The sequence below is a fragment of the Pyrus communis genome, chromosome 7 (genome assembly GCF_963583255.1).
Source record: "Pyrus communis chromosome 7, drPyrComm1.1, whole genome shotgun sequence".
NCBI lineage: Eukaryota > Viridiplantae > Streptophyta > Magnoliopsida > Rosales > Rosaceae > Pyrus > Pyrus communis.
Genome location: NC_084809.1, coordinates 2,623,898 through 2,743,135, shown reverse-complemented (window position 1 = coordinate 2,743,135; position 119,238 = coordinate 2,623,898). Strand labels below are relative to the sequence as shown.

The window sequence follows — 119,238 nt, the reverse complement described above, 5'->3', positions numbered from 1 at the left end:
ATATCAACGATCCAAACCGTCAAAATTGTTTGTATATGCTTGGAGATCACATCAGCAAAAAATCACAAAAAAAAAACATTCAGAGATCAAGTAACGGGACAAAGCTTTTCAACGGTTATAAACGAAAAATCACGATTTAACGGTTATTTTAACTCCGATTTTGATGATTTTTTATAACTACACTCCTTGACCCTATATGAATACAATGAATGAATTCGATCTTCAATTTAAAATATTTACACAAGTGGATACCACAAAATCTTATGTTATACTTAATAAAAGTATAAATAAACTCTAAGTGTTAGTCAATCTATCGTTTTACGAATTCTCCAAAACTAATTTCAACGATCCAAACCGTCAAAATTGTTTGTATATGCTTGGAGATCACATCAGCAAAAAATCACAAAAAAAAAACATTCAGAGATCAAGTAACGGGACAAAGCTTTTCAACGGTCATAAACGAAAAATCACGATTTAACGGTTATTTTAACTCCGATTTTGATGATTTTTTATAACTACACTCCTTGACCCTATATGAATACAATGAATGAATTTGATCTTCAATTTAAAATATTTACACAAGTGGATTATGTTATACTTAATAAAAGTATAAATAAATTCTAAGTGTTAGTCAATCTATCATTTTACGAATTCTCCAAGACTAATTTCAACGATCCAAACCGTCAAAATTGTTTGTATTTTCTTGGAGATCACATCAGCAAAAAATCACAAAAAAAAAACATTCAGAGATCAAGTAACGGGACAAAGCTTTTCAACGGTTATAAACGAAAAATCACGATTTAACGGTTATTTTAACTCCGATTTTGATGATTTTTTATAACTACACTCCTTGACCCTATATGAATACAATGAATGAATTTGATCTTCAATTTAAAATATTTACACAAGTGGATTATGTTATACTTAATAAAAGTATAAATAAATTCTAAGTGTTAGTCAATCTATCGTTTTACGAATTCTCCAAGACTAATTTCAACGATCCAAACCGTCAAAATTGTTTGTATTTGCTTGGAGATCACATCAGCAAAAAATCACAAAAAAAAAACATTCAGAGATCAAGTAACGGGACAAAGCTTTTCAACGGTTATAAACGAAAAATCACGATTTAACGGTTATTTTAACTCCGATTTTGATGATTTTTTATAACTACACTCCTTGACCCTATATGAATACAATGAATGAATTCGATCTTCAATTTAAAATATTTACACAAGTGGATACCACAAAATCTTATGTTATACTTAATAAAAGTATAAATAAACTCTAAGTGTTAGTCAATCTATCGTTTTACGAATTCTCCAAAACTAATTTCAACGATCCAAACCGTCAAAATTGTTTGTATATGCTTGGAGATCACATCAGCAAAAAATCACAAAAAAAAAAACATTCAGAGATCAAGTAACGGGACAAAGCTTTTCAACGGTTATAAACGAAAAATCACGATTTAACGGTTATTTTAACTCCGATTTTGATGATTTTTTATAACTACACTCCTTGACCCTATATGAATACAATGAATGAATTTGATCTTCAATTTAAAATATTTACACAAGTGGATTATGTTATACTTAATAAAAGTATAAATAAATTCTAAGTGTTAGTCAATCTATCGTTTTACGAATTCTCCAAAACTAATTTCAACGATCCAAACCGTCAAAATTGTTTGTATATGCTTGGAGATCACATCAGCAAAAAATCAAAAAAAAAAAACATTCAGAGATCAAGTAACGGGACAAAGCTTTTCAACGGTTATAAACGAAAAATCACGATTTAACGGTTATTTTAACTCCGATTTTGATGATTTTTTATAACTACACTCCTTGACCCTATATGAATACAATGAATGAATTCGATCTTCAATTTAAAATATTTACACAAGTGGATACCACAAAATCTTATGTTATACTTAATAAAAGTATAAATAAACTCTAAGTGTTAGTCAATCTTAAAAACAAAAACTCTTTATCCTTGCACATTTAATATTTGTAATAGATTAGTAGTGTATGTATTATTTTTTTTATTAGGCTTTCATTTTCGAGTGTAGATATAGTACTTGAACGAGAAATGTTTTAATGTTTTCAAGTAATATTTATGTCGCAATGTGTGGTATGTGCAAATTTTTTAAAAAAATATATATTTTTCTTAACGGGTCATAACGGGTCATAACGGGTCGGGTCACTTTACCCGTTGGGTAAAGTGACACGACCTGTTAAGGACCCGTTAAGATAACGGGTGTGACACGACACGACCCGTTAAGATAACAGGTGTTACACGAAAACGACACGAACACGACAGACACGACCCGTTTGCCAGGTCTAGATAGCATATTTCTAAATTAATTGGTATGGCTCTCTTCAGAACGTGTACGATCGATTAGGAATGGGTTGGTGAGGTGAGTTAATTTACTGCATTTGGGAATGCGCCGCATCCCAAGATTCCCAACAAAGTTTACGGGCTAGGGTTTTTCTTTCACCAATGATATGACACAACTTGATTTCGATTTATCACATGACATCGCATTGGTTTGAGCAGATGCCAACTTTGATTTAGATTTCATGCAAGTCCAAAGATATGTGTCAGAGATATCTATCAGAATCCAGATCCCGATATGAGGTCATTATCGTAAAACTAAAATTTGGTTTAATGTTCGTAATGTGCAATAAAGTAAGGAAAGGGATCCTGATTCCTTTCTCCTAATCCACACATTAAGAAATTTGTGTAGTTAAAATTTGATACAATAGTTACAAATAGGAATTAAATTTAAAAGTTACATTAACTTCAACCATTAAATTAATTTTCAATGGTACGGACATTCTAATTTTCCATAAAGTAAGAATTCAAATTTAAAATTTAACAAATTGGCTTAGAATTGAAATCAACACTCAAACATTATATTAGACCATCTTCAAATGAGATGTTAAATTATAAGTGGAATGTCATGTAATCAAATTTTAAGGTAGAAGCAAGTTTCAACCGATCTGTCAATCCTATGAGTTTTCAAATGTCCAATTTGAAATATGAGAACATCTTTAAAGAAAATGTCAAAATATCTAAATCAGCAATAACGGTAAAAAAAGACACCAACAATATTTTTCAACCCAAGCAGCCAAATCTGCCGTGGCATGACATGAAATAGCATCTCTCTCCCTTGCTGACAAATTTGACAGTAGCTTCAAATATTTTTTTAATTCTTTATTAAAGTTTTATCAAATCTCAACTCTCCTCTCACTGGAACCTAGAATCTCAGTCGCCGCTCATCCTTCTTCTTCCCTTACTTCAAAACATGTCAAAGTACCACGTAGGCCGTCAAATTCAAATTTTATGCTTAAAATTTGACATCTCCTTTGGAGATGCTCGAGAAAAGATGATGTCAAATAATTTTTAATTATTTTATTGTGTGAGTCCCGTTAATGCATCAATTATAGATTTTGAAATTTTATTTTAATTATTTCTTTTTAAAATAAATCTTACAAATATCATTTATAACAAAAAAATATATCGGTTGAAAAAAGAAAAAAATCTGACATTACCACATCAACCATCAAATTAACATTTCACATTTATCTTTTGATATCTCCATTAGAGATGCTCTTAGAGATCAAATTTAACTTGCATGAGCTCCATTTAAAAAAAAAAAAATTATAAATGCAATATTTAGGGAGAATGAATCAAACTTAGCATCTTAAGTGCATAAAGCAAATGTTATAAACCAATTGAATTACAAGCCCATTGTCGTGAATTACACCTGAAACGGAAATTTCAATCTCAATTTTAACTCAAGATCCATGAACTACACTTGAATGAAATTTATATTCGTGTTTTGACCTTCAAAAATGAGACGTGCCAAATAGTACAACATCTATATTATCTCCAACTTAACCACCTGTAGCACAAAAAGTGGGGTTTTATCCCTAAAGACCTCAGCACAACTGGAAGTTATACTATTCAATATAAGTTGTGACTCTTTTTGTAAGATGACCGACGTAAAACTGTTTGCTTTATTTAACACGAACCCTCCCGTTCATCCACCACTTTGGAGTAGCCATGTGTGGAGCTACATGGATCACATTTGTAAGTGACCCCACTAATTTAGGCCTAGATCTGAAAATACGCTCTGATACCATGCTAAATTTTAAGAGAGATTTGCCAAATGGTCCGACACCTATAGAGTTCCAACATAATCACACAAAACCCAATAAGAGTAAATTTCATCTCAAAAAGTCTCGAATTAGAAGTTGAACCATTTAACAATATGATGACCAATGTGAAACCTTTTACTTTATTCAACAATATTTAGACCCAAAAATAACATTTGAGTCCAAACTTTCCGCTAAATTGAAGCCGAGCTTTCTTCAGGCCATGTCATTGATATAGTTGATCAAACAAGTTTTTACTTTTGTTAAAAGTGACGTCTCAGCGTCACCGTTTATGTTCTGCAGATGACCACTAAACAAGATGAGGGTCATCACCTTACGTGCTCATCGGCATTCCTGTCAATTTTTATTTTGTGCAAGTAAAGTCGCCATCCAGCTCTCAGTCTAGTGGTACTTTCCGTCTAAAACATTGAAAGAGATCCAAAGTTTGCAATAAAAAACACCGAAAAGGCAATTTCTTGATTCTCTTCAGACATTTGTGATAAACACCCAAAAGGCAGAAAGCAGCAAAGGCTTCAAAACACATCACACCAACTCATAAACAAGAGAAAAACTGAACTACAAAAGCAGACGGGGCCGCGCCCCGACAAGTACACAACCCGCACACATCCCCTTCCCCCCAAAGAGAACAACAAAATGCAAAAGCTAGTCCCATCCAGTGCCACTAAGTACAAACAATATGCAATAAGTCGCCAATCAGATTATGTACTCAACCGACAGAGGATATATGCCTGCTTAAATCGTGTTTGCAACAAGCAATTCTTGTATCATGATCATGCCGACGGCATTCATTCATAGAACCTGCCAAATGCGTTGTACAAGAGAGATCACTTTTAACTATAGCTAGACAGTGACACGACAACCATGCGTAACATAATAAATCAACCTACCACTCAGAATCGTCAAGTTTCAACCCCACAACTTTCCGACTAGGCCTTCAAAACTTAGGTCTGAAGCTCCAGCATCCATCAAGTTGGGATGTAACATACAATTGAAAGAAACTCCAAACTTACCTGAACATGAACATGAACAAAACTGCCAGCAGCAGAACTTGATAGGAACCTTGCACTTAAATTTTGTGTTCAACCAAAAATTTCCCAGGACGGCAAGTTTTTCGTTGCATGGCATTCAATTTATAAAAATGCAGGCAGGTGTAATTAAAGCTCAAACACAAACGCGAACACCACCAAGCACACAGCTTAAGAAATAGTAGCTACTCTAGAAACAGATCCCTCGAGTCTACTCCAATTCCACTACCCAAGTCATGTTGACATTGAGCTTCAATTACACATCCTCCTCACTTTTAAAGCAGAACTAGTAGACCTCAAAAACAGTTGTGTAGATGGATTTCACAACAGATATCGTAAACCAAAAATGTAATATGAAATGATGGAGAAGTGAAATCATAAATGCGTGCAGTCAGATGATACAACAATATGCTACATCACAAAGTAACTGGTTAAGTTTTCATGATCCACAACATATAAATTCAAACAACAAAGTAATCAAACTACACAGCTGAGAAAACACAAATACAGAGGCAACATTGAAGTAACATGGCTTCATAATGTCAAAGTGTAACAGGAAAAACAGCAACATGGGCAGGCAAGCTGGTATATGGGTTCTAGGGAAGCTTGGTAATTTTGGTTTCTTGGACTTTTTAAGTAGATTCGTCAAGGTGGGCCATGACTATGTCATATGCTGGTTCGTCTTCTGGTTTAGGCAGACAGTAGGCTGGCTTCAGGCTTCATAGAACTCAGCTGTTTCGATGGGATGGGAAAGGCAAAAGAGGGAAAACAAGAGCATCAGAATTTTATATACAGGGAGATTGGAGAGGTTACGATTATCAAAAAACTGGCCAAAAGGGTAATGCCAGTTATAATAACAGACATGAAAATCTCCAAAGACAATCATAGTCTACCTGATGGTACCATCATTAAACATAGTTTCTCCTCCGAGAAACAGGGTTCTGGCTAGATAACCTGATATCATAAGCTTCAAATCAGGATTAATGCGTTTCGAGACTGGTATTCGTGGGAAAAAGAAACAGGTTACTTATTTAATAAACCCAACATTAGAAGCCTACTGCACTCATGAACAAAAGCCGGATGACTCCATTCAGAGATATACTGTCTAAAATTCGTTAGGTGCTACTACGAAGTTCCAGAATTCATATTTTATGGATATCCAACTAGAGGTGTTCTACTGATGGTGAAGTTGTCACCTAACATTAGGGATAAATCTAGCTACTTGATAAACACTCGCAGGAAAGAGCAAAAGAACACAAAATAAAAGGGAGGCGGGGAGCTGAAATTAAGAAGAGGCAATCCAACTAAGAAAGGACGATGAAAGAAAAGTTTTACCCAGAACTACCACTCCGCCCAGAAGAATAACTTCCATAGGCTCCGTAAGCGCTGCCGCTACCACCAATCTACATATGATACGAAGAAAAAGTGTGAAGGAACAAATGAAGATATTGGAGGTTGCACAAAAAGGGTAAATAACAAAATCAACTGCACTAAATAAAGAATCTATGAAAGATGGCACTAAGTAAAGAAGCAAACCTTCGTAAAGTGATAACAAGTCACCTTAACTCTTAGAAGAAAAGTCAAAAACTATAAAAAGATACCTGTGAACCACCATAACTTCCGTAACTGTCATTAGCTGCAAAATCACTTGAGCCACCATAGCCAGCAGAAAATGAATGCCCGCGGCCATGTCTTCTACCATCCCTACTATCATAATTTGGACCATCTGGACCATCAGCTGACACAGGAAGATAAGGCAGAACTGGCAGGAATCCTGACATTCCACCTTCCCGGTCGAAAAGGTTTGCCCTTAATCTGGTAACTACTTGTATAAGAGCATCCTTAGCAATATCAAGGTCTCCAGAAATCTGTAAAATGAAACCCAAAATTGTCAATATTCATACTAGCTTAATCTAGAAAATCTCTAAATGCATTATCAAAAAGAAAAAAAATTCAAGATGACACAAGAAAATACAATAGTCTGGCACAGGACCGGGAGAAAGACTTTACCTGCACCATTTCATCATCTTCAGATGCAATTTTGGGAAGATTTTCCTTGGAAAGTATGCGAATATTAGCTTTGGTAAGTCTCCTCATCTCAGTTACAATAGCTCCACCTTTCCCAATTAGGCAGCCAATTCGTGAGGTTGGAACAAGTAGGCGGGTTGTGAATGAGACAATTCCTGAATCTCTTTCTACCTTTTCACTGCATCTGGGTTGCAAACGCACTGCTGCTTCTATAGTTCCTGAGAATGTGTCTTCAAAGAACTGAAATGGTACATGTTAAAAAAAAACAATGATGTAATATCCTTCAACGATACATCTGCATGCAAAAAACAAATGGAGTAGTAATTCACCTCTTTTGCTGATACAGTAATTAGGCAATCATCTCCTTCAGTAGCTGAACTATCAACTTTAATGACAGCCCCAGAATCCTGTCTAATTTGGTTAATTATGGTACCACCCTTTCCAATCACACCTCCAATATTTGCAGTTGGACAAACCAAGCGAAGAGAAAATTCTTTTGAGGATGCTTCATCTCTTGGAGCCGAGTACAAGGAGCGTGACCAGTCTCCAACATCACTTTTGTAACCCCCTCCATAAGGACCCATCATTGGAGCAATTCCCATCAGTGGGGGGCCACCAGATGGACCCATGAGTGAACCACCAGAATACATAGGCACCGAAGAAGTAAGCAAATGCTGAGATCGTGATGGGTTATCATGTAGGCGAGATGCAATTTGAAAAAGAGCCTTCTTAACAAGGGGAGCTTCCCCAGATATCTGAATCCATGATCAAGAACTTAATAAGCAATATCCAAGTCCCCACAAAACAAATAACTTGCACAAAGTGACTCCAAAGAAAAATTCCCAACAACTGCACGTCTCACAATCTAATATAGTATGTTCCATCGAAATCTCTAAACAGATAAGAACATGCAAAGCACTACTCTCTTCAGCTAAAAGATGTCAAAATGCTACCAAGAAATTTACCCATTACAGATCAAATCACAAATTTAAGACATATCCATACGCAAGAAAATGGCAAAGCTCAAAAATTCATTTAAAAGTTCAAAATTTCATTCAATCTACCTGCACAAGCTCATCAGAGTTCAAAGCACAAGAAGGCAAATGGTCTTCCTTGAGAATCCGAATCTGCGCACCGGTTTCACTTCGAATGTTCTGAACAATCTGCCCTCCTTTCCCGATAATGCAACCAATCTGATCAGACGGCACAAGAAGCCGCGCAGTCACATGGTGCCCCCCGCCGCCACTACCGTCCACTTCCTCGTCATTATTATTATGCGTGTCCTCAGCAATCACCCTATCATGGACCTTGAACAGAGCGTCCTGAGCCGGAGCCACATACGTTCCACCATCTTCGAACCCATTCGTCTCATCGCTCGCACTGTAAATAGTAACCACTCGCTCTTCGCTGCCCGGCACCGTCTCGCCGATTCGAATCTTGGACTTTGTGTCCACCCTCAGCTGCTTCACAATCTCTCCTCCTCTCCCAATTATGCTCCCAATCTTCTTCACCGGGCACAAGTAACGGTAAACGGTGTCCTCCGCATCGATGATGAATTGCTCTCTTTCTTCGCCGGAATTTCTCCTTTTGTTTCCTCCTCCGCCGCCGTCGGCGTACTCCGACTGCGAATGCGAACGTTTTCCGTAACTACTCCTCTGACCTGCCATCGCTATCTGTTTCCCAATCATTCGATTGAAACAAAATCAGTGCGAAATCCGTTTAAAATATAATTTACAACCAAAATTGGTACACAGCAACCCTAAATTGGAGAAGAAAATCGAGTACCTTTAGAACGGAGAGAGATGCCGATCGAACTACCAGATTCTGCTGCCTCTGCGTTTTGAAATCTTAGATTCAGATTTCTAGGGTTTTGACCGCCCTGCTCTTCTTTTTTAAGACCCTAAAGCTTGTGAGGAGAATAAAATTATAAAACTAAGATACTTCCCCGATTAAATGTTACGTATCATTTAATGACAGAGAGTTTTAAAGAAAAGTTTATGTTATTGTTTATTTTAATCAAAAATCATATTTTTACATTAAAAAGTTAATTATGATACTATTTACTTTATCTTTTATTTTGTCATTATAGTTAAAACTCAAAGTTTTCAAGATATTTTCATTAGTTTTCCTTTAATGATATTTGTTAGGGTAAATATTAGTTTACAGTTTCGTGATTTTTAACATTTGATACATGAAGTTTTTTTCGTCTCAGAGTCATATCTAAAGCGTTAATTTTGGAACAGTCTTATTAGTCTGGCTGTTAAATTAGCCGTTAAATAATTAATGGGTGCCACGTGTCAATATGGGGCCACGTAAATATTAAAAAAAATTAAAAAATTAAAAACTTTAAAACTTAAAAAAATAATAATAATAAATTAAATTAAATTTGGGCGACCTCACCCCTCCTGCACCTATCCTCCCTTCTTTTATCTCCCTTCTTTTCCTCTGTCTCTCGCCCTTTTTGAAAACCAAAACCCTAAATCAAAATCCAAAACTTCCGAATTTGATTCAACAGAGATATGGCGTGCGAGCAACGGCGAGTGACGACGTTCGACAGAGATGGCGCTGACAGCTCTGATCTAGAAGAAGAGGTGGTTGTGGGTGAATGCACACCCACCCATTCCCCTCTGTAGAAAAATCTGAGAGCACCCTCCCTTCTCTCCAATTTCTTGGTGCACGACGACAGTCGTTTAATGAGTCGAACACGACAAATCGGAAACCTGAGGAACCTGGAACCAGATATGTGGGTACAGGTAATGGTTTGGAGCCGAATAAACCAGTTGAACTAGCCGGTGGGGAGATCATGTCAGGCGAGCAGTCAAGTAATCTGGTGATGAAGGATTCGTGTAACGGAAGTTCCGATTCAGTGGCGAAAGAAGCGCGGGGTATGGAGTCGAAGAAGGGGAACTCAGGCGAGTTGAGGGAATCGATGACCGAGTCAAAAGGAGAGGAAGAAGGGATGAAGGAGAGTTGTGAAAGGTGTAGAGGTTGGGTGGTGCTCTCGGGGAGAAGTGAAGGAGAATGAAGGGAGGGTTGAGGAAGAAGACAACTTTTTTTTTTTTTTTAATGCTTAATTTTTAATTTTTAATATCCACGTGGGACCTTATTGACATATGGCGCTTAGTCATTGTTCACGTGGGCGTCATGTCATTAGTTAACGGAAAACTTAACAGTTTGACTAACGGATGTATGAGACTGTTCCAAAATTTACACTTTAGGTATGACTCTAGGATGAAAAAATTTTGATGTACTAAATGTTGAAAATCACAAAACATGAGGGTAGTAAACAGTCTTTTACCCTATTTGTAATGCATTCTCGCATCATTTGATTATATGTATTATTGAAGAAATTTCTTTTTAATACGGGTGTGACTTCAATACTAATTATCATTTGCATATAACGAAATATATTGCTAGACCAATAATTAGCGAATATAAAGTACAAAACTAAGCTTGCATATCAAATTAAAGCATAGTTTGTAAAGAATGTTATCACATGATCACATGCTACCACATTTTATGTGATTGTGTACCTTTTAAATATGTATGTAATTTAATACTCATTTTTTTAATGTAGATAATATCGTTTGTTTAAAAAAAAAAAAAAAAATCATTTTGTTTTAGTTTCCTAGGAAATTAATATCCACTCGATATAAACAACCTACGCACATATTTATGAGTAGTTAGTGATTCAATTCCGCTTATTGTTTCGACACGGTGAAAATGCTAGACGTTTGCTTATTTCTCCTTCGACCAAAATAAAAGATATCTCAGCTCAACTAACTATTGAGTTGGTGTAACACTCAACAACATAGGGCATTTGGTAGCTCGAATTGCACTGACTATTTCAATCGTATAGGATAAATAGTCATCGGATAGTACTGACTAATTAATCGGACGTTTGGTGCAATATCGGACTAAGACCACATTATTTATACAGTGTTTGGTATACAACATTTCTTAAATACAGTTTCAGCAATATACATATGAATTTAAGCAGAATTCCAAAAAAATTACAAAAAGTTATGGAAAAATCCAACTTTAGAATCCTTGTAAAATTCACACACAGATCAATCAAAAACAAAAATCCCAAAAATAAATATTTTTAATGGTTGGAGCCCAGATCGTCTTTCTCGTCTTCGTCCTTCTCGTCAAAGCCCAAAAATCAACCATAATCGGGGAAAGTCAAACTCCCTTCCTCGGCTTTGTCCTTGCCGGCAAAGCCCATATGCAAATTGCTAACCTTCTCCTCGTCGGAGCCCAGATCGGAAGAATTTGAATCATTGTCTTCCTCTTTCAACCCATGGCAAATACGATTAAAATTGTTCTTGTTAGAGATTGAAGGCGAACGTAGGAGGTGGGAGGGGTGTGTGTGTAAAGGAGAAGGGAGGAACAAAGAGAGAAAAAGAAGAAGATGATGGAGACGAACCCATACGAGGGATTAGAAACCAGACAGCAATAACAGATGTTGAAGTTAGCGAGGAGAAGCATCAGCTCAAGGGCAGTGACATAGTGATCCCTAATCCAAAACCCAACAAGGGCAAAAGTCGTGGACTTGATTGAGAAGCCAATTGTGAAGTGGATGTACGACTGTATTCAGCTTCACCACTGCCTCGCCGGCAACTTTGCTCCGATGGTTGATGAAACTCCTCCCACCACCAACCTCCATGTCATCGACCATCTTCCTGTAACTTTGTTTCTCTCTCTCTCAGTGTCTCTCTCTTTATCTCTCTTAATTGAGAGCGAGCAAAAGATGTGAGAGTGGAATGAGAGCACTACTAGTGAGGGGTAGAGTGAGCGAGATGATCAACCAGACTAATAATACAGAGGTTTTCTACGAGATAAATAATAGGGTGTGAGGGGTATAAAATAAGTGGGCACGGATTAAATAATCCGATGCTTATTTCATACGAAGCTCACCAAACACACATTTCGTATTATTAATACTATCTGATAGTACTATACGGTATGCCAAACAAGACCTAGGAGCCCCTCTTTTTAGTTCTCAAGTATCATTATCAATTTATATTCTTTAAATTATGTAATAAAAAAATTAATTCAAGATGAGAATTAAAGGATAAATAACAATAATTATCTCCCAAACCATATAAACATTTACTTTTCTCTCACAAAATCTAAACATTTACTTTCTAAGAAAGAGAAAGTATCTTGCTACCAGTTATTTTAATTTAAAAAAAAAAAACACTTGATAATTTAATAATTAACAATCATACCATATAATTCATAAAATATAATTTAAATAAATAGTAACGTGGCGTTACCTAACAAAAAAACCCCCTCCACCAAACAAAAACGGCGTTCACGAGGACATGACGCGCGTCGCAGACAGATTTACCCCCGTCTGTTATCGATAAAAATCCTCCCACCTGACGACCCGAGTTCCCACCCAATCCGACCCAAACCCACAATTTTCACGGTCAAATCTCCCACACTTTCTCGACGCCCAATCACCCCAATCGCTCTCTATCTCTCTCCAAACCCTAACCCCCAATCCAACTTGGCCCACCCGTTCTATGCCCTATGTCGACATCGGGTACGCCGCAGTTCCGGTACACGCAGACGCCGTCGAAGGTGCTCCACCTCCGCAACCTACCGTGGGAGTGCGCCGAGGAGGAGCTCATCGAGCTCTGCAAACCTTTCGGCAAGATCGTCAACACCAAGTGTAATGTCGGCGCCAATCGCAATCAGGCCTTCGTCGAATTCGTATGCTCCTTCTCACCATTCTCCGTTCTGATTTCAGTATTGTATTTTCTTTATTAATAAATTCATTAAATTTTCCAGATTTTATGATATTTAGCTTTGGAATTTTCAGTTAGCTGCGTAATTTGTGTGAGTATACTTATTTCTTGTAAAGATTTAATACAAGCCATTAAATTTGTTATAAATTCACTAAAAATTTCCAAAATTTATGATATATGGCTTCAGGGTTATCCAGTTAGCTGCTTAATATGTATGAATATTCTTATTTCTTGCAAGGATTTTATGGTATATCTTTCGCATCGCTCAATGTTTATATGGTGATGAATGTGATTATCAATTTTGCAGGCAGACCTAAACCAGGCCATAAATATGGTTTCGTATTATGCTTCATCCTCGGAGCCTGCGCAGGTCCGTGGTAAAACCGTTTACATTCAGTATTCAAATAGACATGAAATTGTCAACAACAAAAGTCCGGGAGACGTACCCGGAAATGTCTTGTTGGTAACCATTGAGGGTGTTGAAGCCGGCGATGTGAGCATTGATGTTATTCACTTGGTAAGTGTATTTTGGCCAACATTTGGGCATATCTTATAATATATTGCAAAACCTTGTTTCAACCTGCCTGTTACATGTCTAGAGATCATGAAATGCTGAGTTGTTTTCTAAGTCACGGGTTTCTGGATAAACATTTACATTTAATTTACGTAAAGCAGATTTTACTTTTGCCCCTTTTATTGAAATCAGTTGAATCACAGATGGTTATGCCTCTTATTTAAATTCTTTTGTTGGAAGCAGTTTGGAATTATTATCATGTACGTCATACTCCTTTCTAAGGTCACGCATATATGCACAGGTGTCATTCTGCACTTATAACTCATCTGTTTGGAATTTTTTTGCTGCCCATAGTATTTTCATCATGGAGGGTTTCTGCTGTTGTCTTGTTTCCGGTTAGTATCAATGTAATACGTGTATGATGAGCTGAACCAATTTTCAGGTGTTCTCTGCTTTTGGCTTTGTTCACAAGATTGCTACTTTTGAAAAAGCAGCGGGCTTCCAGGTTTGTATTGGATGATCTTTCTTAGTATTGCATATGACTTGTAATCGAGATGCTTCGTGCTTCATTCTTACTCTCTCATTTTAATTTTGCAGGCATTGATTCAGTTCAGTGACGCTGGCACTGCATCTATGGCAAGGAATGCGTTGGATGGAAGAAGCATACCCAGGCAAGCAATCTCCATATGCTCCCTCCTCCCACCATCATTTTTCTCATAGAGATCAGTACATCTGGAATAGTGTGTATTGTTGCTAATTTTGGCATGTAATGCTTTGCATTCAGGTACTTGCTTCCAGAGCATGTCGGTTCCTGCCACTTACGTATTTCTTATTCGGCACACACTGATCTGAACATCAAGTTCCAGTCTCACCGAAGCAGGTAAGAAACAGAACCAACAGGCCAATAATCTTTCTTTTTTTCTTGCTGGTTTCATTTTTCTGTCTCCGATTGTGTCTATTTCTACACTCTTTAGTTGATTTTATTGCGTGTTAAATCAAATGCTAATTGGTGTGTGTGCCTTTTGTCATCTAGGGATTAGTGAAGCCTGGTAGCCAGAACACAGATATGTTGTCATGTCCATTTAGTAATTCCTTGATCTTACATATTGGCCTTTATGTATTTGTTAATTTCATTGTAGTTAGTGTTGCTCATTTAATATTGTCGGAAATGTTCTCGTCTGCCTTGATCTTACACTGTCACACTCTACATTTTTCTGTTTTCTTTGCCAACACATTTTTCTTGTTGGGATGGCTTCTTGTCAGTGTCTTGTATTTGCAACATACTCCTCTTTATACTAAATGATTGCTTCGCATTCTACAATTAGAAAGTATCTGTAATGTATTTTAGAGAACCCAAATTGTCTACTAATGAGAATTAAATACTGACTTAATCGTTCCAGTATTTAATGAATTTAATAGTATATCTAAAAGTTGAGGACAACAAGGTGATTAACAACACTGCCACTGATCATCAAACTTCACTGAACATCATCTTTCTAGCTTTTTTGGCTGTCTTATTATGGTGTTAATGCCTTGCCTTTATCATTTAATCATGGCCATTCTTAATAAGCATTCTTCAATTCGATATCTATCTTTTTTTATTTTTTTGTAAAACGATATCTACCTTTTTGTTTGGGCTTCAAATTGGCTTTACGGACTTGTTTCTACTCTGAGGCAGTTTTTTACACTCTCACATCAGTTCACGCATGTAGTTTTGGCTTAATTTGTATGATTTTTGTTGCATTGATCCTGTAGGGACTATACAAATCCGCTCCTTCCTGTAAATCCTACTGCAATAGAGGGAATTATGCAGGTATCTTCTTGCTTTTAGAATATTTACTTGAACACATATTATGTAGTATTGGATATTACCACCGAAGCCCAACATTGCTCTAATTTGCTGCTGTCTCCAGCCTACTGTAGGCCCTGATGGAAAGAAGAAAGAGCTGGAGAGTAACGTGCTTCTCGCTTCAATTGAAAATATGCAGTATGCTGTCACAGTGGATGTTATTCACACGGTTAGGGTTTTCACCTTTCATGTATTTTTAAGTGCTCAATTTACTAAGAGGAGTTGTAGATATCATGATCCTTTCTTGTATGCTACAGGTGTTCTCTGCGTTTGGCACTGTCCAAAAAATTGCTATATTTGAGAAGAATGGTCAGACACAAGCATTAGTTCAATACCCTGGTATGTCCTCTTTCAATACGACTCTTTGATTTGTCACTGATCTTTGAGAATTCGGCTGTGGCTAACTTTTGAGTTGTTATTTTCAGATCTCAATACAGCAGCAGTTGCCAGAGAAGCTCTAGAGGGACATTGCATATATGATGGTGGCTATTGTAAGCTTCATCTATCATACTCTCGTCATACTGATCTCAATGTAAAGGTATAAATGTGAGTTTTTGAGTTAAACTGTTCATGAGAATAAAAATAAGGAAATTGTAAAGACATCCTTAGAAGAAAAAGCGGATTTGTTCTTGGTCGAAAAACGATTTGGTCCTTAAATGTATGCTTCTTGACACTTACTTTTCCATCTGATTATCTCAATGCATTCCCAAAATATCTTTCCTGAGATTTTGATTGCTTGTATTTATTCTTACTTGCAGGCGTATAGCGACAAAAGTAGAGACTATACGATCCCAGATGCTAGTTTACTTGCGGCGCAACAAGTTTCTGGTTACCCTCGTCCTCCTCCTGGTGCTTGGCAGAATCCTCAAGCTGCTCCAATTTACCATGGCAATGAGTACAGTGGTGCAGCTTCTGTGCAGGCCCAAGCTCCTCCAGGTCCTCCAGGACAACCCTCATCATGGGATCCAGCCATGCAGGCAGGCAGATCAACGTTTGTTTCAGCTCCTAGCACCTTTCCCGGTCAAACATACCAGGCATCATCTGGTCCTGTATATTACTCTGCAGCAATGCCAGCGGGTTCTTCGCCTCTCCAATCAGGTCCAACTGTTTCAGGTATCGTTTCTAGGGGAATGTCTCAACCAGGGATTCCACCCAATGTGCGACCCGGTGGTGGTGCTTCATCTCCAGGGGTTCGGCCTCCTGGTGCCTCACCATCGTACTACGGCCAATAGGATGTAGTGTTTTGTTTTCTATAAACGAATGCTGGGTATTACCAGGCTCATCTTTTGTGCTTTTTTTATCGTTGGGAATGTCTCCAACGCCAAATTCGATTTGCAGTGTGAAACTCAGCACTGCCCTGCTTTGATTGGAACCTGTTCTTGTGGTTTTAGTTTGAATAGCCCATATATATTATGTTGTTTCTGTATTACATTTTTGTGTGTATCCACACCTTCAATTTGAAGTCCCGGTAACCTGAGAACGGTTTCAATATGCTTAACAAAAATTCGATGACCCGTTAACTTATTCTTGGGATTCTGCTGCGACGGTTTTCTTGGTGAATCATGCATTGTCGTGTGTTTAATCTTCAGCATGATGGTGCACGATTTGTTTGGACCGCAACGCTGACAGCCACTGCTGCTGTGGGCAGGTAGCATACGACTTTCACGATTTCCACGAAGCCTATGGAGAATTCAACCAACCAAGTAAATTCCAAAAGCCTGTAATGTAAGGTCAATTTCTGGGTCGGCCTACTTCATTTAAAACAAGAGAGTTGTGCAGGCTTGTGGTTCAACACAACACGAACAACTTTCTCGCAGTACCAGTGGGGCATGTGGGTCCGCACCTAAAGTTGATCAAACTCCGTGATCAAACCGGATGGCGGAGAAAAACTTTAAGTACAACCGAGCGTCTATTCCTTGTGCCCATCTTTCTTCGAGCGAGGATCATAAAGTAACGTACACTGATTGCGCCTAAGATTTTGCCTCGATGGTGACTGGAGAGCTCGAGAGCTGTCGGATCTCAAACATCCCAATGTGAACCTGTCTCAATATAATCTAGTTGAAAAGTCAACAAGATTGAACTCTTTGCTCAAATTCTAATGCTGCAAAACATCCTAGTTAAACATGTATCAGAAAGGCAGATATTAGCGTTAAGTATATCACCACATGAGTACACTTGCTATACAATAATGACGTTATTCAAAGAATCTGTCTTGTAACTGGTTGTATATCGTTTTGTGCCTAAATTTTCGAAACGATTAGCTTCGATCTTACCGTTGTTTTTTCGTTGGTTGTAATTTTTGTTAGTCTTGCCATTAATCAAAAATCGAAGTTTGTGATCTTCATGCATGGAAGTCATTTTCTTTCGTTGCATTTTTAAGGAGAGGTAGGAAAAGAGAACACATGTGCCTTTGTTTATGTCGGCAGTAGATGTTTATCATCTCAGGAACATGGCAAATCTTTACTTAATAGTTAATACTTCTGTAGAGTTACTAGTAATTAGTATATTGCAAATTGTAAATCCCCATTGATGGTTAAGTATTACGGGAGTGATTTTTACGATTCCATTTTTATCTTCTGCACTCTTTCTTTTTATTTTGTTCATTAATTCTCATCGATTATCTAATCCATTAGCTAGAAACGGAAGATGAAGATGTAGAAAGTGAAAATGAAGCACATAAATCGCTACCATAGTATTATAAATGTTTAATTAATCAGTAGTGAAAAGTTTTAAGAATAAGTCATACATCAAAGGAAAGACCCACATCTTTAAAATTGTACGTACCACTTAAGCATCCAGATGCTGTCAATTAGTTGGTTTGTCCTTGCAATTTCATACAAGGTCTACCAAAATCAACTCAAATAATTAAGAAAAGTTCTTTCACATATATACATATGTGACATTCTGGTCATGTTAATTTACTATGCAGCATTGGCTAAAAATATGGTTCCTCCATGTGGGTTGGTGATGTTGTACCACATGCCAAGTTAAAAGTTCACTAGAAATCTATTATCAAAAGTTAACTAAATATTCAAAATGGTTTCTAGGATTGTAATAATTCTTCAATTTAGTTTCTGAGATTTAAAATTGATAGAAGTGATTTATGTGATTGTCCAATGTCAATCATTTTGGTCCTATAAAAAATCTCCGTTAAATTGAATAAACCACCAGTTTAATTGGAGGGACTGATTTGATAAGAATACCATCAATTTGACGGAGTTTTTCATAGAATTACCAAAATGATTGATGGTGTACAATCTCAGGTACCATTTTTATCGATTTTCAATCAAGGACCAAAGTGAGGAGATATGACAATCTCAGAGACTATTTTGGCTAAAAAAACCTTCTTTTTTTTTTTTTTAATTTTTTTTTTTAAAATCAATTGGGAGGGGAGACCGAACTTAGAAAGCTTTGAACATTAGAAAGAGAAAGTAGACCGAGAACTATATATATAGTTGGTTAAAAGTCATACCCTTGTTATGGTCACAATAAACTTGAGCATGATCAAGAAATTGACTAATGACGTGTTTACTTATTAGTAACGACGAAGTAAGAAATTGAAAACTTAGTAATAACGGGAAGTAAAGAATGAGAATCAGGTCAATTATCTCATTGTAAATCCAATTCTTAGAACTAACAAAACATATAAATAAGAAGCTCCAAATTAGTAGTGTGGTAATTTACCTTTTTGGTGATGTAAATGAAGGACAATGAAGGAGATAGAACATACATGTTTTGCGTTTATTACTCGATTTCACCTAGGCAATCCATATCTCATATGCCCGGTCGGAGGTATACACAATATTAATTAACTGGAGCCACGAACTTTCTGGATATATTTAGCTGTGCATTGGAGATTTGGAGGTTAATATCTAACTATGATATGGTCTAATATAGTCTAACGGTTTCTGGTCGAACTTGATTATACATTATACTACTCTTTGTTTTTGTTGATATACATACCGTTAAATTAGCATGTATAATCTAACTTAATGGCTTAATTTAGGAGTGTAATCTAGGGTCTGATGCACATACTTGTGCTATTAATGGAGAAGTGTAATCTTACCATTCAGAAAATGTATATACATCAGTATCTGTAATTCTGTTGTTCATGTGTCACGTGAGGTGAAAGATATACACATCGTGACATGCAAATTAGGGTTTGTCTCTTTCTCTTTGTGCAACATCATGTGTTTAATGTATTAACTGTTATGTGAGAAGAGATAGACGTTTATGTACAACACTTGATGGTAGGGTTTCGATCGTGTTGCTGCACATGCATATGTATTACACGTTACGTCACATTCAATAGGTATTTGTCAAATTAATGATGGAGAATTGCCATCACATGGCGTTTGAAACGCAAATGCATGTGATCGAGAAGTATATATGCACGGATAACGGAAGCATGCACCATATGCATCAAACCCTAGCAACAATTTATTGTCCATATCATCATCAGTCGCAAATATTGGCCATTGATTTCAGCGGTTTGTGAGTTCAGTTATGGTGAAAATGATGCGTACTAACACAGTAACACTTGGGGTTGGGTGATTGATTAGGCCACTGTCTGGTAGGCTTAGCTTAATTTGCAAAACTGTACAACATGGCTCAGAAAGCAAGTGTCCAAATATCCAGAAAAGCAAGCTCCTCATATAATATATATATATATATATATATATATATATATATCTGTGTGTGTGTGTGTGTGTGTGATGCAGAGTGAGTGAATGAGTGGTGCAGACATACGCTAACATCTGTCTTCCGACATGTGCAATTGGTGAAAGCCTTGGGCTCTGCCTTGTTGACCATGAAGACCAATCTAAACAACTTCCAATCACACAGTTTACACTAATAAAAGAATAGCTTCAGTTGATTTTTACTAGGGAATGAGCACAAATAGGACTGAAGGTACACTAAACAAAGGATAAAAGAGCACTAAATCTTGAAATTTATATACGATTTATTGTTTGTTTAGTGTATATACTGCAGACTTACATATAATAAGTCATTGCCAATTCGATCTATGCATATTAAACCCTAATTCTTTGTTTTGGAACAATTAGCGTTATGATATATATTATCTAATGATAATAAGGTCGTTGGTGTAGATCGATCACTGAGACGAGAAAACTGAAAGCATTAAGGCCCACAAAATTTCTTGCAAAGATCCTCTGTTTTCACCTCGACTAGACAAGGTTTCTATTCTTTATGAACTTGACATCAAATCCAGGTGCAGATGCAGAATAAAGTTTCTGGACATAAAGGTAAAACCCACATGCATGACCACTTAATTTGCAAAATGGTTGTTTCTATTACACACCACCATATGTATTGGACAAGGTTACCCCCATAGCTTTAAAGTCACTCACTCTATATCTATATATAGTTTGGCTTGTAATAAAATGGTATGTATCTTTCCCATACACCATGAGAGATTCTTAGCCATGGGGTTGTATATCTTCTTGTTTTTAACTCTTATTACATGGCTTGTTCATGTGATGGCAGGTTCATGTGATGAGAGGAATAGATCCGATGAACTATATAACCAATTAAAAAAAAGAAGATAATAAACATGAAACATATAATTTATACATTTGCTGTTGTTAACCCATCAATGGTTGGTCTGGAATGAACGGAATTTATCAGCAAAAAAAAACTACAGCAAGGTGAACTTTGTTGCAAATGAAAACATGAACTGATATCAATAAATTTGGAGTTAATTTGGACAGGAAATTCCACGTGGCAGGTAAATTAAGTGTAAATGTGAGTAGCTTCTAAAAATTTACCATCTTCAGTACCTTGTCTTCAGGACCAGATTATTTTACCATGGGAGGATAAAATTTTGAGCAGGTAATGAGTGTCCAACCACGTACTTGTAGGGTATCTCTCACAAAGCATACCCCCATGCATTTAGTTCTGTATCGAACTCCACACTAGTCCAAGCCGTTATGAGAATTGCCCTAAAATTAAGTAGATCTACCGAAATTTCTCTCCTATCTTGTTACTAGGAGGGTTGAGCCAAATTTACTCTCTGCCACTGCCGCACATTGGTTTCAGTACGGCAATTGCCAAATGGTGGAAATTAACTTGAAAACCACGCGGTTTGAACCCTAAAAACCACTCTCTCAGTCCCCAAAAACTGCATTAATTGATTCTACAAACAACAGATATCGTGAGAGTCCCCAAAACCACTTAGCAGCATGCATGGTCCCAACAGCTCTAAAATTGTCAGCTATTGTCATTTCAGTTGTGATGTTGACTGACTTCTATTTATTCTTCTTCAAAAACTATCAGACCCCCACTCCCTTCCTCTTCATTTCCTCACTACTTCATCCTTTCAAACTTCATCATATCATAATTTCCTCTTTGTAATAATTCTCTCTTTCCTCTTTCTCTCATAATTTCATTTTCTCATAAATAATACAGTAGTGTACTATTTACTACTAGCTAGTTTTCTTATATAAATATTAGTAACATTAATGCTAGAAGAGTTCATAACTTCGTACTCTCCTTTTTGTTCAGGAGAATGGCTTCCTTGAGGATTCTTGTAATTGGGTTTCTCTCACTTGTCTCTTCTGTTAATGGCTACTATGGAGGTTGGTCCAATGCTCATGCAACCTTTTATGGAGGTGGTGATGCTTCCGGCACGATGGGTATGCCTCGCTCTATGATTTTGATTTAATCAACCGAACGGTTGTTAGCACTATAAAATATTCATAATGTACTCCTTCATTCGTTACTTATTTTCATTAGATAAAACTACATGATGACTATTTTGGAGTGCCAATAACAGCAGCTCTGTCTAATCACTTATGGTAAAAGTAATACTTATACTTTTCTGCTATTTCTACTCTACTTATTTGGGCAAGCAATTAATTTTATAGGAGGGGCTTGTGGATATGGGAACCTATACAGCCAGGGTTATGGGACTAACACAGCAGCTCTAAGCACTGCACTGTTCAACAATGGCTTGACCTGTGGAGCATGCTATCAGATCAGGTGTGTGAATGATCCACAGTGGTGCCTCCCTGGCTCCATCATAGTCACTGCCACAAACTTCTGCCCACCAGGTGGCTGGTGCGACCCTCCCCAGCAACACTTTGATCTCTCCCAGCCTGTCTTCCTCCGCATTGCTCAATACAAAGCCGGGGTTGTCCCAGTTTCCTACAGAAGGTAAATTAAATCTTACACATGCATAATCCAGCAAAGTTTAGGGTTCTATCACAAAATGTCTAGGTGTTATTAGTTGTGGAACCACTTATTATTACTATATTTTATTTTGTCAAGTTTCCGACTTGTTTTTCCGATGTGTTTTGTAGGGTTAGATGCAGGAGAAGAGGAGGCATAAGGTTCACAGTCAATGGACACTCTTACTTCAACTTAGTCCTTGTGACAAACGTTGGTGGTGCTGGTGATGTGCAATCTGTGGCCATCAAGGGCTCGAGGACTCGGTGGCAAGCAATGTCAAGAAACTGGGGCCAAAACTGGCAGAGCAATTCTTACCTCAATGGACAAAGCCTCTCCTTTCTTGTGACCACCAGTGATGGCCGCAGACTGGTTTCTTACAATGTTGCCCCTCCTAATTGGTCATTTGGTCAGACATATACTGGGAGACAGTTTCTCTATTAGTTAATTATATATCTCTCTGTGTGGTTAAAAAAGCTTGTTTTACTATTCCAGTTTGTTTAGCTACATGTGGTAAAAATGTAAGGGTAAAAGATGAAAAAGGTTTGCTTATAAGGTAAAAATGGAAAGGGTTTGCTTCAAAGTAGTGACCTTTTTCATTAGATTATAGATTTGTGAGTTTTTGCAGGTCATGGCTGGAATTATGCTGAAGCCTCATGGCCATATCTGCTAGAGTGAGAGAGAGAGAGAGAGAGAGTGAGAGAGAGATCTAGCTAGAGAGAGAATCTGTATGTAAGGCAGTCTGGTAGTGGAAATTTACCACCCGCTGTTAATTCATGAAGTTATGAATAATAAAAAGAAGAGGGGGTTTTTTTTAAGAATTACTACCAGATTAGCAAATGTGATAAACTTGGGCTGACTATTGTGCCCCTTTTATTTACATTCGACGCGGATATTAATCTAAACTACTCTAATATATGGACGAAATTCGAACAGTGTAAAAAGAGCATGGACACTGTTCTCGCGAATTGAACTAGTCAAGATCTACAATTACATTCAAGATTATAACTGAGTGTAAAAGATGGAGCCTACTTTGTCTGAAAGAAAAATCTTTAACTTATGCCTCGAAAAAAGAAGGAAAACCCCAAAAGAAAGTACGTATATTTTGTCATGTATCATCCATTTTGGTGCAGATAGTGAAATATTTTGGAGCTGTTTGCTCTTGTAATTATCAGAGTGAAGACAAACGCTCAACTGTTAAAAACAAAAACAACAGAAAGTACGAATGGAATAGAACATGGTGTCTCCAATCTCCATTCATTCATTGAGTGGTTGAAAAGTGCTATATGGGATAGAAGATTTTAACTCAGTTAGGTAAAAGTGAGGAATGTTTTTGGTGTAACAGATATGGAAGGCAAAGACACCGACACTATAACACATTAATGGAGCCAGTGCTCAAATAAGAGATTGGGATAGGGTTAGGGTTTCAAATAATTGCTGCAATTAATCTCTATGGGACTTCTGATTACATTTTTGTGTTTGGTCCTAAGGTAGGTAAAAGTGAGGACTTCTGATTACAATTAATCTCTATGGGACTTCTGATCTAATACAAAAGGGAAATTCTTGGCTGTCATCTCCTTATACTTATCACCACGTGATGTTTACATCATGAGAGGAAAATATATATCGGTTGTATGCTGATGTCTTAAATATATTGTATAGTGTTAATTTTAAACAATACATCCTTGATTGTATGCTAGGATTCCCAAATATACGTTTTTATGCTTTACTCTGAACACCTTCATTTTTCTCGTAATTGCACTGGTAAGTTGTATCACATCAAAGTCACAACCACATTGACATCTAGGCAAGCTGTATGCAGAATGCAGATACCAAACTGCGATGCAAATTTTCAAGTCAGGACAACCACATTTGACATATATATATAGCTCGAATCTTTTGGAATTTTTGGTGCTTGCAATTTTATAAAGTCCAAGGAAAAACACTTATCCCGTGACTTGTGGGAGATAGAACCGGTTACGCGGCAGATTTTCTCACGGCATTAGCTGTGGCGATTTTAGACTTAGATTTGGGACAACAACTTGATCCGAATTTGGAGTGCATTGATGATTAGTTTGTAGGTCCTTATGGACTTATGGTGCGTGATAGTAAAAGGACACCTAATGTTTCATCAAACTGTGTGAGCCAGCTCACCGGCTGGTTGGTTGCATGACATGTATGGCCATCAAGATCACAAAGCCGATAGTGTTCAACTGATCATCAATGCCAGCAACATGCAACTCCCAGAAATGCTAGAATTAACTGTGCGTTGTGATCGGATCTGACCATGCTTATAAAATCATAAAATAACAACGTCCAAAGCCGACTCACACGAGCATGCGCAGCTGATCTAACACTTTCCCATTCAACACACCTAATGGCCCTTATTTTAAGTAGAGTGGACTGATTTTTTTCAAAGACTAGTTGGTTGGGGCTTGATCTTTGACTCAAGTGTAGGAGGGATTTTCGGTGTGTCCAGAATACAGGGTAGTACACCAAAGTCATTATACAAGTGGAGGATACTAGTGTAGAATTATCAGAGAGACGGGCCATACGGCCCACTTCCAACAACACCGATACTGTCCCCAACTTGGTAATTACCACCTGCACAATCCGTCATGTGTGGAGTTTTATCACAAAAGGCCTCGGTGTTAGTTAGAGTGGAGTTATGATATTTAACCATTACTTATCTTTAAGTATGGACGATGTGGGATTCAACAACTAGACAATAAATTTTTTCTTCAATTATATAATGACATGTGATGTACTACCCCGTGTCTAGGCATACTGAAAAATTTCTCCAAGTTCAAGGGTATTCTTAAGTACAACTAGCGGTATATTCCCTTATTGATATCTCTCGAATAAATGCTACATGTAACATGTGTTGGGAGAAATATTAATAAAAAAAATGTTGTTTTCACACATTTTTTTTAGTTTCTCATACACTACTATTCATTTATAACCATTGAATTTAATAAATCAAACAAAATCAATGAATTGGATTAAACAGGAGACCCCTTGTGTTGGGATATTTCATGGGTCCAATTTGATCAACCTTAGTACATGAGGTCTATTTGATTGTAAGTGGCGCACAGATGAATTGGTCTTCTGGATTGATGCAAGTGGGCTTAAGCCCATAAAATGGTGGTATACTGTTACAAATTCAGAGCCCAACCCAATGTTAGCAAAACAAAAAGAAGCAAAAGCAGAATCCAATAAAACTGAATCCAACGGCGACAAAACTTGGATGCAGAGCGTCATAGCAGCAATGCCCAATCTAAAACTCTCAAGAAACTCACACCTGCCATATGTATTCAAACCAAAGCTCGTACCTGCCTCCATTGACGACCCCGTCAAGCTTTTGAAGAAAGCAGCCGATACCAAGAACTTACGAACAGGCAAAACAATCCATGCCCATCTCATCGTTTCCGGTGAACCTTCCAAATCCGTTGATATATTTCAAGCAAACTCTCTCGTCAACTTGTACGCAAAATGTGACCAAGTTTCAATTGCGCGCCACCTGTTTGATTGTTTGCCCAAGAGAAATGTGGTTTCTTGGAGTGCCTTGATGGCGGGGTATTTACACAATGGGAGGGCATTGGAAGTTCTTGGCTTGTTCAAGACAATGGTTTCGGTGGACGGGTTGTGCCCGAATGAATATATTTTTGCCACTGTTCTTTCCTCTTGTTCTGGCAGTGGGAGAGTTGAAGAGGGGAAGCAGTGTCATGGCTATGTGTTGAAGTCCGGGTTGCTGTCTTATGAGTATGTTAAGAATGCACTTGTTCACATGTATTCGAGTTGTTCGGAAGTGGAATCGGCTATGAGGGTTTTGAACACTGTGCCAGGTGGTGATATCCTTTCGTATAATTCAGTTATAAATGGGCTTTTAGAACATGGGCATGTAAGAGAAGCAATGGAAATGTTAGGCATGATGGCAAGCCAGTGCATGGATTGGGATAGTGTTACATACATTACTGTTTTTGGCCTTTGCGCCCATCTTAAGGATTTAAGATTGGGTTTGCAAGTTCACGGACAAATGTTGAAGAATGATATAAAGTGTGATGTTTTTCTTAGCAGTGCAATGATTGACATGTACGGGAAATGTGGTAAGGTTTTGAACGCAGTGAAAGTTTTTGATCGCTTGCAAGAACGGAACATAGTCTCTTGGACGGCAATCATGGCTGCTTATTTCCAAAATGGGTATTTTGAGGATGCATTAGGTGTATTGTCGAAAATGGGAAATGAAGACATTCTTCCAAATGAATATACTTTTGCTGTCTTGCTTAACTCAAGTGCAGGTTTGTCTGCGCTAAGACAGGGAGACCTACTACACACCTGTGTTGAGAAGTCGGGTTTCAAAGACTATGTCATTGTTGGGAATGCTTTGATCAATATGTATTCCAAGTGTGGCAACATTCAAGCAGCAAATGAAGTTTTCTTGGATATGACATGTCGAGACTCTGTTACCTGGAATGCAATGATATCTGGATTCTCCCATCACGGGCTTGGCAAGGAAGCGCTAAATGTGTTTCAAGACATGTTGGCAGCAGGAGAATGTCCTAACAATATTACTTTTGTAGGGGTTCTCTCTGCTTGCGCGAGTTTGGGTTTGGTGCAGGAAGGATTCTACTATTTGAACCAGTTAATGAAACAGATTGGCATTGAACCTGGCCTAGAGCACCATACTTGTATTGTGGGGCTCCTCAGCAGGTCTGGACAACTTGATCAAGCTGAGAAATATATGAGGACTATGCCAGTCAAGTGGGACATTGTTGCCTGGCGAACTTTGCTCAATGCTTGTCATGTACATAGGAATTACATTTTAGGTAAGCAAGTAGCAGAGGTTGTTGTGCAAATGAACCCCAATGATGTGGGAACATATACGCTATTGTCAAATATGTATGCCAAGGCAAGGAGGTGGGATGGAGTTGTGAAGATTCGGAAATTGATGAGGGAAAGAAACATCAAGAAAGAACCTGGGGTGAGCTGGGTGGAGATAAGAAATACTACCCATATCTTTGTTTCGGATGATAACATGCATCCAGAGTCCAGTCAGATACATGAAAAGGTCGGGGAATTGTTGGCCAAGATTAAACCATTGGGATATGTACCAGATATTGCTGCAGTACTACATGATGTGGAGGATGAGCAGAAGGAAGATTATCTTAGTTATCACAGTGAGAAGTTGGCTATAGCATATGGCCTCATGAAAACGCCTACAAATGCACCCATTCGTGTTATTAAGAACCTGAGGATATGCGATGATTGCCATGCTGCCGTGAAACTTATTTCAAAAGTCACAAACAGGTTGATAATTGTTAGAGATGCCAATAGATTCCACCAATTTCAGGATGGGAGATGTTCTTGTGCTGATTACTGGTGATAACGGTGAAACCTTTAATCAGAGTGGATTACCACAGAAGAAACATCTTATGTGTCATAGAGATTACTCCATGACAACCTAAGCATTCTGAGCTTTCTTTGCAGAGGTCCATGCTATGTAAGTAGTAAATAGTTTATTAAAAAGATTATGAAATTCACGCTCCTATTCAATTTTTTTCAATGGTTAAAGATTTTGATTGAGTGTCTACCTTTCAGGTGAATAAATCGGTTTCACATATAAATTGGGAACTAATCTTTTTTGCACTCAGACGATCATCTATCAGAATTGGAGCTCAGGTACTTTGTTTTATTTAAGGGAACTTTAACAAAAAGTTTTCGGTGGTGTTCACTTTAACGAAAAACCATATTTTTACACTAAAAAGTCAATCATGATACCATTCACTTTACCCTTTATTTTGTCCTTATCGTTAAAACTCAAAGTTTTCAAGTCCTTTAATCATTTGTCAGCTTCCGTTGCAGATTCTATTCAATCAGAACAGCATTAAAGTTTCTTGTATAGTATCTGTTAGAAGTCAAATAAGGGTTCTTTTTGTTCAAGTTTTCATTAGTAAGAAAGAACTATACTAAGACGTTAAAGTACAGAATACAGATGCATGAAATCTTATAAACTTAATATAGAAGAAAAAAATGATTCAGCCAAAGCTGGCCTCCATAACTTTTACAAATTCATTGAACCCTATCCTTCCATCTCCGTTTTCGTCAAAGGTCCTGATCATTTTCTGGCAGTCTTCTAGCTTTGATCCTTCCTTTAACCCCAATATACAGAGAACTCTCTGTAACTCCCTTGCATCGATAAACCCATCTTTGTTCTCATCAAACACGTCAAAAGCTTCTTTCACTTCCCCCAAGCTCGGCTCCTTCTCATCAAACAGCCCTGAAAGCTCATCGGAACTAAACGTCTCCGGCAGTTGCTCACCTTCTGGACTGCAAAAAATTCCCAAGTCTCCCATCACCATATGCACATCTTCTCCTCTCAAACTCCCATCATCACCTCTCTTCTCAAAGGTCATCTGTGATCGCCTTGGCTCAGAAGCCAACTTCTTCTGATCCAAACCCTTTGTCGAGTTACAACAACTCTCTTGGGATTGGAGGAGAATAGACTGAAGCCTTGAAAAAACACTCTGAACTCTACTTAAGCAGTTAGAAATCGCGTGCAACAAGATTGCATCGATCAAAACGAAGAAGGGTAATGTGTTAGAGTTAGAATCAGTCGACGACGATGTCTTCTCCATTGTAATACAGTAGTATAGGCTGAAAAGCATGGATGTTGGATATAAACAGCAGAAACTAGAAAACCAAGTTAGAGATCTCTAAGTTTGACAAAGCTAATACAGAGGGAGAAAAGATTAGGGTATTGATTTACATTAAGGATCGTACTTGTGGAGGGAAAGATAGGAGGGGAGGTGTTTTATAGGGACCAAAGATTGAGTCTTTGTGTTTGAAGCCATCAAATCCGAAGTGGTCAAGCCCCGCAATATCAAGGAAGTTGCTTGTGAGTTGCTGATGCAGGTCTTTGGGAAGAAATGGTGGAAAGTTGATGGAGAAATGATCACCTTAGAAATTAAGAAAGCTAATAAAAAAGACTTGACAATTTTGAGTTTTAACTATGAGGACAAAATAAAGAGTAAAATGAATAGTACCAGAATTGACTTTTTAATGTAAAAATATGGTTTTTCGTTAAAATGAATAGTACCGGAAACTTTTTGTTAAAGTTTCCTAGATATTAGCCATTTGGTATAATGTATGTTGTAAGGAAGTTTCTTTGTTTTTTATTGGAAAGAGATGTGGTGGGTCCGGCTGGACTGCATTTCTTTTGTCTCTGTCCTTTTGGTGTATGTGGAGATTGTGTGTTGGGGAATCAGACGGCTGGTTGACTAGTTAATCAAATAGGAAATAGAAAATGAAAAGAAATCTCCTGAAGTGGGTTTCTTGGAAATGAGGGTTTGGTTAGGGCGGCTGTTGGTTCACACTATTTGCCATTCAATTTCCGTGCGCTGATTTTTTTAAGAAAAGTAGTTGCTCATTTCCTTGAAAACAACTCTTCCTACTTTCCTGCTAATTGGGATATAAAAATGTGTTGACAAATGAGTTATTTTTGCATATTTTTCAACTTGTGATTTGATATAATGAGCATACTTACCAGCTAATTGCAGTTGATAAATTTTTCTTTTGTGTTATTTTCTTTATTCTATGCAATTTGCAAAGGAAATGATATTTGCACGCTTTTTTTCTCCATCTGCGCACTGTGTTTATTTTAGTCAATTGAGACTCTTTTTCAAATATTTTATGGTGGTTTTACTTTTTTCATTTATCTTATGAGAGATTTTTTAGTGTGCCAGAAGCACTGTTTGGTCCATCAATTGGTTAGAAAATTGAAAAAAAAAAAAATTGCAATCAGTTGTTATGACATTTGGTGTACCAAGTCATATTCCCAGCACGCTGAAAAAGCAAATGTTATATATGTGAAAAGTCAAGTATGGACTCCTTAGGAAATTTTAAGTTACTTTATTTGTTGGTAAAACTGTTAAAGTTGTGGAAATTGTAATTTGAGTGTGGCCTTGGAATTTTGAAGTTTCGAAGGCATTTTTCCATGTTGATATTTAGTCGTTGCACATTCCGCACACGTCGGCTTTTCTAACGTGCGAGAAGGATCCGGTAGTTTTTACGTTCAATCAGGTTCAGGCCTCCTCTTCATTTGGGCCTGAGGCCCAATATATAGGCCCAGTAGCTATTGGTTCAAGGACCCTACTGCCAATTTCTCAAAACCCATATCGCCAAACATGATAAGACGTCTACCACTAAAAGTCCCATACTTGTTGGATTGACGCAATGAGTTTTATTCGAGTGATATTCTAATAATCTAAAATATGAAATGGAGATTCGAATTTGAAAGTCGAGGAATATTTCTCTTTCTGAACAAACAATAAAAAGTCTAATGTTGAGATTACATCTAGCAAACTAGTCGTGTTCATATTGTTTGCGTGTCATACCCGTTATCTTAAAGGATCGCGTCATGTCAAACTTATCATCTTAATGAGCTCTTAACAGGTGACCTAATGACGATCTGGCTCGTTAACATGTAGTGTCGTTTCATGTCGAGTTAATGGGTCATATAAGAAATTGTTATGTTTAATCTAGACTTTGCAAACGGGTCGTGTTCGTGTCATTTACCAGTGATACCCGTTATCTTATATGGTGACCCATTGATTCGTTAACATGTTCTTCAAGTGACTCGATAATGTCTCAATTGTTAACAAATTGATCTGAAACATGTTATTTTCATATAATTTCATGTCAAGTTAACAAATCATGTAAGAAATTGTCATACCCGTTATCTTAACTACCCACTTTTAGCTTATTTCTTCATCACAGTCAATGTCAAATATCCTCGTTATTTGCTCTTTTCAGCAAAAAGGTGAACTTCTTTTATACTTATCCATCAATATTCATCACTACGTCATTAGAGTGTGGACGTAAAATTATTGTATTCACTCTATCATTCATAACATTTTTAACCAACAAAATAAAAGCAAAGCATACACATTCAAATTATAACCGTTTCAACAATTTTTCTTCAATAGTAGGAAGCACGAAGCGTTACAGAATATGAACGACTGAAATTGAATCGATACTGGAAAAAAAAAAAGAGAAATAGCACAAATGCTCAAAGAAAAAAAGGACATGGTAATTGGAAATTACCATTCAGAACTAAAATTTAGAGAGAAGACACACTTGGTTGGACAAAAAACCTGAACTAATGAAACGATTCACATTTCACCATGAATTTAACTAAAAAAAAGTAAAAAGTGAAAACTAAAGAACATGACTTTATATTTCTTGCCACAAAAGTTTGATCATCTTAGTTGGGCTGAGGGGGAGGGGTAAAGATATACCCTGTTCTCGGGTTCACATTCGGCTCTGGATCTGCATAATCCATCACTGTGATCATCTTCCTGGATTTTCTATGATTTTCCTGAGAAACAAACAGAAAATTGATTAATCTTCAGCCTCCAAAATAAAGTAAAAATTTGAAAAGTACCCAACAAAAGTGAAGGGACAATGACTTGCCTTTGAGACTAGAACTGAAGAATCTTCACCAGTCTCCATCAGCTTTCTCCCAAATCCTTTAAAAACAAAACCAAATTCAGAATTCACCTTTCGGGAATAAAAAAAATATTGGAATATGATTTCCGCACGCTGCTTTTCTACTTCTGCGCACTACTTCAGGACAAGAAAATGAGTGTGCGGAAATCAGTTCTCAGAATATAAAGCGCTGCAATGAAACAGTATAAACGTTAGTGTGAGTTGCTTACCGTGAGAGAAAAAAAGAGCGAGAAGGGAAGAAACTAAGAGAAATCTCAGAAACCATCGGCGACCCATATTTTCCTGCAGAATTCTGGGAATTGGGTAGCTCTCAGAGTTCTGAAAACGACTTGGGATTTGATAAGGTTTGAGGAAGAAATGCCGAAAGGCTGGAGCTTTTTAGTTTCCAGGAAACCGACTTATGAGCTTTCAGATCTGATCACAAGAGAGTTAAATTTGGAGAGTAAGGAGATTATTGGTAAATTATACGTTGAAAAAATATATGTATGAGGAGATTATTGGCTGGGGATAAAGGTGCACGGAGGTTGATACTCTCAAGAACCCTAGTTATACTCAACCATCTGAGGAGGTCAGAAATTATGCTTTACTGCCCGAAATTAAAAGAGAAATATAGAGAGGACACTGTAGAAATGCTGAGGAGATTCTCTCGAAATGGGATAGATTATCTGATATCTCACAATTTAATGTTAATTGTTAATGTTATAAAAATTATACCAAAAATATAAAATGTTAGAAAATTTATAAAGAATATCACTTTTAAAATAATTTCTTTAGTATTTCTCTTTCAATGATCCTAATCGAGGGAATTGAATATCCCAACTGTAACTCACTGAATCTTTCTAGTACTATTTTTTTTATAATATTTGTAAAGCTATGATATTTATTAATAAACTTTAACAGTGTATCTGACGATTAGCGGACAAAATTCGCATAAACAATTAAAAAATTTTGGACACTGAAATTTTGTATAACCCGCATTGGAGCTCACGTGGTTCAAAATATGGTATGATTTGGTTATTTTGAAAAAAAAAAAAAAAATCATTTTATAGGAATTATTAAGGTTAATCACTTTCCTCTATCTAGTCTTTATAAAAATATGCTAGAAAGACCTTATTATTCGCACCATATTTATTGTATCACATTTCTAATATGCTCAATTTCTATTTAAAAAAATAAACAATGTAATACAGAATAAGTAGTGTAGTGAAAATTTTGTCATTAAAGTTTGCTTCTCCAGAGCTAGGAGCTAAAATCGAAATTACCTACTGACCGTCTCTGTAACTAATCGAAGCAACCCCCGGTGCAGATCAAATCAATAACTCGTTTCCTCTTCGAGTTAAATCCCCCTACTCTGTTTAACGTCCCGATATTTCGTTGTGAAACAATTTTGGGATGATAATCAAAGGACATCAGAGGCAACAAATCCTAGGCTCCTTGCCACAGGAAAAGAAAATCCCAAAACAGCTGCTGTGAGAGTACTCAAATTCTAATAATTAGGACATTGGGATTATACACAATCTTTTTTACTTAATTCCGAGTTTAAATCTTCTGCACTTGTTTTGTTTATGGTTATCTCATTGATTGATATATGTTAAAAGTATGACAATAAAATGAAGAATCATTAAGTTTATTAACATGTGACAATTAATTATAAAGGCCACACAAAATGAGTACATAAGATTTGAACTCAGAATTAAGTCAGTGAGTTGAATAATTAATCAAATTAATTAGCTTCATACAACCCGAAACACTAGACAAAAAAAAGCAAAACCCCCGAGACACTGAAAGTTGACTTCTTTTATCAGTTTTCAATTTCAAGAGATTAATTAACATGGATAAGTTTGCTTATTATTAGTAAGCTTCTGAGGTAGTGAAAGGAAATGGAGATTAATCCTTCATATGATCACCATTAAACCCTAAAATATTAGTGATTGCAAGTGGGATTATGGATTTTAATCAGTTCCACACGTGTTAACCCACATTAATGCCCCATGCCTAGCCCCTTCCATTTTTAATCTTCTCCACCGTTGCCAAGGTTCTTTGTTCTTTAAGCCTTTCATTTTCTTAAATCTACTTAAAATATGGTGGAGAATGATGGAAAATGACTTCCATGTTAGGGGAATATGTCAATGTAGTTGTATCAAGTTAATTGTGCAATATCATTCAATAAAGTTAAAACGTATGCATGGTTGTTTTGAGATACCATCTTAATAACATGATCATCCAGACTTACGTCAAGTCAATGTTAATCAAACTTAAATTTCTCATAATTAAAAGGAGGAAGCCATTGGTGTTTCATCTAATAAACTCTATATATTTCTTGCTTTCCAGGCAAAGTGAAGCTTCGACCTCCCTCTCAGCGGATTGGTTTACTGTTTACAGCTTAATAGCTTGGAAAGAACCAGACAACACATAGTACTCCCAAATGAGTTGACTTTACAAGTCTCAAATCTCAATTATCTCTAATCAACACTCCAAAGCTACCTAATATATTAGTAATATCATGTAAATATGTTCTCGAAAATATTAAGATCAATTGTTCATAAACGATTTAATTATGACAATTCATGTTTGAGAGATTTACAAAATCAGGTATTCTCCCTTGTATGTATCATTCGACTTCATGTAAGTGAATGTATGTGATGAAAATGGGAGCGTGGACAAACCGACTACTCGTATTGAAAGTTTTTCTCCTCAACCTCAAACAAATTTCCCTTTACGAATTTAACTACAAACTGATAACAAAAGGAAAGGGGGGGGACCAAGAAAGCTCACATGCATGGGGTCCCAACTCCAAGACCAGCAACCTCGAGCCATCCAAAAACTGGTGGTCAACGTTTCTCCAAAAATACCCTAAGCCTAAAGTATCACAAAATGTTCTTTTTTTGCAGTCACACATTTTACTTTTGAAGATTTTGGTTGCTACGTCCCAAAACGTGACATGATTTACTCCCAAGTACAAATCCAACTATATGTTGCGTGGTTTCGAATTTCTTTTTCATGATATCTTGCTTTCCCTTGCCTTTTGTTCTACATGCTTTGCTGTATTGCATTAAAAGATGAACTTGGTGTCTTTTGGTTTGAATGGAAAGTGTACTTGGCCCTTTAGTTCAGCATGTCTGGAACACGGGCACATATGTCATATATCATTATACAAATGGAAAGACACTTAAAAATAAACTTTACTCTACTTGTATAATAGCATATAACGCACCGTCCGTGTTTTGAGCACATTAAAATATCTCTCTATCTACGAACATGGTGATCTCTAGTATTTTCTATCCTCAAAATAGCTGAATCCCACATTCTATGAATAAAATTTACATGCAACTATAATACCACAATAGTGGTAATTCACATCATAAGCTGGCACATACAATGATATTACTATTATGGTGCCACAGTTCCTGTAAATTTCTCTCCAACCGCATCCCGCACGCGTCCCGCATCCTCAATCATATTGTTAATTATGCCATTGACTTCCCTTCATTCCAATCGGTCATGTTTACTTAACATGAATGAAAGAAATCGTGAATCGAGAAACTTGGGAGTATGAGAAGTAAGGAACGAGAATCAAATCAACTACTCCAACTTCGTTGACACATTTCTAGTTTCGAGAGTATTTGAGGGCGAGCCTTAACACAACAAAAATGTCTCTCATTTGTAACTGAAAGATCACGAGTTCAAGCCGTGAAAACAGCCACTTTGTGATTGAAAGGTTATGGTTCAAGTCATGAAAACAATCTCTTTGTAACAACAAGAGTAAAACTTTGTACGATAGACGTTCTCCTAACTCTTACAAAGCAAGGAGCCTTATTTGCTCAGCATCGCCCATTAAGTGGATATAAGTTATAATAACAAAAAAATAAAAACCTAGATCTTCAATTAAAAGCACAAATGAAAAGGAAGTTTTTCATTTGAATCCCCAAAGTTATTTAAGTACATATTTGGGATTATGCTACACAAACCTGAACTCTTCTAGTTCTCAATTTTACATGTAAATATATGTACAAGAACTCAAGCAAACCGTCTAACTCAAAATACATACGTTGCAAATATTCATAGTAGCACTCGCAGGGGAAAAATTAGTGGCTATTTCAGCTTAAGGTAAGTTGGCTCCCAGCTCCTAATTAAGTGAAAAGGCCGCAAAATCCTCCTCTCATGTTCCTCCATTGACGGCTTTGACATTTGGTTTTGTGGCCGAGGATGGTTAATCAACAAGACTGCTGGGCGTAGAAAGGCGGTGTCATATTGTGTGGAGCAGTTGAGCTTTGCTGAACTGTTAGAATCACTTGAAGCAAACAAGAAGTTTAAAATAAGCTACCGATTTTACGAGCTCTCCTGGAAATTGAGCGATCTAGACAGCGCCGCTGGATTGGCTTGTAAGACCGGAGAGGCATCGGAGGGATGATTCTTTTGATCGCCCTTTGACTGGAAGGCCTTGAAGAGTCCCCCGCTGCTAACTGAATCAGCCTTATCATTCTTAATCCCCAATGTTGCCCATATAGAGCTTTTTGCAGCTTCTCCAGGGTCATCAATCCTCAAAGTTTTTGGAATCCAAAGGTTTTTCTCGGCACTCTTTTCTTTTGGTGGCTCCTCTTCCTCAGAGCTATTTTGTTTCATGGTGTTCTCTTCCCTCGAATGTTTCCCCAGGGTGGGAGAGTTGGGACCAGAACTTGGAGCACTGTTGTTTAAAGATGATGGCGGAGGAAGCCAAGGGATATTCCAAGGGCCTTGCACAGCACAACCCCAATAAGCTGCTGCAGGGTAGAAGGGCATAGGATAACCTGGAGGGCAGAACGCAGGTGGTGTGACGGGAGAGCTCCATTGGGAGGAGTTCCAAGGGTAAGGCCAAGGAGCCCCAGGAAAGCATGGTACTTGAGGTGGGAAGCCCTGATAATTCTGCAATACTTGCTCTTGTGATCCAGATTTGCACGCTTCATCCTTTGAATTTGAATCTGTCACCGTTGATCCAGTCAAATGACCATCTCCATTTACTCCACCTCCATAAGAAGCTGGAATCCTCAATCCTCCAGGTTTCTGAAATCCATTACGCGTACAGTTCTGTATATTTTTATCGGCTAGATGAAGGACAGAAGCCATTGATTCACAGAGGGGCATATCCCCACAAAATGTTAGGACAGTACCATTCGGTTTTACTGAAGGATGGTGAACTCCATTGAGAACATCAGCTTGAGCATTCGGCATAGCTTCAGAGACTGTTATGTGGCGATAGTGAGAAGCAGAATTCTTATTCTTACGACGACCGGCACCCACAGGCACATTCCTCATTGTCCCACCAGCTGTCCAGTATCTCTGGCAGTTCTTGCAGAAGTGCCGGGGTTGGTTGACATTGTAATTGTTGTAGTAACAAAACTTAGTGTCCATACTATTACAGCGGGGGCATGGAAGTATTTTATCTGGTTTCTTCAGGGTCTTATCCTGCGCATTACTTGTCTCACTCTGTTCTTCCTCAGTCTTCTCTGTCTTTAATGTGGCATTCTCCTTCTCAACAGGTGATTCAGGGTTTACACCTATTATGGATGCCGCATCAGGATTTGTCAACTCTTCCGAAGATAATGTCGTGATTCCATTTTCCTGTTTCGCCTGAATTGGTTTTTCTCCTAATGTGTCCTGATTGATCAAAAGAATTAAATGAGAAGATGAGTTTCAAAACTGTCTTATTAAAATATAAACAAAACTATTGCATTCATCCTTTATGTCTACTGTGTTACTAATGCATACAAAAAGAGTCTGAAACCGATCTATGTTGAAAATCAAACTCCAACGCTTAAAAGAAAACACGACATAAAGGTTCCTGAGGTGAGGACTTGCCAACACATAAGATTATGTAATGAGTAAAATAGCACCGGATATTCATGTCATCCGAGTAGCGCGTTGGCCATGGGAAAGTATTATAAGCAGGCAGGCTGAAGTAGAGATCAACACTAGAAAACAGAAGTTTCGCCTCCGAATGATTAGCTTGTTTGAGGAGTGTTTTTCCAAATCTTTTCAACCCCCAAACGGAAGAAGCAACTATGAACAAGCTGTGTAAACTAGAATTCGATATCACCAACAGAAATGTAAAATACGCAGAGTTTCGAAACACAAGCTAACCCCAAACTGCCACAAATCATAAAGGAAATCCATTTATTCACACAAATTTCATTAAACCCTCGATTCAAATTTCAAAAGAAGCCAGAAATGAAAAACTGAGCAAGTGGGAAGCAGCCCCATTTGAAACAGGAAATTAAGGTTTCTTGCTTGATTAATCACCAGCAGAAAACACAAAAGGAAACCGAATAGCTTGAACAATCTTATTCCATTCACAAAAGCCAGCAATCTCCAAACAAATTCATAAGATTAAGAACACAGAGGCAAAACAAAAGCAAAAATTATGTTCAGAAAGCAATTGAAAAGAATCCCAGAAAGCCCCCAAAAGCAAAAACCAGAGTAGCATACCAAAAAGTCAACAAAAATCCTCCACAGAAAGCAACCCATGAATCCTTTCGAGCTTCCAAGCAATGTTCGAGACTAAAAATTGAAAATTTCGGACACCCAAATCCCATTACCTTGTTGTCATTGACCTCTTTCTCTTCCCGTTCTCTTTGGGTATTGACTTCGGGCGAAGAGTTGGAGGAGGAGGCGGCGCGGTCCTGATCGACAGTCTCTTCCGCGACAGTTCCGGACGACGGATAGGGCTCCGGACCTCCGGGGACTCCGACCGAGTCGCCGTCGGAGCTCAGCACCGGGATCGTCTTCCCGAAAAGCTTGATCGCTGGGTCCTTTGCTGCCTCCGACATTTTTGCTACGCTTTTCTTTACCTTTCCTTTCCTTTTCTTTCCTTTATCCTTTTTTCACCAAAAGTTCGATTTCGCAGAGAAAAACAGAGAGATGGAGAGAAATCGACGAAAGATCTGACACGTTGTGTGCTCGCTGTGCATATGTGAAGAGAGAGAGAGAGAGAGAGAGTGTGTACGTTCGTCGTCTTTCTCCTTCAGCTGTCTATGGAGGTGGTGCACCACGTCATATGGGGGGGGAATTCTGAGCCACAAGTTTACTTGTGGTTTTGAAAAAGATTTTTTATTCTGTGTTTTTTCTTTCTGTCTTTGCTTTTTGCCCCCCACGCCCACCCCATCTCCATCTACTTTAACACATCTTTTGGGTCATGGAAGAATAGTCTCATAAAGTTGGATCCAATTTCCATTAAGTCTTCAAATCCTCGCCTTTTCTATCCGTCAATTATTCACGCGCACGAGCATGTAATTATTGATAAATTAATTGAGTTAACTATTCAGTTAAATTAAATTAAGCAAGTGCGTTCGTTATTCACTATTTAATCTTGATTACTGAACTTAGTATTTATATATCTCTAAAAAATTTGTATTCACTTTAAATTTTTCTCTCTTTAGTTTTTAAAGATAGGATGATTACACTAAATTTATAAAATCTAGGGAGATAGAAATTTGAACTTGTATGTAGAAAATAAAGTATATTATTTTAATTAACTTTACTAAATTCAAGGTTACAAATATATTACATTAAAAACTAGCTTTCTTCCCCATTTCTATTAAATGAAATGTTGCTAATTGCCTAACCTCTTTAGACTTTTCTCAGCAAGAGGGAATTATTCAATTAAAAAAAGGGGAATTAGATATATCTATAAAAAAAAAATTATTAAGGGGAATCAAATGTGGCACCAAATTTATTTAATACAATTTATTTAATATAGTTATCATCTCATTGACATGACATTTGTATTAAATATATGTAAATATGATGGATTAGTCCTGAAATTAAATGTGAGTATAGTTTGATAGTTTGATAATGATACTTTGAATTTAGTCACAATACTTACATGTATTTAATATAATCATCATCTCGACAGTCGGATAATGATCATATGAGTATATATATTTACATAAATTATATGTGACCGTCCTACAATAATTGTAAGAAATACATGTAAATTATTGTATCAAATTCCCAAATTCTAAGATTTGAAATTCTACTCAATTTTAAGGACTTTAAGGTCAAATTATAGCGTAAACCGCAAAGTACATTTCTTTTTCCCTATTTTTTTATTATAAAAAAAATGACGGAATTTCGCCAAGTCTTTGCCTTGTAGTTGCATAAATTGACGTAGAAAACCAAGTCTACAAATTAAATAATTAAATAATAAAAAGTATTCAGGCATTAAAAATAGAGAAAAGGTGCCAGGTCAGACCATACTTTTAGTGGGCCCGCCTAAAAAGTAAAGCGAAAAGTCACCAAACGCCAACCCAATGATTCAGGTCCACTACTTTAGTCACACGTGTCTAGTGAGGTACACGTGTGAAGCATCTCCTGGCCCTTGGGGCGAAGCGCCTAAAAGAATCTTCTGCTACAGGCTGTGATTTTCCCTTTCGAGATAGACATCTCTCCTGGAGCGCACACGTGTCCCCAACGAAAGCCGGATCATCTCTTTTAGTTCTTTCGTGTGACGCGTAGCCGTCTGATTAGATGGAATATAAATTTTTTTTTTATTTTTATGTTTTTGGCTTTTTGCTAACCACATGTTAATTTATTTTTGTTTAATTTTTTATGATTGATTTTTTTGGCCTGAAATAAATATTGTGTTAAGGTTCGTTTTTATTTGTTTTTTTCATACTTTAATTTGTATTTTATTTGCAAAAAAAATGCATTTTTGTTTTGATCTTATCGTTTAATGATGAGATTAGGCACTCCTTAAACAAAAAAAGTTTGACTATAGATGAGATTGTCCACTAAGGAATATGAAAGGGCCAAAAGCGTTTGTTGAAATTGTATCTGTAGCATAATTTTGGAGAACTGTTATTAATATTCTAAAAATCACACTCTACATTTCTCACAAGTGTAATTTTCTTACTAATTATAGAGAGTTTGGAGTGCAAAATGAAATTTTTGGAATGCCTATAACAATTCTTTAATTTTATTGTGATTAGTGTATTTGTTCATGTCATTGATGCTATCAATCTTAGTTGTGAAGTACCTCGGCCAATTGACACTTTAATAAAGGAAATTCAGCGTGTGAATTGTTATTTTGATTTGGAAATAAGGAAATGGCGGTGATAATTAATTGTCTATGGTAAAAAAAATTTGCTTCGCAGGCTCAACTGGTTCCAACGCGTTGTGAAATTGACTCATAACTAATTCCTATAGTTTGAAAAAAAGAATTAGAGATCTCTTTCCTTAAAGAGACTGAATTTTTTATAATTTTTTTAATCTGATGGGCTTTTTATAAGTCTTGTAAAATGAAAAGTATGAATCGGGCTTTCATGTTGTAAGATTTGATATTGGGCTTTTTGTTGAAAAGAATTGGGCTTGGTGTCTGTTTGTAGTTTGGTCTACTAATTTGGGCGGGACAAAAGGAATTAATGATTCATGGTGCATAGATTTTGGGATGAGATGACCCCATCGGTTAGAGAAGCATAATTTAAGCCTATTTCTAACCTTGTGCAACATTTTGGCTTTTACCATTTTTAGGTAAAATAAAAATAAAGCAATGGTATTTGGAAAGAATAAATTTTTAAATATCGTAAAATTGTGGCTGCCAGGATGAGTTTTTTTGACATGGTAGATTATGAGGTCAAGGCTGATAAATAAAGTACCATGAATCGTGAAGAACTTCTATACAACATAATGTTTAGAATCATTAAACGGTATTTTAAGCCAGTTATACTCTATCATGCTTGAAAAATATAGTGTGGTACTACGAACGCAGCTACTTAGTTTAATCAATTTATGTGTTATCAAATATTGTTGTGGTATGGTAGTTTAATACAATATTGTTGTGGTACCACATGGTAATCATGTTGGTTTAATTGATTGGCTTCTAAAGCTTGATGTCTCAGATGGTGAGAGCCTCTCTAAGTTGAGTAAGGCTCTGTTAATTTGTTGGCAAATTTGGAAATATAGAAACAATGTGGTGCTTATGAATGGTAAATGTACATCTGCCAGAGTTCATTTGTTAGCGTCACATTATATGAAAATAAGATGGAAGCCGTGAGCTGTTCATCTGAAAATTAACTTGGATTGAGCTGTTATCAATTCCCAAGCAGTTGCGGATTTTGTGATTGGCGGTTTCTTTTGACTCTATATCAATTTCCTGGAGATTGAAAAACATTATTGAAGGCATTAAGTGGTTGGCGGTTTCTTTTGACTCTGTATCCTAGAAACATGTATCACAAAGGCAAACTTCTTTGGTTAGGACCTTGCCTTCCGTGGCAAAGAAAACTCTCTTATTTGATTGGAACGGCACTGGTTGTGATTACAGTCACACTATCTAATATTATTTTTTTTCTTGAGGAAAAAAAAAAAACACAACACATTCTCGTTTTGCACAACCTCTATGTTATGTTAAACCGTCTAAGTACGCGTAAAAATAAATTTTTAAATGTAACGATCGCATCGATACGGCTAAGTGTACCTTTAATGGGGTCTTTTTCACACAAATATCATGGGTTTTGAAAAGTAAAATTCAGCGCATTATAGTTGACTGGTAACATGACTTGACGTCAAAGAGAAGCACTCATAAAAAAGTCAAGAAGGTTAAGGGCAACACGGCTAATGGAGGATATGGTGCGTCCATTTGGTTGAAAAATATGCCAATTGGCTTTCCCATTTCCCAACTCAAACGCGTAAATTCTTCATTTCGTTATCGCTTCGTTCCGTTGTCACTTGTTTTGGTATATTTCCCCACAAGGAAATGCATTTTTTCATCAATGGAAACATATTTAATTCGATATATGAATGTTAGAATGTATCAAAATTGCATATATAGAAGACAAATTTAACATACTGTATTATTTTATTTTAAAAAAATGTTAGATTGTTCGACCGGTTTAGAAAAACTACTCATTCAAAGAAGATTATTTTATTCCTTTTATGACATGTTTACTTATTTGAAATGAAGATTTATGAATTGAGAAAGACTAATTTAATTCATAATTTTTGAAGTATTGGATTATAAATTTTAACGGGAAACTCATATTTTTTTCATTTTATGTATTAGCAAACAGAGGTCTTTCAACGTCTTTGAGGAATTGGGTCATGGAGCATTCTTCGGAGGGATGTGTGGGTGTGGCTAGTTTTAAATAGGCACGAGAAGAAGAAGGTGGGGCCCATATTACTATTATTATTAATTAGTTTATTTTAATTTTTTTTATCTTGTCATGTCATTTCTTAACATATTTTCTAACGAATGTCATACATAACAGATTTTCAAAGTAAAGTATTGTATTGCAATTGCACTCAAATTTAAAAGTACAAACTATAATTTACTTTGTAAAGAATCAAAACATTTTATGTTAAATTATGACCTCTCAAATAAAATCCTGGATTTGGATCCTCTCCTGAGCTAATGGAGAGAATCCTCCTGACCAATAATCGTGGACCGTTGAATTTTTATCCAATAGCTACAATCATTATAACTTTAAAAGGACTCTCTATTTGTAGTTGTTGGATAAAAATTCAACGATTCACGATGATTGGTCAGGAGGATCCTCTCCATTAGCTCAAGAGAGAATCCAAATCCTAAATCCTATCTCGGTTCCCAATCAAAATTAATACTTCGCTAAACAAGAACACTTTTTCACGAAAGTGTGAGAAAAGGAGGACAAATCAGTCACGAAAGTTGGTTTCTTTTCCATAAATTCGTCGATGGGTGACTTGGTCACCCTCTTGACCAAAAGTTAAAAAGAAATAAAAATAAAATAGTTTTTAATTATTAAACGAAAAGGGATCATCTCCAGATCCATCAAATCAGAAGATCCGTACCGTTAAAATTTGATCCAACAGTTGAAATGATTAAATTTTAAAATGGACATATATTTGTAGCTATTAGATCAAATTTCAATGACACTGTTTTCTGATTTGATGAATTACGAGGAAGAGATTCGGAGAGAATCATTTTTCATTAAATATTGCAAATTAAGCAAAAGTGGGCCAAGCCCAATGAACTGCCCCACAAAATCATGCACACATCATCGTGTGGCAGCACCAAAATATCAAAAGCCCATCTGAGAAGCAGCCCACGTAATCCCACACAACGTGTCCCTTCGGATTTTCCATTGCGTGTATAAAGGCACCAGAGCGGGATGGAGGGAGAGACTTTTACTAGTTCATACCGGAAGAAGAAGAAAAATGTGATAAAAACCAGTAAATGCTTCTTCCTTGTGCGCTCTGCTTTCTCTGCTTTTCGAGCCGGCCTATCGCATCCCAACCCAATTCGTACTTTTCCAGCTCTCTCAATTTGTTTTCTGTTTCTCTGTATTGATATCTCAAGCTCTTAGCTGTTTGAATCGGATTCAAGAATTTGAGATGTCGAAGCAGGATTGATTGGTTTTGATTCGGATTCAATTCGGGGCACCGACGAGTGGTTCTATTGGATCGTCAGGTGCTATCGGATTCTTGTTCTTTGTTTTGATTTTTTGCGAGGTCGGTCGATCTGATTTTTCGGTATAGGTTGGTGAGTTTTGAATTTTGATCCCTTTTTGCTGATTGGATTGGAAATCAAAGTTCTGGGTTCGATTTGAAATGGTATATATCCATAGCTCAATCTCGGTCTGCAACTCCGTTGACCAACCAAACACTCCCATGGCGGATTCAATGAGTTTAACCGACCCAAGTGCCAAATCCAGGCAAACCAACCATGTTCAAGGAAGAAGAAAGATACCCAATTCCCCCAATTGCTCAAAGACTCTGTCTTGCGATCGATCTCGATGGGCTTTGATGATCGATATTGTGCTGTTTATTGCTGTGGTTGTTGCTTTTGGATATTTGCTATTGCCGTATGTGAAATTTGTATCTGTTAAGACAATTGAAATTGTGAAAATAATCATGTATGTGCTGAGGGAGGAGGTTTCGAATGCTCCGTTGGTGTACGGATGTATGGGACTCAGCATGTGCTGTGCGGCATTGGCCGCTTGGGCTCTGCTGGCCTGCACCAGCAGGAAGTGTGGGAATCCCAATTGCAAGGGCCTCCGAAAGGCAGCTGAATTCGACATTCAACTAGAGACGGAGGAGTGCGTGAAGAATTCAGCTTCGGCGGTTAAGGACGGAGTGAAGAAGGGCCTATTCGAATTGCCTCGTGATCACCACCGCGAATTGGAGGCCGAGCTTAAGAAGATGGCACCTACTAATGGGAGAGCAGTGCTCTTGTTTCGGGCTAGGTGCGGGTGTTCTGTTGGTAGATTGGAAGTTCCGGGACCGAAGAAGCTTAAAAGGATCAAGAAGTAGGATTGGATGTGGTTATTAAACCATAGGGGGGACAAATTATGAGTAAAGGAGTAGTCATAATGCAGAGAAGAAGAGTGCCGTTCTGTAGGCCGTCTTCTCGGAACACAGTGTTGTTTTTAAATAAGCTTAGCTCATGGAATAATTTGTAAGGATTATATACCCTTGGTTATAGTGAGGAAAATATAACAATCCCTTATTTAATTTCATTTCCTTTTGGTTATATGTTTTTCCCTAAAGTTTTTGAATCTGAAATTTGAATTTGGTCCTTTATTGATGCAGTTGATCCCGTTTATAAGATATGATTCTTCTATGAGGTAAGATTGTCTTGAAATGGTTTCTCTGCATTTGCACAATCCAATTGTTATGTCCTGACCCTGAAAGCAGAAGAGATTCAATAGTAATGTTTTTGTTTATGTTGAAGTTCAATAGATTGTTCACTCTTCAGTGCTTAGGAGACTAGGAGCAGTGTATTATACTTTAACTGCAGAGGGGCGGCCTCTGATTCTGTGATTTTTCAGTTTTTGTTGAAACTTACAGCTTGCTTGGCCATATAAACTTGTAAAAGCAGGTAACTTTTTCATTCGTATCATGACAGCAATCTGGAAACTGGGCTTGGATGTTCCGGTTCGATGAGTGGAAACTGTCGAGGTAAACTCAATGCGATTCCCCGAAGGAACTAAACATTTGATTTGACTCCGGTTATGATATGCTTTGTCTACTCATGTTTGCAACACACTGTATAATTTACTTGGCTTTGCTTTCATCTGAGTAATTTATTCTGCTTCAGTTTAGCTTTTAAGCTTTATCATAAAGTCAGTGTTGTAGGTTGCCCGTGAAATGTTAGATGCATTCCTAATTCATTTGCAATTGCAAGGCGTGCTCCCTCGTGTAGGTTTCCGATGAATCATGTTTCTCAATACCATTACGCCGTGGGAGTACTAAATTCTTTGATATCTCCTCTTGTGTACAAAAGGAGATTGAGGCTTTCTCATTCTGCTCAAGAGTAACAGAGTTTCAAATTTGAAACTCCTCCCTTGTCATGGCTTAGGTTAGAAAGAAGTAGACGGTGCAACAGTTGATAGGTTTTTTCAGATCAAATACTCCTTGTTTGCTCTACCAGTTCATCTGCACACATGGATGGGTGGCGGTACATGGTTTCCTAGACAAATTCTCGAAGAAATTCACGGTGGACTTTGCATATACGTTTGAGTTTATGTTGTTTGAGTTTAACGTTCACGATATCTGCTTTGGGGGAAGTTTTGACATGGTTTCACCTTACGCTTGCACGAATGTAGAGAGTGCTTGTAGTTAGAGTACTAGTGAACCTTGTTTTGTTTTGAGAAAGATGAAAGGGTACATGTTGGCATAAAGGAGGTTTCCTTTCCTTTGAAGCGTTCATGAAAATGTGGTGGTGTTTCATTTTTCTTTAGTGAAATTCACTTTTGTTTTCTTTTTCTTCCCAAAAATGGTACAATCAATGAACTCTTTTGCATTTGGGATGACACAGTAACGGTATTTCAAATTACAATGCATGATAACTATATTTTAAATTAATGCACAATCAAGCGGGAAAGTTCAGGCGCGTAACATTGTGTGGTTGACTTAGAAAGTGTAATACGTGTCCCATTTTAATCACATAAGTAAAACTCTCTATCGCTAGTAAAGTGTATAGTTAGGAATATTTGTATTTTTTGTACTTGTTGTATTTTTTGTACTTGTCATTATTGCTACACAAAAAAAGGTATTTCAAATCAATCATGTTGTCCTTGATAACGGTATTTTAAATTGCTCGATATTTCAATTTACTATTTATAATAATGGTATTGCAAATTAATCATACACATTCACATAAGTATTTGTATTTTTTGTACTTGTCGTTATTGCTACACAGAAAACTGTATTTCAAATCAATCATGTTGTTCTTGATAATGGTATTTTAAACCGTTTGGTATTTCAAATTATTATTTATTTAATCATGCACAATCACATAAATAAAAATCGTTACCACTAGTAAAGTGCATAGTTAGTAAATATTTATACTGTCACATCCCGGCCCGGATCCCCATCACATCCTGAGCTCGACTTCAATTTACTATTTATAATAACGGTATTGCAAATTAATCATGCACATTCGCATAAATATTTGTATTTTTTGTACTTGTCATTATTGCTACACAGAAAAATGGTATTTCAAATCAATCATGTTGTTCTTGATAATGGTATTTTAAATTGTTTGGTATTTCAAATTATTATTTATGATAACGGTATTGTAAATTAATCATGCACAATCACATAAATAAAACTCGTTACCACTAGTAAAGTGCATAGTTAGTAAATATTTATACTGTCACATCCCGCCCCGGGCTCCCACCACATCACGGGCTCGACTCCACCGTATCACGATATTGTCTGCTTTGGGCCTTAGCCACACCCTGACGGTTTTGTTGCTGAGAACTCACACGAAAACTTCCCAGTAGGTCACCCATCTTGGGAATGCTCTCACCCGAAATTGCTTAACTTCGGAGTTCCGATGAACTCCGAAGCCAATGAGCTCCTAAAAGACCTTATACTAGGTAGAGATGGGAATATACATATAAGGCTCACAGGATCCTCACATATGAGGGATATGTGATCTTACAATCCACCCCTCTTAGGGCCCCGACATCCTTGTCGGCACACTTTCGGCCAGGGATTGGCTCTGATACCAAATTGTCACATCCCGGCCCGGGCCCCCACCACATCCCGGGCTCGAATCCACTGTAGCACGATATTGTCCGCTTTAGACCCCATCCACGCCCTCACGGTTTTGTTTATGGGAGCTCACATGAGAACTTCCTGGTGGGTCACCCTTTTGGGAATGCTCTCGCCCGAACTCGCTTAATTTCGGAGTTCCGATGAACTCCGAAGCCAATGAGCTCCTAAAAAGCCTTGTGTTAGGTAGAGATGAGAATATACATATAAGGCTTACAGGATCCTCACCCCTGGACGATGTGTGTGTGTGTATATATATATATATGTTACAATACTATGGTATGGTTGAGTTTTAGATTACATTATGGTATATCTATATGCATATTATTGGCATATAATTACTATGAATGCTTTGAAGTACTAAGTTGAACTACGAATGGCTTGATCCCGTTTGAGGGTACGTAGGCAGTCTAACAAGACAGTTAGATGGAGTCATAAAACAATCCAAATTTAAAAATTGTTACATCCCAGACTCGACCTCACTGTAGCACGATATTGTCCACTTTGGGCACTGGCCACGCCCTCATGGTTTTGTTTCTGGAAACTCACACGAGAACTTTCCACTGGGTCACCCATCTTGGGAATGCTCTTGTCCGAACTTGCTTAACTTCGGAGTTCCGATGAACTCCGAAGCCAATGAGCTCCCAAAAGGCCTCGTGCTAGGTAGAGATGAGAATATACATATAAGGCTTACATGATCCTTACCCTTGGGCGATGTGGGATCTTACAATCCACCCCCCTTAGAGGCTCGACATCCTCATCGGCACACTTCTGGCTAGGGATTGGCTATGATACCAAATTATCACATCCCTGCCTAGGCCCCCACCACATCCCGGGCTCGACTCCACCGTAACACGATATTGTCCACTTTGGGCCCCCGCCACGCCCTCACGATTTTGTTTTTGGGAACTCACACGAGAATTTCCTAGTGGGTCCCCCATCTTGGGAATGCTCTAGCCCGAACTCGCTTAACTTCAGAGTTATGAGCTCCCAAAAGGCCTCGTGCTAGGTAGAGATGAGAATATACATATAAAGCTTACAGAATCCTCACCCCTGGACGATGTGGGATCTTACATATACGATTGATGTGCCAACGTATTTATTTAAATGGAATTGTTTGTATTTTATGCATATGTAAATTTTTTTATACGAGCAATATCAAAGTTGATAAACTTCAAACACTAGACTTTGTGTGCATGCTTTTCCATTTTGAGTACTTACAAACACTGAACGCTCACATATATTTAACAATTTGATTTGATCTAACGATTTACATTGAATGATCGAGAATCGTTGGCAATCAAGAAAAATCGATACTCCCTTTAAGATACAAGTCTATTTTTCACAATTAGAAAATAAAATTTGTATCCCTCTCAGTTAGATTCTTGAATTTAACAAATAAATAAAATTTACATAAAAACAAAATAGACGCTACAGAGTACGAAAATTACTTCTCTTATTGATTTATACAAAAAAAAAAAAAAATATTGGTTGGATCCTAACCAATACTCAATTGTCCAAGTCTTTAGTATCGATTTGACCGCTAAAAACGCACCGTTTTCGTTTACTTTCTAGTTTCCATTTTCAAAGCCCGCACATAAAGACTTTTTAGGCAAAATGATTATTGAGATTTACTTAACTCTTCATTTGGTCTCTGAAATTTAAAATCAATAAAAGTTGTTCTTGAGATAGTCCATCATAAATTATTTTGATCTTTCAGTGAAAAATTATGTTAGGATCAAAGTGACAAAATTACTCTCAATATAATAAACAATAAGTTAAAATGATTTGACAAAAATTAAGGATATTTTTGTTATTTTATAGAAAATTTTCATAGAATGATAAGAATGACTGATTGTGAACAAACTGAAAAATTAATTATATCGATTTCAAATCTTAAAGATAAAAATAAGTTGTTATGGAAATCTCCTACACAATTTTGACTAAAAAGCCGCAAGTTTTCGGTTGGAAGGTGAGCAACTTCGAACTACCCGCATCTGACTCTTCCCCGCGGAATTCCCAATGCTGATCCTCTCTCCTACACCACTGAACCCTCCGTCCCCATCACTCTCCTTTCCACCATAAACGGCGCCGTTCCTCTCTTACCGACCGCAACGTCGTCGTTTCGCTGAACGGAGACTCCGGAGTCCCGTTTCAAAGGTACCCTCTTTCTTCATCAGCTCCATTTCTGATTCACTGAGTTAGCTCCATTTTTTAAATCATGGAGATCCCGGTGTTGCGGTATCAAAACTTGGCGTTGGATCAGATCCAGAGCGGATCCAGCTTCCATTTTTCGTTCTCGGATCCTAAGTTCTTCAGGCGGAGATCGTTATCTCTGTTTTATGGGTACTGTTTCCAGTTCAATCGACGAAAATGGAGGAACTCATTGTTATTGCCGCATATCAGGTGTTCCTCAGTGGAGCAGGAGCTGAAGCCGCGCCCGAAGCCCGTGCCGTCGAAAATAGAGGTGGATGAGCCCAAGGGAGCGCCTTTGGAAGATACCCAGATCGTTAAACGCAATACTGGGCTGTGTAGTCAAATCGAGAAGCTGGTTTTGTGTAATCGGTACCGAGAAGCACTTGAATTGTTTGAGATTTTGGAGTTTGAAGGCGGGTATGAATTGGCGGGTAGTACATACGACGCGTTGGTGAGTGCTTGTATTAGTTTGAAATCGATTAGGGGGGTTAAGAGGGTTTCTAATTACATGATTAATAATGGGTTTGAGTTGGATCAGTATATGAGGAACAGGGTGCTGCTTATGCATGTGAAATGTGGGATGATGATTGATGCACGTAGGCTTTTCGATGAAATGCCTGAGAGAAACCAGGTTTCTTGGAACACGATAATCGGGGGCCTTGTGGATTCGGGGAATTTCAGGGAGGCCTTCCAGTTGTTCCTAATTATGTGGCAGGAGTTCTCTGATGCTGGGTCACGGACTTTTGCCACCTTGATTCGGGCGTCGGCTGGGTTGGGACTCATTTTTGCTGGAAAGCAGTTTCATTCCTGTTGTTTGAAGATGGGGCTAGGTGCTGATATATTCGTGTCTTGTGCGTTGATCGATATGTACAGCAAGTGTGGGAGTATCGAAGATGCTCAGTGGGTTTTTGATGAGATGCCACGGAAGACGACAGTAGGATGGAATACTATCATTGCAGGTTACGCACTTCATGGTTACAGTGAGGAAGCTCTGAGTATGTACTATGACATGCGTGATTCTGGTGTTAAGATGGACCATTTCACATTTTCCATGATCATAAGAATCTGTGCAAGGTTGGCTTCACCGGAACATGCTAAGCAAGCTCATGCAGGTCTAGTTCGTCATGGTTTTGGGTTAGATATAGTGGCCAACACGTCACTCGTTGACTTCTATAGCAAATGGGGAAAAATAGAAGACGCCCGTCATGTTTTTGACCAGATGCCTCTCAAGAATGTAATATCTTGGAATGCTTTAATTGCTGGGTATGGTAACCATGGCCGGGGCGATGAGGCTGTTGAGATGTTTGAGAAGATGCTTCAGGAAGGAATGGTACCTAACCATGTTACATTTCTTGCTGTATTGTCTGCTTGCAGTCATTCTGGTTTATCAGAACGTGGATGGGAGATTTTTGAATCCATGAGCAGGGATCACAAGATCAAGCCCCGGGCGATGCATATTGCTTGTATGATTGAATTGCTAGGTCGAGAGGGGCTTTTGGATGAAGCTTATGCACTAATAATAGACGCTCCCTTTGATCCTACGGCAAATATGTGGGCTGCACTGCTAACAGCTTGTCGAGTCCATCAGAACTTAGAGCTCGGAAAATTTGCTGCAGAAAAACTTTATGGGATGGAACCTGATAAGCTAAGTAATTATATTGTGCTCTTAAATATATACAACAGTTCTGGGAAGTTGAGGGAGGCTGCTGGTGTCGTTCAGACTCTAAGACGGAAAGGTTTGAGAATGCTTCCAGCATGCACTTGGATCGAAATTAAAAAGCAGGTGCATATTTTTCGTTCTGGAGATAAAAGCCACGCCAAAACAAGAGAGATCTACCAGAAAGTGGATGACTTGATAAGCAAGATTACAGAACACGGTTACACCCCTGAGGAGAAGTATCTACTTCCTGATGTCGATGAACATGAGCAGACGTCGTTTTACCACAGCGAGAAACTGGCCATCGCTTATGGTCTGATCAATACTTCGGATGGGACACCACTGCAGATTGTGCAGAGTCACCGCATTTGCGGAGACTGCCATTCTGCAGTTAAGTTAATTGCGAGGGTTACGGGAAGGGAAATCGTAGTGAGGGACGCCAGCAGATTCCACCATTTCATTGATGGGAGTTGCTCTTGTGGAAATTACTGGTGATGGCAGAGTTATTTACGTACTCCCCCGTCTCTTGATTTCCTATTTAATTTATTTAGTTGTACGGCTGCAAAAAAGGGAAGGAGTGTAGGAGAGAAAAAAGGGAATGCGAAAATCACTCCACTCAAACCGTTGTAGGAGTTCTCTCAGCCTTAGGGGTAATACTATTTGTTGTAAACATAGATTAAAGGCCAATGAATAAAATCAAGATCTTTTTTTCTTGTTCATATTGCTTGCAAAAATTGTTGCCTAGTCTTTTGAGTCGATTATTTTTTATTCAATTTTTTTCAAAAGAAAAAATGTATTTATGAATTAAATCAACGTAGATTTGGAGCAAAACCGGACGCAGTGATGTTTTAGAATTTATATGGCCGACCTCATTTAGTGGGACAAAGCTTTTTTTTTGTTGTTTGAATTAAATAAATGTATTAACAAACATATAAAATAAAAGGACTACACCAAGCTAACAAGAATTTCCGCTTTGCGAGAGTCGAGGAAGGAACGTTTATTGTACGCAGCCTTACCTTTTCTTTGCAAAGTGACAGTTTCCACGACTCGAACCTGTGATCCTTTGTTCACAAAAAAACAACCTTTTTGTTGCGTCAAGTCTCGCTCTCAAAAAATACAAACTAATTAAAGTAAAATGTCAATAGGAAGCTAGATATGATGAATAAGAAAAAGTTGACATAAAACAGTAACATCTTCAAAGACTATCAAAGTGCCATAGTTGAGCCATATTGGTGATCATATTCACCCACACGTTGATCTCATCGTTTTCTTCCGTCATTGCCGGCACGTCAGGCTTAACATTGATCCTGCAGAGCTGCACGGCAGGCTTAACATTGATCCCGCAAAGCGGACATATATCGCGCTTGGCAAGCCAGGTTTGAATACAAGCCGAGTGAAACTTATGCTTACAAGGCAATGTTACCTCCTTATCGGCTTCTTCACAGTTCAAGCCTTCCAAGCAAATACTGCAGCACCGCCACTCGTCTGACAGAAAAGACTTCGTCATCCATGCTTCCTCCATGAATGATCCTATCGATGCCGCCACCGCTACAGAAGCGTTGCTGGATTCTTGGGACATCGTTGTTGTCTTCGAGTAATAATCTTCTGAATTGCTAGACGCTGTGATTAATTTGCTTGCTTACTTGTTGAGGTTGCAGAGGAATACAAATATATTAAGGGGCGCTAGAGGGATACTCTAGGGTCGAGCCTGTCATAGAAGGCATGCTATTTCCTGCTTCGTGAAGGACGAGTCCAACTCCCAAACTCTGTAGGAAAATAGTGAAGAGATTTTCTTTCTTGCTTTCTTTGGTTCTTTTGCGAAGGGGTCCAGAAGATGGAATTCTTCCAACGCTCAAAACTTATTGAAACAAGCACAAAGTTTATTTGAGAAATCCCTCGACTGACGGGGTTTATACCTATTAATATGTAATATATATTCGTACGAGAAGAAGAATAAAAAGAGATTAATGTCATATATATTACTCATATATATAAGAACAAACAATTATCTAATACCTATTTTAAACTAATAACACAACAATTTTCAATAAAAAAAACGACACTATATTATTATTATTCTTCCATGAGTCCCTAGCACTCACTGAACCCTAATCAACCATTTCAATCGAATCCACCACGGTGGTTTGATGTCCTTGCCCTTGTGCGGCCGCCTCCGCCCTCGTAGGCATCGAAAACCGGCAAAGCGGGCAGGAAGGACGCCTCTCGAGCCAGCTAACAATGCAAACCGGATGAAACCTATGGTTACATGGCATCTCCTTGGCTTCCTCCCCAACCTCCAACTCCTTCAAACAGATACTGCACTCCGCCATTGTTTCCTCCGTCACCGTCACCTTCGGCAAGGCTTCTATCGACTCCTGGGTGGCCCCAGCCAAGGCCGTCACCAATGCCAGGCCCGCCACGGCCGCAAAGGCAGCGGCAGGCGGGGGATTTGGATAAAAGTAAGAGTCGAGGAAACTGTACGTTTGGGATGCTGCTTCGACTTCTGCCATCGCTGGGGTAGCTGGTAGGGCTAGTACTACGGACGTATCGTCGGAGTCGGAGTCGACGTCGTGTGCGTGTAGTGTGGAGGACGTTGTCGGTTGAGTAGTAGTATTCGGTGGTTGATCGGAGGGAGAGCCGGCAGATTGCGATTGGGAAGACATTGTTCGTGTCGTCTTGAAGCTTCAAGAATTAGAGAGATCGATCTCGTTTTGCTTAACAAAAAGACCGAGATTTAGGGATTTAGATTTATAATATAAAGGCTGCCGTACAAATTAAACCTAATTCTTCAAGAACTAGGGCAAGCTTCCCAAACCCTAGAGAAAGTAGCTTATCTTGGTCATGTTCTTATAAGGTTACAATTTCCCTATTTTTTAAAAACAAATTTTGAAAAAAATATAAGGAAAGAAGGCTACGAAGCTAACATTTAAAAATTTATGTATTTGAATTTAAATCAAGATTACTAAAAATATCTAAAAACTAAAGGCGTTAATAATTAATAATAATCAATTCAAACTCACATTGTTAGAGCAAATTAGTTACGATTGGGTGATGTCCACTTTACGCCTAAGTTCGAATTCCTCTTCTCATATGAATTTAGTTAAATTATTCAATACTTTGCAAAATAAATCCTTGTTTGATTGTTTACAATTAAAGAAAAAAACAAGTTTTATGATTCATGCGTAGAAGAATCATTCTTAAGCACTTTTGATTCAAGCGTTATTCAACTTATTCTAATCTAAATTCTACATCGATGAGTTGAACTTAAGTGCAAAAGAGAAACACACTAATATAACCAACTTGAATACGCCAACCGAATTTTCACACTCCCCTTTCGACTTCTATACTCTTTTATTTCTTTATTTTTTCTAGCTTTCGAATTGAGCCATAAATTTCCCATGCCCACAAATATAAATCCCGCCCAACGGACTGGGCTGAGACTGGTAGACCTGAAATACCCGACCCACACTCAACATTAAAGATCCGGTTCACAACATCCTCTCTCTCCCCCTTGCCCTGTCTCGCTCAGGCTGACACATCAACTCACCCAACCGGAAGAGGAGAGAAAAACCAGAGAAGAAAGAGAAAGAGCGTCGGTAGCTTGTGGTGGACGCCAGAGCAACACACCTCCTCCTTCCTGAAAACCCTAAGCTCCCCGGAGCTTGATGGATCCGTCCGGGTCCACTCGATTCAACATCTTTGAGATTTATCGCCGATTCTGCGGTAATTATTTTACTCCGCCTTTTTTTTTTTTTTTGAATTTCTCCGATTGTCGTTTCGCTAATTATATTCTCCCAATTCGTAATAAGCTTTAATTCTTTCTCTCATGGTTGTTCATTGGCTTTGAAATTTGAATTTCTGGTATTTTTGGGGTAGAAAGCTGTTGATTTGTTGAACCTTTAACTTCTTTCTAATGGGGTTTTGAAAGTTTTCAATTCGGTGCGAGAAAATTTGAAAATAAATACCTTACTTTTGTGGGATTTTCCTTACTAAAGTTGGGTTGTAAATTATTTTCTGTTTGGTTGCCGAGAAAGTATGGAGAAGACATGCAGTGAGCTGATTTAATACGTGAAATTTACTTGTTTGAGGTTCCATTGTGTGAAATACTGCAGGTTTGTGATTGTTCTGGTGCAAAGGTTGTATCTTTCTTGCTAACTAACTGCATTTACTTGTGAACTACTGAAAGAGTTTTAAATTATCGTTAACTATCTTAGGAAATAAAGCAAATGCATTTCTGGTCTCAAGTAGCTTCCGTTTCGTGGGTATTTTCTGAAATTGCTGTTTTCGATTTTATGAGATATGGAGTTATTTTAGTCTCCAGTTCTGTGTAAAGTATAACCGGTCATTGTGTAAGTTTCAATTTTTTTTATTGATAAGTCTAGAGTACGAATTCTGACTGTTAAATTGCAGATATCAGGACAGGAAATGGATACGGTCACGGTGAAGGATACATAGAAAACGATGATTCACAGATGGCTAAATATTCAAGGAAGGCATTAACTCAGCTCTTATATCTGGTGGAATCAAAACTGCACGCTAGGTATATATCTTTATATGGAAGCTAGAGTTATGGGACAACACATAATTTGGAGTGCCCTTAGGATGAGGTCATCCTGCATCATGCTATAATTTTAGCCTGTAAGCAATTTGTTTCCCCTTTTCTTTATCAGTTTATTGAGTAGGAGACTGTCCGCTTTGACAGGATATCAATTTTTGATGAAGTTTTCAAGCTAATGTCGCGGTTGGATTCGATGGTAAGATTTATTTGTTGAAGTTTTTAAAGTAAGATTCTTGTAACTAATGTGTGATGTTTGGTTCCACTTTGACTCAGTGAGTTCCTAACAAAAGAAATAACCTCCATATGCAGGTAGACTTTTCTGAATTCTCACGTTTCTATGATTTTGTCTACTTCATGTGCCGTGAAAACGGTCAGAAGAATATCAGTAAGCATCTTATTTTATTCAATCCACGATAGTTCTTAACCTTTTTTGTTCATTCCCTGCAATGTAACACCCTCCTTTGCCTCTTGATTCATTTGCAGCTGTAAATAAGGCTGTTAATGCATGGAGATTAGTCCTAGCTGGGAGGTTTCGGTTGCTGAATCAATGGTGTGATTTTGTTGAGGTAAGATTACCCCAACTCAGTGCTTGCTAGTGTGTAGAACTAATGTTTGTTTTGCTAATGGTGACCATGATTAGAAGTCTAGAACCAAGAATTCATTGTTATATGTCATGGAGTTGGTTGTCATATAAAGTTATATATAGACCAAAGCGGAAGTGTCAACACTTCTGCACGTAAGTGCAAAATTATGAGAATGTATTTTTTTTAGTTCATTTGCATAAAGTGTTTCTGTATTTCAAGGCAACTAATATTTGGTATTCCTCTTAGAAAAATCAGCGGCATAACATCTCTGAAGATACCTGGCGGCAAGTTTTAGCTTTTAGCCGCTGTGTGCACGAAAATCTGGAAGGGTATGATCCTGAAGGTATATATCATCAGTTTTGTGTTGATGCTTACTCCCTTCTATCTAAGCACGTAACGATAAGTTCAAATTGCCCTTTGAGTCCATCAGATATGAGACTCCTATCTGAATGATCATTGCTTTAATCATTTTTGCAGGAGCTTGGCCTGTTTTAATAGATGACTTTGTTGAACATATGTACAGGTTTGATCTCTATACCCTCGTAATGATAGCTCATAAAATGGGAGGCTGTAAATACTCATAATGATAGGTCTACGTAAATGTATAATTGAACAGACTTTTTTCGTGCAGGGTTTCCGGATCTAACAATAACTCTAGCTTCAACTGTAACTGTGGTGATGCAGAATCGTGGTCATGTACATATGATGAACCTCTTCCTGGTATGTCACTGTACTTCCAAGCGCGGTCCCAGTATTCACTACCTTAACTAATGCCAGACTTGTATTGTGGTGCAGGCTTGAAGATTTTACCTGGTTTGAAACGGAAGTTACCTGGGGAGGACCTTCACATGGAAGAAGTGGTGCCCTCGCCCGCCCTCTTCCCACAGTGTACAGACTGGAATCATGCATTAAGCACTAAGAAACGTCGGTCAATGTCGTACATACCAGCAAACTGGGAGGATAGTACACCAGGAAATACTGTGGATGATTCCATGGAAACCATAAGACATAGCAGTCCAGTGAATTCTTCCAAATCTCCATGCGCGGTTGAAGGTTGTCTGTTGAAGGGCTTTGCAGGACTGCTTTCTACGCGTTCCTGTCTGCAATTTGATCGGGACAGGGGAGTTTCATTTTCACAGAGTCACAAGTATCGAAAGCGTCTTTTACGAGGAGATGCAGTTTAATGTAGTTGGATGCTTCCGAATGCAATTAGAGTTGTTTACTTGTGATGTAGTCTTCTTATTGATTTGTTGGTTGAGTGTCAATAATAGTCTTCTATTCGGATTTGACAAAATTAATAAATTTAATTTGTATTCCTAAGTTTAATCATCATCAATGGTTGATCAGATAAATGGCCGAGGCTACGCAAGGCGAAGCTTTTGTAGACCTAGGCGTAGCCAAGTTCGCTAAAGACAAAGTACTTATGTCGGCAACCCAAAGTTTGAAACCTTTTCTCGCAGTTTAGATTAGATTAGAAGACGCTTTTCAATGGCCAAAATAAGCATTACTGATTAAAAACACGAGAAACAGCTATCATTCTTTTCACTTTCGCGTGCCGGACAGAGTACGAGCAACTGTGTGATTTATTAGAAGGAAGCAAAAAAAAAAAAAAAAAAAAAAAAAAAAAAAAAGAAGGGAGGAGTCTGAACAATATTTACACAGTAACAACTACCGTAGTTACTTCCCTAACAGAACCGTGGTGGATCGATAAAGTACTTAGGCAGAACTTGTGGCCGTCAGGCAGCAAAAGCTCACCATTGGTACTTTGCAGCCACAAGAACCTCCTCATAGTTCTGAGCAGCTTGGTCCCAGCTCAGGTCTTGCATCATCCCTCGTCTCTGGATTCCTTCCCAGCTCTGCTTGTAGTCTCGATACGTAAAGAAGCAGTTCCCTAATGCGTGGATTAGCTTACCAACCTCAGCGCTGTCAAATGTCCACCCAAGTCCTGACTCCTCATACGGATTGAAAGGATGCACGGTATCTCTTAGTCCACCAACAGCATGAACAACTGGAATTGTCCCATAGTTCATAGCATATAGTTGGTTCAGTCCACACGGCTCAAATCTTGATGGCATGAGCAAAATGTCTGCACCGGCAGTTATCCTGTGAGCCGTTTGTACAGAAAACCCAACCCATCCCCTGACCTTGTCTCGGTGTTGATGTTCAAATGCCCTTAGCATCTCTTCCAGGTCAGGTCTGCCAGAGCCTAACATGATTAGTTGCACATCCTGACCCATCATCCAAGGAATTGCCTCTGCTATGAGATCGACACCCTTCTGGTGATCCAGCCTCCCAATGAAACCAATTACCGGGATATCCTCACGGACTGGTAAACCCAGCTCCTTCTGTAAGGCTGCCTTACACTGAGCCTTGCCAGTCTGAAGTGTTTCCAGGGAGTAGTTCGTGTAACCATCTGATTTCAAGAAAACATCATACTGTGGATTCCATTCTTCCGTGTCAATTCCATTAACAATGCCTCTGAATTTCCAGTCATTCTCATTTATGATCCTGTGCAATCCCCAACCACCGTCAACCGTTTTAAGCTCCCACGCATATCCATGACTCACAGTAACCACACGGTCTGCTGTCTTTAGACCAGCTGCAAAGATATTGAAGTGCTCGCCTCCAATAGGGTCATACATTTTGAAAAGGTCCAGGTAGTGTCCCGGAAGATCAACGAAGGAGAAATCAGCTACTGGCCCCCGACCCTGGATAAACTTAACAAGTATAATCCATGCAAAGAATTCTTTATACTACGATGACATTCAAAACCTTTGAAACAACTTATGGTGTTTTGTACTTACTTGATAGCCAGAATATTGCAGTTAACAATTGAATGATAAAGACGTGATTTTGCTCATCTTTACAATTTATACATTTTGGGCGGTTTATGTTTTCACATTTAAATATAAGAATGGAATGACTCGATCTAATTTGTGTGCAATCCACCAAAGCACGTTTTAATCCGCTATTTCTACATAAACCAGTAAAACTCAGCAACCTACTAGTATAGAAACCATCAGCTTATTTTCTAACCTACAATGCAAATTTAGCTTGAGTTTCCATCAGACAATAAAATGACTTGAAAATAAGTTTCAGTTAAATGACCTTTATCAAAGGAACAAACCTGGTGAGCTATGTTATGGATAACAAGGATGGATCTTGTATATATCATTAAACCATTGTCTCGATAATACGCCTTCAAATACACCGGCAACAATGCAGTATGCCAATCATTTGCAATGAAAGCCAAGTTTCCATCACCATAGCAAACACCGCCACAGGGGACAAGCCAAGGGACCTGCAACCAGTTTTTTTTTATTACGTCTTAGCAGATAAAATGGAAAAGAGCATTTGCTAATTTGACTCTACGCAAAGAGGTGAGGTGGTGTACTTCAACTGCCGCCTTGCAAAATAACACCATGCGTTTTAAAATATCCTGCACCATGAAACCAAAGAAAAGTAACTCAATTTGCATTAAAATGGCATGCAAAACAACAGTGATCCATAATGCAAAAGGAGTTTATAATTTTAAATCGATGATACCCAAAATCAACAATGTAATCAGCAAGTATCACAGAAGGAGCACCATCAAGGTTGAGAAGCCGCTTAGGCTCAATTTATTTATTTGGTTATCTGTGAAGCCGCTGCTGCCTATCTTGTAAATTTTCATGCACAAAGTTATCTAGTTTTAGTTACTTTCTCATTTCTAATCACAAATAGATTAAGATTTGAGTGTGTATGAGCAAGTCCTAATCAATTCTAACCATAGGGACTCAACGTGAAAACGGAATGCCGGTTGTCAACTACTTGACGCCCTCCCTCTCCTCCTCTAACTGATTCTTGAAAAATATATTTTAAGAAATAAATACTGAGCTGCACCAGGCTAGACGAGGCCTAATTTAAAATCCGAAACCCAACCTAAACTTTGTTTTCACTTAAGAAACTAAGCCCATCCAAGTCCCATCAAGACAAACTTAATAATAAACAAATAGCAAACAGATCTTTGTTAACAAGGGGTACAAATGACATAGCTGACAGATTTTTTCAGGAGAAAAAGGTGTCACTAAGTCAGAGCCATTCTTTTAATTGGTAGTGGTTCTTCAACGCTAGTCTCTAATGATAAATCTGCTGCATAGCATAGCAAAAGTAATCTAATAAATCTAATAAGACGAACATTGTTTATCCCTCTCGAGAAGCAATTGAAGCTAAAATGAGAACAAATATCTTACCTCACGCTTTCCTCCATATATATTGTGCTCCATGTGACGGAACACAGCAGATTCAATGAAGACACAATCTACACCATCAATATACGCATGGAAATATGCTACTTCCATATACTGCAAAGTAAGTTATTTTTAGATAACGGGCAGTTAAAATGTATCTAATTCGGAACTTAGAATATTAGTAACAATCAAATGCTGCAGATGCTGCACACCTGGCCATCAACTTTATATGCTTTCCGAACTCCTGAATCTTGGGGTTCTGCATAATCACCATAGCGAGGTGCCACAACCTATGAGAGAGAGAGAGAGAGTATGGGTTTAGCAGTCATAGAATTGTAAATCAAATGGGAGGTCTATAAAACATGCATGCTGGAAATGTCAGTTTGACTTGATCCCCATGCCTAACATTTCATTATATTCCCAGCTCATTGTCCATGAAATTACTGAACAACAAAACTTGGGAAAGAAGTTTCATATTATAAAAGATAAAAGCATTACCATGACCCTGTGTCCACGCCGAGCCAAAGCCTTTGGTAAAGCCCCAGCAACATCTCCAAGCCCACCTAAAAGAATTCTTCATTTTCAGTCTTTATAAAGGACATTGACATCTCGCATTCTGGGCTTACGAAACATTACCTGTTTTCGACCATGGAGCACATTCTGCAGCTACCAATATGACGTTCATGACATTAGGCCCAGCCAAAGGAGGGAGCTTTACGTCCTCACTCGAAAAACCAGTTGCCCCATCATTGACCTCCTCTTCACTTGGTTCTTTCAGATCAACAAGCTCCTCATCTTTTAGCATAGACGACTCAGGGTTAGTAAGAAAAGATGGCAAACCATCAGACCACTCTGTCTTGGAACTATCCTTACTCACATGGTTACTGGACTCTAGTTCACTGGGAGACTGATCAAACGGTAAAGCATCTCCATGATCCTTTTCTATTTCATCAAGCCCTCCACTAAGAGCAGAAGGCACAGTTTCAAAATCCTTTTCTTCAGTTGAATGCTCATAGCTGCTCGAAACAATGCTGCCAATTTGGTCAACACTTTTATCAACACCACTTGAAGAACTTTCCGCATTCAAAAACGATTCATTCCCTTGTTCAAAAGAAGCTTCGTCTTCTTCTTGGCTGATATCACTACTTTGTATAGAAGATACCAATTTCCTTCTTTCAGAAATCTGCAAAACCCAAATTTGCTAATTCTAATTTCAACTCTCCTTAATTACTAAAAACACAAAAGATGCAATCTTTTGGCCTAAAATTATTTACTTTCATTACAAAGGAGAGTATTTTCTGAAATTACCTGTTGTAGTAGTTCTTTTTGCACAGCAAGAACCTTCTTGCTCTTTTCAATGGTGGCCTGAAGCGCGTCCTCCGGCTCGCCCGCGTCCTCACCTTCCGCCGAGCTCTTTCGGATCGCTCTCAGCGGCTTAATCCTCCAAAGTTTCCCTCTTGTGCACCAATTAATCCGTACTCTGCACATTCGCGCAGGTCCTGCAGACCCATTTGCAGAAGCATTGATCCCACTAACTTCAATGGAGCTTCTGGGCCGATTCGTGAAGAATGGGAATCTGAGCCGGGGATTAGTACTGCTGTGAACGAGCACAGAGTTGTCAGTCTTGGTCCCTACGATAAAATGCAGAGACCCAATGGAAGCCATGAGACAATGTGTTCGATGAAATGCCTCGGCGAACTAGCAGGAGCTCATAGACCGGATACAGCACATTGAGATGATTCGGCTGAAAATAAAGCAAACCCAGTTGAGGAAATTCAATCAGAAACAAACCCAATTGAGGAAATGGTGGATAAACGACGCCGGAGTGAACAATGAGGAGGAATCGGAGGCGAAACTGAAACGGGAGAAAGAGAAACCACGGACACAGACAGAACAAGCAAGAGCACAATCGTTGAGATGGGTCCCACAGAAGAAGGAGAAATGAGGCTCAAATTTGCTGATGAAAATTTGGGGAAGAAAGGAGCGTCGCCAAGAGTTTTGGATGATAGTGCGACCACAAACACACACTCCGTACTGAACTGTGATTCTTCTGCCAGAGACTCGGGTTCTGTGTGGGCCTGGGCTTCCTCGAGTTATGGTGACGATGTGAAGAAAATTTTTACACACCTACTTGAACTATAATTTTATTTGGAATTGCTTATTTAAAAGTACTTTTGCTCAGAAACACTTTCAACACTTTCGATGAAAGCGCTTCTATTAAACGCACATTAGTTTTTTTAATAAAAATGCAAGTGCACTCTAAAAAAAGTACTTGAAGTACTTTCCGAAAGAAGTATATGACAAGTGCTTCTTTCTGAAAGTGTTTTTGAACCGAGAAGCATTGTTAACACTTTCTACCAAACATGATCAAAAGCGTTTTTAGTGATCTAAAAGCTCTTTTAATTATTTCAATAGTATCTCCAAACAGACCTTATATTTTGTAGATATGTGACAATTTATAGTTGTGACTCCATGTCACATCCCGGCCCGGGGGGACTACTTCCCGGTCCCGCTCCACCACCGTATCACGATATTGTCCGCTTTGGGCCTCGATCATGCCCTCACGGTTTTGTTTTTGGGAACTCACACGAGAACTTCCCAATGGGTCACCCATCCTGGAAATGCTCTCGCGCGCTACTCGCTTAACTTCGGAGTTTCTACGGAACCCGAAGCCAGTGAGCTCCCAAAAAGGCTTCGTGCTAGGTAGGGATGATAATATACATTTAAGGATCACTCCCCTGGGTGATGTGAGAAGTCACACTCCATATTTGTTGTTGTTTTATATTTTCTTTGATATATTGATTTTTTCTTTGTCAAATGATATACTGAATTAATAGCACAACAGAAAACTGTATGAAAAAAAAAATGTGAAAATCACCTCTCTCATTATGATGTTCAACAAATCGATATTCTATTTAAAATTATACCTGTTTAACTGAAAGTATTTTTGAAAAAAATATTTTTAAAATTAATTTTTAGTAAAAATGTAAATTAACTTTAAAAAAATTATTAAAATGCTTCATGAAGCACATAACTCGTACGTATTAAAATAAATATTACTCAAAAAATACTTTCAATCATCAAAAGGCACTTCCCAAACAAAACAGATAACACAAACGATATTCACGTTTTGCTTTCATTTTGTTTTATCTCTAATCTGCAGCCACATTTTTCGCTTTGACTATGACACCATGAAAAGTTGTTTTATCTCTGGTCTGCTGCCACATGTTTCGCACGGACTTTGACACCATGAAAAGTTGTAGTATCATTTTGGTTTTGGGAGATCTGAGGAATCAAGATCATCAAACAGATTTTGGCAGTCTTGGGTGGACGGATGAGAAATTTATTTTAAAAGTATGGTTTTTTATTAGCTTATTTTATTAACTTACTTCATATAAATTAAGAATTTAGATCTCTCTCATTTTGTTGAATAGTTGGATTACTTAATCCGTCAAACTCCAAACTGCAAGATACAAAGAAATTTTGAATTCAAATATGAGGTAGAGCTTTTCGAGAATTAAAAGGTTGATGATTGAAAATTTTCAAATATTTTACAAGATTAACATGTTAGGATAAAGTTTTCATTAAAGGAATTTGTTAGTTTTTTGAATCATGAAATGATAACAACTTTTTTTTATCTATTTCTTTAAATTTAAAAAGCAACTTTCTTCTACTTATTCCAATCTTGAACAATCAAGTTGTTTTGTAATCATTTTCTTTAGAAAGGGATATTTTCTGGATCCCTTCCATCAAATTCATCAAATCCACTAATCGAGGTCTTTGAAATTTGATCCAACGGCTAACAGGGTCCCTCTTTAAAATTTATAATAACTTTAGTCTTTTGATCAAATTTCGAGAATCCGGATTGGTGGATTTGGTGAAAGAGATCCGGAAAGGATCCCTTTCCAATTTCTTTACACCTTTTTGCTTTTTTAAACTTGGAAATGCTTTAGTTAATCATTTTGTGTAGAAAGTTGAAATGAATTGGTCCAACTGGTAGACTTTCTAAGCATGCCATAAAGTAATGTACTGGCCTCTTAATGCTATATGAGATGAGAAGAAATGTTTCTCTTCTAATTTATTTGGTGTCATTATTTGTATCATTTTTTTAAATAAAGATAGGACCTACATGCGTTGATGAGTTTATTTCTATTAAAGATGTGATATAAATAATCATACAAATAAATGGTAAGTGTAGCAGTAAAACAAAAAGTTACACGAGTTTATACACACACGGAACATAAATGATTAAACCGAATCATTCTTGGATAAATCCTATTTTGTTTTGTTGATCTGCCCATTTTATTCAAATCGAAATCATACTTATCATAATCTACTGTAAAATAATTAGTTACTAACGAACCAAACTAAATCGTGACCAACCTTATGTACAATGGACGGGCTAGACCTTTATTTTCCAAGGGTACTTGCTACTACCAACTGCCAAATCCCACTTACGCACTTTGCATAATTTTGCAACAAATGCAAACCAAAGAAGTAAAAATTCATACTTAAAGACAACAAAATGAAAACTTTCATTTCAAAGTTAGGCTTATTTTTGACATTTGCACTCTTCGTGAAATCTCACTTTAGCCTCTTCACTCTATATTAACTTACTTTACCACCTGCATTCTTTTTCTGTGTTCTACTTTACCCCCTACACTATATTGTCTCACTTTAACACTTGCACTCAATGTCTCACTTTACCCTATTGGCCCAATTAAGTTAAAAAGAGCTATTAATTGTACTATTGTGGCATGGACAATTTTGTCTTTTCAACTATGTTAGGAAGACCCATGAGTACAGGAATGTAGGTTAAACTCAAACTAGGGTTTGATTTTTTCAGATTAAGAAAAATAAGAGAGTGATAAAGGTAGAGATTCTCATGACAAAACCCTAAAAACCTTGCAAAAGGATCCGAAAACATTGAAATTGATTCGTGAATATTGAAATTCAACACTCTATTTTTATATTTCAACCTTCTATTCTTATATTTTTGTCTTAATCTAGAGAAATCAAATCCTAGTTTGAGTTTAACCCATCTCCCATTACCCATGAATTCCACTAGCATGTTACATGCCACACAACAAACGTAGTTGAAAAGACTAAATTGTTCATGTCATGTCAACACAATTAACAACTCTTTTTTAACTCAATTGACGGAATAGAGTAAAGTGAGACATTTAGGAATAGTGCAGGTGTTAAAGCTACACAATATAGAGTGTAGAAGATAAAGTGGGACAAAAAAAAAAGGTGCAGGGGGTAAAGTGAGACAATACATAGAGGATAAAGTGAGATTTGATGAATATTACATGTATCATAGCTAAGACTAAGCCTGATTAAAATTAATACATATAGTTCATCCAGATGATTACATGAAATTGAAGTTATACCATTTATTGACTAATTAATCAAAAAGTTATAAGCAGCCTTCACTCCTCAGAGTCTTATTGAGAAAGCAGTAGGATTATACATAATATTGCAAAGTAGAGGTCGGGGTCGGGGTCGGGGCAGTGCCTGTCTGATCGCAACACTCAAAGCAATAAGGCTTTGGTTCATACACACACAAGCAGCATACACATCTCCCGTCACATTCTACAACATATTATTCAACAAACAAAATTAAGTCGATTAACTGTGTATAGTACATAACTAATTAATAATTAAACTACTACTAGGGATTAATTAAACTTGTTAATTACATACCGGCAACGGTGGCCTTGGCGGAGGAATACAGCCTGGTGTCGTTGAGATAGACTGCATATGGACATGGGAGGCTAGAGAGTCGAGTGGTTGCTTGAGCTTTCATGGTCGTACTGACAGTTATTAGCAGTACGATAGCCATGCAAAATACAATTTTATTGAAGCTGGCCATTTTCCAAAAATATTAACAAATTAACAAGAATATAATTGATGGATGGGTTCTATATCTAAAACTAATCCACCTTAATTTGGATGAGAATTGAAACTACATATGTTCGATTGTCCAAATATATACACAAATTTTCAGAAGGTATATTAATGATTATTTCAAATATTGAATCTGGCAATTAGGCAAGATAATGTTACAGCATATGTTATATATATACTGATTAGGCAAATTCTTGATTGCACATGTTATATATGATAATTATTTTGACTGTCTTTTGCAAATAGAAAAGAAGATTCAAGCAATATTAGGAGAGAAGAAATCAAATCATGCACATGACTCAGGTCATTAGATAAATGTATGATTAGTGATTGATCTAACTGTCTTATGGTTTCAGATTTGGGTATTTTTTGCAGGCATGATTTTTTAGGAAGCCTAAAAAATAGACGATTCAGATTGTTGAAATACATCACAAAGCATGCTCTACAAAAACTTGAATAAAAATTGTGTAAAAATGTAACTTTGCAACCTAATATACTATTACTCAGACAAACTCATTGTCAAAGTGAAGCGTAATACAACATATCAATATTAACATATAAAAACAGAAACAACACAACATATTAATACAACTTACAGAAACACAAACATCATTAATTAATACAACAAATCAATTGTATCTTGAATATGCATGCTTCATTATATTCACGCAGCCATGCAGCCAATCCCGTAGCGAGTACTCGGAAACACAAGAAACAAGCCACTGCACACGATCCCCACCATCAACGGGAAACTCTCCATAACTTCATCCATATCCTTCTCGTGCCCCGGAAACAAACAGTCCGTCACGCGCCGGTCCGAAAACGCGATCGCCACAAACACCATGACAGACATAATGGCGTGAACGAAGTCTGACAGCCCCAATTTGTACCTCTCCTCCTTCGGCACCTCCACCCCCAGGCCCGGTTTAAATACCGCTAGTCCTTTCTGCGTCACGAATCCGTAGTACAACTTCCCGTCAGGCCCACGGAAACTGTCCGTGAAGTGGAAGAAGAAGCATGAGAGGGTGCACATGCCAAGGAGCACGAGTGTCATCATAGTGGTGACGCCCGTGCACTCTCCGGTTCTGTAGATAGCGGGGAGCACCATTTCAAAGGTTAAGAGAGTGCCGGTGGGGAGAAAGTTGGCCAGCAATGAGGTCTTAGATAGAGTTTTCTGGACCCCTTTCGCAACGGCACGGCGTTTGCGGCCGTGTAAGTGGTCCGGGTTCAGTCGGAGCAAAGGCAGAGGGTGAGATGAAGAAGAAGGTGGCGGCGGCTTTGGTGGTGACTTGGCGGACTCGTCGTCGTGTGGGTCCCCGTAGACTGCATTGTTGTAGATTTTGATTCCAACTCCATCGCTTTTTTGGTCCATTTTTGCAGTTGTTCTTCTCTTTGGGCAAATTCGATCAATTGGTATTCTGGATATGGATTTAAATTTTGGAACGGTTTTTCAATTACATTTATATAGAGGCTTTGTCACTAGTTTAAATTCAAATTTAGGTAGTTATCAACGGTTATTGGTGAAATGATAACTGATTTGTATAGTTAACTGTTCAAAATCCTTGTTTTTTTTATTTTTTCCCTGAAAAATAATTCAAACAATTTACAAAACATTTTGTTTTTATAGTTACTTATTAGATATATTCTCTTTGGAATCAAAAGCATGGAACACACAAGGGTTATTATAGTCGAGGTATCTGAATTTGATTCCCCATTTCTATAATTGTTTATAGTGAAAAAAAATTGACATGTTACGCATGTATGAACGATTAGATCATTTTAGTATAATCAATATTTAAAATATCTGTATTAGTGAAAATATTGATATGTAAATTTGTAGAAATATCAATATCAATATCAATATATATTGCCTTCGATACCAAAAGATGGAAATTTTCTAAAAAGGTGCTTTGCAAATCCAAATCGTTCTCGGATAGCACCTGCTCCAATAGAAATTTCTCTAATTTAAAATGAAACTTATAAGAAATATCATATAGCAGTTTGTCGATATTTTAACTGATCATTGGAAAATATTGTTGAATTCTAGCAATTTTAGTCAGAATTTAAGAGTTTCTTCAATATGAGTGCAATTTAGACTGCACCATCCCCTTCCATGTCTTTTTTTTCAGATGTTTTTACAGAAATATCGATCATATAGTTGAAATTTCAAACACTGCTTATAACTTGCAAAAAGAATTTTTGTACTTCTGAAACGCCTTAAGAGTATCCTAAAGCACGCTAATATAACATTTCACGCGAACAAGTTACTACACATCTTGATTAATTTGGACCCACGATTATGCATGATTAATTTGGACCCACGATTATGCTGATGCTGATTACCAAATGTACCACTCCATTCCAAGTGTGCGGCTGAGAGATGAGGGTAGGACTTCAAAATTTCATGTCATCTTCATAAATTTTCGAGGTCACCAATTTTTCACTGTGATTACGTATTGATCTTGCACATCAACTTTGTACAGACTTCTCGACGTTTCATGAATCAAACAGAAAACTGGAAGAGACATGACAACTTGGAAGTGCTAGAAACCTCCAATGCCTCCCATATTAAATCACTCTTCCACTCTGTACTTTGCTCAAACGATCGACACACTCCAATCACAAAACAGTCCAGTCCTGCTAGCAAACAGACCCTAATCGAGCAATTTCACCTAAGAACATGTCACCTGCTCTCTCCCTCTCCCTCTCCCTCTCCCTCTATCCACTCTGCAAATCCCAGGACATTTCAAAGGACACCCACCTCACAAAAAACCCTAACAAGCAAAACCCATGTCAGAAAACTCCCTCAAACTTCAAATTTACCAGAAGGTCGCTGTTAAATTCCACGTCACTGGGACTAGCCCTAACAGGAGCTGCAGGATCCCTCTCTGTTTCTAACCCTGCAAAAGCAGAGCCAGAGCCAGAGAGCCCGGCTGCGTCGACTTCGAGCAGAATGTCATACTCCAGGTTCTTGGAATACTTGGACCAAGACGCTGTGAAGAAGGTGGACTTGTTTGAGAACGGCACCGTCGCGATCGCCGAGATTTTTAACCCGGTGTTGGAAAAAGTCCAGAGGGTTAAGATTCAGTTGCCTGGACTGCCACCGGAGCTGCTGAGGAAAATGAGAGAGAAGAACGTAGATTTTGCAGCTCATCCAATGGAGGTTAATTGGTTGCCAGCAGTGCTGGATTTGTTGGGAAATTTTGCTTTTCCTTTGATCCTGCTCGGGACATTGCTGTTGAGGAGTAGTTCTTCAAACGTGCCAGGAGGCCCCAACTTGCCTTTTGGACTTGGAAGGTATAAAATTTACCATCTCATATATGGCATTAGCTAGTTTTAATTTTCAGGAAAAACTTTTGCAATGCACCTTTAAGTAATGAACTTCTTTCGATTTGCTATATCGACTTTTAATTTGTTTTTATCATTTGAATGGACGAAATTAATAGTTTAGAAGGTAAATCGAAACAACGGACTAAGTTTAGGTCACATTGCTAAATACTTGGCATGAATTTTGTACTTCATGTTAAGTCAAGGTGGAAATTCTGTATGAATGACATATGTTCTTTATTAAGGAATGCACAAAAGTTCTCTATTGTATGATACTGTTGAAAAATGTATCAACTCTGTGTTGATAGGTTTCGTTGACAATGATGATATCAACACATTATTGATAACACATCAATAATAAAGAACACACGTCTTTACATTTTTTTTTTTTTTGACTTTTTGTCAATCGATAGAATTGTTAGATTACATGTTAGATTAGAAAGCCGACAGGGTTATAACTCATGTCATGGTGCAAGGGCAACACTCATCTCCATCACTGTAAGTTAGGGTGTTTAATGTTCATGATTTGATTCAACTGAATACTGGACATGATTTACGTACTCTTATATTATATGGACCAACAGGAGCACAGCCAAATTTCAGATGGAGCCCAATACAGGGGTGACATTTGATGATGTGGCCGGAGTCGATGAAGCAAAGCAAGATTTCCAAGAGATTGTTGAATTCCTGAAAACCCCAGAAAAGTTTTCTGCAGTTGGAGCAAGAATTCCCAAAGGGGTTCTTCTCGTGGGGCCGCCGGGGACCGGAAAGACACTGCTGGCCAAGGCCATTGCAGGTGAAGCGGGGGTACCTTTCTTCTCTCTGTCAGGGTCAGAGTTCATTGAGATGTTTGTGGGAGTAGGAGCTTCTAGGGTTAGAGATTTGTTCAACAAGGCGAAGGCGAATTCTCCGTGCCTGGTTTTCATTGACGAGATAGATGCTGTGGGGAGGCAGAGAGGCACAGGAATCGGCGGCGGAAATGATGAGAGGGAGCAAACCCTGAATCAGCTGCTCACTGAAATGGATGGGTTTAGTGGGAACAGTGGAGTGATTGTCATCGCCGCCACAAACCGCCCTGAAATTCTTGATTCTGCTTTGCTTAGGGCTGGCAGATTCGACAGGCAGGTAAGCTAGCTGTTACTTGTGTTCCAAGCTTTCCAACTTTCATAAGTTTTTGAGCTGTGACTGGTATTCGAAAACCGGGTTAATTTTTTCGTGTTTCTCGGGCAGGTTAGCGTTGGATTACCGGATATAAGGGGAAGAGAAGAGATACTAAAGGTTCACAGCAGCAATAAGAGGCTTGATAAGGATGTTTCTCTGAATGTTATTGCCATGAGAACTCCTGGATTTAGTGGTGCAGACCTTGCAAACCTCATGAATGAAGCTGCCATTCTTGCTGGTAGGAGAGGCAAAAATCAGATAACAATGAAGGAAATCGATGACTCGATTGATCGAATTGTGGCGGGGATGGAAGGCACAAAAATGACAGATGGGAAGAGCCAAGTTCTTGTGGCTTACCATGAAGTTGGCCACGCTATTTGTGCGTAAGTTTGCGTTCATTCTTCATTTAGCTGTCGCAGATGTAAGTTAGTTCAGTAATACAACAACTTTTTTCAAGCCTTTTGAACTCAAATGTTATGTATTCTTTGTGAATTGTAGGACACTGACTCCAGGCCATGATCCGGTGCAGAAGGTCTCTTTGATTCCGCGAGGCCAAGCACGCGGTTTGACATGGTTCATACCAGGCGAAGATCCTACTCTTGTTTCTAAGCAACAACTATTTGCTAGAATAGTTGGAGGTCTAGGAGGTAGGGCAGCTGAGGAGGTGATTTTTGGGGAACCAGAAATAACAACTGGTGCAGCAGGAGACTTGCAACAAATCACACAGATAGCAAGACAGGTACATACATAATACTTTAATTAACGAAAGTGCAGAATGAGAAAATGAGAGTGTGAAAATCACTTCCCATTCTTAAATGTCAAGAACTATGTACCAAAAAGTACCTAGAGAAAGTTACAAGTTTGCCATTCTTTGCAGATGGTGACAACGTTTGGGATGTCGGAGATTGGACCCTGGGCGCTGACAGATCCGGCAACACAAAACAGCGATGTCGTGCTAAGGATGCTGGCAAGAAACAGCATGTCTGAGAAGCTGGCGGAGGACATTGATTTGTCAGTGAGACGGATAATTGAAAGTGCATATGAGATGGCTAAGAAGCATGTGCGGAACAACAGGGAGGCCATCGATAAGTTAGTAGAAGTGCTTTTGGAAAAGGAGATTCTCACAGGAGATGAATTCAGAGCAATTCTGTCTGAATTCACAGATACTTCTGTGGCAAAGTTGGATAGGAAATCAGTAAGGGAGATGATTGAAGCCTAGGCATATATCACTATACATGTACAAACGTTTTGCTGTCACATACTTGTAAATAATATAAATCACTTTCTCTTGGATACATTTGTAGACGTGGATGGAGTTACATTAAATATAGCAGAGTGCTCTGTCTATGTATTCGAATTTGAATTTCTCATGCTCCTAACAAATTTTTTTTTAACAAAGGTACTTTCTAAAGAAGTATTTCCAAACAGACACGAGTACTGGCCTAAAATTAACAATTAAGCACCTACTAACATTTTTCAATAAACGTGTGGTTAAGTCAGAGCTTGTTTGGATGTACTTTTAAAATGACTAAAAACGTTTTTGGTGAAAATGTTTTTAAAACCATTATTTGGTAAAGATGCAAGTAAATCCTGAAAAAGTAAAGATGTAAGTAAATCCTGAAAAAGCACGTAAAGTACTTCCTGGAAGAAGCACATAATTGGTGCTTTTTCTAGAAAACACTTTAAGTACTTATGGAACCCAAAAACATTTTCTCTAAAAACATTTTCAATCATTTTAAATGCACATCCAAACCAACCCTCACTCTCTTTTACTACTTTGTTATGTGCCGAGACTTCTCCCCAAATCCAATCCAATCCCCATATCCCAAGTGCATGGTTCGGCTTCCAAACCCAACCGCCAACAACTGTAATTCAAACTTTGGCTCCAAGAAGGAGCAATGTCTCCATCTCCTCAGCCGGTGCTCCACCTTCAAACACCTCTCTCAGATCCACGCCCAAATCCAAGTCTCTGGCTTTCAAAACGACCACTTTCTCCTCACCCAACTCATCCGCTTCTGCGCCTTGTCTCCCGCCAAAAACTTCGCCTACGCCCGAACCCTCCTCGATCACTCTGAGTCTTCGCCGCCGTCTTCATGGAACTTCCTCATCCGTGGCTGCGCCTCCAGCGACTCGCTCCGAGAGGCCATCTGGGTCTTTCGGGCGATGCTCGCCCGCGGCGTTCGACCCAACCAGCTCACCTTCCCTTTCCTGATCAAGTCCTGCGCTTCGGCCGCCGCGCTGAAAGAAGGGAGGCAAGTGCATGTGGGAGTCGTGAAGTGTGGGTTGGACTGTGATGTTTATGTTCAGAACAATCTGGTTCATTTTTATGGGGAGTGTAAGAAGATTAACGATGCGCGGAAAGTGTTCGATGAAATGTCTGAGAGAAGTGTTGTTTCCTGGAATGCAGTTATAACCGCTTGCGTTGAGAATTTTTGGTTGGATGAGGGAATTGAGTACTTTGTGAAGATGCGGGGTTGTGGGTTTGAGCCGGACGAGACTACAATGGTGGTCGTGTTGAATGCATCCTCGGAGCTGGGGAACTTGAGCATTGGGAGATGGGTTCATTCCCAATTGATTGAAAGAGGGTTGGCTTTGAATTGCCAGTTGGGTACTGCACTCGTGGACATGTATGCAAAGTCTGGGAATTTGGGTTATGCTAGGATAGTTTTCAATAAGATGGAGGTGCGGAATGTGTGGACGTGGAGTGCCATGATTCTAGGGTTAGCACAGCATGGGTTTGCCAAGGAAGCCCTTGAAATTTTCCTGAAGATGCTGAGCTCATCAGTACGCCCAAATTACGTCACCTTTCTTGGGGTTCTCTGTGCTTGTAGCCATGCCGGACTGGTAGAAGATGGCTACCGATACTTCAATGATATGGAACACGTACATGGGATTAAACCCATGATGGTACACTATGGTGCTATGGTGGATATCTTAGGTCGTGCTGGCCGTCTCAATGAGGCCTACAGCTTCTTGAGGAGCATGCCTCTGGACCCCGGTCCCATTGTATGGAGGACATTGCTTAGTGCATGCACTACTCATAGTGCTGAGGACAATGAAGGGGTAGGAAACAAAGTAAGAGAGAAGCTGCTTGAATTAGAGCCGAAGAGGGGTGGGAATCTTGTGATGGTCGCAAACATGTATGCTGAAGTTGGGATGTGGGAGAAAGCCGCAAATTTAAGGAAGGTTATGAAAGAAAGACGGATGAAGAAGATGGCGGGGGAGAGTTGCATTGAGTTAGGCGGGTCTGTCCATAAGTTCTTTTCCGGCTATGATTCCCAAGCTGGTTACGAGACTATCTACCAGTTACTAGATGTATTGAGCTTGCACATGAAGTTAGTTAACATGTAATCAAAATCAATTGTCATGTAACCTCTTTTATTCAAAATTCATTGTCAGTGAATTTACTTTGCGAGCCCGAATTGTGATTTCTAGGATTGAAGAAACTCCGTATTTCAGTCGTAATGGAATTCATTACATTCCGAAAAGGGTCCTCGTTGTTAGTATGTGATCGTTAATAAAATGAACTCCTTCGAGAAGTGTTTTCGATCCCAAAGAAAATGGAAGAAAAAGAAGCATCCGTAGTTTCAATAACTACAAACAGGAAGTTTACAAATCCTAGACCCCTCCGACTATGAGTCTGTTTTCCCATACTAAGCAGATTGCACATACAGTAGCCCGAAAGAGAGAACGAATGAGAAAACTGCTTCCGAAAGAAATATATTGACCACTAAGAGAATCCTTTTACAAGTGCGCTATTATTTCTCCTAGAGATGTGTAAGTGCCAAATACAACAACTGCAGCACTCAGTACTAATATAAGCCCTATAATCAACATCTCACATCCGAGGCGTCGATAAATACCTGAAATTTTAAGGTAGCAAAAGCACGGCAATATAATCGATGCTGTTACACTCAGAAAAGCTCCGACAAGTGACATGAGACAAGCGAAAAATGGTATAGCCAAAGCTACTACAACGGTGCTGATCACCAGGGTGGTGCTGGCTAACATGCCGATGAGTCTTTTGTTGAAGTGACTCGGAAACATCTTCTTTGCAGCATTTACAACTGGTGTAACCATCAAAGCATATTTGGATATCGGATTGACCAGCGTGGTGTATATCGCGATTTTTGAGCTAATTTTATGAGTTGGGAGATTTAATGTTATCTGTGATTGAACCGTTGATCCAAACATTAGGTACCCGAAAACTGCCATTGATGCATAACAGATGGTGCACAAGATGAAGCATAGGAGAAGAACCTGCAACAGAGAAACAGTGGATTGATAAAAATGCTGAAACAAAATAGCATTAATGTCACTTGGTAACAAGCTTTTACTTACATTGGAGAACTGACGTTTGTTTTTCATAGAAGTGTAGAGGGTAGGGAACACCGGATGTGCGCAGTAACAAAAGGCATACAAGCTAACAGCGGTAGGGATTCCATTCCACTTCAGTGGTGTGCCCTCTTGATGAAATCCGATTCCTTCAAATGCACCAGTCCACAAAATCGAACCGAGGATGATGGCAGATGCTAAAACTCCACTTGCAGACACATAAGAAAGAAGGCTCAGGCTATCTAACCAAACTGTTGGCAGAATAATGAGGGCAACAACAATTATGAAGCACTGTTCTCCGCCAATTCTTAATCCAGCCACTTCTAATTCCACGCCGGGAAATAAGTTGTGTAAGTTATCTCCTTCCAAAATTAGGAACCCTGTTGCAACGAAGTAGAGTTCTACATTCATGACAATCGACAGCAGAATTCTTCCCTTCTTCCCGAATGCGCGCTCACCTATGTCCGGATAAGTTCTGATATCAGAATCCACATCCATGCATCTCTGGATTAACAAGCCCGAGTAGAAGGCTGAAGCCGCGATTAAGAAAAGGAAGATCAAGCTTAGCCATCCTCCTGATGCTAGTGCATAAGGAACTGACAGTATCCCTACTCCTGAAAACCCAAAAAAAGCACAGTTTTCGGTATTAAAATCTCATACTTTCCTCCTGAGCTACAAGTGAAGAACATTGTAAATGCAAATGTAACAATATGAAATCATACACAGATCAGAATTCATGGTTCCGCATGAACTAGATTATATATAGCCCCGGGTAGTGATTTTCGCACTTAACTATTTTTCATATCAACTCCTCTTCGTTTTCCAGCGTTTAGGTCGAATAAATCAAAGGAGAATATAGTGACAGAAGAAGGGAGCAGCTCAAACAGAAGAAACGAGAGTGTGAAAATCACTACCCGTCTCTCACATGTGGTTAAGCTACCATTAGGCTAACAATGTGAAAATAACATCATAATTTGTTCATAACTAAATTTTGTTGTGTGCAGAATGAAGAGGCAATAAATTCTAGCAAGAAACACCAAAAATGTTGAGAAGATGATAAGTTCGTTACTTCATTAAGCTTTCTTATAAAAAATTAATTTGAGAAGTACATAATTACCTGAGAGTGCATTGAGTCCATTAAAACAGGTTTTGAGGAAGGAGGTTGTGGCTGTAGTTTGGTGATGAAAGCTCGACTCTAGTTTTTCTTCTACCTTGCTTCCAGCTTGCTCATGTTGCTCCTCACCAAGGATTAGAGGCAAGCTCAAGGATGATGACTTTTCTGAAGAATCAGCATCCATTGAGAGAGAGAGAGGTGTATGTAAGGCTGGTGATGATGATATATGTTTGTAAATTTGGTAGTATTTAAAAATACTTAAAAGGTTTCAAACTGCACTGTTTTTGTTTTGTCCTAATTAAGATTCATTAGGTTTGGGAGCAGGAACGAATCCGACGACGAGTCCACTCAATGCTGCAAAACCACTATTTATATTTTTGAATTTTTGCACAATTGTAGGAGAAAGCTTTTTTCCCAGAAAAAAAATGCAGTGTTCTATGAATAGAGAAATTTGTAGTTGTGATGGAAGTACAAGTGTTACATTACGTTTTTTTAATAAGAGTGATAAAAAATTTTATTTTTTAAGTTATTAACTTTTTAACACACTTATCCCACTATTTGTATCATTCAGTGTACCGATCATATTAAAAAAACTCTCCTACAAATAATGACAGTACATTACAGGCAAAAAAACAAAATAATGACACACTGAGAGGGACTTATCTTTGAAAATTTGAGTAACTAAAATACGAACACAACAAAACAGCATCTCTCCATATTTTGTATATTATTCATAGAAAAAACACAAGCAAAGTTGTTGAGTAATTATTTACCACAAAAAAAGTTGTTGGAAAATTTCAAAATTGTTGAAATAGCCAAAATCATGGGGACCATTGACGGTCTATGCTCTCATATAAAAAATGGTTATAACTTATAAGCAGTTATCGACTCCAAAAAGAAAAAGTAAAATAGGAAGACAGTTATATTCTTAAACAGGCATATTTGTTGATTTGCTCTTGAAATATTTAAATAGTCCGAGTAGTGATTTTCGCACTCCACTACTCTCCATATTCACTCCTCTTTATTTTTTAGTGTTTAGATTGAATAAATTAAAGAGAATCTAAAAATACAAAAGAAGAGTGCAAATAGAGAAAACGAGAATATGAAAATCATTATCTGTCTCCCAGATAAGATTAATCTACCTTTAGACTAACAATGTGAAAATAACATAAACAAAGTTGTCGAGTAATTATTTACCACAAAATAAAGTTGTTGAGTAATTTTAAAATTGTTGAGTCGAAGGCAAAATCCTGGGACCATTAATAATGTATGCTCTTCATATAATATATGGTTATAAGAGTTATCGACTCCAAAAAGGAAACGATGAAAAGGAGAACAGTTATATTCTTTAAATATGCAGCCTCGTGACTTTAGGGTATAAAAAGCCTTAAAGTGGGATAGTGAATCTCAGACATGATACATGTGATTTGGATTGACAGATATGATTGGTCTACTGCTGCACTGCTTTTGATTAATAAATACAACTAGGTCAGAAGTCTCATCAGATTTAAGAAGAAGAAATCAAAATAGAGTATGTTTAATGGAACTGTAATTGTCACTTCAAAAATCTTATTTTACCCTTCTCATAAGTGTATTTTTCTTTCAAAATATAGAAAGTTTGGAGTATAGAATAAGATTTTTGAAGTGCCAATAACAATTCCCTATTTAATGCCCACTAAAAAAAATCAAAATTTAGATTGTAAAATGAGATTTTTAACTGCTTTGAATTAGTAAATGGGAGAATTGCACACTAAAGAAATCAAAGCATGGCTCATGCAAATTTCGTATCCGTTCACTCAGTTTGTGGATTTTCAAATCAAGGGTCAGGATTCCCAATGCAAAGGAGATGTTATTTTAATTGGGAGGGTATTAAAAATTAGGCTAAAAACAAAGAAGAATGATTTCTACATTTTTGTTTTCTTCCTGCACACTTTATATTTATTTATGAATTTTTGATTGAAAAAAATTAAGGAAAAATCAAATAACAGAATTAGGCATAAAAGGAAAATGGTTGTGTTCAAATCTTTACCCAAAAGAAAAGCCCTAACCAACCAAGGGTTTGGACAAAAAAATGAATTAGAGCTTTAGATCATCTCGATCAGATTACTTATTAATTTTGAGTTCGATTCTCACATTCTAATGGCATGAAAAAAGTACCTGACAAGGCATTTAATCGATTAAAGAAAGGCATGCAAAATGAGGTACTCAATTGGTGGCCATATTTAAATTTAGAACCAGCCTCCCCTGGCACGTCATCGCCGTGTAATTTGTTTTGCTTTTCGTGCAGGAGAAACCCATCACGGTTTCGTGCCTCCATGACATAGAGAGACACACAGAAATAAACAAAGAAAAGAATGTGAAAGTTGTCTAATTTGATGCAGATGTTAAGATTACCTCGACAACAAGGAAACGAAGAACAAAAACCTGGACAGTGCACAGTTGATAAGAAACTTCATACAAATTAATGTATAAAGGGCTAAAGAGAAGAGTGTATTTTTAACTTGATCTACTACAATCATGGCTGTTGGCTCTGGTCAATCAGTGTCACCCCACTTCCCCATTCTCAAGGAGGCAATGAAAACCCAAACCCACCACCACCCCCCCCCCCCCCCCCCCCCCCCAAAAAACACACAAAAACCCCAATTTCCTCTTATTTGAGAGATTACGGTTAAACCAAATCAACATTTTATATTCATTTTACTTTTTGTTTTATTATCTCTATTAAAAAAATTAATATAAAATATTAATATAACTTAATCGTGCTCACTTAAATAAAAAGATGTGGGAAATGGAAAGGAGATGGTAAGTGGATATCAGACAATCCCCATCCTGCAAACAAAGGCTCAAGGCCCCCAATCAATCACTGCTGCACTACACCATCAAACCATCAAAACATTGATGTGATTAACCCATAGATTTTTTATTTTGATGATAACGATGAAAAGACAACTTAATCTTCTATCATAAAAAATAAATAAATTGATGGCCTATAATGTAATTTCTTATGTCTAAATTTTACTGTTTTTTATTGAAGCCTTACCTATAGGTGATATTAAAATACCTCCAACATTAAAAAACAAAAAACCAAAAACAAAAACCTCTCACTCCCCCCACGTTCTCTCTCCCTCTCCCTCTCTCTTTCTCATTTTCTAAAAAAAAATATGTTCATACATACACAAAGTGTGTAGGTAAATGCTAGTATAATATTATTAATTTACGTAGAGGGAGTGAATTATATAGTTAATATGTAAATAGTAAATTAATAGCATCATATGACAATGTCAAACACGCTCAAAATAAGATTAAATTTAATAATATCACGTGACATGCATGAGTCTTAATTAACATGATTTATTATAAACCAAAATTATTGTACAGTACTACCAAGGAAGTGAATTTTTTGTTATACTCTTAAGGAAAAAAACGTGTAGGAGGCTTTTTTGAGTGACACTAGTCATAGTAGCATCCACTCAAAATACGTCACTTGGTAAGCATGAAGTACAATATTTGTCATAACTTTTATATTTAAAGTTTTCAGAATTTTCTCCTAATTAATATACACCGTGAAATTTGTCTAATGTCCTTTTTTTTCCTCCTTTTCACCTATTCTTTTTCGTGTCGGATTTTCTGCCCAGCCACGTATTGCCATCTGTTCCCCTTCCGTTGTTTTGTTGTTTTTTCTTCGAAAATTGTGGAAAAATTAAGAACCCACATTCTCTAACTTGTCATATCTTTGAAACTAGAAAGCAATCGATTTTGTCCTTTTATTCAATATAGTAGTTGATTTCATCATATCAACTCGACTTGATTAACGCACGACTCTCTAACATCCAACAAAAATGATACAAATTAGAGATAATATAATGTATGGCTAAAGACGCATATTGGTTTCGGTGAATCGGTCTCACATCATCATACAATGAATTCACGAATTATAGTAGGAGTGAGTGTTATAGTTGATATATAAATAGTGGATCAATAATATTAATACCAGACAAGTTCAATTTAGTTTAAATTCAATAATGTCACGCGACATGCATGAGTCTTAATTAATATGATTTATTATAAAATAATTATTGTGGCAGTACTAAAATAGTGCCAGGAAAAAGTGAAACTTGTTATATACCATATAATTTGTTATGCTGAAAGGATAAGGATAGGTAAATCCTATGATTCCTATCGTCTTGGTGTCGAATAGAAAATCTAGTTGATAGGGTTTGGATTTTCATTGAAAACTCATATGTGGGAGGCAGGGAGGGTTCTAGTTGCTATATGTTCTACAACTTTTAGCTTTTTTTTTTGTTTTTTGTTTTTTTGGTGTCTTTTTCAGACGCAACAAATTAAGAAATAGATAGACGAATGGTTGTACACATGTTGATGGAACATACACAATATGTGATTTCCTCTCTCTGGTGTAATTGTAGGCCAAGCCCAAGGGAAAACTATATAGGATGGGCCACAAAAGGAGGTCTTAATATAATAGAGTTCCAACAAGTCCAGGTTGTTAGAATTCTTTTGTCCCACACAGGGCAGAAGACTTGAGAACAAGCTCTTTAAATAGAATTACTCCATTTTAACTAACACCGATACTTTTTGTGACAAAACCCCACACCTGGCGGATTGAGTAGGTGGCCAAGTGGAGATAGTCTCGATGTTGTTGGAGTGGGCCCATGGCCCGTCTACTTGAAATTTAAGATGGTATTAGAGCCAAGGGACGAGCTCGTACTGCCACGTGAACGGGTGGGTCCCCTTTGACCCCGCGTGAATGGGTGAGCCCCGACTTGGCTCCATGTAGGCCAAAAGATGCCACGTGAATGGGTGGGTCCTCATTTGCCCCACGCGAACGGGTGAGCCCTGGCTTGGCTCCGCGTGATTGCCGATATGTGGAACTTCACGTGTGACCCAGCGTGAATGGGTGAGCCCCGACTTGGCTCCATGTAGGCCAAAAGATGCCACGTGAATGGGTGGGTCCTCTTTGGCCCCACGTGAACGGGTGAGCCTTGGCTTGACTCCACGTGATTGCCGATATGTCACGTGTGACCCATAAAATGGGGTCTCATGTGCGGAGGAGCGTTAGAATTCCTCTGTCCCACATCGGCTAGAAGGCTTGAGAACAAGCCCTTTAAATAAAATTACTCCACTCTAACTAACACCGAAGCCTTTTGTATTAAAACCCCATACCTGACGGATTAAGCAGTGGCCAAGTGGGGACAGTATCGATGTTGTTCGAGTGGGCCCATGACCCGTCTACCTCAAATTTAAGACAGGTGAGTCATGAAGGAACTGAACCGAAGCCTTTTGTATTAAAACCCCATATCTGACGGATTAAGCAGGTGGCCAAGTGGGGACAGTATCGGTGTTGTTCGAGTGGGCCCATGACCCGTCTACCTAAAATTTAAGACAGGTGAGTCATGAAGGAACTGATGTCTAAGAGGGGATTCGAGGACCTATGGAGAAATAAATTCTTCTGTTTCGATAATTATTTTTGTTAAAAATTAGACAAATTCAAAACAATTAAGACATTCATATGCAGTGATGAAAATGAACTAATATGGTTCTACAAAGAAACACTAAATGTTATACGACGGTTATATAGTTTCGGATTTGTGATTTTTGGTTGACATGATCTTTGAAGGAAGCTGTAAGATATAGACGATTCGGATTGTTGAGATACAATAGAAAGTGAGCCTTACAAAATGGATGTCAAAATTTGTGTCAAGCCTTTGTCCTCGGATTCAAATTCTATATCGCGTATACAGCACATGAGGGTGGAACTGGAAGGTGGCTAACGTGTTTGATATGTTGATTGTTTCGGAGGGTTCTCAAGCAAAATCTTATTGTTAACTTTCATTCACTCGATATGATTTTGAGCTGTTGTAGAACAATAATGAGACAATTAGTAAGATCCGAGCTGAAGCACATTTTTAAGGATCGAAACTGTGTTGCCGACCAAATGATTTGGTCAGCTCTTATGAATGATTGATTTTGTGCTTGTAAATTGCGTTATGCTTGTACTATAATGCTTTTCTTGTTGTAGTGAATTGATCCGTCGAGTTAGATTTTCAGAGGTTGAGAGCAAAGGATGCCTGCTAGTGGAGACTATCTAGTGACACTAACTAAGCCACACACAACTATCCCAACAAGTGTGATCAAAATCTTATAAAATAGCATATATAATCATACCTAAAGACACAAAAGATTTCCTAGGCCGACCTCTCTTTGACCATGCTCTATCACTTGGTCACTGGAAACACCAAACAGCAAAATTGCAGTTATTTGTACTTGTGGGCATAACTGTTGGGGTTTAAAAATACTTCACTACTTTGGAGATGTTTATCTCACAAAGGAGAATGTAATGCAGCGGAATTTGATAGGCAAGAGAAAGAAAAAAAAAAACACTCAAAGTGTTATACAAATTTTTTATTCTCACACAATCTTAATACAAGAGAAAACACTCAAACACACTCACACTTCACTCTTTTTCTCACTTCTTGCTCTCTTTCTTAATTCTTGCTTCTTCTTGCTACATGGCACCACACACACACACACCTAAATTTATAGGCATGCATTTTGCCGACTTACTCTACCCACCGACTTGGGCATTGCATTTCAACCATACAAGTTTACAATCAGCTAGACCTTTCTAGAATGCACACCGACATTGGCTTGCATAATGTCTTCAATTTTTTTGAACTTTCCAATGCATGATCATGCACACACTCCCACCGACTTCCATGGCTGGAATTTTCCAGCTACTATCACCGACATAGATTGCTAGAATTTTCTAGCATTTGCACAATAGGCTTTGGGTTGGATCATTTGTCATGGGCCGAAGACAAGATTACCATTCAACAATAACAATGATGACATATCGATGACCATAACGACAACGTTTTAACAAAGTGTAACTTCACAATGCTGACTTATCAATAATAATGATAACTTATAAATCACATATCAACTGCATGTCCATTTTCTTTAAACACAGATAAACGCACCGTAAAAATATCTCTCTATATATAATATAGTCCCTTTCTCAACCTTGTTTTATTCTCTTCTCTTCCATCAATCGAAGTCCCCCAACATAGGGCAATAATCAACTAAGCTCTTCCTAGGCACCAAACCAGCCCGGAGGATGTCATAGTTATATATGTCAAGGGCTGCTACTTTGCACTACTTTAAGTTAAATTAGTTTCCTCCATCACTAGTTTATAAATATTTTTGAAGTATTCCAGGTTTTTGATTGTGAATCGAGAAATGGCTCCAATTGGTCAGTTAGCCTCACCGGAATACCACCCGGCGACCTCCCAAAATCCAAACATGTCTGATCATATTCCGAAGTCATCGATATTATTTGAACAACAATATTACCCATCTGGCTTTTTTCAAAAGGTATAACGTTGTATATATCTCGTATGCTTTTGTTTTGCTTTCGTTGCAAACATGCACTACCATCATTTTCGTTGCAAACATGCACTACCATCGTTTTCTTAAACACTCAACAAACTTAAAACCATAAGGGAATATCATTTAAAAAAACAGAGCTCCATTTTCTTGGATCCCACGGTTTAAGAACATTTTAGTCACCCACAGTTATGTTTTAATTCAACAACGTGAGAGAACGTAAAAAAACAAAAATTAAATAAAGTCATATCGTCGAATTGAGATCAAACGATGAATAATCACAATTTCCCTAAACCATGGGGTCTAAAAGAATGAGATTGTAGGAAATTCTCATAAATTGAAGTGAACTGAATCCTCTATATCATAGTCATCCATATATGTTTGTTAGAGAATTGCATTTCAAGTTTTGTTCTTATGATTTATGATATTGGGGATAACAAACTGTAATATTTAATTTATTAAGATTATATTTGGGTAAAAGATTTTTCAAGTTTCAAAGGAATTAGACCAAGTGAGTGAAAAAATACATTATAAATCTTTTAAATAGCATAGATTAAAAATGCATTATATGGCCATTACGAAGGTATATAAGAGGAATTTGCATATGACACCTTCTAACAAGGGATTTACAAATTCCTGTCATATGTATTTGTAATTCACATGTGATGCACATTTCTAATCCCTCCTATTTGCATTTTGTGATCCATTTCTCCCTAACAAGGTCTCAATCTCTTTATACTTGTAAGTTCCTTATCCAAAGCTTTTGTAAGGAGCTTATAACTCAAGTAATAAAGAATGTTTACCTTTTTACCTGAAATTATAAGTTCAGTCATCCCACCCTATGATTATGTAACTCAATCTCTCATGAAAATTTTATTGTATTTGTACTAAAAAAAAATAAAAAATCATAATACAGGGATTCTCATTTTTTTTTTTAAATGGGGATTAGTTGTAAGGTTCACAGCACATCGAATTTCAATGATCTTAACAGTTTATTTTCCAAGTTATACCTCACAGGTCATCCTTGCAAAATATTAATCAAATCAGAAATAATTGAGACATCTAATTGGATTCAAAGAAATTAACGAACACTTTGTTCTATAAAAAACAATGAAATTTCATTGGGATAATTAAGTAGTCAAATAGTTTCGGATTGAATTAAATTTTTGCAAGGATGATCTAGGAATCAAGACCTACAAAATAGACGGTTCAGATCTTTGAGTTCAATGTAAAGTGGGTTCCACAACTAATCCCCATGTCTTGAAAAAATGAGAATTCCTTTGCACAAAAGACTTGTAGGAATGTATAATATATACATCTATGGTCCACTTTTCAGCAAGTTGGTGGAGTGGTTTAGGAATGGGATTTGGATCCTCTCCTGAGCCCAAGGAGAGGATCCTCCTGACCAAAACACATGGGGCGTTGGATTTTTATTCAACGGTTATAATTATTATAACTTAAAAGGGATCCCTTTATTTGTAACCGTTGGATAAAAATCAAATGGCCCACGTGTTTTGGTCAGAGGATCCAAATCCTTAGGAATGTATACCATACTTTTGTACCACAAACATTCATGTCCTTTCTTTTCAGGTCCCAATTTATGCAGTAGCTCAACTGCCAGGATCAATATCTGCCTCGTTCACCCTGTCTGTACTATTGCACCCGATTAAACAACTTGGCACCAATTCAGCTTCTGGATCAGAGATCCAACCTTTGATCGCAGAGATAATCATGACAGTTTCCATGGTGTTCATAGCCTCCGCTGTCGCAACTGATACCAAAGCTGTACTGTTTTCACATATATAATTCTTCCCCTTTATTTTGACATGAAATTCCAACTCTTTATTTGACATTTCACTGAGGACTGTTCACAACAGGCAGGAGAGCTAGCAGGTATCGCGGTTGGCTCCGCGGTTTGCATAACTTCAATCTTTGCCGGGTAAGTAAAAGATCGTGGAGATACGCACAAACATAACTAGTTACAAACATTTAATAAAAAATACACACTAAACAAACATTAACCGTGCATATATTTGAGCAGGTGAAACAGCTAACGTGGTGTTTGGTGAATACGCAGACCAATATCAGGTGGATATCAATGAACCCAGCAAGGACAATAGGGCCAGCAACTACTAGTGCATACTACAAAGGAATATGGGTCTACGTCGTTGGACCAGTGATAGGAGCCCTACTTGGCTCATGGTCCTACAACTTCATTCGGGTCAGCCATAACCCGATCCAGGCAGTATCACCCTCTCATTCGCATCCAAGCTTCGTCGAATCAAGAGCGACAGCAATGGACAACCTACCTTCAAAGGCCCTCTGGATTCAGCTTGAAATTTCTGTATACAGATCAACATGATCTTCCAAAAGTCTGTAAAACACGTTAAGCAACTTGTACGCACACCAGAAAACTCCTTGGATTGATGATAGTGCTCTTTGTGCAATTATCTGTTTTGTATATATATCCCAATCAATCTACCCCCGACTCAAAAATGTTGTTCCTTAGGTTGGAAGCAACATACAATGTTATATGAAACAACAGCTCAAAGTGAATTTGAAGTCAGTGGTTCCAGTTATAATCCATCACGCCAATCAACCAACCTTATGCTTGCGAGCCGCGCATCTTTCGTTCGGTCCTTCATCGTAATGCCCCACAATAGAAACATTCTTGAAGTCTACAATGACATCAAGCATAAAATGATGTTGGTCAAACGAATAAAAAAGATACGTTAATTTACTGATATGATAAAATTAGGAATTTAGCTCTAGCATTCATCGAAAGGTAACTAGGGCAGCTTCTATAAAGAAAAGATTCGAGAAAACCCTACTGAACAAAGGAAATAAAACATAAACTGTATCAGCATGGAGGTTCATCTAAAGAAACATTTAACACAAAATCAAAAGCATGACTGAAACACCATTCGCTGCCGCCGTACATGTGGCACAAAGAATACCTGTTCAACAAGCTCACTTGTACACAACCTGCAGTGTATTAATGGGAGGTGGAAAATGGAAATATATAAAATCCATCACAAATTGGAGAAGAGGCACAGTGAGAGAGAGAGAGAGAGAGAGAGAGAGAGAGAGAGAGAGAGAGAGAGAGATCAGTGGACAAACTTGATACATTTCCTCTAACTTCAAGGTGATTGTATTCAATCCTGCTATGAATTCATCTAGCCTACGATCACAATCTCAGATGAATTAAAATTGCAACTATGGCATGCCTCATCTTTCTCCATTCATCATACCGTCCCTTTAGTGGTCCAGCCCTTTTATTAGTGGATAGAAGGTGAGAATCAAAATGAATACACAAAAATGTGAAAGGAACTATATATTCTTTATAATTGGATGAGGGATTTGCAAGTAAAATAAATAAAATTAGAATGCATATATTAGTGATAAAAAAAACAATAAACATTAAATACAAAAGATAAAAATACACTACATTAGAATTTTAAGCTCTCCAAATGTTAATTCAATTCTACACTCCAACAAATTTGGCATAAACTGCAATATCTAGTTGAACATTACAAAATTAGGCGTAACACAATTAGGTTTAGTTGATTGATCATGTCTTGAAAGTACAATTCATTTACATTTGTCTATGTATAGCACATCATAATTACAAAATCGAGTTGAAAGTACATTTTTGTCGCAACGTTATGCCGAATAAACTATCATGTCGTATTAACTTACAGTTGTCATTATAACATATCATAACTAACGAATCTAGGTTATCGGGAAAATAGAACACTAACGAACCTAAAAGTGAAACTTTGTCGGAATTTGAGTTGTGTCAGAAAAAATTATCATGTTGAATTACAATTTTATCATTGTGAATGGCGACAATTATTTTCATTAGAATAAAATTACTGAGTTCTCTCTAATCATTATGTATCTGCTTAATTTTTTCTTAAATATAACGATAAATTTACACTAAAGAAGGTGAAGAATACATATTTATTAATTAAGGACAATACTCACGCTTTATTAGGGGAACCCTTTGGTCACCCATATGTGAATATGAATGTTAAACATGGTCCATACATAATTAAATTGTTTATTCTTTTTAACCATGAAACGTATATTTTGTTTGCAAAAAAGCAATCAAATTTGGGGTTATTTAGTAATCCTCATGCATATAACAAATCAATGGTTCTACTAACATTTTCATGAATCATCAATTTGTTTCATATATTTATATATAAAGGATTAAATGATCATCGATTTGATAATTTTTTTGTAGAATCAATCTTTAAAATGTGATTAAAATATGAATGATGTTCTGATTATAATGTTTGTATGATTAAAACACGTTAATCACAACTAAGTTGATAAGAAGGTGTGGATAAGAAGGTGCACAGAAGACACAAGTATTGTACTGTTTTAATCATGAATTTCAATACGTGTTAATTTCATGGTTAATTATACATGTAAACTTCTCTTTTGGATTCATGAACGTAAATCTATAAAATCTAAGAAGAAGGCTTTCTGATAAAAAGAAGGGCATGGTAGTAAATGAATAAGAAAAATCCAACCTTGCGTAACCGTCGCAGATAAAAACAAGAGGAGAAAACACTAGAAGAAATTGAATGAAAAGCAAATTGCAACACAAAAGCATGGTTATGTGGCACAAACACTGGATTACGCGTCCATCTCCAGCCATGCCTGGCGCCAAATGGATTTCACGAACATTGTTTCCTTCCGAGCCTAGTCCACCCACTGCGTTATAAATGTGAGCTATTCTAAGCCCTCGATGCACAGCGAAAAACACGCACTGCTCTGTAAGAGAGAGAGAGAGAGAGAGAGAGAGAGAGAGTCTCTCTGAAAGGAGAGAAGCTTAGAGAAGATCTCCAATCGGTGGTGCATTTTGTTTTCTCATTTTTTTAATTTCATTCCTTCAGTTCATTGCTCTTGAGCCTTCTGTCTAATTTTCTGTATATACAAATGTATTCTGATTCGAGTTATTTTTATGCGTCCATATAGTTTTTTTTGGTCGGTTCGGTCATGTACATATAATAGATGTATCATATTTTTCTAGGGTTTAAAGAGACCATCTTTCCCAAATTTTCTTCGTTTTTAGAGGGTTTGCTTCGGTTTAATAGTTTCCCAATGAAAACATTTAATTATTTTTCCACATATTCGGGTAAACTAAAATGCCTTACACTTAATTGGTTAATGTGATTATATATTCTATTTTTTCCCAAAATAAATTTATATATAGCATTTTTTTTTATTGTTTCAGATCTGATGACATCTTATTATGCATGCATGCCTGATCTGTATATGTTTTGTGGAAGCAGGTAACGTACATAACCTTCGATGGAAACCACAAGCAAGATGGTTGAGAAAGCGGCGGCCTTCGCCTCAGGGAAAAGTAGTACTGAAGCAAAGGAGAAAGTAGAGGCGCTGAACAAAGACATAGAAGCAGGTCAGGGATCCTCGAATGTGAACTCGGAAGAAGGGCAGGGATCTGGTATTGGAATACAAAATGAATGCAGAATTTGCCAGGAGGAGGATTACCTTCACAAACTCGAAGCTCCTTGCCACTGCAACGGCACTCTTAAGGTACACCATATCATGTATGCGTTATTAATTAATTACTTGAATATGAACATGCATGTAACGCTTTTTATCCTTAAGAAGACTTCTCAGCAATGTCAGCTAGTCAACTTGTTTTGGTATGTTTGTAGGACCCATTTATTACATGGTGTCGATTGGTATGTTTGTAGGACCCATTTATTACATGGTGCCATCAACGATGGCAGTTTCATGTGTCCAAATATGATGTTTATTGTCACTTAATTAGTACTATGGTTTTATGATATTTATCTTCATTTATAAGTGAGATGTTTTAAGTTCAATTCTCGATAAAGGCAATTTTGAACCACATTATTGCTAGACCATTGTAAGGCTAAGCCAACCCCCCTCCCTCTTAGACCAACTCCAATAATGGGCTAAAAGCCAAATTTCCCCCCAAACCCACTCCAACCTAAGGGAAAAATTTGGGCTAAATGCTAAATGCTAAACCAAGGCCAAATTCTTCCCAAAATTTAGTCCAGAAATCGAAGTAGACTTCATCTAATATTTATTGGAATTTAAATTTTTTTAGATTAAAATGTTCATAAAATTAATTTGCGATAGTCTACATATTTATTTTATTTTTTAATTTAATTTAACAAAAAAAAAAACCTAAGTTCATTCTTTAATAATCCCCGGCTAAAATTTTGGGCTAGAACAGTTGGAGTAAAAAAGCTGTATCTGGGCTAAAAACTAAATTTTTCGGGCTAAAATATTTGACTTTTAGCCCAACCATTGGAGATGGTCTTAGTATAAATAATTTATTTGTTAAATATATATATATATATATATATATGATGATTATTGCTTTTTTTATCAGTTGAAAGTAGTCAAGGAACCCCGACCAAATAGAAATAACTATTTTTTTTTTCTTTCAAAAATTTGTCCTCGTCAAAAAATTATTTTTCTATTTGGCATCCCATGTAATGTAAGCATGTTAAGGAACACTTAAATAATAATTCAATTATCAACAACCACGTCTTATAATTTTTATAAAATATGATTTAAATCAACAAAAATGATACTCTTACCACCTATTTATATCATCATTTGTATCTAATAGAGATGAAGCCCATATGCATTGACAGACTCTACCTCTATTAAAGCGAAGATACAAATGACGGTATAAATAAGTGGTAAATGTAACATCACTCTTAAATAAATGATTTGCTTAGCATTACTCTAATTAATATGGCTGGCTTTCTTTTCGGCTGTATAGTTTGCTCACAGGGATTGTGTTCAAAAATGGATTAACGAGAGGCTAAGTATGACTTGTGAAATCTGCAACCAGGTATGGGGTTTATTTCTGCTTCTTAATATAGCAGAAATAAATATATAGCATGCTTCTTAATTTATTTCTGTTTCTTCTTTTTTTTCAATATAAAATATATATAGGTTTAGGGTTTATAACTGGAAAATGAACTTTTCTGTTTCTCTTGTGCCACTGAATACACAGCCCTACGAGGCTGGATATACGATGGTGATACCCCCTCCACAGCCCAGTCCTCAGACCGAAAATGTCACTATTCCAATCAGGCAAGTCCAATTTCCCGAAGCTATAAAACATGCAGTAGTATCATAGTTGTAATTAGCTAATAATTATAACCATATAAAATTAACGTTGCTTGTGAAACTAATATGATATGTGGGTATGGATGCATGTGTCGCAGAGATGGAACTTATTTCATGGTGAATACTCAGGCTCGGCTGCAAGCTGCACAAAGGACTGTGCAGACAGAGGCAGCGGCAGAGTTCCTCCGCCGCCAGCATGCTATGCAGGCTCACGGTGGTAGAGCTTTCGATGCAAGTGCACTATGTCGCATTGCAGCTGTTATTGTAAGGCCAAGAAGCTAATTAAATATCTTTATTAAGTCATAATAATTTCAGTTATACATTTATCAAGTTTTCATTTATTTTTGTGTAATATTGCCTTGCAGTGCCTCACATTTCTTGTAATGAAAGATATCTACTACTTCTATGAAAGTGGACAGGATAGCCATTTGCTTACTATCTTTTGGGTAAGTAGGATATTAATCAACACTAAATCTATATATTTTCTTCTTAGAAAATGGTTAATTCTTTTTTGTTAAGGTTAATACTAACTCAGCACCATGGTGATTGATACACACAGGTTTTGTTGGGCCTTCTCATACCATCCTATCTCATAGCTTGGTGCGCAAGTGCATGTGTAAGCAAGCACTTCCACGATTAATTCTTATTACACTGACCCTCTTCCATGATTAATTATCTAATTACATATTTCTCATTAATTACTAGTGTTGTGCACCAAACCAAAGTGAAGGCGATTTAGCAGTGGTGGAGGTCACAGTGCCGGAGGTCCCAGTTGCGGGGGCGCCGCAGTATAACTGGACTGCTCATCGATATTGATGCAGAGACTCTTCTTCAGAGTTGATGGGGAATAATTATGGTTGTATAAGCCAATAAACTCTCTTCTCCTATATGAAAATTATGTAATGCAGATGTTCCTTTGTTTTTGTGAATTTGTAATTTTACTTTTCCGTACTCCTTTTTATGTTTTATTTTACTACAAGAGCAAACTGGTTATTAGAAATACAACAAAACCTTATTCTATTAAATGACGTCAACTGGTTGAGCTAAGATCCGTTTTCTAAAGGTAGAGGCCCAAACATTCTTTAGAGCTTGTTTGAGCTAAGGCCTTCGAGCATTGTGGCCCATCTTAATTGTTAAATGTAGTCATGCATTGATTGTTCTCTGCTTTCCCAAATCTCACAAGGTAGTGCAAATATAAATTTAAAAAATTATTCCATTCCATTTATAAAACCAGATGTTGCATTGTAACAATACATCAGGCAGGCTCTCTGTCACTCACTAACTTAAACAAAATTCTCAGTGACTGGATTTGGCCAAGAGAATTTCAAGTCTTTCTCAAACCAACAAAACAAACCCAGTACAAAAGAGAATTCATACATTTCATGAATATATGATATTATATATAGATAATTAGTAATACTAAGATAATTATGATAAATAGGATAATTAAGGGATTAATAATCAAGGGCACTTGGGTCCTCCTTGCTGGGTCTTCCAGTTGTTGTAGCAAGGACACACAGCCTTGTTCCCGTAAAATCCAGGGGGTACACACAGGCACTTCTTGCAGCATTTCTGACAGAAGAACATGCAGGGCTTGTGGTACTGCGTCTGGCTGCACCTCCTCGTGCATTGCGACGGGCATTCTGGTCATTTTATCAGACACACAGAGCCACACAAAAATCAAAAAACCGAAACAGTCACTGCGTTTTCAACCCAACCAGATACAGATTACAATATTGTTGAACTTGGAAAATGAACGAAGACCGTGGTCAAGACTTTGACTGGGAAGAGAAATTAAAGCCCTTTTTCTTTTTCTTTTTTTTAATTTCTTTAGTATTTAGAAGAAAAAGTAAATAAGTAAACAGCTAAGTCAATTGAGTAAGACAGTGTGTCCACGATTGCATCGAAATTCATACTCCTTTTTTGTGAATTAAAATAGTTGAAACATTGCTATGTAATCTGTTAAAAGAGAAGAGAGAAGAAAATTGGGTTGTGAGATTAACTACTTACGGCTGCTCTTGAGACTCCCAGGTCCATATGCATTCTGAAAGGAAAAAAAAAAAAATACCAACATTTAAGTAAAATGTAAACAGTCCAATCATAATTCATAAAACAAGGTAAATATTCAAGCTTTATAGAAAGATCCACATTATTTGCTGGGTAAAAATAGTGGGTCTCTGTGTGTGAGGGGTATAGTGCGAGAGAGCTTACATTGCCCTTGTGATGACCTCCATGCCCATGATCTGCCATAACCTGCAACAAAATTGATGAACAAAACATGTTATTTTGTGAATGTAGGTGGGCATTCTTGTCATTGGGAAAAAGTTCAAAGGGAGGTGGGGTTGAAAAGAGAAGTTTGAGTTCATACCATGGTTTGAAGCATGGAGATGGCAAGGAGAGCCAAGAACAAGGCAGCAAAGAACTTAGCCATGGCCATTGTTACAGACAAGTCCCTCCTAATGGCGAAACTAACCCCAGGGGCAAGAGGAGGGAGATGTGAACAGGAAGAGAAGAAAGGGGGAGTTATTTAGATTTTAAGTGTGGTGGGGGGGTATAAGTAGCAGAAAATCAATGAGCATGCAATTGTTGGGTAAAAAACACTCACACCGACTACTAGGTCCGCTAGCTTGGCATCAACTGACACGCGTGCAGGCACATTGATTGAGAGGCTGTGATGAAGCAAATGTTAGGTATGGCTTAACCCACTATTAAAAGAATTAGGATTCTCTCTCCTCTTTTTTTCCTTCCTCTTCCTTTCCTTCCTATTTGAATGATCACGTTTAAACCACGTTAACATCTTATATTAATTTTTGGGAATTGTTATTAGCACTCCAAAAATCTCATTCTACACTCCTCACAAGTGTATTTTTCTTTCTAATTATAGAAAGTTTGAAGTGTCAAATAAGATTTTTAGAGTACTAATAATAATTCTCTAATTTTTTATAGTAAGAGAAAAACAAAATAAACGAATATGAAAGAAGGAGCTGGAAGAAGATTAAAAAAAAAAAAGAGGAAGAATCCTAGTCCCTATTAAAAAAAAAGGAAAGATGTCTTCTTTGAGTCATCATTTCTTGAAAATATCCTTCTGAGTTGGTAAAAAATATCATCACATGGGCAACAGAATATATGGATAGAATGTTTATTGTTTCTTTATATATATATATATAGATACCTACACTTATTATGTTCAGAGAATATTTCTTATGTGTAACACCGTGTATTTCTCTCATAGGAGAAATAAACACAAAAAATACAGACAAGGAGTGTTTGATAATTATTTTTTAAACTATAAACAATTACTTTCATTTTTTAGGTTTCAGTAAAAACTAAAATTAAAACAGAAAATTGGAATATTTATCAAACCACCCTAAATCTTTCCCCTTTTATTGCTCCGAGCTTTGCACATATGAGAATATATCTCTTGTTGCACCTAATTCATTGTCCTATCTTATGCAGGAATGCAATTTAATATAGGGAACTTTAACGAATAGCTCATGGTACTGTTTATTTTAACGAAAAACTACATTTTTACACTAAAAAGTCAATCATTTTACTATTCACTTTACTTTTTATTTTGTCTTTATCGTTAAAACTCAAAGTTTTTAAATTATTTTTATTAATTTTCTTTTTAATGTATTTGGTACAAAAACGGTGAGCCTTAAAGGCAAGGGGAAAAAGTGACTCTGTAGGTGAACTAGTTGGGTAACTTGGCAGCTCATAATAAATCAAAGTGTAGCTCATGCTCAGCCTTTAAAAAGGAGGGCAAAGAAGCCCACTAGTTCAACGTTTGAGAGGTTTATGTGGGAGTTTGTCATTTTCGCACTCTTGTCTCTTTTTTTTTTTCTATTTTTTTTTACAGACGATAGCATTGGTGAGTGGAATTGTTAGCTGTTAAAAAATAGAAAAATCAATAGAGATCGAACTATCATCAACATGTATAAACATTATTACGTTTTGTCACTACAGTATAACGTCATATGCTACTTCTTCGTTTTTTCATTATTAGCAATTTAGCATTCTTGTTGTTAACTTTATTGAATAAATCAAAAGCAAATGGATAAATAAAAACAAAATACAGAGCGTAAGACAAAAAATTAAAAATGTTAAAATCATTACTCTTCCTCATTTGCTCAAATTATACATATACTAAAATTCAAACTCAATGTTCTTGTTCATTAACGGTGAACTGACCAAAGTGTCCTCCAATTTCTCTTGGTCGTGTGTTTTTTCCCATTTTTGTACAGCAACAAGACAAATTTGCCCTTGCTACACACGTGTCCACATCACTGAGAGTTCTACTTCGGCTTATTCTCCATTTTTCCTTCCGTTTTCACTTTTCTCTCTCACAAAACTCTGCTTTTGTTGCTCTCTTTCGCTCTCAAATCTCGACTTCTCTCTGTGATTCTACCACAAAGTCTCTCCTCCGCAAAGCCGGCAAGAAATTCTTTAAAATCATAGAGTTCCCTATCACCACCGCAACAACAGGTCCTTCAGATTCTCCCCCATTTCTTCACCCTAAAATTTTTCACTATATACGATATTCAAGTTAAAATAAATCATACAATATGTCAACAGTAACTTAATATCAAATGCATAGGTTGAACTCCAGTGATAATGTGCCTAATCTTTTTTTCATTGAACAGGTAATGGACGGTGCATTGAAGAAGGGAGGGTAGAGGTAGTTAAGCGCATTGGGAGTGGGGGTGTCCCCGCAATATCATATAGCTCACAGACAAGAAAATGGAAATTTTGGTTATTTTGCATTTATAGACACGAATGAAACGAGTTTATCGATACGTATAATGTTGGGTGTAAATTTCTTTAGAGAAGAGATCTCCTTCGAATCTTTCACACCAAATTCTAGGAATTCGGAGATCCGGATTCTTGAAATTTGATCCAACGACTATAGTTATTATCACTTTTAGAGAAATCACCTGTTTGTAACCGTTGAATCAAATTTTAAGAGTTCGGATCTCTAAATCTCTAAAATTTGATAGAAGAGATCCGAAGGGGATCTCTTCCCATTTCTCAACATAACAATATATTGTTTTTAAAAAAAAAAAAAACAGAACAATATATTGCTTAGAAAGAAAAGAAAGAAAAAAAAACGTCACCGCAGTGCTAACACTGTTCAATATGGACAATGATTCTCTGTTTTCCTCTTTCTGTCTCCTTTCATTCTCTTCTCTTATATTCTTTATTTTGTTTTTTTTTATATAAAAAATTAATATAAGATGTTGACATAGTTTAAACGTGATGATTCAAATAATAATGGAGAGAAGAGAAATAAAAATAAAAAAAATAAAAAAAAACGAAAAGAAGAAGAAGAAGAGAATCCTCCTCCATTCAATATATCAGTGCTGCAGCGGCATGTGCTTCAACTGACGAGAGCACATGACCCAAAGCCGAAGACCTTCTGCATGCCGATGCGTTTGTGGGTTTGACAAAATTGCGTGTTCTGCGCTTCCCATCCCTTTCAGTTGTCTCGTCCAAATCTCATCTCTCAGGTTCTCTGTGCCAGTCAAATGGTTGAACTGGTTAACTGCTCTCCTCCCTTCCAAGGCTATACATTCAACAGATTCACCGACATTTTGTTTCCAAAAGTAAGTTCTACCGAACGGTTTCTCACACAGTTTTTTAGGCAAATGTCAAAATGGTTCATGTGTTATATTCTATCAGCTAATTTAGTCTTTATGTTTTTAATTTGTTCAAATTTAAGTTTACATTCGTTAGTCAATTGAAACTAATCTGTTTGAAGATAATTAAAATTGACATGTGTCAAGTTCGTGAGAGGATAAAAATGTAAATTTCATGTACACACCTAAACAGATAAAATGCCCATCTTTAGAAAGTGATGCTTTGTTCGATTCACTGGAGTACTATGCAATTTATAACATGTCAATTTTAACGGTCTTTTAACAGTTTGTCTTAATTTGGCTAACAAATATAAATACAGGGACTGGTTTAGTCAAATTGAAAACACAAGGACTAAATTGACTGATAGAGTAAAACATATGATCATTTTAACATTTAAGCATTTTTTTCAACTAATTAATTGAATAAGTCAAACAAAATCCACGATCATAATTAATAAGGTGAATTATATTCAAATTCTCTACATTCAACAGATTCACTGACTTTTCTGCTTCTGCTCCATCGATGTGAGCCTCGGAACAGATACTCTTATGCATTGCCTACACTCATCCATCTCCATAACCGCGACATCAAGAACATCTACAAGATTAACTCCAAACGGCAGCAAAGTACTAAGAAATCTACGGCAAAGGAATATTTAAGCAAATAATAGACCAAATTATACAACACTATCAGTACCTAAAATAGTGAACTTAGAAAAGAAACAAGAAGCAAGATAAGACAACCTTTAAACAAAGGCAACATAAAACCCAACTACTAAACCCGGAAACCACCCAAAATTTTCAAAGCCACAATCGCAAAACCCCTTACTATTCCTTCCTCTCGATCTCTCTGTATCGCTCTCTCTCGCTCTCTCGCTCTCATTAGAATCACCTTCAAAACCCTAGCAAAACAACATAATTGAGCTTCTTTAAGAATTTTCTGTCTTTAACTTCTTTCTTATTAATGCTTGAATCAGAACTTCGGTATTGTTTGGATACGAGACTGACTATCAAAAAGCAGAAAGCTAAGTTAGATTAGAGAAAAACTTAAATAAAACAGCCTGATTCAGTAGGACACTCCCACAATAAAGCCCCGTTATATTGGGGTTATCATTCAACGGCACGTAAGTACAATTATTATTACTTTTTTGTTGAAGCATGCAAGTACAATTTCAATGCACAGAGGCTCCTCCTCTTTGTGATGGACTGACCAACTAGTCAGCAAGGGTGCAGCTATGCTCAGAGTTGATTGCGTTGTAGCCCAAGCGTTTGGGCTATTTTGTATAATTTTGGGCTTTTGCCATTTTCGCCCATAAAATCAGTTTTAGACATTTATAGACAGTTGATTATCATCCCATTTTTCTCTTAAAACCTGCCATCTTTTAAGCCTTGATCATCGTCACTCATCCTGATGAACCAATTTCTCTCAGCTCTCTATCAAAAGTAAAAAATAATGCAAACTGAGTCCTACGTTTCGAAACGGACCTGAACGGGGGACCAGGGGCCCGATCGGAGCAGCATGCACGTAGGATCCGTTGGTATTTGGTTGAACAACGGGCTTTTCACGTACCTCATATCAGATGAGCTGATTCACCACCATCACCACCAACCCAGAGAAATTATTCAAGCTGTGTACAACAATGCGAAGGTCTGTTCGGTAGACTCGTCAGACGCCATTAATGAGATAAAGCTTGTGTCCAGGTGGAGGTGATCATTTCCGCAGAGTTTGAAAATGACATTTGGTCACTGCCATGAAGAATTAGGTAGGGAACATATTGATTGCAGACGTGAGCGTAACAACATCAATTTGAATGAGTATGCTCTCCTTATGCACCCAAGTAATAGCTAGTCCATGTGACGCATTAGCTCAATATTTAATGTGGTTAGTCTTAGTAATTTAGATTAGTTTTGACAGTTTTTGCAGGTTACTTAGTTGTAATGATTAATCATGGCTGTTAGTTAATGATCAGTTGTGGATAGTTTGTAATGGCTATGCTTGCAGTTGTATATGATGAAAGTTGAGGTTCCACCATAAAATCAATTAATAACATGGGAAGTAGCTCAATTACTTATAGTCTTATTAAGCACATATCAATTCTCTATTTTCTCCAATGTGGGATTGATCCTCTCAACATACCCCCATCTTCATGTTTGGCGAATTTTCAAGCCTAGCACGTGGACAACACAAATCAGGTGACATGGAGCACGTGTGGCCGTTAGGCTTTACACGCGGGACACTCTGCTCTAATACCATGAAGAAAATTGAGGTTTCACCATAAAATCAATTGGCAATATGGAAAATAACTCAATTGCTAATAAGCACATGCAAAGTTGCAGCAGTGGCACCATAAACGATAATTGAACCACGAGCAATCGAGTTTGGTGTTGATAATTTGACAAACCTCATGTGTTTGTGCTTGTGTTTGCTAAATCAGACCAGCTGGAACTTGTGTTTCTTGAAACATAGGCCATCATTTTAGGCTCTTGCATACTCTTTGGGAGTTAAACTCTGCAATTATTTTTTGTTCCCATACCCATTGGAGCACGACTCACTGTTCTCACTTTATGCATGCCTTGTGGTTTTGAACTTCTACGAGCTTTCAAGTAGGAACCCAAATATATATCAATGAATTTAACTGATAGCGGCAAATTAAAAACTTATTTAATAACTATTTTTCATTCACTCAAAAATATAAATCTGAAAACGAACTAATTATCAAATGGTCCCTAACGTGGTTTTTGTGTCTCATCACACTGACAATCTTGATCTATTTTGCATAACTTTACACCAGTCAACTATGATATGTGAGTTTTTCTATGAGTGATGTATGCAGAGTAACGCATGAATTAGACGAAAATGACTGATTGATTAACCAAATGGGCCAAATAGAAAATGATGTAAGCCAAATTCAAATTCGAGCTAGTAAAACACAAGGATTATGTTGGAATCCCATTTATCCCATGTCGGCAAGAGGGAAAGAAGAGAATCACTTAAAATAGAATTATATCACTCTAACTAATATTCAGACATTTTGTGATAAAACCCTACTGATTGATTGGGCAGGTGATAAAGTAAGGATAGTATTAGTGTGTTGAAGTGGGCCCTCAGCCCGTCGACCTGAAAAATTCCACAGATTATAACGTACCAAATAATCTTAATCGTACATTTGACCTAATTGGTTAAATCCCTAATAACCCATGTTCATGTAGGTCATATGCTACCATGACCATTGGAGAAGAAACACGCAAAAAGTGCTCTATGGAAGTGATGCTGGTTGTTGCCTTAACCAATTAAATGGGAAACAGAAGAAAAAAGTGCAGAATGTCCCATCAATTTTTTCGTGATGAATTTTGTTAGGAAGTGTGGCATTAATTTTTTTAATCTCTTTACTGACCAGGGCCAATGGGCAACAGTATTGTAGTTTTAAATGTTTCACCGACTTTTGGCAAGGATTTGGATCCTTTCCTGAGCAGGGTTCGAATCTTCTTAATTCAATAACACGGATTATTAGATTTTGATCCAACAGTTATAATTATAATAACTTTTAAATGAATTATTTGTTTGTAATTGTTAGATCAAAATTCAACAGCCCAGCCCGTATTATTAGATCAAGAGGATTTGGACCCCTTACCCAGGAGAGGTTCCAAATCCCCTTTAATTACCACAACACTGTATGATTTTGTTTTGGATCCTCTAGGTTTGCCAAAGTACAGCAACTAGATTTATACTATCCTAAATTAGATTCGTAATGGCCTGGTGAATAACTAACTAGCTAGGCCTAAATCCTAAATATTAAGAACAATGCTTAGCTGCTGCAAATTCAGCAAGACTTCCTGCACGTAAATGACGTTGGAGAACTAGATGACAACACGTGTGGTTTTCTTTTGAGGTATTCATCAAATTCCCCCCTTAACTTGTGACCGTTAGCCAATTTCCCCCCTCAACTTTAATTTTGGCCAATTTCCCCCCTCAACTCTCATAATTAGTCAATTTTCCCCCTCAACTTTAATGTAGCCAATTTCCCCCCTCAACTTTTATAATTAGTCAATTTGCACCCTACTATTAATTTTTTAATTTGATCATAATTAAACAAGTGTGTGTAAGAAACTAAATAAGATGTATGTTAATCATGTTCCTATATCTTTATCCTATTACAAATAGATTAAAATTTAGAATTTTACAATTTATCATATATAGTATTATTAGTCATAATAAATCAGTATGGAGTAATTTTATTTGATTTTTGACTAAACAAAATTGATAACGAAAAGGATTGATGTGTAAATTTTTGTATGTGAATACAATTTTCTTTATAAAAGTGAAAGCTAAGTTCAAGTAAATTGCAGAGAATCGAGCTTTAGTGAAAAAAATGGCTAGTCTATTCATAATTTTCGACTCCTTATTAAGAAAAACGCATTTTATTGAAATAGGTATGATCCATAAGTTTAGGATTATTATTTCTTTTTGTTATTATTTCTTCTTCTACATGCTTTAAACCCGATTCATAACTTTTTCTTATAATCAACCCATATCACATACTAATTGTATTATGTTTTTGTATATTTTACCCTATATTATGCAAATGAGTTTATGTTAATTTTAGTACTTTGTTGGAAGTTATTAGAAAGATTGAAAATTAAGAAAAGAATAGATGGAAAATTAAAATAAAAAAAAATTAACAGTAGGGTGCAAATTGACTAATTTTGAGAGTTGAGGGGGGAAATTGGCCAAATTAAAGTTGAAGGGGGAAATTGACTAATTATGAGAGTTGAGGGGGCAAATTGGCCAAAATAAAAGTTGAGGGGGGAAATTGGCCAATGGTCACAAGTTCAGGGGGGGAATTGATAAATACCTCTTTTCTTTTTAGTTCCAAAAATCTTCCAAAAATCTATAAACTCTGGTTTTGTTCTTTAACCCAGGTAATGTTCCTCTTTCTGACTCTTCCAATCGGCAACTCCCGTTCAACCCACCATCTGTTTAGGCCACCATTAAAGTTGTAGCTTATTGTCAACTGTTATCCGCCACCGCCATAGCCTACCGATCATCACAACCCACGCCTACTCAAATTTCAAATCTGAGGGGTTGGAGAGGAGAGAGAAGAAGATGGTGACGATGGAACAAAAAAGTAAAACCACACATGTTGTCCTTTGGACATGCCACGTCACTTTTGTGCAGGAATTCTTGCTGAGCTTTTAGCAGCCGCATTGTTCAAATGTTAATGCACCATCTCCATTTGTGATTCGTACTTAATAGTTAAGTCCCAACTAGATTTACAGAAATCTTACTAAAATTGGAAATTTATTGTCTGATTCTTGAATTATTTTTTACATTTGCATAAGATAAAATGGTCAGAAAATTGATTGGTTTAGTTAGGTAATTGAGCAAATCAGATCAAAAGATAAAAATGAAACTGGGCAAATTAATCAGAAGAGAAGGCGACTGAGCAAATTGGTCATGCTCACAAATTTAGTAAAAATTAAAATCCTACTCGGTTAAATCAAATTCTTAACTACGTAGACGTGGGTTAGATACGTTAGTCAAAACTGTAAGTCAATATTTTTGCATTAAGGGAAAATATGTTAATCTAAATTATCATTGTAAGAAAGAAGAAAGGAAAATTCGTATCCTCATTGAGTCAATTTTCATAAATGAATAAATAAATCATTATTTTGAACGTTAATTAAACTTGTAACATTCATGAACAGAATTTTTGGATATGTTGGGTCACCAGCAACTCCATTTATATGTCTTGGAATGCAACTTCACATCGTTGGTTGTATAATTAGCTTTGTGATCAGACAGATTATATGTCAAAATACAAGAGACACTACTGTTTAGACTCGTGCCTCCTCTAGCTCATTCATTGGTGCCGATGCATGTGTGAAGTATACTTACTGTTTTTTGCTTTGACCAAAAAACATTCTAATGCTTACTACAAAAAATAATGTTAGAACGAAAATTAATGTTAAACTATGAGGTGGCAGATAGTCATGGAGAGTTTCACTTTTGAGATAATACCTTTAATTAGCATTTCTCAAGAAATAATTATTAAAAAATATTTGGCTATTGTATGTAATAAGCCTCTTTACGAACAAAATCACAGTTTGAGACGTTTGATACATGTACATAATTTTTCCTTTGCATGCATGCGTTGAGTGAATATTACGTATATTTATCGATTTGTGATTTGTATGTAAATAAATGTTTTTTACAAGAAATGTGCCAAGTAATTTTCAGACAAAATTCATATCACAATCTAACATCGAAAAACTACTTAAGTGCAAAACTCAGAAAAATGAAGCTATGAAATGCCCTTATAACATCGATCAATATCACATTTTATATTTCAATGAATGTGTACTATTAATGAAAGGTTGTAATTATATAAACGACCATTATTATTGGATGGTAGGGAATTGTCTGATGGTCTAAATGCATACCACTGGCCTGTTGTATGATTGAAGAAGGTGTGCTGTTTCTCTTCCAAGTTCCAATTGATTTATTTTGGTAGAGCTGAGCTTTCACATTGTTGCACTATCTTCAGGTACGTACCTGTGCAAGGTAACATGACGCATTATTTACATTGGTGGGGGATTTGCATTTTGTACTTCCAAATAAAAAAATGGTTTGTTTAGCAAATTTTGAGTCATCCTCTGAATTTTTGTTTATGATTTTTGGATTTTTCATTATTTCCTTGAATTGTTTGCAAAGGAAATTTTAGGAAGAGAGGGAATTAAAAAAAGGAAATTTTATTTCATTTTCTTCACAAGGAACCTATAAAACCCTAAAAAGTACAATAGAAGAACAAGAATCGAACTTTCATCGAAGTATATCATGAAAATCAAACGTTCATTGAAGTACATCGACAAACAAGAATCAAACCTTCGTCGTGAATGCCAAAATAAATACTTAAACATTGGAGATATAAAAGCACGCATCGAAGCTAAAAACCCGAAATATGGTTCTTAACAAGACCTGAAAATATTTACATCAAGAAAGGCAGGATAAGGCTTCGTGGAGTCATTTTCCTACATGTCCAACCTAGTACATCCATGAGAAGCCTATATGATAAGACTGAAGATGTCACAGCAAATAAAATTATAAACATAGTGCACCTGCAGGGAAACCCTAAATAATTGAAAGTCCATCGTATTGTGAACTTGATGAACTTGGATCGATCAGCAAATATTTTTGCTACGTATCGATTAAGTTACTACAATGTCTTTTTCATAGCACCAAGAACATGGAATTATAATCTCATCTTCGTTAAGAATTTGACTCAAGGTTGAGGACATTAATCAACACCATTAGTCATGGACGGTTGGACCAAAACCATTTCACAGGTGCTGCAAATTGGATTTATGCATGCATTTGGTCACTTAATCATTAGGCCCCATGCGCTTACAATGTTGACAAAATCTTAACCTTTTTCAAGTTATATCACGGTCACAATGTTTACATGGTTCTCATATTTCTACGTATTATGTTGATTTTCTCTAGATATCTTTAGCATCAAGTTTACATAGTTAAGAGATAGCAAAAAACTCATACTCCAAGGAATGGAGAAATTCAAAAGTCCATCGTGGACAACACTTATCATGCGACCAACCACAAAAAAAAAAATAAAATAAAATAAAAAAACTGTATTTCCTTATAATTTAGTTTCATTCAATTTTGCGTGTGATCTCGTATTTATGAGAAGCTATTTACGTATGTAATAATCGTACAGAAGAACTTCTCTTAAAAATGTAATCATCGTAGTTCCGAACATGCTACAAAGAAATCGACAAAGACAAATGTAAAAAGTTCAAAAAAAATAACAAAAAGAAATCAAGAGGAGGAGAGAGCAAGTAATTGTCATGGCAGTGATGCCCCTCCGAAAAAAATTTGACGGTGTCCCTAAAACGATGGGAAGTTTGTAGGTGTGGGGGAGGTGGACTGTCCCTATATCCACCACCGGGTCATGGTCGGGACCTAGGACTAAGGAACTTGGGCTAGCTCACAAGTTGCAATTTTGGGTCCCATTGAAGAATCATGGGTTCCACCAAAGAAATCGAGCAACAAAGTTATACAGCTATGTTTTCCATTAGCAATATTTAGCCAGCGGGATCGATGGCCTAAGAAAATTATTCGACTAAATCTATAATTAAGGCACTGTATCCTCATAGATGGAAAATCCCATGTGCCTTGCCTTATCTCGTATATGGCCCTTACTTTGATTGGAATTCAACATTATTTTGATCTCAAATAATTTTGATCCTTAATCATCATGATAAATTAAAAAAAGGTTTATGCTTCCTTACCAAAAAAAAAGAAGAAGGTTTTATACTTGAAAGCGGTCGAAGAAAAAATGAAGAAACTTTAGTAGTACTTGAACTATAAGATTACACGTACAACAAACTGCAAAGTGATGATACCATATTAAATAATTACTAGTATGTAAAATCTTAAGTTGTCATAAATTTGGCCAGCAACATATATAAAGCTACAATGTCTATTTTCTAAGTCTCGAATGCTCACAACAAGTGCTCCAACTTCTCGAGTAATGCTCTATTGCTTAAGATAATGCTATTTTTTGTTCAAATCTGAAAATTAGCTAGTTTGGTAAGGGAAGTGATTTTAATTCACCGTTTTAGCTTCTTAACACCTTTGTTAATCATGATCGTTAATTCCATTTGATTTATATTCAATCTGGTTGCTTCGCCGACCACATCAGCGGCATGTAATACTTCTTAAGAAAACAACGTATATTTAATATAATTGATCTTTATTTGCCAAACAATTAAATTAATAGTACATCAATTATTATGTCCTTCGGGTCATTTTACACATCCACTACTGTTTTACATGCAAATTTACTAATACTTTAACACCGTTTTGTTTGGTAAACGCACTTTTACGACTAGAGCTTATCAAACACTTTCCAGCTTTTTACATCTATTTATTCTTACAGCACAACAACAATTTTTTTTTTCAAAGTGCAATGTACCAAGTTAGCCCTAGCTCGACTCGCAAAGAAGAGATTGGGACTAAGATTTTTTTTTAAAAAATAATGACCTTTTTGTATTTTCAGAACTCAGACATGGTTTTTTATTATTTTTAAGTTCAACTTTTTAAAATAATCTTACCAAACAAGAATTCAAAATTTGTGATTAAAAACTTGTAATGAAATATACCAAACGGATCTTAAACCCGGATCTTAATCAATTATAAATTTTTTATTTCTTAGTTCTATAGTTCTTGTTTGTATATGCTTTTAAAATAACTGAAATAGTTTTAGGTAAAAATATTTTTAGGATCAATTCTTAGTAAAAATGTAAGTAAATTCTAAAAAAGCATTAAAATGCTTCCTGAAACAAGCAAATAATCGATATTTCTTACAGAAAACACTATAAACACTTTTGAAACAAAAAAATATTCTCGCTAAAAAAACTTTTAACTATTTTAAAAGAACATCTAAATAAACACATAATCCGCATGGAAAAAACAACCTTGCGATAATAAATACCAACGAATTGTGAGTTTCGATGCAAATGGATTAACGGCTGTGGATTAATCTGCACGCCCTTCGATGATTAAACCTTCCCTGCTCCATGATTGGCCTGATGACGTCACCCGTACCGCAGCTTCGCCATTCCCGACGCTAATCCCAGCTTAAATCACTGCACTAATTATCCAATCAGCCTTGATTAATTACAAAAGAATCAGTGCACGGTCCAACGGTTTCCGGACCACGCTGCCATAGTGTAGTCGAACTGGATACGATCGGGACACGAAGCCACGTGGCTAGCTTAAAGCCCTCTTGATAGCACACACGTGTCGCCACGTACAGTTTTTGTACACGTGTCGGGGAATAAAGTTGTTTTATTACGTCTTAAGTAAGATTAGGGTCATGCACTAAGTTCCAAACGAGTGTCTAATAATTCTGCGCCTACCACGACCCCCATTTTACGGTACACGTAATGTAAATAAGTGAATTTAAGAATATTTCTGTCAAAACTGTTATACAGACATATAAAAATAAAAAAGGTAGCAAATTTTCTCTAATGGAGTCTTCAGTTTTTTTCGTGGCGCTCAATTAATAAAAGGCAAGTCTTTTTGCTGTCAAATTTGACAACAGTTGTTAAGTTTATTTATTAATTTTTTGATAAAGGTGATGCAATATATAAGAAATGTTGTTGTGTATTTCAAATATTTGATTGTTGTCTTAATATTTGGACTCCACAAAGAGATGAAGGAAAAAAAATTATAGAATGACATTATTATATAACATATTTGGTGGAGTAAAAAATTGAACAAAACGTCAAATTGCCACATAAGCCATCAAATCTCATTTTGATGTTTAAAATTGGGAATTGTTATTGGTACTCCAAAAATCTCATTCTACACTCCAAACTTTCTATATTTAGAAAGAAAAATACACTTGTGATGAGTGTAGAATGAGATTTTTGAAGTGCCAATAACACTTCCTTTAAAATTTGACATCTCTTTTGAAGATGCTTTAAAACAGATGCTACTGTAACTTTATTAGGGTCTTGTAATGATTTTAGTTTCATATACTCATAATTGTATTTCTATTTTTTTTTTTTAAGAAGATAATTAGTGACAAGTCACAGTTATCCGCATCTTATGGGCCGGAGAGGTTATGAAGAATTTCACTTTACTTGCAACCACAGTTAAGCAGACTCACTAGCTTGGAGCATTGAACTTGAGACCTCCCACAATTTTTTATCTACTCATAATTGTATTTTTGAAGCTGGTAAGTTTCTCTCCTAATAATGGTTATCGGGCATGCATTTTGTACCATCCTATACATTGATGTATATGTATTGTAGAATTTTCAGTCGGTACAAAAGACGTCGTCGTTTATGAGAAAATCAAAATGTTCTTTGGACAAACCACCATTGTCCGAAATTCTCTCAAGCCGACAAAGATGCCTTTGATTTACAGGGACTTGGTTGCATCAACACCCTTGATTTGATGAAACCGCTCCCCATCCTTCTGAAAACCCAACATTGCCACTGCATATATGTTATCTTGTACATTAACAAGGGCAATACTGTCTTTTGAATGTCCAAAAAAGTTTGAGGAGGAGTGGCAAGAGCAAATTGGAAAGCTTTACCTAGTGTGAAAGCGGTCCAGACCGTCACTGTGCCACTTGACAGAAAAAATGGAGAAAAGTTAGAGTCAAAGTCTAAGATTTGCAGGCCCTCCCCCATCAGGACTTTGTAATTCATTCACTCCTACATTAAACATTATGAACTAACACCACCGAGTTAACTCGGCCTAGAAATGACCACGAGAAAGGAATAAATGAACACAAGATTACAATGTATTTCAAGCTAACATCGATGTAAGATTCGATCTTGCACTTCGAGAGACAGACATAGATAAATGGAACAAGATGAGGATGTATAGGGAAACCCACATTTCAACTCTATCTTTAATTGAAGAGAAATATAGAGAAATAAACGACAATACCAAACATGACAACTACTTGATTTTCAGAAATTAAATCCTCAGCGATTAATAATTGAGCTAACAATGACTTAAATACACACATTATTACATAATCAATCAACAATACGTAAATAATAATATGAGAATATAAGCTATAAAAAAAATACAATAATTGATTAAAATTCATATGGGAATTTTTTTGTGGGGAAGGTCATTTCTCAATGGAAAGTGATTTTTGCCACTTTTTTTCTCTTGTTTTCTTCAAACCAATATGCCCGGGCAACTTCATCTTGCACTTGGAGAGGTATACAAACAACAAATGACATTGCTATGCTTGTACCGCTTGGCCCTAAAAAAGTTTAGCTATCAGGATAAAGAAAATCGACTTAAATACGCATTATTATGTGTATAACCGGTGATATATATAATCTATGAGCAAAGTAAAAACTATTAAGTCAAAGAATTAATTAAAATCTATAATGGAAAAACTTGAGTCATCTGCAATCATGAAGCCCTTCAAAAATTTACATTTTGAAGAATATTGTAGGCTAAATTTTTCCATCTCCAGCTATGCAGGGCTAAATTTTAACACCTTAGCTTGGGATGTACATGTTGTGAGCCCGCCAAGGCGCTTGGGGGCTTGGTATATGTACTTTGGCCTTGGCTAAATGTAGCCCTAATTCTTCGTAGCAGACCCATTTTGACTCCTGGATGGAGATAGATTTTGTACAAATTTGGGAATTTTTACACACCTATTTTTTCCTTATGCATCCTATTTGTTATTAACTATTAGAGGAGATTCAACGGACAAAAATAAACATGACATAAATAAAATTTACAAACATAAATAAAAATATGTGGGAAAAAGATGAATTGACACAAACAACGATGTATATCAAGCTACTACAACCAACTTTATATTGCACTTGGAGAGAAAAGCAGACAGATGAACTACACAATTCGGCATGACAACCACTTGGCTCTGAAAAAATTAAGCTGTCAGGATGTAGAGCAACGATCTAGTCCATCTAATAGTGACTTACATACGCACATATAGTCGGTGACACGTATGAACCATGCGTTAGTGATTTAAATACGTATATATATAATCGGTGACACATATAAACTATGCGTGAAGAATAAGCTATTAAGCCAAAATCAATTAAAATCAATAAATGGGAAAATGGTAAAAGGTTAATCTCTGTAAAAGTTTAGAAAAAAAAAATGGGAATGTGAAAATAATTTCCGGGACTCAACTTAGTGGCATAAGTTGCTAAGGTATATTTATTACACAACATCTAACCCCTAGTGGGGTAAGCAACTTAACCATGGATTAGAACTAGGGTTAAAAGAACAAGTGGTTAAGAAGGACAACCACAAAACCCAGATTTTTATTATCGACAGTCATCACTGCTCATCAGCATCATCATCATCCCTCTCTCGGCTAGCTAAACTGTCTGTCTGTCTCTCTCTCTAAAAAAAACCTAACCATCTTTCTCACTCTCCATACCTCCCCTCACTTTCTCAACGTCCTCCCATGGCAGCTCAGAGCTGTAATCTGCACAGAAATCTAATCCTAACGACTTAAAGCAGCCTCCTTTTAACTTTCTCTGTATTTGCTTTTGATTTTTGTTCTCAGTTTTTGGAGACCCCTAGATGTTTGAGCGATGGATATAACCCCGTCCATCACCACCACCACCAACAACACCGCCAGCACAAAATCCCCGGAAGCCGACAGCGAAACTCCGACTCGGATCCAGCAACCCTTAAAGCCTCCGCCCTACAGCAACGGCGTCCTCAAGCGCCACAACCCCACGCACCACCTCCACCACCACAACATCCCCATCACCCCTGTCGTAGTCACCTACAAAGAATGCCTCAAGAACCACGCCGCTGCGCTGGGTGGCCACGCCCTCGACGGCTGCGGCGAGTTCATGCCGTCTCCCGCTGCCAACCCCGCCGACCCCACCTCACTAAAATGCGCTGCATGTGGCTGCCACCGCAATTTTCACCGCCGTGACCCCGAGGACCCCGTGCAGCCAAACACCCCCGCCGCGACAACGCATGTCATCGAGTACCAACCCCACCACCGCCACCATCCTCCTCCGCCGACTCACCCCGGCAACCGAAGCCCCAGTTCAGCTTCTCCACCGCCGATCTCGTCCTCCTACTACCCCTCCGCCCCCCACATGCTCTTGGCTCTGTCCACCGCTCACGAAAACGCCTTGGCGGGTGCGAATAATAACAACGCCGTTGCTATCCCCCAGATCGTGTCGCCGAGCCCGAATGCGAGGAAGCGGTTCAGGACCAAGTTCACCCAGGACCAGAAGGAGAAGATGTACCAATTCGCAGAGAGGGTCGGGTGGAAGATGCAGAAGAAAGACGAGGAAATCGTGCAGGAGTTCTGTAATGAGGCAGGCATCGAAAAAGGGGTTCTCAAAGTCTGGATGCACAACAATAAGAATACCTTCTCCAAGCGAGACGTGCTCAATGGCGGCGCTGGCGGCCGTGCTGGCAGTTTAAGCAGACCCAGCTTTCTCCTCGAGCATTCCCACCACCACAACAACGGCACCAACGGCAACGGCAACGGCAACAACAACGATGATGACGAGGAGGAGGATGATGATCAAAACGACAACAAGAACGGCTTTCCGAATCCGAATCATCATTACCAGGGTGCTGACGGTCGTGGCAACAATGGGTCATCTTCTTCTTCTTGATCCTTTTGATGAATAATAAGAGGAGCTTAATTAGCATTAGAGTAAGGCCAGTGCTATTAAGTAATTAATTAATTAGTTGCTCTTAAATTTTCTTTCTTTCTTCTTCTTTCTTAATTCTTCTTTCTCATTGTGTTTAGTTTAAGTAATGAGACTATCAATACTTCAGTTTGCTGAGGATAACCTGGGAAGAGATTGATTGATCCAAAAAAAGGGAATTAATTTGCTGCCTATATCTTCTCTTTATTTATGTATTTATTTTAGTTTCTTTCCATTTCCCCAAAGTGATTTCCGCATTGGCTTTTCTTCCTGCTTAATTCTTGTGTTTATTTTTCGCCTTTGTATTCAATAACTTAACTAAAGTTAAAAGCATGACAGAAATAAATCATACTGCGCAGAAAAAACTCTCTTAATTCTTGTGTCTATTTTTCGCCTTTGTATTCAATAAATTAACTAAAATCTAGAGCATAACCGAAATAAATCATACCGCGTAGAAAAAATGAGTGCAAAAATTATTATTATTATTTTTTGTTCTAAAGCTATGTGAAGCTGAGAATGTGTTCAATTTCTTGTTACTAAAACAAATGCATTGGATTTTATTAATATTCTGTTCTCTGAGAACAAGCTGCAGAATTGCAGGTTACCCTTTTTCTTTTTCAGAAGGTGAGAGAGAGAGAGAGAGAGAGAGAGAGAGAGAGGCATTGTAATTTCTGAATCTAATGTCTCATCAGGGAGAGATTTTCTTATCCTGTGTCCGATACAAAGAAGCAGAAAGTGTTAGCACAAAACATAAGATCATTGTGGGCAGTTGCAAAATAAAGTATTCTACATTATCCCATTAGCTTTAAGCATTTTCTTAACTTTTAATTATATATAAAATTAAACTAGAGTATGATCCAAGAGACCTAAAAATCATTTTTTAAATTAATACCCACATCCCGATTATTGTCTTAGATTTTTTTTTCACCACTATTTTAATTGTTTTTTTAAATAATTAATAATTGTGGTGTGGACCATTTTGCCGCTGATCATATATTAAAATGCCTGTAAATTAAGAAATCCTCAGCTAGCGATCATGGCTTTAATTTTTTATTCCTTCTAAAGCGTGTGCAACCAGAAGTAAAAAAGCAATACATAGACCAGTGACTGCAAATGTGTGAACTTTTTTGGTGGGTTTTGGATGGTAGGCTTCAATTAGGGATTACTCTATGTTTTTTAACCTTAATCTATTCCAAAAGGGTTAATTAATTAATTAGTTGAATTAAGTAAAGCATAATCTAATGAGGTCAGTTGGTAAGCTTGAGGATGTGTACTGTTTTATCCCTTGCCTTTGAAGGGAAGCAGATATTAGTGATAACCCTAATTATGTTGGACTAAATTAATAGATTAGATGGATAAAGAATGAGACGACGACGACGACGTTAAATCGAAAATGATACTTAGAAAGATCAAGTGTGTTTTCCACCAGCAAAATTTGGGTTTGTTTTGGTGTTTTTGTCATTTGATGAAGTCGGTAATCTTGTTTTTGTGGGGGCTGGTCCTTTGCCTGCGTATGCCCTTCCAGGCTCCAACTGCCAAGTATGGCCAAGTATGGGTTGCTCATGCTCAGTCAATTTACCCTCTAAAGCGTTCAGTGGGGAAATGGTGATGGGCCTTCTTAACTCCTCACACATGGAAAATGTTAACACGGGTCGAGCATGCCGGTTGATCTTGCTATCTGATTTAGGGTGGATAGATCGGTAGTGATATAAGGTATAATTAAGAAAATATGCAATGGGAAATAATTGCTTAATCTAGGTTTTGAAGCTTCAAAGTGGAGTAATTTATCTTTTACGTCACACTTTGCCCCAATCGGAAAATATATGTAGAGCATAGATGGGAGTTTGGTGAGAGTAGCTAGAATCTAATTAAAACTTCGCCATAATTACAATACCAGAAAGAACTCTTTAATTCTGAGAGATACTGACCGAACTTGAACTCCCGACAAATGCTTAGATTTGATGAACTTTCTTATGATACAAGAGAGATTTTTCAGTGTGCCGGAAATATTAAGTGTCACAATACAACTGATTAGATGCTTGAGGGAAAAAATTCAACCATTTATATTATGACATTTAATGTGCTAGACCGTGTTCCTGCCGCACTGAAAATTTTCTGGGGATATAAGAGGAGTGTCGGAAAAAAGGACAGTATTGAATGTAAAGCCTTGACTTTAAATCCATGTATCCATCAGATATGATGTCATTAGACTTGTGTGACCCTGTCTTCTTTATTGCTATCTGTATCTGTAAACGGGGTTAATCATTAATTAATAAGCAGTTTAACTAAGCAAATTGGGGTTTGCATGTTAGATATTGAAGCTGTTTATAACCCTGATTAAAACAAGATTAACTGCAAGAATTTGATTGTTCGAACTGAAAACCCACTTCTCCAACTCCTCACATGGACTATTTAGGAGTGCTGGTAGCCAGTTTGTTGGGATTTGGTCGTACAACCGTGGATGATTTCTGAGAATTGTTTGTGAAGAAAGAAAATCTTTTACTCAATCCAATAGAACTGTGGGTGATTTCTGAGAATTGTTTGTGAAGAAAGCTAATCGTTTACTCTATCTGATAAGATTAAGGGCATGTTTCGCGAATTAAAATATCTTTTTAAATAATCAAAAGTAAGAATGATAATTTCATACACGACACAATATATAACTTGAAATTAGCACGAATTAAAATTTATTGGGTAGACAACTAACACTGTTGACTGTTCAACTGATATCCTATTTGTTCAAGTGATAATTTTTCTCAATTTTTCTAATGAATAGCATGAGTTATTGCATTGTTGTTTACACGAATATTACATGAATAAGAACGGGTAAAATGGAACATGGCTCATCGCCTTTCCCAACCAAAAGTAATTTGACTAGGACACAGTAAAAGTACTTACTGATTAAAAAGCTACTTTGTAGTGCTTTATAGCGAAGCAAACACCTAATAAAATATACGTTCACTTTTAATAAGATCGTTTTTAGTAAAAATGTTTTCCGCATAAACGTTTTCAATTAAGCTCTAATTATAAAGTAACTTTATATCTTTTTACCGTAAACTCTTTACGCATGTGCTTCTAAACATTGTTTTAAAGTTTGTACGATAAGATTCCTCCATCACTACTAGAACGAGCTGTGATTTGTGAGAGAAAAATGTTACTATCAAATGGAGTTGTGGGGATCATATGAATTATACATAATCAAAGAAGGATTTTTTTATTTTTTGGATCAGAGTCATCATGCAATGTTTCATCCCTTTTAAGTTTTTGTTTCCCTCAATTGCCAGTCCAAGCAAAACGTGACCAGGACACTGTTCTATTGGTTTGCCCAAATTAGTGCTAGTAGATGATGCTCCATGTGTTGTAATAATAAAAACACAATTTCAATGTGCATGGCAATCGCATGTGAAGAGAGGACACTGTACAGGGAACTAGCTAGGGTTAGCGGATAACACATCGACCCACAAATTAAATAAAAGGTGGTGCTATCCACACATTTATTTTTATCTCTCACACACCTCTCTTAATTTTCAATCGTTGGATCAAATGAATTGAGAAAAGCCAATGAAATTTTTTTTAATAGTGTGTGAATAGCATTACTTTAAGTAAATTTGAAGCATATGTTAGATATGAAGAAAATTAAGGTTCCACTATAAAATTAATTGGCAATATGGGGAATAGTATAACGCCTTATTGAAGAAGTTGAGGTTCCACCATAAAACCAATTGGTAATATGGAGAGCAGCCCAACCCCTTATAAACCCTGCATGATTTGGTCCCTCACTGATGTGGGACTTTGTCCCCACATTCTCACACTTATAAGCCCTTGCATGGTTGGTTTCTCACAGATGTGAGACTTTGTCTTCACATTCTCACACGCCTCCTTACATTTGGCGAATTTTCAACCTTAACACGTAGACAACACAAATTGGGTGATGTGAAGCATGTGTGTTAGGCTTCACATGTGAGCCAACGTGTTCTGATATCATGAAGAGGGTTAAGGTTCACCATAAAATTAATAGATAATATGGAAAGTAACTCAACTCCTTATAAGCCCTTGTATGATTTGATCCCTCATCCTCACATTCTCACAATATAATGTATGGTTTTAATCCCAAGCTTTTGGTGAGACAAATTTGATTAGTGATTCCAAGAGCCACGATAGGCCAGGTGTTTTTTGGTATTTTAGTTTGTCTAGTCTATTTTAATTTCTTTGGATTCTCGTTGAGCACCTTTCAATCTTATAGGCTATTTTTTGTCACTGTAGGGATTTGTCCAGTAACATTAAAACTAGTGGATTCTCTAGACCACTTGAATTGACCACAATCCAAAAGAAAGTGATACGTAGATTAATTTTTTAGACCATCTTATATAGATCACATGATATGACAGTTAATAGTTGGACTTTCTTTTTATTTACTTAAAGAAAGAGTCCAATCATTAATCTGTCGTCACATTACGTGACTGTACAAATGAAAGTTTAAAATTTTAACCACTATAACATCACCTTAATCCAAAATACGAAAAATAAAGTGGCCAAATTAGCACCAAGCTACTTTTGAAGAAAGCTCCAAATCAAAATTTACCCCAAACTTCCATCCTATTAGGTCTTTTTACAGCTACAAACACTCATAATTAAGCTTCCAATTCAATTGGAGGTTTAGGTTTTCTTATTTCATATGGGTGTTGGGCTAGACTATCAATCTGAATTAGATTTTCTAATAAATATCACATATTAAATAGCGTAATTTGATTTTTATCTGATAGCATAATGGGATTACAGATCCAAACATAAACGAATGTAACATTTGAGTAACTAAAGAAACAAGTTTAAATGGAAATCAAATTTACAATTAATAGAACGAGAAAAGAATAACAAGGGATTGCAAACTGCATATGATTGTTAATCCGTTGACAAAAACAATGAAAAAGACTGTAAATTTCCCAGACGCCTACAAAGTTACAAACTTACATTAAGTGTATTTATAATGACCTAATGTTGAAGCAAACATGAAAGTTGTTGATACGTAAATTGGGTTGACTTTGAAACAACGTAAAGTGTTAAAGTTGTGACATTCGTTAGGTTGCTCCGGTCACGTAATATGTAAAGAGATTGAGATAGAAAATAAACACTAGATGTACGTGGTTCACCCTAAGTAGTGCTATATCCATGAGAATAGAGGAGTCTCATTAATAATGTAGAGTTTGCATAATACAAAGGTTCAAACACAATCATTAAGTTCTAATAATGGATTAAGTGCAATAATGGCATTAGGGATTAATTGTATGAGAATAATCTCCTTTTATAGTTGAGGAGAGTCTCTGGCTTTGGTCCGCGGTCGATGTGAGACTCTATGAGCTTTATTCTTATGTTGTCATGTGTTGTGTTGTGATTAGCCTCTTGGTTGGAGAAAAACCCTTGTGCTTCAACATAGGTGCCTCAATCCGGGTCTTTGAAGGTATAAAGTTAACTGGTACTCGGTAGTTTCGAGATTGGTAAAGTATGGTACAAACAAAAGTAATGTTAAACCCTAACAACAAATCATCATAATCCCTATTCTAATATAAAACCTTAAAATATTAGTATTAAAAATACCCTAACATAAAGATAAACCATACTACTAATTAGTTACTTTTCCAATATATCCCGAGGAATATTTTGAAAGTTGTTGTTACCTAATTATGATGTCCTTTCAATCTTTGCATTTGATCGATGGTGATTGGGTGGTAACACCCTCCACGTCGATTTTTAACCTACCTTCGCTAGGGATGATCGGTGGAAGGAAGAAAGATTAAAGACTGATTATGAGAAAAAGAATAAAAAGTACGAGAGAGGAAAGCTGCAACGTCTAATTATCAAACCTTTCATCATTTAGAACGCAATAAAACAAAGACGCCTCAAATTGCTTGATATTAACACAAGCAACTAGCTAGCTCTACATTCTCCCATGATGTGGTTTTCATTTCCAAACTTTTTTTTCTTTTCTAAAAACCCAATACAACAAGCAGATGCCAGCGTAATCACATTGATTACTGCATAAGTATTTCTCGTATGAACCCGAATTCGCATTCATTCCTATACATTTTAAGATTAGTTTAAAGTAGAATAACACAATGTATAAAACAAAACCCCTTGAACGATAACGAAGTTATCTGTCTTTATGACTTTGTATTTTGGTTACTAGGAAGGCTACATATGAAAAGTTTTTTTCATATGTCATTGACATCCTACATATAAAAGGAAGCATGTAATTGCAAACACATAAGCATTTGATGATAAACAAAATTAATACTGCAAGTCAATGAAGGACCACGCAATTATTTGCAGCATAAAGATTAACGCATTACTCAGTGGTCCTAGCTACAATGTTCTAGTCATGTCCGGGAACAATCTCCATTCTTTATATATATTCCTTATATTATCAGTCTAATAGTAATGAATTAGTAATGATATACACTTATAACTTGCGCAAACCCAACTAATTCACCTTAAATCTCATCCTAATTGTGTTTATATATATATATATATATTCCGTTACGTACTTGTGACTGTGTCTTAAAAACAAAAATTGACCACAATCGAATACCTTATCATATTCGAACAAGTTTTTTTTTGTAGTCTTGTTTCTGCATGTATAAAAAGAACTCATAAAAAAAAAAAGGATAATAAGTATATGCACAAGCTTTATGAGAGAATAAAGGTTGCATTTATATTTACCATACTTTTCTTATCTCTTCGTAAGTGGGACAAAGACATCTACAAATCAAAACAATAGTAATATTAATAAGACAAGGACGTATGCAAATACGAGAACAGATTTGGTTGATTGTGAAATCCTTAATCCTAATTAATACGAATAGAAAGTATGGGAATTTTACCGATTTATGAAAATTTTGGCTCTCTCTTTCTAGTTTCTACTTTGCGTGAATAAGTTACGTGCGGGTGTGTTTTCACAACATGTGGCACCATCAACCATCGATAGCCTTTTAACTTCACTAGTTACTACTGCCCCAAACCATGACATTGAAAATTTACCTTCTCGACACATGCATGATATCTACTAATGTTGTAATATGTAAGCTATCTATGCACGTAATTGTGTTTCTGTATCACGTATCTGTATTGTAGTCATATGCATGCGGATTTATAGATTAATCGATGCCCTAAATCAAATGAGAGTTCACGTAAAACTATAGCTACATCGTATCGTATGCTATGGAACTTGAACCCATGTGAAACAAAGAAGAAAGACGTTATTTGTCTACCCTAATTGGGAAACCATATGACCCCATGATCAGTCTGGTTCACGTGCTGCCAACGTTAACATTGACTTCGGTAAATACAAATGCTGCCCTAGCTCTGTTGAATTAGGTCAAGCTTAATCTTTACTTAAGATTCTAATAACTGAACTTGTTTTTCTACAAGTTTGATAAAGCATTCAGTTTTGGGTCTTTCAAAGTTCGATTAGGCTTGTTCTGGAGATTATGGGGAGCAAAGAGTTGCGGGTGACTTACTTAAAAATAGTGCCAAAGCAAATTTATTAAAGAAATTTGAAAAAAAATTAATAGGTTTGCTACAGTAAGTGTTGATGAGACCATCTAATTCTCGAGAAAAAATCAATTCAAACCTTCTAATTGTTGAGAGATCTAGATTCTCTCATGTCCAATGGGCGAGGGGTGGTCGTCGCCCCTCCGCTCGCCGA

The 119,238-nt window shown here is 37.1% G+C and overlaps 18 protein-coding genes and 1 pseudogene across 21 annotated transcripts; 11 read left to right on the top strand and 8 right to left on the bottom strand.

Annotated features, from left to right (window-relative positions):
• Nucleotides 1-5,599: 5,599 nt before the first annotated feature.
• LOC137740283 (RNA-binding KH domain-containing protein RCF3-like) lies at nucleotides 5,600-9,170 on the bottom strand. The gene is made up of 8 exons (XM_068480138.1): nucleotides 9,017-9,170; nucleotides 8,296-8,904; nucleotides 7,561-7,986; nucleotides 7,214-7,471; nucleotides 6,805-7,071; nucleotides 6,539-6,606; nucleotides 6,097-6,157; nucleotides 5,600-5,935 (listed from the first exon to the last, which is right to left on the bottom strand). The coding sequence occupies exons 2-7, from the start codon at nucleotides 8,896-8,898 to the stop codon at nucleotides 6,112-6,114; spliced, it is 1,668 nt and encodes a 555-aa protein (XP_068336239.1). The 5' UTR covers nucleotides 8,899-8,904; nucleotides 9,017-9,170; the 3' UTR covers nucleotides 5,600-5,935; nucleotides 6,097-6,111.
• Nucleotides 9,171-12,587: 3,417 nt separating this feature from the next.
• Nucleotides 12,588-16,782, top strand: LOC137740284 (polypyrimidine tract-binding protein homolog 1-like). Of its 4 annotated transcripts, none has more exons than XR_011069159.1 (10): nucleotides 12,588-12,955; nucleotides 13,298-13,507; nucleotides 13,947-14,009; nucleotides 14,102-14,175; nucleotides 14,289-14,384; nucleotides 15,260-15,317; nucleotides 15,418-15,522; nucleotides 15,611-15,692; nucleotides 15,779-16,011; nucleotides 16,112-16,247. XR_011069159.1 is itself a non-coding variant. In XM_068480141.1 (10 exons), the coding sequence occupies exons 1-10, from the start codon at nucleotides 12,773-12,775 to the stop codon at nucleotides 16,117-16,119; spliced, it is 945 nt and encodes a 314-aa protein (XP_068336242.1). In that variant the 5' UTR covers nucleotides 12,588-12,772; the 3' UTR covers nucleotides 16,120-16,252. The 4 variants fall into 4 exon arrangements, 3 of the variants coding, with proteins under 3 accessions (XP_068336242.1, XP_068336240.1, XP_068336241.1); XM_068480141.1 differs by having other exon boundaries at nucleotides 15,779-15,844; nucleotides 16,112-16,252; XM_068480139.1 differs by having other exon boundaries at nucleotides 12,591-12,955; nucleotides 15,779-15,891; nucleotides 16,112-16,782.
• A 4,763-nt stretch (nucleotides 16,783-21,545) lies between these two features.
• Nucleotides 21,546-23,357, top strand: LOC137740828 (expansin-A10-like). The gene is made up of 4 exons (XM_068480636.1): nucleotides 21,546-21,724; nucleotides 21,879-22,009; nucleotides 22,241-22,529; nucleotides 22,676-23,357. The coding sequence occupies exons 1-4, from the start codon at nucleotides 21,561-21,563 to the stop codon at nucleotides 22,983-22,985; spliced, it is 894 nt and encodes a 297-aa protein (XP_068336737.1). The 5' UTR covers nucleotides 21,546-21,560; the 3' UTR covers nucleotides 22,986-23,357.
• Nucleotides 23,358-25,809: 2,452 nt separating this feature from the next.
• LOC137740269 (pentatricopeptide repeat-containing protein At5g39680) lies at nucleotides 25,810-28,274 on the top strand. The gene has a single exon (XM_068480119.1). The coding sequence runs from the start codon at nucleotides 25,810-25,812 to the stop codon at nucleotides 27,922-27,924; it is 2,115 nt and encodes a 704-aa protein (XP_068336220.1). The 3' UTR covers nucleotides 27,925-28,274.
• A 148-nt stretch (nucleotides 28,275-28,422) lies between these two features.
• Nucleotides 28,423-29,343, bottom strand: LOC137740270 (probable calcium-binding protein CML46). Its single transcript, XM_068480120.1, has one exon. It carries the CDS (start codon nucleotides 29,204-29,206, stop codon nucleotides 28,577-28,579), a length of 630 nt encoding a protein of 209 aa, XP_068336221.1. The 5' UTR covers nucleotides 29,207-29,343; the 3' UTR covers nucleotides 28,423-28,576.
• A 6,532-nt stretch (nucleotides 29,344-35,875) lies between these two features.
• Nucleotides 35,876-39,182, bottom strand: LOC137739680 (cyclic dof factor 1-like). Its single transcript, XM_068479342.1, has 2 exons — nucleotides 38,621-39,182; nucleotides 35,876-37,682 (listed from the first exon to the last, which is right to left on the bottom strand). Exons 1-2 carry the CDS (start codon nucleotides 38,849-38,851, stop codon nucleotides 36,378-36,380), a joined length of 1,536 nt encoding a protein of 511 aa, XP_068335443.1. The 5' UTR covers nucleotides 38,852-39,182; the 3' UTR covers nucleotides 35,876-36,377.
• A 5,002-nt stretch (nucleotides 39,183-44,184) lies between these two features.
• Nucleotides 44,185-45,511, top strand: LOC137739857 (uncharacterized). Its single transcript, XM_068479583.1, has one exon. The coding sequence runs from the start codon at nucleotides 44,604-44,606 to the stop codon at nucleotides 45,303-45,305; it is 702 nt and encodes a 233-aa protein (XP_068335684.1). The 5' UTR covers nucleotides 44,185-44,603; the 3' UTR covers nucleotides 45,306-45,511.
• A 4,532-nt stretch (nucleotides 45,512-50,043) lies between these two features.
• On the top strand, nucleotides 50,044-52,628 carry LOC137740388 (pentatricopeptide repeat-containing protein At5g50390, chloroplastic-like). Its single transcript, XM_068480264.1, has one exon. The coding sequence runs from the start codon at nucleotides 50,278-50,280 to the stop codon at nucleotides 52,402-52,404; it is 2,127 nt and encodes a 708-aa protein (XP_068336365.1). The 5' UTR covers nucleotides 50,044-50,277; the 3' UTR covers nucleotides 52,405-52,628.
• Nucleotides 52,629-54,017: 1,389 nt separating this feature from the next.
• On the bottom strand, nucleotides 54,018-54,572 carry LOC137739313 (probable E3 ubiquitin-protein ligase RHC2A). Its single transcript, XM_068478866.1, has one exon. The coding sequence runs from the start codon at nucleotides 54,570-54,572 to the stop codon at nucleotides 54,018-54,020; it is 555 nt and encodes a 184-aa protein (XP_068334967.1).
• Nucleotides 54,573-55,431: 859 nt separating this feature from the next.
• On the top strand, nucleotides 55,432-58,403 carry LOC137739766 (defective in cullin neddylation protein AAR3-like). Its single transcript, XM_068479470.1, has 9 exons — nucleotides 55,432-55,632; nucleotides 56,320-56,449; nucleotides 56,612-56,663; nucleotides 56,777-56,852; nucleotides 56,951-57,033; nucleotides 57,298-57,394; nucleotides 57,529-57,574; nucleotides 57,683-57,771; nucleotides 57,847-58,403. The coding sequence occupies exons 1-9, from the start codon at nucleotides 55,575-55,577 to the stop codon at nucleotides 58,233-58,235; spliced, it is 1,020 nt and encodes a 339-aa protein (XP_068335571.1). The 5' UTR covers nucleotides 55,432-55,574; the 3' UTR covers nucleotides 58,236-58,403.
• Nucleotides 58,404-58,586: 183 nt separating this feature from the next.
• On the bottom strand, nucleotides 58,587-63,365 carry LOC137739765 (granule-bound starch synthase 2, chloroplastic/amyloplastic-like). Its single transcript, XM_068479469.1, has 8 exons — nucleotides 62,589-63,365; nucleotides 61,917-62,463; nucleotides 61,779-61,843; nucleotides 61,493-61,570; nucleotides 61,284-61,394; nucleotides 60,446-60,490; nucleotides 60,179-60,352; nucleotides 58,587-59,759 (listed from the first exon to the last, which is right to left on the bottom strand). The coding sequence occupies exons 1-8, from the start codon at nucleotides 62,943-62,945 to the stop codon at nucleotides 58,803-58,805; spliced, it is 2,334 nt and encodes a 777-aa protein (XP_068335570.1). The 5' UTR covers nucleotides 62,946-63,365; the 3' UTR covers nucleotides 58,587-58,802.
• Nucleotides 63,366-67,722: 4,357 nt separating this feature from the next.
• On the bottom strand, nucleotides 67,723-68,596 carry LOC137738834 (protein DMP8-like). Its single transcript, XM_068478307.1, has one exon. The coding sequence runs from the start codon at nucleotides 68,560-68,562 to the stop codon at nucleotides 67,855-67,857; it is 708 nt and encodes a 235-aa protein (XP_068334408.1). The 5' UTR covers nucleotides 68,563-68,596; the 3' UTR covers nucleotides 67,723-67,854.
• A 1,274-nt stretch (nucleotides 68,597-69,870) lies between these two features.
• On the top strand, nucleotides 69,871-72,897 carry LOC137738703 (ATP-dependent zinc metalloprotease FTSH 6, chloroplastic). Its single transcript, XM_068478177.1, has 5 exons — nucleotides 69,871-70,487; nucleotides 71,102-71,642; nucleotides 71,748-72,061; nucleotides 72,177-72,417; nucleotides 72,556-72,897. Exons 1-5 carry the CDS (start codon nucleotides 69,871-69,873, stop codon nucleotides 72,895-72,897), a joined length of 2,055 nt encoding a protein of 684 aa, XP_068334278.1.
• Nucleotides 72,898-73,487: 590 nt separating this feature from the next.
• Nucleotides 73,488-75,086, top strand: LOC137741087 (pentatricopeptide repeat-containing protein At2g36730-like). Its single transcript, XM_068480891.1, has one exon. It carries the CDS (start codon nucleotides 73,512-73,514, stop codon nucleotides 75,027-75,029), a length of 1,518 nt encoding a protein of 505 aa, XP_068336992.1. The 5' UTR covers nucleotides 73,488-73,511; the 3' UTR covers nucleotides 75,030-75,086.
• A 182-nt stretch (nucleotides 75,087-75,268) lies between these two features.
• On the bottom strand, nucleotides 75,269-77,319 carry LOC137740816 (amino acid transporter AVT1I-like). The gene is made up of 3 exons (XM_068480621.1): nucleotides 77,131-77,319; nucleotides 76,020-76,627; nucleotides 75,269-75,938 (listed from the first exon to the last, which is right to left on the bottom strand). The coding sequence occupies exons 1-3, from the start codon at nucleotides 77,309-77,311 to the stop codon at nucleotides 75,423-75,425; spliced, it is 1,305 nt and encodes a 434-aa protein (XP_068336722.1). The 5' UTR covers nucleotides 77,312-77,319; the 3' UTR covers nucleotides 75,269-75,422.
• A 7,065-nt stretch (nucleotides 77,320-84,384) lies between these two features.
• On the top strand, nucleotides 84,385-86,868 carry LOC137739311 (aquaporin NIP2-1-like; annotated as a pseudogene).
• A 2,988-nt stretch (nucleotides 86,869-89,856) lies between these two features.
• LOC137739310 (uncharacterized) lies at nucleotides 89,857-92,502 on the top strand. The gene is made up of 5 exons (XM_068478865.1): nucleotides 89,857-90,102; nucleotides 91,571-91,650; nucleotides 91,785-91,950; nucleotides 92,052-92,132; nucleotides 92,392-92,502. Exons 1-5 carry the CDS (start codon nucleotides 89,857-89,859, stop codon nucleotides 92,500-92,502), a joined length of 684 nt encoding a protein of 227 aa, XP_068334966.1.
• A 400-nt stretch (nucleotides 92,503-92,902) lies between these two features.
• LOC137741115 (gibberellin-regulated protein 4-like) lies at nucleotides 92,903-94,202 on the bottom strand. Its single transcript, XM_068480918.1, has 4 exons — nucleotides 94,055-94,202; nucleotides 93,898-93,939; nucleotides 93,697-93,730; nucleotides 92,903-93,329 (listed from the first exon to the last, which is right to left on the bottom strand). The coding sequence occupies exons 1-4, from the start codon at nucleotides 94,121-94,123 to the stop codon at nucleotides 93,148-93,150; spliced, it is 327 nt and encodes a 108-aa protein (XP_068337019.1). The 5' UTR covers nucleotides 94,124-94,202; the 3' UTR covers nucleotides 92,903-93,147.
• Nucleotides 94,203-110,177: 15,975 nt separating this feature from the next.
• LOC137739181 (zinc-finger homeodomain protein 9-like) lies at nucleotides 110,178-111,768 on the top strand. Its single transcript, XM_068478716.1, has one exon. It carries the CDS (start codon nucleotides 110,451-110,453, stop codon nucleotides 111,501-111,503), a length of 1,053 nt encoding a protein of 350 aa, XP_068334817.1. The 5' UTR covers nucleotides 110,178-110,450; the 3' UTR covers nucleotides 111,504-111,768.
• The last annotated feature ends 7,470 nt before the right edge of the window (nucleotides 111,769-119,238 follow it).

Coding starts and splice junctions, on each gene's coding strand:
- LOC137739181 (XM_068478716.1), top strand. CDS start 110,451: ATGGATATAACCCCGTCCATCACCACCACCACCAACAACACCGCCAGC.
- LOC137740816 (XM_068480621.1), bottom strand. CDS start 77,311: ATGGATGCTGATTCTTCAGAAAAGTCATCATCCTTGAGCTTGCCTCTA. Junction 76,628..77,130: donor TGGACTCAATGCACTCTCAG/GTAATTATGTAC, acceptor TTGGGTTTTCAG/GAGTAGGGATACTGTCAGTT. Junction 75,939..76,019: donor ACAAACGTCAGTTCTCCAAT/GTAAGTAAAAGC, acceptor TCTCTGTTGCAG/GTTCTTCTCCTATGCTTCAT.
- LOC137740270 (XM_068480120.1), bottom strand. CDS start 29,206: ATGCTTTTCAGCCTATACTACTGTATTACAATGGAGAAGACATCGTCG.
- LOC137739766 (XM_068479470.1), top strand. CDS start 55,575: ATGGATCCGTCCGGGTCCACTCGATTCAACATCTTTGAGATTTATCGC. Junction 56,664..56,776: donor TGTCGCGGTTGGATTCGATG/GTAAGATTTATT, acceptor CTCCATATGCAG/GTAGACTTTTCTGAATTCTC. Junction 57,772..57,846: donor ATATGATGAACCTCTTCCTG/GTATGTCACTGT, acceptor ATTGTGGTGCAG/GCTTGAAGATTTTACCTGGT.
- LOC137739857 (XM_068479583.1), top strand. CDS start 44,604: ATGGTATATATCCATAGCTCAATCTCGGTCTGCAACTCCGTTGACCAA.
- LOC137741087 (XM_068480891.1), top strand. CDS start 73,512: ATGGTTCGGCTTCCAAACCCAACCGCCAACAACTGTAATTCAAACTTT.
- LOC137740388 (XM_068480264.1), top strand. CDS start 50,278: ATGGAGATCCCGGTGTTGCGGTATCAAAACTTGGCGTTGGATCAGATC.
- LOC137738834 (XM_068478307.1), bottom strand. CDS start 68,562: ATGGACCAAAAAAGCGATGGAGTTGGAATCAAAATCTACAACAATGCA.
- LOC137740828 (XM_068480636.1), top strand. CDS start 21,561: ATGGTCCCAACAGCTCTAAAATTGTCAGCTATTGTCATTTCAGTTGTG. Junction 21,725..21,878: donor CATATCATAATTTCCTCTTT/GTAATAATTCTC, acceptor CTTTTTGTTCAG/GAGAATGGCTTCCTTGAGGA. Junction 22,530..22,675: donor GTCCCAGTTTCCTACAGAAG/GTAAATTAAATC, acceptor TGTGTTTTGTAG/GGTTAGATGCAGGAGAAGAG.
- LOC137740284 (XM_068480139.1), top strand. CDS start 12,773: ATGTCGACATCGGGTACGCCGCAGTTCCGGTACACGCAGACGCCGTCG. Junction 14,010..14,101: donor AAAAAGCAGCGGGCTTCCAG/GTTTGTATTGGA, acceptor TTAATTTTGCAG/GCATTGATTCAGTTCAGTGA. Junction 14,385..15,259: donor TTCCAGTCTCACCGAAGCAG/GTAAGAAACAGA, acceptor TTGATCCTGTAG/GGACTATACAAATCCGCTCC.
- LOC137741115 (XM_068480918.1), bottom strand. CDS start 94,123: ATGGCCATGGCTAAGTTCTTTGCTGCCTTGTTCTTGGCTCTCCTTGCC. Junction 93,940..94,054: donor TCTCCATGCTTCAAACCATG/GTATGAACTCAA, acceptor ATTTTGTTGCAG/GTTATGGCAGATCATGGGCA. Junction 93,330..93,696: donor TGGGAGTCTCAAGAGCAGCC/GTAAGTAGTTAA, acceptor TAAAATGACCAG/AATGCCCGTCGCAATGCACG.
- LOC137739310 (XM_068478865.1), top strand. CDS start 89,857: ATGGAAACCACAAGCAAGATGGTTGAGAAAGCGGCGGCCTTCGCCTCA. Junction 91,951..92,051: donor GTCGCATTGCAGCTGTTATT/GTAAGGCCAAGA, acceptor ATTGCCTTGCAG/TGCCTCACATTTCTTGTAAT. Junction 92,133..92,391: donor ATTTGCTTACTATCTTTTGG/GTAAGTAGGATA, acceptor ATTAATTACTAG/TGTTGTGCACCAAACCAAAG.
- LOC137739680 (XM_068479342.1), bottom strand. CDS start 38,851: ATGTCGGAGGCAGCAAAGGACCCAGCGATCAAGCTTTTCGGGAAGACG. Junction 37,683..38,620: donor AAGAGGTCAATGACAACAAG/GTAATGGGATTT, acceptor TTGATCAATCAG/GACACATTAGGAGAAAAACC.
- LOC137739313 (XM_068478866.1), bottom strand. CDS start 54,572: ATGTCTTCCCAATCGCAATCTGCCGGCTCTCCCTCCGATCAACCACCG.
- LOC137740269 (XM_068480119.1), top strand. CDS start 25,810: ATGCCCAATCTAAAACTCTCAAGAAACTCACACCTGCCATATGTATTC.
- LOC137739765 (XM_068479469.1), bottom strand. CDS start 62,945: ATGGCTTCCATTGGGTCTCTGCATTTTATCGTAGGGACCAAGACTGAC. Junction 61,571..61,778: donor GGCGTGGACACAGGGTCATG/GTAATGCTTTTA, acceptor TCTCTCTCATAG/GTTGTGGCACCTCGCTATGG. Junction 60,491..61,283: donor TATATGGAGGAAAGCGTGAG/GTAAGATATTTG, acceptor TTCATGGTGCAG/GATATTTTAAAACGCATGGT.
- LOC137738703 (XM_068478177.1), top strand. CDS start 69,871: ATGTCACCTGCTCTCTCCCTCTCCCTCTCCCTCTCCCTCTATCCACTC. Junction 70,488..71,101: donor TTGCCTTTTGGACTTGGAAG/GTATAAAATTTA, acceptor ATGGACCAACAG/GAGCACAGCCAAATTTCAGA. Junction 72,418..72,555: donor TCACACAGATAGCAAGACAG/GTACATACATAA, acceptor CATTCTTTGCAG/ATGGTGACAACGTTTGGGAT.
- LOC137740283 (XM_068480138.1), bottom strand. CDS start 8,898: ATGGCAGGTCAGAGGAGTAGTTACGGAAAACGTTCGCATTCGCAGTCG. Junction 7,472..7,560: donor TTACTGTATCAGCAAAAGAG/GTGAATTACTAC, acceptor GTACCATTTCAG/TTCTTTGAAGACACATTCTC. Junction 6,607..6,804: donor GAAGTTATGGTGGTTCACAG/GTATCTTTTTAT, acceptor TATCATATGTAG/ATTGGTGGTAGCGGCAGCGC.